This window comes from Bufo bufo, chromosome 2 (genome assembly GCF_905171765.1).
Source record: "Bufo bufo chromosome 2, aBufBuf1.1, whole genome shotgun sequence".
Classification (NCBI taxonomy): domain Eukaryota; kingdom Metazoa; phylum Chordata; class Amphibia; order Anura; family Bufonidae; genus Bufo; species Bufo bufo.
The window spans coordinates 248,548,312-248,670,207 of NC_053390.1; the positions used below are offsets into that span (position 1 = coordinate 248,548,312).

A 121,896-nucleotide genomic window follows, 5' to 3' on the forward strand; every position below is an offset into this window, starting at 1 on the left:
TGAATGCTCAATCCACCTAGGCCTAGGAGTCAAGATGCTTCAGCGTATCATGGCTCTTTATTCTACACCATCGGCATGTGTGCGGGTAAATGGCACTCTATCCTCACCGTTTCAGATTAGAAACGGTACACGCCAAGGTTGTCCATTGTCCCCGTTTTTATATATACTGACTATGGAGTCCCTGGCCAACGCCCTTAGGGCAAACACAGCAATCAAAGGCTTTCGTATCGGACACACCGAACATAAGCTATCGTTGTTTGCAGACGACTTGCTTTTATACCTTACTTCCCCCAGAATAGGCCTTCCGTCCGTTCTCAAGGAATTTGATATATTTGGACGCGTCAGTAACTTCAAAGTTAATGTACACAAGTCTGAAATTCTGAATATTAACCTTCCCCATAGGGAAGTGCAATCCCTTGGAGAATCCTTCTCCTTTAAATGGACGGAAGACTATCAAATATTTGGGAGTTCACATACCTGCCAATCCCTCACATCTATTTAAACTGAATTATACTTCTCTCCTCAAATCCATTACAGAGAGCCTTCAAAAATGGTTGTCCCTACGAATCTCTTGGTTTGGTAAAATTAATACCCTTAAAATGGACATATTACCGCGCCTGCTTTATCTATTTCAAATAATTCCATGTAAAATCCCCCTGATCTACTTTACTCGCCTCCGGCGCTTGGCTTCCCAATTCGTGTGGAATCAATCCAGAGCGCGGCTTGGCCATAGTCTATTGACTCGCCCTAAATTAAAGGGAGGGACAGGTTTACCTAACTTTTTGACTTATTACAGGGCTGCAGTCTTGAACTGCGTCTTAGATCTTTTTCATAATAAGAATACTAAGATATGGGTAGAAATAGAGCATGTTACGAATCCCCACCTTGCAACAGGTATATTTTGGCTGTCCCCTAACTCCCTATGCAACCTCCCGCATGCCCAATCTGATATGCTCCTCCCTACTTTAGCAGCCTCATGGATAAAGTTTGCACCTAAACTGAATTTGGCTAAGATCCCAGGTCCCCTCTCAATGCTCACTGACCATCCAGATTTACCTATGGGTCTGAGACAGGTGCCCGCCTTCCGAACTACCCACACATCTACTGTCAGACTGAGAGACGTCTGTTCTTCTACTGGGATACGCCCTCTTGAGGACCTATCGCACATATTCCCATCATCTCCTGGAAGATGGTTCCTCTATTTTCAACTCAGGGGATTTGTTGGATCTCTGATGCCTGGTTTGCGGTCCCATACATCTCTAACAGATTTTGAAAAGCTATGTGTTGCTCAGGCTGCCCCTGGCCATGCTATTTCCTTGCTTTACATCATGCTGAACACCGAGGTGACTGAGGGCAGCCAATCTGGAGATTCCTACCCCAAACTCAAGTTTATGCTTGATTGGGAGACGGAATTAGGTGATACTTTTACTGGGGATCAATGGAAACGCTCTTTGCTTTTCACGCATAAGATCTCTATATCGTGTAATTTACAAGAACTCAACTATAAAATACTTACCAGATGGTATCGGACACCGGAGAAACTGCATCGGTTCTACCCCTCGGTTTCTGAACTATGTTGGCGATGCCATGGTGCTAGGGGGACTATGACCCATATATGGTGGGATTGTCCGAGGCTTAACCCATTATGGAAAGATGTCTTCAAGCTTTATAATTTTCTATTCCGGGCCTCTATTGCATTTTCCCCTTCCATCGCTCTGCTTTCTATTTTCCCGGGGCGAATCTCACATGTTAAGAAAGGTTCATTGCGGCTCTTTATGCTGGCCATGAGGCAAATTATCCCACGCAATTGGAAGTCAACCGAGAGTTTGAAAAGGATCACTTGGGCCTCTGCACTGGATGAGCTGTTACACAGGGAAGAGATGTATGCCTCTGATCACAACAAGATTCCGGCGTTTCTTAGGAGTTGGGAGCCATGGTCCAGGTTTAGATCATCTATGTCGTTTTCGGTTTGGTTGGCATCTGGGGTTCTCCCTGATTCTCCTCCTTAATAGTACCTAGCTATTCTCTAGATATGACCTATGATTTCTCCCCCCCCCCCCTCCCCTCCTCTTGTGTGTCACCCTGTCTTCCCCCCTTTTATGTCAAGTTTGTCTAGAATTATTGGCCTATACATCATTTGTTTGAGGCCTTATTAAGCCCTTTAGGGCCTTTGTTTCCTCTGACTTTTTGTCAGCTGACTGTTTGTTATACAGATACAGATACATGCTTATACCTTGTCCTTTATGCTGTACTGCTGTTCATGATTGCATGTCGCAATGTATCTTTGTATGCGGTATGTATACTGCAATTTGGGATGTTCTCTTATGATTGTATTTGATAATAATAAATCTTATTGAACCATAAATTGAATGCTCAAAAAATGTTTTGTCTCACTCCCATTTCTTCTTGTTGCATGTTGAAGCTCTACTTGGAACCTTGTTAAGATCCAGCCATGCTAAATATGATTTTTTGCCATTTTTCAAGTGGTCTTAAACTTTTGATCAGGACTGTAGCAACAACTTATAGTGCTGTCTTGTGCATGGGGGAAATACAACAATGTGCAATGGCCGGCTATTTTTTTTTTTTTTTTTTTAGACATAACATCTAAGCACATGCCTGATAATTTTACATTTACCAGTAATTAAATTTCCTCATCCAGTTCTGATATAGGTGAAAAGGTGTGTAAGGCCTGGATATTAAGAGATAAGGAGGAGGCCGGATTTTATTATTTTTAGACACCGGGTCAACAATGTCATCAGAGCAAGTGGTGTACCTGAGCCTCTAGAAGACAATCAAGAGAAGAAGAGACACCAGCAGATCCACCCAGTTCCTGGTGCTAAGAGTTGCAATATCTGTGCTATATGTACAACAGCATGTGTAACACATATTGTACTTACCATTCTAACTGAATTACACTAAGGTCATGATAGCACTAGCTAATACTGTAGTGCTGACCTGCGCAGGGAGGAAACGCCAGTGTGTGCGGTGGTAAGCTATTACGTTTCGTTAGAGGCTTTTTTCCTTTTTTTTTTTTATAAATTTGGGAAGGCCCCAAAACATTGGGAAATGGAAAAAGAGAGCGCAAAGAGAAAGTGCGCTGGAGTATAACAATGGCTGGGTACGGCCAATATACACTGCTCAAAAAAATAAAGGGAACACTTAAACAACACAATGTAACTCCAAGTCAATCACACTTCTGTGAAATCAAACTGTCCACTTAGGAAGCAACACTGAGTGACAATCAATTTCACATGCTGTTGTGCAAATGGGATAGACAACAGGTGGAAATTATAGGCAATTAGCAAGACACCCCCAATACAGGAGTGGTTCTGCAGGTGGTAACCACAGACCACTTCTCAGTTCCTATGCTTCCTGGCTGATGTTTTGGTCACTTTTGAATGCTGGCGGTGCTTTCACTCTAGTGGTAGCATGAGACGGAGTCTACAACCCACACAAGTGGCTCAGGTAGTGCAGCTTATCCAGGATGGCACATCAATGCGAGCTGTGGCAAGAAGGTTTGCTGTGTCTGTCAGCGTAGTGTCCAGAGCATGGACGCGCTACCAGGAGACAGGCCAGTACATCAGGAGACGTGGAGGAGGCCGTAGGAGGGCAACAACCCAGCAGCAGGACCGCTACCTCCACCTTTGTGCAAGAAGGAACAGGAGGAGCACTGCCAGAGCCCTGAAAAATGACCTCCAGCAAACCACAAATGTGCATGTGTCTGCTTAAACGGTCAGAAACAGACTCCATGAGGGTGATATGAGGGCCCGACGCCCACAGGTGGGGGTTGTGCTTACAGCCCAACACCGTGCAGGACGTTTGGCATTTGCCAGAGAACACCAAGATTGGCAAATTCGCCACTGGCGCCCTGTGCTTTTCACAGATGAAAGCAGGTTCACACTGAGCACATGTGACAGACGTGACAGAGTCTGGAGACGCCGTGGAGAACGTTCTGCTGCCTGCAACATCCTCCAGCATGAACGGTTTGGCATTGGGTCAGTAATGGTGTGGGGTGGCATTTCTTTGGAGGGCCGCACAGCCCTCCATGTGCTCGCCAGAGGTAGCCTGACTGCCATTAGGTACCGAGATGAGATCTTCAGACCCCTTGTGAGACCATATGCTGGTGCGGTTGGCCCTGGGTTCCTCCTAATGCAAGACAATTCTAGACCTCATGTGGCTGGAGTGTGTCAGCAGTTCCTGCAAGATGAAGGCATTGATGCTATGGACTGGCCCGCCCGTTCCCCAGACCTGAATCCAATTGAGCACATCTGGGACATCATGTCTCGCTCTATCCACCAATGTCACGTTGCACCACAGACTGTCCAGGAGTTGGCAAATGCTTTAGTCCAGGTCTGGGAGGAGATCCCTCAGGAGACCGTCCGCCACCTCATCAGGAGCATGCACAGGCGTTGTAGGGAGGTCATACAGGCACGTGGAGGCCACACACACTACTGAGCCTCATTTTGACTTGTTTTAAGGACATTACATCAAAGTTGGATCAGCCTGTAGTGTGTTTTTCCACTTTAATTTTGAGTGTGACTCCAAATCCAGACCTCCATGGGTTGAAAAATTTGATTTCCATTTTTTTATTTTTGTGTGATTTTGTTGTCAGCACATTCAACTATGTAAAGAACAAAGTATTTCAGAAGAATATTTAATTAATTCAGATCTAGGATGTGTTATTTTTGTGTTCCCTTTATTTTTTTGAGCAGTGTACTTGTCTATGTACGGACAAGTCCTATGGGATTTTAATGAACATAAGCTTGTCCACGTTGGCTGTGGACAGGCGGCTGCGCTTGTCTGATCACCCCCCCTGCCGTGCTAAACACTCGTTCGGACAATACACTGGCCGCAGGGCAGGCCAGCACCTCCAAGGTGTAAAGCTCAGGTTATGTGCCCAATTTGGAGACCCAGAAGTTGAATAGGGCAGACCCATCAATCAGTACGTGTAGGCGTACTGTTCCACCATGTTGCTGAAATAATGCCTCCTGCTAAGACATTCTGTATCAGCTGGTGGTGATGGTTGTTGTGGCGTGCTGACAAAGCTTTTCCACATTTAGACCATGATAACCCTCCCATCTGGGGTGCTGGCGGTGCCCCAGCTGTGTTGGCTACTTCTTCCTCCTTTTCTGCCTTTGCCTTCAGGTGGGAATGCCATCAGCAGCGCGTCTACCAGCGTGCTCTTGTACGCGCGCATCTTCCAATCACGCTCCAGTGACAGAATTTAGGACGACACATTGTCCTTGTAGCGGGGATCCAGCAGGGTGGCCACCCAGGTTAGAATGTGGTCAACCCGGCGGTCATTGCGCAGGTACTGCAGCATGTAGTCACTCATGTGTGCCAGGCTGCCCAGAGGAAATGACAAGCTGTCCTCTGTACCCCCCCCCCCCCCCCTGCCACGCTCCAGAGATGCCGATGTGCTGCTTTGGGTGCCACCCTGCTGTGAACACAGTTCCACCTCCTCATGATCCTCCAGACAGTTGTGTACCTGGCCTCTGTTGGTGCAGGAACACACCCTCAGAGCCACTTGTGAATGACCTGGCCTGATAACCGTGGAAATGATCCCTCTTCCTCCGATGCCACATCCTCTTCCATCATCGCCCGAAGCGTTTTTTCAAGGAGACCTATAAGTGGGATAGTAACGCTGAGGATGACGTCATCGGCACTGGCCATGTTGGTGAAGTACTCGAATAAGGGCAACAAGGCACACACGTCCCGCATGGAGGCCCACTCTTTGGTGGTGAAGTGGTGCTGTTCCGCAGAGCAACTCACCCTTGCGTGCTGCAGCTGAAACTCCACTATTGCCTGCTGATGCCCTCTCCAGCATGTGCTCGGTGGAGTTCCACCTTGTGGGTACGTCACTTGTGAGGCGGTGAGCAGGAAGGTCGAAGTTACGCTGGAGCGATGACACGCAAGAAGCAGCAGCAGGGTGAGAACGCCGAAAGTGCGCACAGACAGCCCACACTTTCTGCAGCAGCTCTGACATATCGGGGTAGTTTTTCAGGAACCTCTGCACCACCAAATTCAGCACATTTGCCAGGCAAGAGATGTGCGTCAAACGGCTAGGCCCAGAGCTGCTATGAGATTTCGCCTGTTATTGCACACCACCATGCCGGGCTTGAGGCTCAGCAGCACCAACCACTCATCGGTCTGTTGTTCCATGACAGACCACAGCTCCTGCGTGGTGTGGGTTTTTTCCCTAAAACAGATGAGTTTCAGAACAACCTGCTGTTGTTTTCCCCTGGCTGTGCTGAAGTTGGTGGTGCAGGTGTTACACTGACTGGATGAGGAGGAAGCGGAGTAGGCGACAACAAGAAAAGTCCTGCAATCCCCAATGGCTGTAGGACATGCGCCAAACTGCTATCCGCCTCAGGCCCAGCTGCCACTGCATTTACCCAGTGTGCTTTACTGGTCCACATATTTGTGGTTATGTGGACCTTGCCAGAGATGGCGTTGTGCAGTGCACACCTGATTTTGTCCACCACTTGGTTGTGCAAGGCAGGGAAGGCTCGCCTAGAAAGGTAGTGGCGATAGGGAACCACATACTGTGGGACAGCCACCGCCATAAGGTTTTTTAGGTCTCCGTCTCAACCAAACGGAATGACAGTATTTCAAAGGACTGGAATTTTGAAATGCTTGCATTCAGAGCCAGGGATCGCGGGTGGGTAGGGTACTTCCTCTTTCTCTCCAGGGTTTGGGGGATGGACAGCGTGGAAATGAGTGGTGGTGGTGGTGTTGCTGCCATATCCTCTGTTTGCAGGGTGGCAGGTGCCATCACTCCAGAGGGGAAAGGAAGAGGCTGAGACTGCAGCAGAAGAGGGATCAGGAGGAGCCTGAGATCTTTCATAGTTTTTCAGTTGTGTACACTACTGCAGCTCATGCTTTGCATTTAGATGCCTGGTCCTGTAGGTGGTGCTCAGATTTAGAACATGTATGCCTCGCTTCAGGCTCTGATTGCACAGCATGCAAACCACTCGCATCTTGTCGTCAGCACATTGTCTGAAGAACTGCCACGCCAGGGAACTCCTTGGATCTGGCTTTGGTGTGCTCGGTCCCTTGCTGCAGTGTTTCCTTTGGGCATTTAGCTGGCACAGATCGACCACGTCCTTTCCGTGCAACAAGATCTCCACCAACATCAGCAGCACCACTACCAGGGCCACGTCCTTTATTTGATGCTCTCCTCATTCTTTGAGGTCACCCACCGAACTAACAGACAGATTAACTATTATATTTTTGTATCAGGGGTGCAAAGATGGTGCATTGTGCCCACAAAGAAAATCACTATAGGTCACCCACAGAATTAACAGCCAGATTAATTATTATATTAATGTGTCAGGGGTGCAAAGCTAATATATTGCAACCACAGAATAAATAGCCAGAAAAAATTCCAAACACTGTCCCTCACTTCAGCTGTCTATCCCTGAACTACTCAGAGCTGATGGGCAGTGCTACACATGATCCAGCTTGTACAGAGGCTGGGTCACATGATGCACCAGCCAATCACAGCCATGCCATCACTAGGCTTCAAAGCTTGTTGATTGGCTGCTCTGCAGCCTTTCAACAAGTTTTAGTAAATGCCTTAACACCAAACTTTTGCTGCAAGTTCAGTTACGTTGTGGGGATGGTGTGGGCTCCTGCTGAAACAGCCATTTAACTCATCTTATGCAGTGTTCCATAGAGTCAATGGCATATTAGCAGTTAGAGGCTCCCTCTGTCACGGTCGGCTCCCGTGAGGTGCCGATGGTTGCTACGGAAGCCAAAGATCTAAAGATGGCCTCCACATCTGCCAAGTACAGGAAGTCTATTAGGACCTGGTCTAATAGGCTGCTTGTCAATGGCTTTTAAAAAAAAAAAAAAAAAAAAAAAAAAAAAAAAACACGTCGACTTAAGTCTTATGCACCCCAAAACTGCAAAAATACAAAATCACACACAGCCTAGTCATTTGAAAAATAAAATTATGCTTTTAGAACATGGCAACACAAAAAAAAAAAAAATTTTTTTTTGGGGAAAACAGTGGTAGCATGATTACTAATTTTCATATCTTGCTAATCAGTTCAGAATTTACACTGCATGGTAAGCACTGTAAATTAAAATCAATTCTAAGGCTAGATGCACATGTGTTTTGCGGTCCGCAAAAAAAACTGATGGCATTCCGTATGGCATCCTTTTTTTTGCAGATCCATTGTAATAATGCCTATCCTTGTCCACAAACTAGAAAAAAATAGGACATGCACAATTTTTTTTTTTTGCTGGGCAATGGAACGGACATACTGATGTGGACAGCACACTTTACTGTCCGCGTTTTTTGTGGACCCATTGAAATGAATGGGTCCGCATCCTATCCGCAAAACAAATAACGGAACGGACACTGAAACAATGTTCATCCCTCTGCAAAAAAAAATTAAAATAAATGATAAAAAAAGTCCTAAGCGCTTCACACAGCTCAGTCAAGGAAAAAAAAGAAAGTTAAAGTCTCAATATATCGACATAACATAGTATTCGTTTTCTTTGCACAATAGTGGGGAGGGGGGGGCGGAGAATGATAGTGTGTCTTATAGGACGAATAAAGGGAGGAGGGAGAAAAAAAAAAAGCCGCCGCATTGCATGTGGCCGGCACATCGCAGGCTGTACTGCATAAGGTCAGCAGCCTACCAGGTACCAGACATCCATCCCGACATGTTACAGTACCTGGTGGAAGAGCCCGGCGCTTCTATGTGCAGCAAGGAGAACATGGGAGAGCCCGGCCGGCAACGCTTCTGATCATGTGTATCATTGGAATATGGGTGGTGCGCTGAAGCAGGGAGACCAGGGGGCAGGCTTTCCTTTCACACATGCCTGCTCTGCCTCTACGTCTTCCCATGTGACTGCTGCAGTGTACGTGTGGCCTGTACAGTAGTAGTCTCTACAAAAGTGTCTATAATGTCTCTACAGTGAAAGGACCTCTTATTAAAGTGCCCCCCCCCCCCCCCCATAAGTGTGTCACTGGATACCCCCAATAAGTGTCAGCCACCTCATAACCATGTGTCAGCAGCAGATCCCCCAATAACTTTGCGTCAGAGCATGGAAACAGGGTAGCTGAGATACATTTCTGGCCACCTCAAAGTGAAAAAAAAGTATTTATGAATAGAGGAAACAGGAGGATGAGCTGCAAAAAGACAATAAAAGTAAACACTTTTCGTAGGTGTGCGGCAAAATGGCCGCAGATAGATGTGGAAATGAAAGAGTGGATCACGCGTCACAGGAACAATGGCTTTTCAGTCTCTACCAAAATGATAATTTATGAAGCCAAGCGACTTGCTGCAGAGAAAGGCATTGACTACTTTACTGGATCACCATCATGGTGCTACAGATTCATAAAGAGATGTGGCATTGCTATGCGCATCAAGACTAGAATTGCACAAAAGATGCCTAAGGAATAAGAATCCAAGATTGTGTCATTTCACAAATTTGTACTTGATGCAAGGTAGAAAAATGGCTATGAAATGGGTCTGATTGGGAACATGAAGTCCCGTTAACATTTGATGTTCCATCGAACAGGACTGCTGACGTCAGAGGTGCAAAAATCGTAACCGTGAAAACCTCAGGACATGAGAAAACCCATGACAATATTGTGCTATCCTGCTGCGCAGATGGCACCAAGCTTCCACCAATGCTGATCTTCAAAAGGAAAAGCATGCCAAAATAATTTCTTATATTAGCTTGCACTATTCAATTATAGGGGAAAAAAAATTAAACAGCAGTTAATCTATAAAGGTGATGCTGGTGACAGCAGCTGGGCAACCGAACAATATTAGTAACTTTACCGATTTGCCTTTTTCCCCTGCTCTTCTATTTTATTTTCTAATAGAATGACATTCTGGGGGAGATTTACTAAGCATGTTGCACCAGAATTATGGCATAAAATGCACCAAATAAGAATGGCGTTTTGATTTGCACCAAATATATCAATGGTTTTCTCCAGAATTTTCACCATAAAGAATGTATGATGCCAGAAGTTCTAAATGTCAAAGTGGGCGTGGCTATGAAACTGGTGGGTGGCTCAGTGGTTAGCACTGGTGCCTTGCAGCGCTGAGGTCCTAGGTTCGAAATCCGACCAAGGGCAACATCTGCATGGAGTTTGTATGTTCTCCCCATGTTTGTCCTCATTTATCATCCTCTTATGGGCAGAAATGGCTCAAATTGTTGCAGACAATTAAAGGGGTTATCCCATCATAATGATCACTGTTAAATCTGTTAATGATTTGACAGTGATCATTTTTGTAAATATACTTTATTAACAAATTCCCACCGATTAGGATAAAATTCATCCCCACTTACCTTATTGTTGTGACTCGGTCTCCCCTGGTTACGACCACCGCTCTTCTGCAAAATCCCGATGGTTGCGCTTGCCCAGAAGACTCCTTTTCTCCCGGCCGGGCCACTCGCTGTCCTGAACGCGCACGCTGCTGCGCATGCGCGACGGTGACTTCTTCCGGGCCAGAATAGTACAGAGCTGTGAACGCGCACGCCGGCTCTGTACTATACTGGCCAGAAATAAGTCACATGGCGCGTGCGCGTTCAGTCCAGTGCGCGGCCCGGCCGGGAGAAGACTTCAATCAAGATGAAGCCCGCCCCCAGCCAGAATCCAGGAAGTGAACGCGCGGTGGCAGCAGGTAAGTATAAAAACGCAAAGTGGGATAACCCCTTTAAGCCAGCTTATGTGGTGGCGGTTTCTGTAAAAAGTCACATCTACTGCATAAAGATGCAACTTTTTTTCAAAAAGTCACATTTGTGAAAAGGGAAACCAACTCGTGGTGGGAACAAGTGATAGACAAGTATTAAAACAGGATGCAATTATTTTTTCTAATATGAGCTAAACAGGGTTTTGTCAGTAAACTGACATCCAACAAAAATGTCCCAAGTGTGAAACAAAAGTCGCAATTTACCAATAGAAATGTCGCAAATATGCTTGAAAAAAAAGTTGCAATTATGTTTTAAAAGTCTCAAGTGTCGTCGCATGTAGTGTTCTCCTCCCATTCAAGGGGGGTAAGCATAAATGGTACACAGAAGTATCTGTTTCTTATGTTTACAAGAGCATGTCGATGAGGAGGGCAGATTTATATGTTTATTTTGTGAAATAGATGGAGTGCGTATGGTTCTGATAGCGGTTTACATTCCTCCTCCATTTTCGGTGGTCCCTTTAAGGAAAATATTTGATATCCTAGCGCAATATGCTAGTGTCCCTTGGTTAATAATTGGGGATTTCAATAATGTTCCAGATGAATGAATAGATAGATGCAGAGTTCACGATATTGGCAGGTATCAGAGAACGCAAAATACAAATGCAATAGCACTCTGCAACCAGCACTCTGCCCTGCCTCCATGCTGGATGCTGAATGAGGCATTGGTGTACATTTTGGCCAAAGCGTAATAAGCCACTCACCACGTCAAGGTCGCCTCTATGAGTGGTCCCTAACACTAGTTCCTACCTGTTATGGGCCATGACAGCCACACAAAGTCCAGGGAATGCAGGTACAGCATGAACGCCAAGCACACTCTGCTTTTAACCCCTGCCGGTGCCATTACAGCTTTCATCGGATCCAGGGATGCAAGTACCTGGATCCGATGAAAGCTGTAATGGCACCGGACGGGGTTAAAAGCAGAGTGTGCTTGGCGTGCATGCTGTACCTGCATTCCCTGGACTTTGTGTGGCTGTCATGGCCCATAACAGGTAGGAACTAGTGTTAGGGACCACTCATAGAGGCGACCTTGACGTGGTGAGTGGCTTATTACGCTTTGGCCAAAATGTACATCAATGCCTCATTCAGCATGGAGGCAGGGCAGAGTGCTGGTTGCATTTGTATTTTGCGTTTGGATATGTATTTCGCCATAGTGATGTGCACCTGCATACAGGGTTGTGCTGACTGAATCCCCCACATTTTTTCTTTGAGGTATCAGAGAACGTCTCCTCTTAACATAATGACGGAGGTGGGACTGTTGGACATCTGGAGGATACAGCACCCAGGGTCTCGCAATTATTCCTGTAACTCCTCCTCTTTTGCATCGCTATCAAGGATAGATTTAGCCTTGATTAACACTGCTGCGTTTCCTCTGGTGCATTCTACAGAGTATCTCCCCAGATCTCTTTCAGACCACTCCCCTCTTAAAATAGAATTGGCTTTAGTAAGAAAAGCTAGACTGGGCTCCAAACTGTGGAAATGTAATACCTTTTGGTTGCAGACGCTAGGCGGGCTGGAAGATGTGAAATGGGTATTGAAGGAGTATTTTTGTTTTAACATGGGTACAGCACCTTTGCACATTGTCTGGGACGCCATGAAGGGGTTCCTGCGAGGTGTACTAATTCAGCAGATTAACAGACATAAATCTCGCTCTAGGGAGACTGATGTTCGTATGCATGCAGCTGTCAAAGACACGGAGGTGGCATATGTACTAAATCCGTCAGAGGGGGCGAGCCGGAACTTAAAGTTAGCACAGGAAGATTTAAGATGCCATTTGATTCAGGTGGCAGATAGGAAGAGACCGTTCTACAAACAGCAGTTCTTTGCAGAAGGGGAAAGTGTAGGACATATACTCTCGGTTATTTCAAAAGCTCAACAGGGGTCAATGTGTATAACGGAGTTAGTAAATGGGCAGGGTCAGAGTAAACGGACTACTGGGGAAATTCTAAAAGGTTATGGAAGACTTTTATTCTGATCTTTACACATCCAAGAAGAGTTGTGTGGAGTCAGAGATGATCGATTTCCTGCATGGCATTAACCTCCCTAAGCCATCACCTGAGAATAGGATAATGTTAGATGCCCCTATTAGTTTAGAGGAATTGGATGTAGCACTAGATTCCATGGCAAATGACAAGGCCCTGGGCTCAGATGGGCTCCCTGCGGAGATATACAAGAAATTTAGGGGTGTTCTGCTTCCGGAGCTACTAAAGGTTCTCCAACAGTCTTTAGAAGCAGGTTCTCTTCCAGCTACAATGCAAGATGCTCTTATAGTGGTACTGCCTAAGCCGGGAAAGGACCCCGTTACCTGATTCCTATAGGCCCATCTCACTGTTGGCAGCGGACGTTAAAATATTAGCTAAAGTTTTGGCGATGAGATTATCAAAAAAGGTAATATTGACAATAGTGCACACTGATCAGACTGGTTTTATGCCTCAGAAATCCACCTCTATTAACATAAGAAGAGTTTTTGCTAGTATACAGCAGACAATGAGGGTGATAGAGCGATTTTATCACTAGACGCGGACAAGGCGTTTGATAGTATAGAGTGGGGCTATCTATGGTGTACATTGCGGACAATGGGCTTTGGGGAATGCTTCATTAAGTGGGCACAAACGCTATACTCTGCACCAAGGGCACGTATTAGAGTTAATGGAGAGTTGTCATCAAGCTTCAAGCTGTTTAGGGGGACACGGCAGGGATGTCCACTGTCTCCTTTGTTGTTTGCGCTTGCAATTGAACCCCTAGCGGCTGCGATCAGGTGTTCACAGGCGATCGTGGGATTTAAATATGGTCCTGTTCACAATAAAGTGGCCATGTATGCTGATGACACCTTGTTGTTTCTGGGAGACACATCGACATGTCATTGCTTGGTCGCTTTGGAGGGCTATCAGGCCTGACTATAAACTGGCACAAGTCGGCTCTTATGTTCTTAGATTGACAGGTATCCTCGGCAATAGCTACATTAAACAATATCCCCTGCGTTAAAACTATTAAATATTTAGGGATCAACATATCCCCTAAACTGACGGACTTTGAGGAGTTCAACCTGTCCCCAATACTGATAAAATTCAGGCTTCGCTCCAAGACATGGTGCAAACAGTTTTTGTCAGTGATGGGCAGGGTTAACCTGATCAAGATGGTTATGATGCCCCAGTTATATGTACTACATAATGCCCAGACGTGGATACCGCTTGACAGATTTCAGAAAATCAATTCAATATTTAGGGACCTGATATGGAAGAAAGGTCAATCCAGAATTAAATTAGAGACCTTACAATATCCAAAAGAAGCAGGTGGTCTGGCGGTGCCTAATCCATGGCTATATTACCTGGCACCACAATGTCAGCACTTTAGGGGATGGACAGATAGTGACATGACAGGTCAAATATTGAAACATGCATTGTGGGGGAAGGAGTTACTGTGGATATTGGAAGGATCAGGAACACCCTTTTAGATAATCGTTCACATTTGGTGTGTCTGATGAGGAAGGTTTGGGAGAAGGTCAAGCAGTTGAGGGGTGCAGAAAGGATCACGGAACTTACACCTTTATGGAACAATCGCAATGTACCTGAATTCTTACACCTCAGGGGATTTACCAAGCAATGGCAGGATAGGGGAGTGACCAAATTTGGAGATATAATGGAGAAAGCGGTACTCAAAACATTTACTAAACTACAGGAGGAGTACGGTATACCAAAGAATAGCATTTATCAGTTTTTACCAATAAGTCACGCATTTAATGAGATGTGTAAAAATGACAATACCAAGATACATAAAGACGCGTCCTTACGTTTAATAGTGGAGAAAGGGGATAAAAAAGGGATCATTTCAATGATATGTCAAATGTTACTAAATAAATATCTGGAAGCGTTTACCCTGTCCAGAATGAAGGGCTGGGAGAAATATATAGGGGAAATATCTCAAGAGCAGTGGGAAGCTATTTTAGAAGCCATACCGACAGTATCACTGAGCAAAGGTGGGAAGTTGTCTCAACTTTTCATTGTTCACAGAGTCTATAAAACTCCGGTCTTTTTACACCGCATTGGCATCAGAGCGGATGCAAAGTGTCCACGATGCCAAGCAGAATCGGCGGATTTATTGCATATGATGGCAATGCTCACAATTAGATGGCTTCTGGTCGGACGTGTTGGCAATGATTCAAAATACCTTTTCACTGCAGATACCTCGGGAACCAAAAGTATATGTCTTGGGTTATGTGTCAGATATTGGGAAAGAAGAGACAGATAGGACTGTACCGAGCAGACTATTATATGTAGAAAGGAAGTTAATTGCCCTACATTGGATTCAATCATGCCCTCCAGTCATTGAAGAATTTAGAAGGAAAGTAAACACGATGTTAGTATATGAGAAAATGGTGTTTAAGAAGAGAGGATGTCCGCAAAAATTTTAAAGATTGTGGAGCCGCAGGAGGTCTAGCTCCGAATGAAAATCGGAGGGATTCATAAAGTGCTGAAGTGGGAGTTGGGGGGGGGTGGAGGGGTGGGAAGGGTATGTTGTGGCAATATTATCATTTATATGGATACCTGTTATATTATACTCATCAGTGGAATTGACTTGATATATCAAAATATTGGATATAATATGTTTGTATCTACAACAATGTTCTATTGATGTACGTTTTTACAATAAAAATGATCTGATAAAAAAAAAATAAAAGTCTCAAGTGTAGTCTGGCAGGGGGGTGGCTAAAATGGCACATTTTGGTTTAAAAAGAGATGCATTTTAGTGCTGTTGGTGTTAAAATGTCGCAAATCAAGAGAAATAGGCGGTTAATCAAGTTGACATTTTAAAAAAATGTCACATTTTACAAGTGGTGTACACAGGTTTTAATTTGTAAATTTAGTATATTTTTTTATTGGCGCAAATTACGCCATTATTGATAAATGTCCTCCTCTGAGTGGTAAATAGCTCTACCAAAGAGTGTGCGGACCCTCGCACTTAAAGCTTCTACCAGTCAATATTACAGCTCCATAGGTACTGCATTATGTCACTGTGTAACATCTATAGTATGACATGTTGATATCCCTTCATTTTGTTTCTCATGGATTTTATGTACATCCCAGTACACTGAAGTACAGGAGGGGTCTAACAATGGGCAACATATTTAGGCTATGTCCAGAATATGGATCAAGGTCATCAACAGGAAGGCGTACACAGCATATACAATTAGATATAGATCAGATTGAATGTTTAACAGTTGCGGGGCCCGGTGTATTAGAGTAGAGTCATTGCACCGGGCCCCGCCATGAGTGTCCTCGCCTCCTCCCTCCACACTGATGGGGGATCTGTGGATGACATCAGTGTCATGCACAGATCCCCCCTCAGTGTCATGCACAGATCCCCCCCCATAACAGTGCGTCATCCACAGATCCCCCCCATAACAGTGATTCATGCACATATCCCCCATAACAGTGATTCATCCACAGACCACCATTAGTTCAAAAGCTACCAAAAGCATAACTTTTGGTTCAAAATATTTTTTTCTTATTCTCCTCCTCAAAATCCTAGGTGTGTCTTATCATCAGGTGCGTCTTATAAAGCGAAAAATATGGTACTTAAGCTATACCACAACCCATTGATGAGTGACAAGAGTCTAAAAGTCATGAATGTGGGACAAAGTATGTACGCCACATTTTGGCAGTAACTGACACAGAATTCCCCCAGTGCAGAAATTAGTGGTTGCTAAATACAAAGCTGTAGTTAGAGGTCTATATACTGTATGCATATCTCACAGACCAGCAAAGTCCCCCCCCCCCCCAATCAAAAATATTGAGGAAAGTCCCCCAGAAGAGCAGAGGCTGTTATAGCTGTAAAAGGGCACCAATAATGGATTTGGAATGGGATGTCCAAAAAGCAGATGTTGTGATTGTCAGGTGTCCACATACATGGGGGCACACTATTGCTTTACAGATCTTTACCCATGTACAAGTGGGATTAAACCTGCCAATCACCGTGAGCCAGGCAGGATAAGCAACTCTAGTGGACCCTTCTCCAGCACGTAACAATTGGCCATGGCTTTATATTAAGGGTCCATTCACACGTCAGTGTGTGTTTTGCGGATCCGCAAAACACGGACATCGGCAATGTGCGTTCCGCATTTTGCGGACCGCACATCGCCGGCACTTAATAGAAAATGCCTATTCTTGTCCGCAATTGCGGACAAGAATAGGACATTTTCTATTTTTTTCGGGATCGGAATTGCGGATCCGGGCAGCACATAGTGCTGCCCTATAGAAATGAATGGGTCCGCAAAATGCAGAACGAAATTGCGGACGTGTGAATGGACCCCAAAGGGAACCTTTCACCACTCCTGACAAGCCCGTTTTAATAGCCTCATGCACCCCCCATGTAATACCAATTCTGGAGCATCTATTCTTATGGCTCTATGTTGTGCCATTCCTTTATTATTTCTACTAGAAGTTATGAGTGAATTGCTAGCAGTCTGCAGTAAGGGTACAGAGGGGTGGTAACCAGTTGGGGGTGTGTACCTACAGTCTGAAAACAGCAGCAAACCTCTGTACCCTTACTGCAGACTGCTAGCAATTTACTCATAACTTCTAGTAGAAATTATAAAGGAATGGCACAACAGAGCCATAAGAATAGATGCTCCAGAATGGTTATTACATGGGGAATGCATGAAGCTATTAAAACAGGCATGTCAGGAGTGGGGACAGGTCCTCTTTAACCCCTTAAGGACTCAGCCCTATTTCACCTTAAGGACCAGGCCATTTTTTGCAAATCTGACCAGTGTCAATTTAAGTGCTGATAACTTTAAAACGCTTTGACTTATCCAGGCCATTCTGACATAGTTTTTTCGTCACATATTGTACTTCATGACACTGGTAAAATGAAGTAAAAAAAATTAAATCTTTATTTATAAAAAAATACCAAATTTACCCAAAATTTTTTAAAAATTGCAAATTTCCAAGTTTCAATTTCTCTACTTCTATAATACATAGTAATACCTCCAAAATTACTTTACATTCCCCATATGTCTACTTCATGTTTGGATCATTTTGGGAATATTTTATTTTTTGGGGATGTTACAAGGCTTAGAAGTTTAGAAGCAAATCTTGAAATTTTTCAGAAATTTTCAAAAACCCAATTTTTAGGGACCAGTTCAGGTCTGAAGTCACTTTGCGAGGCTTACATAATAGAAACCACCCAAAAATGACCCCATTCTATAAACTACACCCCTCAAGGTATTCAAAACTGATTTTACAAACTGTTAACCCTTTAGGTGTTCCACAAGAATTAATGGAAAATAGAGATACAATTTCAAAATGTCACTTTTTTGGCAGATTTTCCATTTTAATAATTTTTTTTCCCAGTTACAAAGCAAGGGTTAACAGCCAAACCAAACTCAATATTTATGGCCCTGATTCTGTAGATTACAGAAACACCCCATATGTGGTTGTAAACCGCTGTACGGGCACACGCAGGGTGCAGATGGAAAGAAATGCCATAGGCCTCTTTCACACGGGCGTCATATTTTTGGCCCTGATAAGAGGCGGGTGCGTTGCGGGATTGTAATGCGTTTTGCACGCGTGTGAGAAAAATCAGCATGTTTGGGATCGGGGTTGTGTAGATTGTATTATTTTCCCTTATAACATGGTTATAAAGGGAAAATAACAGCATTCTGAATACAGAATGCGTAGTACAATAGTGCTGGAGGGGATAAAAAAAATTAAAAAACTTAACTCACCTTAATCCACTTGCTCGCGCAGCCCGGCTTCTCTTCTGTCTCCTTCTTTGCTGATTGCAGGAAAAGGACCTGTGGTGACATCACTCTGGTCATCACATGACCTTTTACCATGGTGATGGATCATGTGATGACTGGAGTGACGTCACCACAGGGTTTTCCCTATTGTTTACCAATTATTTTTTTCACTTTATTTGGGGAAAATGACGTTTTTGTTTATTTTTACTTGAAACTTAATTTTTGGGGGGGAAAACTTTATTTTTTCAACTTTTTTTTTTTACTTAATTTTTTGTCCCACTTTGGGACTTCAACTTTTGGGGGTCTAATCCCTTTTACAATGCATTCCAATACTTCTGTATTGGAATGCATTGGCTGCATGAGTAATACTGTGTGTATTACTCATACAGCTTCCGGCCTTTGAGATCCAGGGCCATGCCATCTGGACCCCCCTACAGCCGCATGGGGACCCGATGGCACCGCCGCCCGCCGGATAAGGTAAAACCGCAGGTCTGAATTGACCTGCGGTTTGCGGCGATCGCCGATGCGGTGTGTGTGTGGGGGGGAATCACATGACCCGCCCCCCCCCCCCCCTGCGTTGTGACAGGATGCCCGTTGAATGATTTCAGCGGCCATCCTGTTCCGATTAACGCCCTGGATCTTTAAGGACTCGGCAAACATGGTGTACCAGTACGTTTTAAGAACATAAGGGGTTAAAGCTATAGAGTTCAAACACCGTGAATTATGTCAGTCCGCCGTAGGTTCCCTTTAAAAATAAAATAAGGTTACAAGATAGAAAGCCACCGCCCAATTACATAATCTACAAAGATACAAAAACAGTGTCTGTCAAGTGAGTTGGAACATTAAAGCCACAATAAAAAGGAAAGGAAAACCAGCATTCTTGAAGGCTTCAATGTTTTATTTACATTATTAGGGACTAGTCAAGACGCTAAAATATTATTGCTGAAAAGTCTCAGCCATAATTTAAAGTTTACACATAAAAAACACGTTAAATATAGATAAAACAGCACATTTACATGGGGACAAGTGTGATATGACATCATGGTCCACTTGAAAAGCACAAATTTCTGGAAAGAAAGAAAAATGCTACAATTTATTTTTCGCACATTACACGATTGTATGCATATGTAGCGCATTAAAAAAAAAACTTCTGAAATACTGATGATTACAAACATCCTACCATTTTGCATATACAGCGCCTATGCATTGTTTTATTTTACATGTATTTGTGCAATAACAAAATGAAAACTTAATATGAACCCACTATTTCCAATCACATGTACAACTTATAAAAAAGTTATACTAAAAATTAAGATATACTCGTTACTGATTATTACGTTTTTAATTTATGACATACCTTATGAGAGGAGGGAAATGAGAGCATCTAGGAATTTGCTGCGGTCTTCGGTCCGAAGTTCAATTACTAAAAGCAAATTGGACAAAAATTGAACATCAATCCTAAGCATTTTCATGTTCTACTGAGAAGGATTTTGAAAATACATTAGTCAAGAGGAGCTGTATATTCTAGCACTCAAGAACGGTAAAGTGCCTCTTCTAAACAAAAAGCAACCCCCCTCCTTTCCTCTGCAGTGTAGCTGGTACAATTCCAACCACTAAAGACATGTTAAGAGGGACATGGGTCACCCTGAACCTCCAGCCTGACCTCATTAAAGCCAATGCAACGGCTTCTGTGCAGCCAACCAAGTTCAAAAACAAATCTGAAAAGCCTAACTTCCATCATCGTACTGCAGATTTTAACTCAGATATACATAATGGTTGTCACTTACTAGACATATCAAATTGATTGTGAAGTGTCCGAGAACTAGTACTCTCTGCAGCTTTCTCAAAGGCTCGACCAAAGAAACTAGGTTAAAAAATAAAGTTACAAATAAAAATTACAATTGTGCATAAGTATACTAATACATAGGAGATTATAGCATTATGCATATATAAATGACATTAAGGATTTTTATTTTTTTAACTCATGCCTGCCCTTTAAAGGGGTTGCCCATTACAACTACTTATGCCCTTGGCCACAGGAAGAACATAATACAACAATCAGGTATCTGTGACAGCCCCATAGAGTTGAATGGAGTGGCAGGCTCATACACGTCTGCAGCCCCATTTATACAGGAGGAAATGATCCCCTGTGCAAATGATTGACAGGGGCCCCGCAATCGGGCCTCTGTTGATCAGACACTTATCCCCTATGCTTAGAATAAGGGCTCATGCACACAAACGTATTTTCTTTCCGTGTCCGTTCCGTTTATTTGCGGACCGTGTGCGGAACCATTCACTTCAATGGGTCCGCAAAAAAATAAAAAAAATAAAAAAACGGAAGTTACTCAGTTTGCATTCCGTTTCCGTATTTCTGTTCCGCAAAAAAATAGAACATGTCCTATTATTGTCCGCATTACAGACAATGATAGTACAGTTCTATGAAGGGCCAGCTGTTCCGTTAAGCAAAACACAGAATGCACACTGATATCAGCCGTATTTTTTGCGGATCTGTTTTTTGCGAACCGCAAAATACATACGGTCGTGTGCATGAGCCCTAACCTCGAGTCTGTGCTGCTCATGGAAGAAGGGGTTAAATTTTCCTGAAGAATCTAGTGCGATGGGGGGACCCAGGGCGGACAGCTAAGCCAGCAGATCGGGTAATGCAAGGGGCATGGCTTGTCACTACAACCAGTATAGCCTTCACAGTGATGTCCTGTGCACAGAGGCAGACCTGCTCTCCTGTGGAACGTCATCAGAGCAGGGAAAGAAGCTGACATCACAGGTCATGTGACCCTCAGTGAAATCTGAGAAAGAAGCCACTGGAGATGAAGGAAGTGAACGGAAAACCCCTTACATTTGCTTAGTTGGAAACATACAAACAAAAAAATAACCTAGACAGCCCATTTAATGGTATTTATAACAATCTGGGGTACCCCTTCACCCATCTGAATAATTGTTTAAATGCAAGTTTGACAGACAGAGGTGCGCACAGCCTGCCGTGTCATATCCAACAGATCTGTAGAGAAGAATCTAGCATATAAATCGGGTAATCTGTACCCCAATAGCTTACTTCTTTTTGTCAGAACTCTCCACTTCTGGAGGAATTCCCACCATCATCACCGTCCCCTTCTCAACATCCAGTGGAGCAGCCAGGACCAGGGGGAGCAGCTTACAGCGCTTGTTTTTAGTCTTTAAAAAGACACAAAACAGAATTAGTTATTCCACACTCCAGTGTCATCATATTCAATGTCAGCATCCTCCATTTAGAAACACGAAGGGTGATATAACCATAAATAAATATTTGGGAAACCGTTCACCAAAACTGAACTGCAGTTCAAGATCCAGGATGTGAAGACTCAAACATTGTATATCACCCTAACAGAACTTTTGAACCCTTAGCATGTACAGATGACAGGAGGATATCCCTTAAGACTGGAGGAAATATGATTTTTCCAGCCAACGGAAAGAAGGCTTCATTGTAGAGACAGGCAAGGAAAAACTAACAATTAAATGAGACAGCAGCGCATTTCTTTAAAGTTGTACAGTTTGAGAAAAATGACATTTGTAAAGCTGGAGGAGCAGCAATAAATCACAGAGTCCGGAAAAACCTCATCCTCTTTCTGACATAAAACCAGTAATTGTCCTCCTAGTTTACTATGACCTAAAATCTCATAGGGATAAAACTTTGCTACTTAAGCACACAGCAAACAGTTCTGTAGATAAGAAGCTCTGCCCTTTTTAAAATTGGACCATCCTCAAAGAAAAATATTTGATCACCACGGGTACCTGGTGATCAGTTCTCTTCACCAAGTGTGGCAGTGCAGTGGCCGTATCTGGCTCTTGTTCACTGTAACCTTTTGCCAACTCCATTAGACACTTTACCCTGCATTGTGTATACATTTTACTGTGCAAATTTTGATGGTTTACTGAATTGGGTTTAACTATTAAAAAGACCAGAAATATTAACTATAAGGGTACTTTCACACTAACGTTTTTTTTATTCCGGCAATCCGTGTAAAAAACGGAAAGCTTGTTTTTCCGGATCAGTTAGACGAATCCTGTGAAACACCAGATCCACAATAACTGATGCAGTATTTAAAGATCAAAAGCGAAAATAGCTCCTCCTATGTCCGGCGCATGCGCAGACTGGAAAACTGTATCCGGCATTTTCTGGAACACTTGGTACCGGATCCGGCATTAATACATCTCTATGGAAGTTAATGCCAGATACGGCAAGTGCGGTATTCTTCCGAGTATTTTGTCCGGTCAAATACCGTACAAGCGACAGAACGGAAGACATCCTGATGCATACTGAATGGATTGGTTTTCATTCAGAAGGAATTAGGACAAAACTGAAGCGTTTTTTCCGGTATGGAGACCTTTTACTAGATTTCAATACCGGAAAAGAATAACGCTAATAACGCTAATGTGAAAGTACTCTGACTTCTACTAGTCGTGTGTTACATTCATTTTTTATTTGGTACTAGCTGAAGGACCCGGCTTCGCACGGGTATATTTAATCTATTTCATTTAATGTTTGTGTAGGTCATTAAAAGATCGACAGTGTCCACTATTACAGTGACATCTACAGTACCCCGGCCCTTTAAAGTGGACCTACAGTAGTGAACAGAAAATGGCTGGGTTGTTATGGAAAGCTGGTGTAAAACTGTATGTGGAGACTAATGGCCTGCGAGCTTCTATTGGCTGATAAGGGTCGTGTAACAAGGCTTCTATTGGCTAATGCATTTTTTGGGAATATCTCAGGCAGGGATGCCCCTTTGAACAGCTCACTCTCAGACACAGCAGCACTGTGCTGTCTGAGCGTGAGCTGCAGGGAGAAAGTCAACATCCCTCCACCTCTGCAGCTGACAGAAGTTGATTTTTACCTTCATTTTTTCAATCCCTGTCGGCTGCAGAGTGGGCGGGGGTGTGGCCTAACCAGGTTGGGGGCATGGCTCAGCGGGACCTGGGGGGCGGAGTTTTTAAGTCCATCTTTTGAGGGTGGTCTGAATTGCCACCCTACCTGCCCTCTGAACGGTCACCTCTACAGCACTCCGCTCCCTTAACAGTGTCATCCACAGCGACCTGCCCCTTTAAAGCTGACCTAAAGCAGTAAAGAAAAATGGCTCGGTTGTTATGGAAACCTGGTGTAAAACTATGTGGAGACTAAGGACCTGCAAGCTTCTATTGGCTGATAAGGGACATGTGACCGTGTGCATGGCAGTTGGGATATGAAGAGAAAGACCTGCAGGCTTCTATTGGCTAATGTAGGTCATGTGATGTGCCATATTTGCATTTTTTGGGAATCTCTCAGGAACGGTACGTGCTAGAGAGCTGTGACCCCCCACAAGATTTCTTTCCAGGAATGTGTATACAAAGTTTCGTTGAAATCAATGGTTGCGTTTTTGAGTGATCACGGAACATATATATATTGCTTAGGACTAATGTGTTGGTTTCTGAGCCTTTCGTTGAAGGCATATGCTCCCAACATATAGCTCCGATGGATGGCTCTGAGGTGGGGCATATCTCCCATTGGAAAAACTAATACCATAGTTTTGTTGTGGCTCTCTGTATAGAAAGTACGACGTACATTTTTTTTTCTATACAACAAGAAAAAATTAATAAATAAAATAAAATGTATGCCAACGCATCCAGCGCTACACAATACAGGAGGCCAGCTACAGATTATAGACCGCTGCAGAAGGCCCTGACAGGCCAAAACGTCCGGTCACCATATTGATTTGTACATGCCTGCCTTAAATACCCTGTAATTGCACTGGATCATGAGGATATAAGATTAAAACATAACCTAATAGCAAAAGAAAAATACTGTGTGCTGCAATTTTCTACTACAACGCATATCGAACAGGAGGAAGCCAAAAAGGACACTTTTGGCTTCCATTCGGTGAAGGGATCTTTCCGTATACATTTAACATACATGCTGGAAGCTTTTGCCAGTGAATGCTTGAAACACAAGGCTCAGATGTATGGTGCACCGTACCAGAGTAATTTTTTTTTTTTTTTTTATAATATCAACGATATACTCACAGAACTGACAAAGGATTTTAATAAGTATCTACAGAGCAGACTCAAGGACACGGGCTTAGAAAACATCTTGACATCTGGAGTTCCCTAGAGATAAAATAAAGAAGCAATCTTAGGTTAAAGAGTAATGCATCCTACACTACAACCTCACATTAAGGCCTCATTCAGACTGCTGTAGTGTTTTGCGGTTCCGCAAATTGCGGAACACACGCGGCCGCAACCATAATAGAAAATGCCTATTCTTGTCTGCGGAAAAGAATAGGACATGCCCTATCCGTTCTGCAGAGCCGCTCAACTCAACCACGCATGCATACAGCACAATGTGTGCTGTCCGCATCTTTTGCGGCCCCATTGAAATGAATGGCGTCGCACCCGTTCATACGGCCGTCTGAAAGGGTCCTTAAACTGCACCTAGCAGGAGAGTGTGGTGCTGGAATGGTCAATGCTAACTCTGGGTGTGCATATACACATTTATAAAGTGTTCATATATTAAAAGGAGAGAGGCACAGTATGCATGACTGACGTACGTGTGATTCTTTGTCAATTTTGATGTAAGTTGTCACCGTCTACTGTGGCCATCTCAGTTTATTTGCCTGCTATAGTTCATTTGTTGAATCTTAAAATGCAAAAAGACTTCACACCATATTCCAAATTATTATGCAAGAGAAATATTTATAAAATTTCTGTAAAGTGACCATTTAGGTTTTAGTGTTTGTTTTATTTCTAGTCTCAATTAAGATGTCTGGTATCAATCTCAGACAGGTTTCTTGGTTAAAAGGAAAGTTATTTAAAGAGATTGTTCCACATTATTAAGCAAGTCACCGTTCTCATGCAATATGAGGAGGAAGACAGACCTTTCTGGGGGTGAAAAGTGTGAAACAGTTCAATGTCTGCAACAGGCATGAAAACAATTGATATTGCACTGAAGACAGAACATAGAAGTGCAATATATGTGTGATTCACAGCACAGGCGAATAGGATTTCATAAAGGCTTATTAAAGGGGTTGTCATGTCAGCAAACAGCATTTATCATGTATACAATGTTAATACAAGGAATATACTAATGTATTGGGATTCTCCATACTGCCTCCTTTACTGGCTTGATTCACTTTCCATCGCATTATACACTGTTTGCATTGAGGGGTTTCGGCAGGACAGATATGGATTGGCGCCGGCTGGTACCGAGGGCGCTCGCATAGATGCTTTTTCCTTTAGTGTTCAAGCATGGCCACCACTGTTGGGTTGCAAGGAGTCATGACTCCTGGAAAGGAGCAGTGCATAATGTGATGGAAAAATTAATCCAGCTAGCAATGGAGGCAATATGGATAACAACAATACATTAGTAAGTGTCTTGTATTAACTTTCTCTACATGATAAATGCCATTTGCTGAAGAGACACAACCCCTTTAAGGAAAGTTTGTCAAATAAATTCAAGTTATTAAAAAGGGCAGCTGTAAAAAATACCACTGATGAGCAACAAACAGGTATTTGAAGCTGATGGTGTCTCCAGACCCTCCACAGGCTGGCAGTTGTCCATAAACCTGTAGTTCGCCAATCCCTAACCAAAGATCACAAACAGAAGTGTTTGCAGTGGGCTTAGAAATAAAGAATAATCTTCAAACTGTTTTATTCAGATGAATGCTGTGCTGCACTGGATGGTCCCGATGGATTGAGCTCTGGAAGCCTGGTGAATGGCCACAATGTTCCTACAAGACTGCAACGTCAGAAAAAAAGGTGCAAAGTGGTGATTTGGGCCTTAATCTTGGTAAGTGGGATGGTAGGCCCCTTTTGGGTCCCTGGGCATGTCAAAATGAGCTCTGAACAATAAGTGGGAGTTCCTAAATGAGCATTTTCTGCCGTGGTATAAAAAGAATTGTGCGTTCCAAAATAAGAATCATGCAAGATAATGCACCATCCCATGCTGCAAAAACACCACTGACTCCATCATCGCTTTGGACGTAAAAGGAGATAAAATCATAGTTTGGCCACCATCTGACCTCAATCCTAGAGATCCTGTGGAGCATTCTTAAAAAGTTGAACCTATATGAGAGGCTGTCAGTATACCTCAAAACAGCAGCTCTGGGAGGCAATACTGGCATCCTCATATGAAATACAAGCAAAACTGTACATGGCCATATAAATTCAATGGATGTAGGTTATGTTAGTTTCCTGCTCATCTGGTGTTGCTTATCTGTGCATACAGCAAATGACATTTCTATTGGAAAAGATTTGAATGTCATTATGATCCAGTGTCATGTTCTTAAACCGAATTCTCCAGAATAAATTGGAACAGATTTTTTGTTCTCTGCAAAATACAAATAAAGCTATTGCCATTATCAGTATGTCTGTTTGCAATATCACCCACATTGTAATAAAACTGTGGAGGAGAAAACAAAATCCTTGCACATACTGACTGTCTAGGAAAAACATAAAAAGATGACATGTACATAATTTGGAACATGGTGTAAATATATATATATATATATATAAATAAAAGTGAAGTTTATTCCTCCAGAAAGCGACGTTTCAACAGCTTGTTGCTGTCTTTCTCAAGCTATGAGAAAGACAGCAACAAGCTGTTGAAACGTCACTGCTGACTCTGGAGGAATAAACTTCACTTTTTTTTGCTGAAAACCTTGGTGTGCTGCTGGCCTTCTTTTCATATATAAATAATATATTTATTTGGTATCACCACCTCCGGCTATATAATAGATGATCTACCCCAGGGATGCTCAACCTGCGGCCCTCCAGCTGTTGCAAAACTACAACTCCCAACATGCCTTAATAGCTGTATGCTGTCCAGGAATGCTGGGAGTTGTAGTTTTGCAATAGCTGGAGTGCCACAGGTTGGGTTTCCCTGATCTACCCCATCAGGTGAACGCCGTAAAATAAACAAACATTGCGCCAAAACAGATTTTAGTGAGCTCACCTACCAAAAAAAACAACAAAAAAAACTAACAATCAAAAAGTTGTATGTACCCAAAATGGTAGCAATAAAAACCTCACCTCATCCCGCAAAAAATGAGCCCCCAGACAAGACCATAGCCATAAAAAAAATATGGCTCTATAAAAATTGCAACACAAAAACATTTTTTTTTTTCTAAAAATGCTCGTGTAAAATGTAAAAAAAATTAATAAAAAAAATTATATTTGGCATCGCCGCATCAGTAACAATTGGCTCTACAAAAATACCATATCTACCCCATCAAGTTAATGGTGTAAAAAAAAAAAAAAATTATGCCAAAAGTTTTTTTTTTGTGTGTAAGGCTCTAAGAAAATGGCAAAACAAAAACATGATTTTTTTTCATTGTGTAAAAGTAGACATATTTGGTATCGTTGCGTCCGTAATGACCGGACCTATATTAAAAAAAAAAAAAAAAAAAAAAAAATTTTAAATGACACCAGCTTTTTTTTTTTTTAACTTCACCTCCCAAAAATGAGATAAAAATCTACCAGAAAGCCAAAATGTACCCCAAAATGGTGGCAATAAAAACTACAGCTGGTCTCACACAAAATAAGCCCTCACGCAGCTCATTAAACAAAAAAACCAAATTACGTACCGGTAATTCCCTTTTCATGAATCCTCCATGATGGCATAGGGGTTTCCCACCCAAAAAAAAAATAAAAAAAAAAAAACACGGTACGTAATTTGGTTTTTCCCCTTTCATCCTCCATGACGGCATACCATGAGATATAACATATTAAACAACTAGGGGGGGGATTATAGCTTGAAGAACTTTCCTCCCAAAGGCTAGATCTTGACCTGCCTTAACATGGACTCTAATGTTTGATAAACGTATTAGGGCTAGACCAAGTGGCCGCCCTACAGATCTGCTCTAGTGAAGCGTTAGCCCTTTCTGCCCAAGAGGCAGAAACTGATCTTGTAGAATGTGCTGTAAAGGCTTCAGGAGGCGATTTTTCTAGCGCTTTATACGATTCTGAAATCGCAGTTTTAATCCATCTGGAAACAGTATTTTTTTGTCGCTCTCTGCCCTTTATTTGTGCAAAGAAACTGAACAAATAAGGAGTCTGTCTTTCTGAAGGCCTTCGTGGCTTCTAAATATATTAGAACTGCTTTGCGTACATCTGATTTATGAAACCTCTCCTCTCCTTCTGTTTTCGGGTTGTCACAAAACGAGGGAACCAATATTTCTTCTTGCCTGTGGAAATTATAACTTTGGGAAGGAAGGAGTTATCCAATTTAAACGTAATTCTATCTGAAGAAATGACACAGAAAGGCTCATTAATCTTCAGGGCCTGGATTTCACTAACCCTGCGGGCTGACGTAATTGCCACTAAGAACAGGGTTTTTAGTGTTATATATTTTATAGAGACAGATAAGGGTTCAAAAGTACTTTCTATTAAGCCTGGTAAAACTACATTGAGATCCCAGGGGGGAGTCATGGCTTTCAATGATGGTCTCAGTCTGTCTGCCCCTTTAAGGAATCTGATAACCCAAGCATGATTGGCAATTTTTTCATCAAAAACTGCACTAAGAGCCGATAAGTGAACCCTTAGTGTATTGGGACGAAGACCTTTCTCCAGCCCAGATTGTAAAAAACCTAGAACTGAAAGGACTGAAAATTTTTCAGGGGATACCGTCTCTTTTATACACCAGGTATTAAAAGTTCTCCATACTTTATTATAGATCTTTGAGGTTATCTCCTTTCTGCTAGCCGACATAGTATTGATGATGGGATCTGACAGGCCTCTAGCTTTTAAAATCAACCTTTCAGGTTCCAGGCTGCTAAATGCAGCCTTTCCACCTCGGGATGGTGAACTGCTCCCTGCGACAACAAATCCTGATCCCAAGGAAGGATCCATGGACTTTGGATGGACATTATCTTTAATAGTGGAAACCATGATTTCTTGGGCCATAAGGGGGCTATCAGAATAACGTGAGCCCTGTCTTGCCTTATCTTCTTTATCACTCGAGAAATTAGTTGCAGAGGAGGGAAGGCGTAAGCCAGATGGAAATTCCATTTTATTGAAAAGGCATCTATCCCTTCGCTTCCGTCTCTTAAATTGAGGGAAAGGAAACTACCTACTTTTGCGTTTGTGGCTGACGCAAAGAGGTCTATCTGGGGAACCCCCCATTTTTTGGTTATTTGGTGAAAAACTTGTTTCTTCAAACTCCATTCTGTTTGATATATCTTGACCCTGCTTAGGAAGTCTGCTTTTACGTTTAAGCTTCCTTTTAAATGGACTGCTGAAAGGGATCTTATATTTCCTTCTGCCCAGGAAAAAAATGTTTTCTGTTATTTGGCTCAGATATTGGCTCCTTGTTCCACCTTGATGGTTTAAATATGCCACCACTGTTGTGTTGTCTGATCTTATTTGGACATCTTTTCCTTCTATATATTGACTCGCCACTTTTATAGTCTCCCAAACTGCCATCAATTCCTTTTGGTTTGACGACAAAGTCTTTTGGTGGTCTGCCCAGGCCCCTTGGAAATAGTGATGAGAGTAATGCGCTCCCCACCCCCCCAAGGACTTGCATCTGTTGTGACAAACACCTGTTCTTCCGAATTCCATGGAATTCCCTGGCATAGGTGATTTACTTGTTTCCACCACAGAAGAGACTGGTTTACTGCAAAGGGAATCAGAACTGTTTGTTCCAATGAACTCTGGTTTCTGTCCCAGCAGGTTAATACCCAGTGTTGCAGAGTTCGAGAGTGGAACTGAGCCCACTTTACTAGGGACTTTAACCTCTTGCATTCCTGCGGTAGTCTCATAGCCTCTCGTATCGAACAAGATGGATGACTTTGAAACCTTGAGACTTTTTCTACCACTCCCGAAATTTTTTGCTCTGTAAGTGACGTCCTCTGACAAGTGGTGTCCAGGGAGAGGCCCAAGAAAATTATTTCCTGGGACGGGACTGGCTTTGATTTTTCCCAATTTATTAGCCATCCTGCTAGATACAGCATCTGGCAGGTCACTAAGAGATTGTTCTCCAGTGGCTGTCTTGTCTCGCCTACTATCAGTAGATCGTCTAGATAACGAACAATCAGGATGTTTCTCCTTCTCAAGTGGGCCACCAGCTCCAGCATCACCTTTGTGAAGACTCTTGGGGCCGAGGTTATTCCAAAGGGTAATACCTGGAACTGAAAGTGGAGCAGATCTTTCCCCAAATAGACCGCTATCCGCTATTTTTTAGACTGTTTGCATACCGGAATATGGTAGTATGCGTCTCTTAAGACTATGGAGGCCAAGAAGTCTCCCTTTTTTAGCAGATTCACGGTTGATCTTATTGTTTCCATTTTGAATTTGTTGTATTGTATGAACTTGTTCAAGTTTTTTAGGTTTATTATTAACCGATATTTCCCGTCTTTTTTTTACTAGAAAAACGGTTGAATAATATCCCTGACCTTTTTGAGAATGGGGAACCGGAATTATGGCTTTTTGAGCTAGTAGCTTCCGAATCCCTTCTTCCAGATTTGTTTGAAGAACGGTTGTTTTTTGAATTGGAGTTACCCTGAAAATATTTGAGGGAGGAGGAAGACTGAAAACTATTTTGTAACCTTCTGATATTATATTTAAGACCCAAGGGTTTGTTGTAATCTTTTCCCAATAGTCTAGGAAAAAAAACTTAATCTCCCTCCTACCTGAGCACTGGCGTCATCGCTTTGACGGTTCCGTATTCTTTGTAGAGAACAAGTATCCTCTACTCTTCTGGTTTCTTCCCCTTGACCAGCTCGAATCCCTATTCGTTTTCTTTGCTTGGAAGGGGGTCCCTTTTTTAACCCTCCGAAAGGGAAATTTCCTTTTTCCGGAGTCCCTGGGAAAGGTTTTCTTTGAGTCGGAAGCCTTTTCTAGGATGGATTCTAAATCTTCTCCAAACAAATTACCATGAAAAGGCAAGGTACATAACTTTAGTTTTGAACTGACCTCTCCCGACCAAGACTTTAACCAGAGGGACCTTCTTGCCACGACCGCTAACCCAGACGCCTTTGCAGCTATCCTGACTGATTCTGCAGTGGAGTCCGATAGGAAATCGACAGCTTTAATTAAGAGCGGAAAGGAATCTTTTAGACTATCATATGAATTTCCGCTTTTCAGTAAGGATTCTAACTGCGCGAGCCATTTCTTTAGTGATCTGGATACTGATGTTGCAGCTAGGTTTGGTTTAAACAGGGCCGCACAAGCTTCCCATGTTTTTTTGAGGGTTTGATCCGTCTAATTATCCATGGGGTCCCTTAATGATCCCATATCCTCAAATGGTAAGGCGTTTGGACCTTTCACTAATTTAGATAGGGAAACGTCTATCTTAGGACAAGTTGTTAAAAGGGCCTCATCTTCACTAGAAAAAGGGAGCCGCCGCCTTATTGTCTTAGGAATGAACAATTTACTAGCCGGGGATCTCCATTCCCTTTTAATTAGATCGTGCATATTTTTATGTACCGGAAAGCCTCGGTTAGACCTCTGCTCAAATCCACTGAACATCTCGTCATGGACTGATCTGTGGACCTTTTCCTCAGAAAGATCCATAGAAAGATCCATAGTGGCCCTAACCGCTTTAATTAACTCTCTGGTATCCTCTGGTGAAAAAAAGATAGTTTTTAAATTCTGAATCAGATCCCTGAGTTCTCCTGATTCTGAATCTTCCTCTAATTCTGAATCAGACGTTTTTGTCGCTGGTCCCTGCGCCTGTTTGGAGCAGGAAGGGATTAATGAGGTATCTGAAATAGCAGCCCTGATTTCTTCCCTAATTGTGTTTTTAAGTTCTTCCTTTAAGGACGGAACTAATTCCTTAGAAATATTGTCAGTGCATTTTTTACAAACTTTCCTAGTAGAGGAATCTGAAAGTTTAACAGAACAGATACTGCACTTTTTTGCCCTCTGACTAGTTTTAGCTTTCTGAGCACTCACTCTGCACACATACAGAAAGAAAGAAAACATATAAGGGTTAAATAACAGAATATACTACCTTAACCCTTGTCCTGGTGGCATTACTCACAGGTACAGATCACTGAGTGGTCTCCATAACTTCACCTGGATCCAGCATGTTTCAGGTTAACAACCAAGCTTACTGTTCCCCCTTAAATAGCGTTACCTTAAGACCTCAGATCAGAGGACGACCTCCGTCATAATCCTGCACGATTTTGAATCTCCCGCCGTCGCCGGCATGCGATCCACCGCCGGAAGTGCTCTCAGGCCCCATACCGGAAGTAAGCCCGTGGAACGCATGGAGCGCGTCCACTTCCGGTGACGACACTGAGCGCCGGCCATGCCAGATCGCAGTGTGGAGCTTAGCAACTGACCGGAGGGACTCCCTGAGTGTCAGGTCCCACAAGGACCTGTCTGCCCGCACTAGCAGCAGGTAAGAGACAGGTCTTCAGAGCCCGTTTCTCCCAACTAGGGTTCGGACTCTGCTGCCTCCTCACATGGTATCCTCTTTCTTCATGGTCGGCGACCATAAGGGAAAACCCTATCTCCTACCTGGGAGGGACAGGAAGACACTGAGGAGGAGCCGGAGGAGAGTCAAATTTATACTTACTGTCCCTACCTGGTTGGAGGCGGGTCATCTCATGGTATGCCGTCATGGAGGATGAAAGGGAAAATAAAAAGTTAATGGCAGAAAATTCCATGTTAGAAAATCCAGATGCCGCTCCTTCCCTTCTGAGCCCTGGCATATCCCCAAATAAAAGTTTACGACCACAATTGGGGTGATACTTTATTCGGCAGAAAGTGGGTAGCAAATTGGCGGGCTATTCTCCTGTTATCTTTTGTGAAAAAGAAAGTTTGGGCCTAAAGCACTATTTTTTTGTAAAAAAAAAAAATACTAAATAAAATAAAATTTTTCATTTTCACACCCAAGTATTACAAATTCTATAAAACAGCTGTTGAGTGAAGTGCTCGATACATCCCTTAAAGATTCCTTGGGTAATGTAATTTACAAAATGTGGGGGGGGGGGGGTTTCACTGTGGGGTTACCTCAGGGCCACTTCAAATGCAACATGGTGCCCAAAGACCATTCTGGCAAAATCCGCCCTCCAAAAGCTATATGGCGCTCCTTGCCTTCTGTGCCCTTTCGTGTGCCCAAACAGCAGTGCACGACCAGATATTGGGGGGTTTCTGCAAACTGCAGAATCAAGGTAAAAAATATTGAAGTTTGTTTTGTTGTTAACCCTTTATGTGTTCCAGGAAAAAAAATTAAAAATGGAAAATCTGCAAAAAAAGTGACATTTTGAAATTTCACCTCTAATTTGCTTTAATTCCTGTGGAATACCTAAAGGGTTAACAACATTTCTAAAACCAGTTTTGGTTAGTTTGAGGGGTGTCATTTCTAAAATGGGGTCATTTATGGGTTGGTTTTATTATGTAAGCCCCACAAAGTGACTTTAGAACTGAACCTTAAAAAGTGGGTTTTGGAAATTGTCAAAAACTTTAAGAATTGCTTCTAAAATTCTAAGCCTTCTAACAACCTAAATTTTTTTTATGACATTTCCAAAATTAGGCCAACATAAAAGTAGACATATGAGGAATGTTAAGTAATAAATATTCTATGAGGTATCACTTTGTTTTAAGGGCAGAGAAATTGATATTTTGAAAATTGCTAGTTTAATTTTTTTTGGTAAATTTGGCATTTTTTCCATAAATAAAAGGTGAAATATATTGACTCAAATGTATGACTATCATGAAGTACAATGTGTCACGAGAAAATCTCAGAATGGCTTGGATAAGTAAAAGCGTTCCAAAGTTATTACCACATAAAGTGAAACATGTCAGATTTGCAAAATTAGGCCTGGTCAGTAAGGAGGTAAATGGCCCGGTATGGAAGTGGTTAAACAAAATTGCAACAAAGGTGTCCAAAGCCTTTAAATAGGTATTCCAGCTATACAATGTGTAGTAGTGGTGACCGAGCTACTCCTGAACATCAGATCAGCAGGGATGCCAGGTACCCACCGTTCTGATATTGATTACTATCCTGAGGATAGGCCATCAATATCAAAATACTTGAAAACCCTTTTAAGAAATAGTCTAGAAAATTATGGACTTACATTAAAGAATAATCATGCTGGAAACCCCATACCAACCTCCATAAGATAACAGTAGAGGAAAGGGCCCTGGGATAGAATAAGATTAGTGCATATGCAACTGGCTACAGTCTGTTGAATGGCCCGCAATAGCTTCTTAGAGAGATCCAGGCCATGGTGCAGTTTAGCAAGGTTGCTCCTGTAAATTAAGGAGACAATTAAATGGAAGGATATCTTCATGTTACAAATGGTAATTGGTATATATGTTGCTAATACACAGAAATCTTTAGTAAAAGAGTGTTTCCAGGCTCCTCAGGAAAGGTCATCAATATCAGGAGCCTGGAAAACCCCTATAGTGTGAAGCAGCCTTAAAAACGCAGTTTATTGTGACCATTAACAATTGAAGAACTATTAAAAGGTAGAGCACAACTCTTAAATTTTCGGACATACCATAAATATTACCATGGGAATTCAGTGTTATGGAATAGAAACAGAGTGGTGGTAAATAAAACACACTAACAAAGAGTAGTGGGTTACAAATGAATACCCCTTGGATCAACACTTGACCCAAACCTGGTTAACATTCTTTGGCGGTATCTTTTTATTTTCAATTATCTTTTGATGGGTTTTACATTGTGAAAAGATAGACAGGTGATACAAATATTGAATGGTACAATACACAGTAATGGTCAGAATAAAAAACATGGACTCGTTATACATTTTGTTGCCTAAAGACAGTTTGACCACTGATATTATGAAACTTTCGTTGTTGATCAATGAGCTGATAACAGAATGGGAGATATGGGATGGGGGCGGGTGATGGGGAATATATTGGGCAAGTGTTATTATACCTTGTTTAACTGTGGTGACTGTTGATGGGTTAGTGTCGGAAATTTCATTAAAGGGTTTCTACCACCACATTTTCACCTATTTAGCTGTCAGACACTAGCGATCTGCTAGTGTCTGCTCTACCTAACAATGCTATTGTAATCCCTTTCTGTGCATCGGTTACCCTAAAAAACATAGTTTTATTGGTATGCTAATGAGCCTCTAGGTGCTATGGGGGCATCTTTTCAGCACCTAGAGGCTCCGTCCACTCACCATTTCTGCCGCCCAGCGCGCTCCAGCCCGCCCCTCTCCTCTAGATTGACAGCCTACTTCTCTGCATCTCGGCCGAATTCTCGCGCCTGCGCTTCTGCATTCGGCACAGGCGCAGTGACTGTCTCCCTGCCCTGCGCCGAATACAGAAGCACACTGCGCAGGCGCGAGTGGCCTGTCAATCTAGAGGAGAGGGGTGGGCTGGAGCGCGCTGGGCGGCAGAAATGGTGAGAGGATGGAGCCTCTAGGTGCTGAAAAGATGCCCCCATAGCACCTAGAAGCTCATTAGCATACCAATAAAACTACGTTTTTTTGGTAACCGCTGCACAGAAAGGGATTACAATAGCATGGTTAGGTAGAGCAGACACTAGCAGATCGCTAGTGTTTGACAGCTAAATAGGTGAAAATGTGGTGGTAGAAACCCTTTAAGGAAAGCGTTCGTTTTCCGGAATAGCATCCAATCCGCCCAAATCTGTTGGAATTATCAGCGTGGGAAGTTAGATCACACTTCAAATTCCTTCATGTGGTAGACATTGTCTAACTTTTAACCACTGTGATAACGTGGGGGCTGTCGGCTGATTCCAATGCTGTGGAATCAAGGATTTTGCAGCTGAGGTCAAATGTAGTACAAGTTTGTTTGGCGTGGGGTATCTCTTGCAATCTGATGTTCAGTAATACAGAGACAGGGGAGAGGGTTTTACCTAAGGAACATATTTGTTTGATCAACCTTAAAACCTCTGACCAAAAGGTCTGTAGTGTTGGGCAAGTCCACCACATGTGGAAGTAGGTGTCCTGGGATTGAGCGCACTTCCAGCATACATCAGCGCTGAGGCACTTCATTTGTTTGAGACATACCGGGGTAAGATACCATCTAGTGAGTATTTTGAATGAATTCTCTTGTAGCTGTGTGCATCTAGAAATGCCATGTGATAGTCGGTACATATGTTGGATATCAGATTCTGTCCAGTTTGTATCCAAGTCCCTGCTCCACTCCTGAGTGTAGCCTCTGTTGAGAGGGTATTTTAACTGTTGGAGGAGGTTGTATGTCTGTGAGAGCAGGTGTTTTGGGGGGGGGATGTTTGGTTGCCATTAGTTTTTCAACTTGAGGTAGGAACATGGTAAAGATCGGATATGGAAGTAGAGTCTAATGGGTCTGCATACTCTCCCATGACTAGACAGGAAGCTATAGGGATTTGTTTTAAGTCTGCTACCTTTAGTGGTGTATTCGCAAATTTTGAATGGTATAAATCTGGTATATCTACAATTGACATTAGTGGGGAGAAGTTTCTGACCTAAGTTTTCATTTTTAAAGTGCGGGCGATAATTCGCCCGCCCCCCCTGTCAGGATGGCCAAGCGGTTAGCAGAGTGTCAGCACATTGCGAACACTCTGCCTGAAACGGCTGACATCTGTGCTCACAGATGTTAGCCATTTAACCCCTTCCATGCCGCGGTCCATAGGGACCGCTGTATGGAAGGGGTTAACAGGGAGGGAGCTCCCTCCCTCTCCCATCGGGGGCTGCTGTGCCATTTCAGCCACGATTTTTGACAGGATCAAAGAGGGAGGGGGCCCGCTTCCCTCCCCATCACCCGCTGCTCTGTTGTGGCAGCGGGTGATGGTTACCATGGCTACCGGACGCCTTCACAGGCTTCTGGCTTTACATGGTGCTGGTCAGACTTCTGCTAAAGGCAGAAGACTAAGTGTAAAGTGAAAATACAGTACAATACACTATATAGTGTACTGTACTGTATTATACAGACATCAGACCCACTGGATCTTCAAGAACCAAGTGGGTCTGGGTAAAAAAAAAAAAAAAAAAATTATAATGTAAAAAAGGTAAAAACAGTAAAACATTAGGTATCGCCGCGTCCGTTAGAATCTGCTCTATAAAAATATCACATGACCTAACCCCTGAGGTGAATAGCGTGTAAAGTTAAAGCCAATTTTTTTTGTCACAAAAAGTGTAATAGCAAGTGATCAAAAAGTCATACGCACCCCAAAATAGTGCCAATCATCTTATCCCGCAAAAATCATACCCTACCCAAGATAAATTGCCCAAAAACTGAAAAAAAACTATGGAGACACTAAAACATGATTTTTTTCGTTTCAAAAATGAAATTGTGTAAAACGTACATAAAAATTTTTTTTTTGGACATTAGGTATCGCCGCGTCCATAATAACCTGCTCTATAAAAATACCACATGATCTAACCCTTGCCTTGTAACAAAAAAAAAATAATGAAATTTTTTACTTGTATCTCTATTTTCCATTAATTCTTGTGGAACCCCTAAAGAGTTAACAAAGTTTGTAAAAATCTGTTTTGAATACCTTGAGGGGTGGTTTGTAAAATGGGGTCATTTTTGGGTGGTTTCTATTATGTAAGCCTCACAAAGCGACTTCAGACCTGAACTGGTCCTGAAAAAGTGGGTTTTAGAAATTCAGAAAAATTTCAAGATTTGCTTCTAAAACTTCTAAGCCTTTTAACGTCCCCAAAAAATAAAATGGCATTCCAAAAATAATCCAAACCTGAAGTAGACATATGGGGAATGTAAATTAATAACTAATTTTTGGAGGTATTACTATGTATTAAAGTAGAGAAATAGAAATTTGGAAATTAGCTTATTTTTCTACATTTTTGGTAAATTTTGCATTTTTTTACTCCATTTTACCAGTGTCATGAAGTACAATATGTGATGGAAAAAAAAAAAAAAATCTCAGAATGGTCTGGATAAGTAAAAGCATTTTTAAATAATTCACACATAAAATACACTGGTAAGATTTGCAAAAAATTGCCTGGTCCTTTAGGTGAAAATGAGCCCGGTCCATAAGGGGTTACGCATGGATCTGTTGACCAGATTCTGTGCGTTTAGGATAGTTTATGGAATCTCTTCCCCAGACTAGTGAGCGCAATGGAATGTTTGTTAGGTGTTCTAATGTTAACCATAGTTTAGTGCCATTCCTTCTCACCCAATGTATTAGTCTAGTGAGGTGTACTGCTTAATAATAAAGCTGCCAATCTGGGAGGGCCATACCACCGAGTGATTTATGCTGGGTGAGGAGTGTGAGGCTGAGGCAAGGCCTTTTGCCTTTCTATAGGTACTTGTGTTATTTTCCAGATAAAAGAAGAAAGAGCGGGAGGGGAATAGGGAGAGTTTGGAACAGGTAGAGAAGCTTTAGTAGAAGTATTGCTTTAATAAGGTTTTTTTCTACCCATCCATGAATCTAGTGTGGACTGGAATAAGCTAGGTAAGGGAGCATAATTGAGTGTATATAGATCCTTCCAAGATGTGCTTAATTTAAGACCTAAGTAGGTGATACAAGAAGTGGGCCACTGGAAAGGGTAATTTGCCTGTAAGAGCTCTTGTTCTTTTTCACTAATGTTCATTCCCAGGGCTTCTGATTTGGAGGCATTAATTTTGAAGTTGGATATATGTCCATATTCCTTTAGTATGGACGGTAGCGCTGGGAAGGCAGTCAGAGGATTTGTTATTATCAGGGTGTCATCTGCATATGCCGCTACACTGTGTGTAAATTTGTGTAGCCTACTATTTCCAGATGTTCCCTTATGTTTTGTAACAAGGGTTCAAGGGAGAGTACAAACAGTATTGGGGGAAAGAGGGGCAGCCCTGTCTGGTACCGTTACGAATCTGAAATGGGGACGTTAAAGAATGGTTGATGCGTAGTCTAGCAGTTGGAGACGTGTATATAGCGAAGATTGCCTCTATGAAAAGAGAGGGGAACTCTTAATGATCTAGTACTTGCCGCATATTTGTCCAGTCCACCCTGTCGAAGGCCTTCTCTGCATCTGTCCCCAGTAATACCAAGGGTTGTTTCTTCTGAGAAGCTATCTGTAACAAGGACAGAATTCTCATAGTATTATCTTTTCCTTCCCTGCCCGCCACAAACCCGACTTGTTCACTAGAGATTAGATTTGGCACTAGAGGTCCCAGTCTACCAGCCAGCAGACTTGCACATAGCTTCAAATCTGTGTTCAGCAGGGAGATTGGTCTGTAACTACCACAATTTGCAGGGTCTTACCCTTCCTTTAGGATCAATGTGATATATGCTTCTAACGATTGATTTGGTAAAGGGACTCCAGATAGGAAAGCATTGAACGTTTGTCAATCGGGGTAGAAGGGCAGAGATGGTTTTATAGTAGGTACATGGGAAACCATCTGGGCCAGGTGCTTTGCCTTTCGGGCACTTCGACAGGGTGGATCTAATCTCCTCTATAGAGAACGGTTTGTATCTGTCTTAATCTGATAGGAGGGATGTGTAAAACTTTATAAATTCTTGTTCTCTCTCTGCTGGATTTGTTGCCAGGGAGCCTTCATTTGTCTGCATTTCAGAGATGTGTGCAGGGTTTTCATCTCTTGATTAGAGACATCAATTTTACGTAGAAACATAGAATATGTCGGCAGATAACCATTTGGCCCATCTAGTTGCCCAATATACTGAATACTATGAATAGCCCTTGGCCCTATCTTATATGATGGATGTTCTTATGCCTATCCCATGCATGCTTAAACTCCTTCACTGTATTTGCAGCTACCACTTCTGCAGGAAGGCTATTCCATGCATCCACTACTCTCTCCGTAAAGTAATACTTCCTGATATTACTTTTAAACCTTTGCCCCTCTAATTTAGAACTATGTCCTCTTGTAGCAGTTTTTCTTCTTTTAAAGAGGACCTTTCACCAGAAGAAAGCCTCTAAACTGACTATACAGAAGTGTAGATCGGCGCACAGGGATCCCGCTGCATTTACTGTTATCCCCGGGCGCCGCTCCGTTCTCTGGTTATAGCCTCCGGTATGTTTGTAATTGGGCTCCACCCACTTGATCCTGCCACGGTCTTCTTCTCCTATGCTGTAGCGCTGGCCAATCGCAGCGCTCAGCTCATAGCCTCTCTTTTTTTGTTGCTTTTACTGACAAGCCTAATGCAAATATCTGTTGCCTTCAATAGTACCACTTTTAAGTAGTCCCATTTCTCCTGGACTACATTGAAACTGTTCCAATCTGATAGGGACTCGTATACCACTAATCTAATTTTAGAAGAGTCAGTATTTCTAAAATCTAAAACTTTTGTTTTTGTGTGGTGTGACTCAGTCACTGTACTTATAGTAAACCACACTGACTGGTGATCACTAGATCCCAAGCTTTCCCCTACAGTAATATCAGATACCAAATTCCCATTTGTGAATACTAAATCTAAAATGGCCTCCTTCCGGGTTGCCTCCTCAACTACTTGCTGTAGAGATAATCCCAGTAGGGAATTTAGAATATCTGTACTCCTGGCAGAACTAGCCATTTTGGTTTTCCATTTTACATCAGGAAGATTAAAGTCTCCCATAATGATAACTTCCCCCTTCAATGTCATTTTAGCCATTTCCTCAACTAGTAGATCATCTAACTCTTTGACTTAGCTAGGTGGTCTATATATCACACCTACATGAGTTACCTTATGATCATCAAGCTGCAAAGTAACCCAAACTGACTCTAAATTGGTCTCGCTAACTTGTATCAAATTAGATTTCATGCCATCTTTCAAATACAGGGCAACCCCTCCCCCTTCTTGCCTTCTGTCTTTCCGGTATAGAGAGAACCCTGGTATTATATCCCAGTCATTACTCCCATTGAACCACATCTCAGTAACAGTCCCTAAATCTATATTCTCAGATGCCATTATAGCCTCAAGTTCATTGATCTTAAACCCTAAACTGCGAGCATTTGTAGACAAGAATCTGAGCTTGTAATTTCCTACCCTTTGTGCTACGGGCATTGTTCCGGGGGGGGGGGGGGGGGGTCGGGGGAGGTGGCAGTCGGACTGCTGGATTATCACTCTTTTGCCCCCCTTTCACATTCGTTCCCTTGAGAGAAAGATGCGAACCATCTTTCTTGTACAGTTCTTTTCCATTCCAACGAGAGCTAACATGAGACACAAAGCCAAACCCTTGGTTCAGACACCATACATTGAATTCCTTAATGCACATCTTCCTGTCATGCTGAAGGTTATGCACAGGCAAAACTGCAGAGAATAAAACAGTTGATGCAACCTCCCGTATATCATTTCCAAGTGTGTGAAAAGCTTCCTTCACCTTTGAAACCTCATTGCAAGCCGGTTCATTTGTCCCAAGATGGATAACATCCACCTCCCTTTCCTGCTTTGCTTGCCTAACAATATTAAGGATCAGTCGTCTATCCCTGCTAGCGGTAGCACCAGGGAGACACTCAACACCATTTTCCTCAAACTTCACACCTCTTATTATGGAATCACCCACCAACAGCTGCTTACTATCAATCCTCACCTTCTCCTTTTTGTCTTTGGCTGCAGTCTTGCATACTTTAGGCATGGGAGATAATTGTTCATCACCCACTGTGCTTGAGCCATCCTCCATGTTGCTCTTGCACTCTGAAAGTGTTGCAAATGAATTATTGAGAGCCACAGACTGTGGGACATGTCTATCAACAACTCTCAGTCTACCAGAACCTGCAGTAACCCATCTTCCATTTCTAGGGGGCCCTCTGTGGCAGTGCAACATTCCCAGCCTGAGTTTAACAGTTAATTTACGAATCTCAGATTTCAAAAACGAGATTTCCTGCTGCATTATGGAAAGCCGTCTACAGATCAGACATCATCCAAACCTCTGAAGAGTGGAACCTGAAATAAAAGCACAATTCCTGCACAGAACCAGGTAAGCCATTGTAAAGAGGGGAAAGGTTCTAAACAAACCTTACTTGTTTAGATTGTATCCACCTCCAGATTATCTCCTGAATATCTCCAATGCACTTATAAAAATCAGCAAGCTATAATTAGGCAAGCTAATACTATGTGGCTATATATACACACACTCCCACAAAAGCTCCTCCCCAACACCACCACCTTAATCACCTATGCTCATTTGCAAATCAGACAATAGTGATAACCTGTCTAACAAATTCCTCACATGTTTTGAAACAGTGTCCGAGTATCCACCAGATGCTTTATCTCCCTGGGCATGAAAAGGAATGTTTCAAGGACAAACACTTTAGCGAGATTTTTACTTAATAGGTTGCGTAACTGTAGACGTGCCGTAGTGAGCTGCTGGAGGCGAGATGTGGCTAGGGAAGTTTTTGCAACTTGCCAATCTCCTGTTAAAGGTGTCGTATTTGTGAGTCTGTGTTTTCTGGTATGTGCCCATTGATATGAGCTCTCCTCTTACTGTGGCCTTGTGTGCTTCCCACACTATTGGAGTAGAGACTTCAGCGTTTGTGTTGTGTTGAAGGTAATGGTCTAAAGATTTCAGAATTTTGGCGTGTATGTTTGGTATAGATAGAGTTTAGTTGAGGCGCCATTGCGATCTGGAGGGTCTGTGTTCAGATAGTTCTACCAGGAAATGATCTGATTGAACACTAGATCTTATGTAATCTGATTGTATTTTATTCAGTGATGTCTGGTGGAGGAAAAAAAAAATAGTCAATCCTGTGGTATGAGTTGTGTGGGATGGAGTGAAGAGTAAAGTCTCTATCAGAGGGATGTGAAAAATGCCAGGCATCTTTAAGGGATAGAATTTGTAGGGATTTCTTTATGTACTTGAGTGCCTTGTATGAGAGGGAGGATTTCCCAGAGGAAGTGTCTATTAGAGGGTCCAATGCCAGGTTAAGGTTGTCTCCGACAATTAATTCCCCCTTTCTTAAACTATTAAAGTTATCGTGAACCGGATCCAGGACGGCTGTTGTGTTTGGGGCGTATAAGTTGGCTGTGATCAGAGAGCCAGTTTACCAGTTACCGTCTAGGTCCAACTACACATCTGACTGCTCGAATGACAGATGTTTGGCAATGGCGAGTTTTTGGTGTGTGTGATACCACTGATTAAAGTAATGTCTATGGAAGGAGGGGGTTTTTGGTTCTTGGAAGTGTGTTTCTTGTAGTAAAAGAATGTCAACTCTGTCTTTTTTAAAATGGTGTAGAATTTTACTTTTTATAGCAGAGTTAAGGCCTCTCACGTTATAGGAGATAAATTTATAGTTGGCCATTGTTAGTCTTAGGCCTCCTGCACACGACCGTATGGCTTTTTCAGTGTTTTGCAGTCTGTTTTTTTAGGAATCCGTTGTTCTGTTTCTTTTGTTTCCGTTTCATTTTTCTGTTCCGTTTTTCCGTATGGCATATACAGTAATTACATAGAAGAAGTTGGGCTGGGCATAACATTTTCAATAGATGGTTCTGCAAAAAACTGAACGGATACGGAAAACGTACGGAGTACATTCCGTATGTGTTCCTTTTTTTGCAGACCCATTCACTTGAATGGGAGCCACGGAACGTGATTTACAGGCAATAATAGGACATGTTCTATCTTTCAACGGAACGGAAAAACGGAATGCATACGGAGTACATGCATTTTTTTTTTGCGAAACCATTGAAATGAATGGTTCCGTATACGGAACACAAAAAACAGCCCGTAAACGGAAACGTGTGCAGGAGGCCTTAGGGAGGATTTGTCTGCACGTCTGTGTGGTGTGTCACCCGTTAATGCCCAAGGTGTGAGGCGAGGGGGAAGAGGGAGCTGAGGGTTGTGTTAACCTGGAACTTATGAAACAATAACATACAAAATAGCAATTCAGCCAGTAAAGCCAACATGAGAACATTTAGACTGTCTAATCATCCAGCCAGCATCAGGGCTAGTTCTGGAAATCTCACTATCGTGGGAGAGGGATAACAGGCAAGACACGCTTGTTCAAAGTGCTAAAGGCACTTGGGCCTGATCTTGCCAGTTAGTGACAAAGGCAATGACAGGACGGGGTTGTCCCAACGGGGCCTGTCTGTGTCAACCATGAAGCAAATCTGTTGCCCCCTAGTTACACACATCGAGCCGACCGCGACAACAATTACTTTTAACTGCTTACATTCTTACTCGTAATAAGAGGAAAACATAAAACGTCCCCGAAAAATGGGTGATAACTTTAAAGCTATTCTCTGCTGAATGAATCGGGTGGAATCCTCTGTTCTCCTGGAGGTCTGTTTCCCTTGAAGTCTACGAATCTTGCTTAGTTTTTCTGCGCCCACTGTTTCCCAAGGAGTAGGCGGTGGTATAGCAGGCATGGTATCAAGATCCTGTATGGGAGACCACTCCGGAATGTCAAGACCTTTGATCTTCAGAAGCTGTAAAAGTTCTGGCAGTTCCGAATGTTCTCTCAATGTGTATCTTTCCTTCGACTGTGAGTGAGAGCCCAAAGGGGAAGAGCCATCTGTAGGGAATATTCTTGTGCCGAAGTACCTGTCAAGGGTCTCAGGATGCTTCTTTTGGAAAGTGTTATTCTTGCTAGATCTTGAAAGATGGTGATGGTTGAACCTTCCACTAGTAAGGGTGGATTATTTCTTGCTGCGCGCAGAATGTCGTCTCTGACCTTAGAATGAAACAACCTACAGATAACATCTCTGGGAGGTTCTGAGGGGTTCGACTTAGCCTTGAGAGATCTGTGTGCTCTTTCAATGTTGATTTCTAATGGATACAATTCTCCAAGTATTGAGATGAAGATCTGTTTAATGGCATCTGGTAGAGCTTCTGCTTGGACAGATTCAGGGACCCCTTTTAGACGGAGTTTGTTTCGTCTTGCTCTATTTTTTTGGTCTTCCATACAGCTTACCATTTTGTTCATGTGTTTTTTGCAGGATGTGAGGGCTGTGGTTGTCGCTTCAGTGTAGGATATCAGTTGGGATTGAGTGGATTCCAGTTGCTCCACTCTATCTCCAATACTCTTCACATCCTGTTTAATATCTTGAAGCTCCTTCACCACCGGTTCTAACACCTTTGAGTGCCTTGCTGAGGAAGGACCGCGATATGGGGAGTCCTCTGTGTCAATCTCCATTTCTTGTATGTTAGGTGAAGGCTCTTTTTGCACCTCTGCTTAGAGAGTTGTTATGAAGCTGGGTAGGGTTGATTGTGCTAGATAATTGGCCCTTCTTTATAAAGGCGTTCAGGGATCCTGTTTGGCGCTGAAAAGTGTTGCTGTTGGGTTTTTGCGAGCCTATTTTCTCCATAACTTTCGAGGTGAAAACTGTTCAAGGATGAGTATTTGATTGTAATTTTCTGGGCCTCTCCACTTGCTGGCCCTTTTATGCTGAATTAAGGAGGTTTAGTTTAGCATGCTGGAGGCCTTATGTTGGGCTGGAATTATAAATAACTTGGTGGCCCGGTATATGGCCTGGGAAAAAATTGGGTCACTGGCCCTTTAAGTGTTTAAGCAGACAAGCAGAACTCCAAATATTATTGGTGGCCAAGCCTTCAAGTGTATCAGCACTGGGGTATATGAAGAAAGAATGAAGGGCTGCTGGAGATTGAGATAATGTACCTGTAGAGGCGCGCCGACAGTCCTCCGCAGATCCCAGTGAGCTTCCCAAGATAGCGCCTTATAGATTTGATGCGTTTCTGCGCAGAGGTGACACTGAGCTGCGGGCTGATATAGGTCCCTGCTTGGAGTGGGGTTCCTCTGTGTTCCTCCTGTTGTCTGGGGTTTAAGGAGTGTTGAGCCTGGGGTGCACCTCGCAGTGGAAGTTGTAGGTGAGGGCCAGCAGGATGGACGACCGTCTCTAGGAGATCCGACCGAAAAGGGCGCAAGCCCTAAGGGGGGTCCGCTGTCACAGACCTCGTAGGTGGATCCATGCGGGTGTCGGAACTCTTGGCTTGCTGGGACTATACCTTTGTGTAATATGCTAGTCTTTCTTTTGCACCGGTATTCGATCGGTGCGCTCATTTAAAATCGAGACCGGCGATCAGAGGGCTCAGCTAGGCCACAGTGGTATCTCGGACGCCGAGTGTCCTTTTTGACTCAAGGAGGCCTCTACTTGCTGCGGGTGGTTTGCAGGTTCCACCCGTAGATTAAAAAAAAGGCTTTTTACTGAGTGGGGCCGAGTCGATGGCTGGCGATTAGATTTGGCGGTGGAGAGCTCGCCAGACAGACGTCCGCTCCACTGGGCTGCAGGCCACGCCCCCTCTTTGGCGGTATCTGAAAGACTATTTACAGAAGACAAACTTGTAATAAGAAGCCAACAGCAATGTTTTCAGAAACGCAGTGCAAGGACTGGTATCCCAACATGGACATCATAGCTTGTAACCAGTGTTGTCCCATTTGTTACAGTGTTAAACATAAAATAGCAGTGCCACAGAGACATCACTGGGGAAATTTCCATCTAGGTATACAGTGTGGATCCATTTTAATTTCCCTGTATGCCACTTTTGGGAAAAGACTGCCAGTGGATTACTACTTCTTCAAAACAGACTGACTGCTTAGTACTCTGGATGTCTCCAGGAACGTACTGGCTATTATTTAGGTTAGTTACTCCGCATTTAGCCTTTCCGGTGGTCTAAAGAAGATCATTAACAGTGATAAAGTGGGCCAGAATAATGATACACCACCTGATACAGGGAGAAGAAAACAAGCTCCCGACTGCAGTACTGGTATACAGCAGCACAGCAGTAGCTGTATTTTGTTTGAAAGTAGAGGACAGTCCACTTTTTAAACCTACAATGCGGTGGTGTGTATTACTATGGATTTTAGGACTGCCCCATAACTCCAAAGACATACTGATAGGGACCTTAGATTGTGAGCCCCATTGCAGACAGTTGGGTGCCAATGTCTGTAAAGCGTTGCGGAATATAGTAGCGCTATAAGTGCATAAAATAAATAAATTGTATTCAGCATCCCTCAGAAAGAAAACTCCAGCACCTTTCACTACCCTGTATAGGAAAGGCTAGCCGCCTCCTGTTCCTATGTGGTTGCCTATCATAATTTTTTTCACACACACTGTAGTGTACATTCCAACAATGGTGGCTTTCAGACAATGTAAGCATATGATGCAGCGTTACGCTCACTTCATACACCAGAAGATTTTCCATGCGTGTGCACCAAGCAAAGCCAGAACAAGATGCGAGTCTTATAATACAAGAAGAAGCACTAGGCAGTTTTAATCTTGGGTACAAATGGCAGCAATATGCCAACGTTATCTACCTGGACAAGCTGTCTAAAGCCTTGATGAAGTTATCAGTCCCATGCTCATCTCTCTCCGTGTTCTCCAAGAGAGCAATTACAGCAAACACAATGTCACTGGCCAGAAACTTATTCTTGAAACCAAACTGAACACTGAAGGTCTGCACCCTGATGTCTTTCATCCTGTCAGGAAATAGAATTGTTAGACACTTATGTAGATAGGAAATAAACAAGTTTAAAAAAAAAAAAAAAAAGGGACTTTCACCCCCAGTACTGTAACATCTGGATACAAGAAAACAGTTTCCATATACGCATTTTTATCTACTCATTTTCATTCCCCCACCATAAGCCTGCAGACAGACCTACTCCAGACCCCAAAGCTTAAAAAAACAAAAAACAAACAACTCCCAGCACAATGGCTCAAAGATACTTAACCAGCATACAGAGCACAGTCCATTTGCACCCTTATTGTGAGCAGTGTCAGCTAAAAGAATAGATATATAGAACCTAGCGTGTTTGCATCTATGCACACATTCAATAGTTCAGGGGATATTGGGAGTTAAGGAATACTGTATTTTTTTTTTTTTTAAACTATGTCTTCTGCCAACATGGAAAAAACGACCACACTTTAAATATCTACATTTACCATGCAGTATGGCAGCGGTAGTGGTCTTACTAAGACACTCACTATGTTATCTAGATATTTAGAATATTTTATACATTTTACAATATCTCAGCATCTTTAAGGCTACTTTCACACCTGCGTTTAGGTCGGATCCGTCTGGTATGTGCCCAGACGGATCCGCACCTATAATGCAAACGCTTAGATCCGTTCACATTACCATGAACAAAAAAAAAAAAAAAAAAAAAAATTTTTTTTTGTTCATGTTAATGCAAACGGATCCGTTTTGACTTTACATTGAAAGTCAATGGGAGACGGATCCGTTTGAAAATTGAGCCATACTGTGTCAACTTCAAACGGATCCGTCCCCATTGACTTACATTGTAAGTCTGGACGGATCCGTTTGCCTCCGCACGGCCAGGCGGACACCTGAACGCTGCAAGCTGCGTTCAGGTGTCCGCCTGCTGAGCAGAGCGGAGGACAAACGGAGCCAGACTGATGCATTCTGAGCGGATCCGCATCCATTCAGAATGCATTAGGGCTGGACGGATCCGTTCGGGGCCGCTTGTGAGCCCCTTCAAACGGAACTCACAAGCGGAGCCCCGAACCCTAGTGTGAAAGTAGCCTAACTCTCCTTACTGATGTTTTCCTGCATTCATTCTCTTAGGAATGTGATACAACTCACAGCAACAGCGACACCTACAGGTGTAGAATTAAACCTTCAAAACTAAGGTGAAGAAACTAACAAAAATTTGCATCACTACCAAAACTTCCTTAATCAACTTCCATTTTTTGTTCATTCTAAGCCGGTAGATAGATCTGCTTTATACATTAGACAATGGTTTGTCAGTCTCATAGATGTGAATGCAGCAGTGAACAAGTTTGGGGGACCACTATTCTCAGGATCACTTAAAATGCTCCACTATGAATTATGCCTAAATTATACGGCAAAGTAAGCCAACCAATAGATGTGTCTAAAAATGACCTAATTGTATGAAATCATACATTAAGAACCTCTAATCAATCTTCAAACTGTCAGATTCTAGACAGGATTAGCAGATCTAACAGACCTGTATGAAACTTCTGAAAGGGAATGTGTCACCTACAACTTTTAATTTTCTGCCAGTTAAAACCAGACAGTGACACTTTTTTTTATCTACTTATTTTCTGGCTGTAGATTTTTTTTTTCATTCCATTTCCTGAACATGATCACGTGGACACCTATCACTAGGTTAGGTGGACAATGCAAAAACTTTTCATGAGGATTTTTTTCAGGATAAATAATGACATGGAAAAAATTTGTCAACGAGTTGTTTACAAATATGTTTAAAAAGGACCTTTCATGGGTTCAGACTTCATAAACTAAGTAAGAGGACATTTTTTTTATATTTTTTTTTTATAAAGCACAACACACACCTCCCCTTCTCCCTGGCTGTGACACTCTCTGCTGTGATTGGACAACTCACAGCCACGGAGAAGGAGAAGCCCATTGAGAAACAGGGCAGTCTCCTCCTCCCTGTTCAGATGTGAAAATTAGCATACAGGGCGGGAGAATTTAATGGGGGCAAACGGAGCGGCACCCAGAAAAAATTGTAAGAGCTGTTAGACCCCAGCTGTATGCCCTACATACCCCGATACTTAGTTTATAAAGTCTGGACCCATGAAAGGTCATCTTTAAAAGGATTTTCCTCTGGAGAGATTATCGGTATCTGATCGTTGGGGGTCTGACACCCGAAACCCCCACCAATCAGCTGTTTGAAAAAAGGCACAGACACTCCTTTGTGCACCGAGGCCTAGAGTGTGCTTACCAAGCACAGCGCCGTACATTGTATTGTATAGCGGCTGTACTTGGTATTGCACTCAGCCCCATTTACTTGAACTACCTGGACCTAGGCCACGAGAACAATGAACATAATGTCACATGGCCTAGTGAAAGCTGTAAGAAGGTTGCAGCGCTATTGCCTTCCCAAATAGCTGATCAGCGGGTGTCCCAGATGTCAGATCCCCACCGATCAGATACTGATGACCTATCCTGAAAAAGTCTCCGAAAACCCCTTTAACATACCTTGATTTAAGAAATGGCTCATTTTCTGATGACACATTAGTTAGGGTAAAATATCACTATGTACAGATTATACCTAAACTGGCTGTTCATAAAAACAGTTCTTTCTAATGACCTGAGGAAGGAAGATAGTTAGGTCAATTGCTTACCAGTCCCCCACTCTGTCAATGCCACCATGCCCACTGTGCTCACAGAGGCTGCAGGCTCTTGTGCTTTGGCCCTGACTGGAAGTGTTTGCTTCTTTTCCTATTCAGCTTCATAGTAGACTATGCGGCTGAACAGGAAAAGAAGCAAACACATCCAGTCGGGACCCAAGCAGAATTGCCTGCAGCCTATGTGAGAGAAGCGGACAAGCTGGTAATGCAGCGCAGACCCATTCAACAGAATGAAGCCCACCATTCAACAGAATGAAGCCCACTTGTGTCTGATGGAGAGCTGAATGGGTTTGAAGGATAACATGAAGGGTACATTCACGCAGTGTGGTAAATCGTAGTTTGTAATGATTTCGCAACAATCACAGGAGAAATCAAGATTTGACTGCAATGTGTGAACCCTTGCAGCGCTGGGCTCCTAGGTTTGAATCCTACCAAGGACAACATTTGCATGGAGTTTGTATGTTGTCCCTGTGTTTGCGTGGGTTTCCTACGGGTATTCCATTTTCCTCCCACACTCCAAAAATATACTGATAGAGAACTTCGATTGTGAGCCCAACGGGGACAGCAAGCAATGATGGTGTGTAAAGGGCTGCAGTATAAGTGAATAAAATAGATCTGATATTTGTTGCTCACCATAACTTAGTATTCCACTGAATACACAAGGTGGAACTAAACATCTTTTTATTTGGAATGATCTGATAAAACAGATCACAAGATGATTGCATGATGTCCTGTTACTGTGATATCCATCAATGTGCTCTCCTGCCTTTTGACAAAAATATTTAAAAAAACATTATCATTTACCCAAATTTGTTAGCAGATTCTTCAATCATTTCTCGGAGATTTTCCTTTAAGGAAATGTCCATGGAATTAAACTTCTGTTTCACTTGTTTCAAAGGAAGCCTGGGAAAATATGGTAGTATATATTTTACTACTGAGAGTACAATGACATATTTAAGGATTACTTGGGAAATGGGCGCTAAAAAATATTGCTGTAGATACTAAACTTGCCCACTACAGGGACTGGTATAAGAATTGTCATATGGTCACTTACCCCATGTCAGCCAAGAATTCTTGAAGCTTTTTTTGGCCATGCACAGACCAGAGTTTGAGAATGGAGGATGTATAGCACGAGTTACAGATGCTTTCATATAATGACCAGTGTTGGTATAATGAAAGACGCACACTAACATATAAAACGTTAAAGAAAACTAGTTTGGTTTAGATTGCAAACTGCTTATTTTGTCACCCCTCAAGACAAGACATGACAAATAAATCCATAATATATCTCATCCCATCAGGAAACGAGGCTTGAAAAACAAAATGTAAATCTTAGTTTACTTAAATTTTACTTACATTTTTTTTATTTTTTAAATATGGTGATTTTTGTTTCAAGGGGGTTCACCACTATGTTTATAGCTGCATGCGATCAACACATAATGGCACCCAGTGAATCACTTATTAAACCATCAGCACTAGGGATGAGCAAATCGACAAGGTACCACTTGGAACTGAACCAGAGTTCAGGAAATTATTTTTTACAGTACAAATTGATTTATGAAGTTATTACCCAAAGTCTCACGAGACTTCGGGAAGCCATAACTTCGGCTCATCTGAGCCAATACATTCTAATACTGTACGGCGCTCCTGCTCCATACAGTATTGGAACTAAGTTTCATGCGAATCGACTTTGGATGTTTCATCAGCACCTATGTCCTATAGTTTAAGATGCTTAACCCCTTCAAGTCCAAGCCAGTTTTCACCATAAAGGACCAAGCCACAGTTTGCAAATCTGACATGTTTCACTTTATGAGGTAATAACTCTGGAACGCTTTTACTTACATAAGCGATTCTGATTGTTTTCTCATGACACATTGTACTTCAGGTTAGTGGTAAATTTGAGTCGATTATTTTTTTTTTACATAAATAAAAAAGGTGAAACAATTAAAATCGCAATTTTAGAAATTTTTATGTTTCTGCTATTAAAGCAGATTGTGATGACTCCTAAAATAGTTGCTACTGTACATTCCCCATATGTCTACTTCATGTTGGCATCATTTTGAAAATGTCATTTTATTTTTCAGGTAGTTAGAAGGCTTAGAATTTTAAAAGCATTTCTTAAAATTTTTAAGAACATTTCCAAAACCCACTTTTTAAAAGGACCAGTTCAGTTATGAAGTCACTTTGCGAGGCTTACATAATAGAAACCACCCTTAAATGACCCCATTCTAGAAACTACACCCCTCAAGGTATTCAAAACTGATTTTACAAACTTTGTTGTATGGGGGTGAAATTTCAAAATGTCACTTTTACAGATTTTCAATTTCAACCTATTTTTCCCTGTAACACAGCAAGGGTTAACAGCCAAAGAAAACTCAATATTTATTACCCTGATGCTGCAGTTTACAGGGTAGATGTCGCTGGGATAATTTTAAAGTTGCCATGTCACATTTGAAGACCAGATTTTGTAAACTACGTGATGAGGTGACAGTTTTGTTGTATGACACTTTTTTAGGGCAAAACGACCCAAAAAAATTGCTTTTTTGGCAGTCTTTATTTTTATTTTTTTAACAGCGTTCACCTGAAGGGGTATATAATGTGAAATTTTTATAAGCAGGTCATTATGTACGTAGCAATACCGAATGTCTATTTTTTTTTTTTATTTCAGTTTCCTACAATAAAAGCATTTGTGAAAAAAAAAAATCATGTTTTTTGTGTCACCATTTTCTGAAAGCTATATTTTTATTTTTATGCCAATTGTCTAAAATGGGGGATCATTTTGCAGAAAGTTGACTTTTTATAGGTACCATGTTTAGGTACATATGATTTTTTTAAACACTCAATATTACACTTTATGTGGCAAAGTAACCAAAAAAATTGGTTTTGGCACAGTATTTTTTTTATGGAATTCACTTAACCTCTTAAGGACATAGGGCGTACAGGTACGCCCTTGTGCCCTGGTACTTAAGGACACAGGGCGTACATGTACGCCCTGTGTATTTTCGATCACTGCCGTGCGGCTGGCAGTGATCGGAACCCGGTGCCTGCTCAAATCATTGAGCAGGCACCTAGGCTAAATGCGCGGGGGGGTCCCGTGACCCCCCCATGTCGGCGATCGCGGCAAACCGCAGGTCAATTCAGACCTGCGGTTTGCTGCGATTTCTGAAGTTTCTGGTCCCCGCAGTCCCTGACCGCGGGGATCAGAAACTTTATATGCCTAAAAAAAAAGTTTTATTCACCCCCCCCTGCACCCCCGAATGATTTTTATGGTGGCGGGAGGTGCAGGGGGAGGGTTGCGGGCGGTGTGGGAGGCGGGCGGTGCGGCAGGCGGGATCGCGATCCCCCGCCCGCCTCCCCTTGTATAATCGTTGGTGTCTAGTGGGGATACCAGGGTGCCAGCACATTGCTGGCACCCTGGTATAAACGGCTGACATCTGCGATGCGATGTCAGCCGTTTAACCCTTTCCATACAGCGGTCCGTACGGACCGCTGTATGGAAAAGGTTAACAGCGCAGGGAGCTCCCTCCCTCTCCCATCGGGGGGCTGCTGTGCCTTTGCAGCCCCCCGATGGGGAGGGAGAGAGCCCCCAGAGAGCCCCCCGAGAGATCCCCTCCTTACCCTTCCCCGTCTGCGAAGTTCTGAGCAGACGGGGAAGGTTCCCATGGCAACAGGACGCCTCTCAGGCGTCCTGCTGTCCATGGTGCTGAACAGATCTGTGCTGAAAGGCATAGATCTGTTCAGTGTAAGTAAAATACAGTACAGAACAATATATATTGTACTGTACTGTATTATTCAGACATCAGACCCACTGGATCTTCAAGAACCAAGTGGGTCTGGGTCAAAAAAAAAGTGAATAAAAGTGAAAAAAAAAAGTAAAAATCAAAAAACACATTTATCACTGATAAAAAATGAAAAAAATAAAATTCCCTACACATGTTTGGTATCGCCGCGTCCGTAACGACCTGATCTATAAAACGGTCATGTTACTTTACCCGAACGGTGAACACCATAAAAATAAAAAATAAAAAACTATGATGAAATTGAAATTTTGCCCACCTTACTTCCCAAAAAAGGTAATAAAAGTGATCAAAAAAGTCGCATGTACGCCAAAATTGTAACAATCAAACCGTCATCTCATCCCGCAAAAATCATACCCTACCCAAGATAATCGCCCAAAAACTGAAAAAACTATGGCTCTTAGACTATGGAAACACTAAAACATGATTTTTTTTGTTTCAAAAATGAAATCATTGTGTAAAACTTACATAAATAAAAAAAAAGTATATATATTAGGTATCGCCGCGTCCGTATCGCCCGGCTCTATAAAAATATCACATGATCTAACCCCTCAGATGACCACCGTAAAAAATAAAAACGGTGTAAAAAAAGCCATTTTTTGTCATCTTACGTCACAAAAAGTGTAATAGCAAGCAATCAAAAAGTCATATGCACCCCAAAATAGATGCCAATCAAACCGTCATCTCATCCCGCAAAAAATGAGACCCTACTTAAGATAATTGCCCAAAAACTGAAAAAACTATGGCTCTTAGACTATGGAGACACAAACATTTTTTTGGTTTTAAAAATGAAATCATTGTGTAAAACTTACATAAATAAAAAAAATTGTATACATATTAGGTATCTCCGCGTCCGTGACAACCGGCTCTATAAAATTACCACATGATCTAACCTGTCAGATGAATGTTGTAAATAACAAAAAAAAAAACTGTGCCAAAAAAGCTATTTCTTGTTACCTTGCCGCACAAAAAGTGTAATATAGAGCAACCAAAAATCATATGTACCCTAAACTAGTTCCAACAAAACTGCCACCCTATCCCGTAGTTTCTAAAATGGGGTCACTTTTTTGGAGTTTCTACTCTAGGGGTGCATCAGGGGGGCTTCAAATGGGACATGGTGTCAAAAAAACCAGTCCAGCAAAATATGCCTTCCAAAAACCATATGGTGTTCCTTTCCTTCTGCGCCCTGCCGTGTGCCCGTACAGCTGTTTACGACCACATATGGGGCGTTTCTGTAAACTACAGAATTAGGGCCATAAATAATGAGTTTTGTTTGGCTGTTAACCCTTGCTTTGTAACTGGAAAAAAAATATTAAAATGGAAAATCTGCCAAAAAGGTGAAATTTTGAAATTGTATCTCTATTTTCCATTAAATCTTGTGCAACACCTAAAGGGTTAACAAAGTTTGTAAAATCAGTTTTGAATACCTTGAGGGGTGTAGTTTCTTAGATGGGGTCACTTTTAGGGAGTTTCTCCTCTAGGGGTGCATCAGGGGGCTTCAAATGGGACATGGTGTAAATAAACCAGTCCATAAAAATCAGCCTTCCAAAAACCAAACGGCGCACCTTTCACTCTACGCCCCGCTGTGTGGCCGTACAGTAGTTTACGGCCACATATTGGGTGTTTCTGTAAATGGCAGAGTCAGGGCAATAAAGATACAGTCTTGTTTGGCTGTTAACCCTTGGTTTGTTAGTGGAAAAAATGGGTTAAAATGAAAAATTAGACAAAAAAATGAAATTCTCAAATTTCCTCCCTATTTGCCAATAACTCTTGTGCAACACCTAAAGGGTTAACAACGTATGCAAAATCAGTTTTGAATACCTTGAGGGGTGTAGTTTCTTAGATGGGGTCATTTTTGGGTGGTTTCTATAATGTAAGCCTCGCAAAGTGACTTGAGACCTGAACTGGACCCTAGAAATTGAGTTTTTGTAAATTTCGGAAAAATTTCAAGATTTGCTTCTAAACTTCTAAGCCTTATAACATCCCCAAAAAATAAAATATCATTCCCAAAACAATTCAAACATGAAGTAGACATATGGGGAATGTAAAGTCATCACAATTTTTGGGGGTATTACTATGTATTACAGAAGTAGAGAAACAAACTTTGAAATTTGCAAAATTTTTTCAAATTTTTGTTAAATTAGGTATTTTTTGGTGCAAAAAAAATTATTTTTTTGACTCCATTTTACCAGTGTCATGAAGTACAATATGTGACGAAAAAACAATCTCAGAACGGCCTGGATAAGTCAAACCGTTTTAAAGTTATCAGCACTTAAAGGGACTCTGGTCAGATTTTCAAAAAATGGCCTGGTCCTAAGGTGTAAAAAGGCTGTGTCCTTAAGGGGTTAGATCATGTGATATTTGTATAGAGCAGGTTGTTAAGGACAGTGATACCTAATAGGTCTACTTTTTTATGTATATCAGTTTTACACAATAAAAGCACTTTTGAAAAAAAAAGTTTTCGCATATCCATTTTCTGAAAGACATTTTTTGTACGATTGTCTTATATAGGGGCTCATTTTTTGCAGGAAGAGATGATGGTCTGATTAGTACTATTTTGGGTTGAATATGACTTTTTGATCGCTTGGTACTGCACTTTTGTAATGGTGTTTACCACTTTAGGGGACAAGTCATATTTTTATAGAACAGGTCATTACGGACGTGGAGATACCTAATAGGACTACTTTTTTATGCATTTTAGTTTTACACTATAAAATCATTTTTGAAGGAAAAAAAAAATCATTTTAGGGTCTCCATTTTCTGAAAGACTCATCTTTTGGCCGTTTGTCTTATGTAGGGTCTCATTTTTTGCGGGAAGAGATGACTGTTTGGTGGAACGCACATTACCGTGTCCGCGTTTTGTGGATCCGCAAAACACGCTACGGACGTGTCAAAGGAGCCTAAGACATGAACAGTTGCCTAGGAGACCCAGCCCTGGATCTCCTGGGCTTCCGTAGCTGGCAGTCCCAATGCCTGTTCAAGGCATCGGGGCTGCCATAGCAACCATATCGGTTCCCCGTCACCACAGAACAGGGATATACAAGCTGCCGCAAACCCCCTGTATGCCGCGGTCAGCGTGACCGCGGCATACAGGGGTTAATCTGCCTGCATTGGTGTTTTTAACAGCAGGTGCCACAAATACTATCAGTATCAGCCGGGGCCCTGCTGCTGAACGCGTTAACCCTAGGACGAGAATGCTCGTCCTAGGTCCTTAAAGGAGTTCTGCAGTTTTTTTAAACTGATGCTGATGATCTAGCCAGAGGGTAGATCATCAAAATCTGATCGGCAGGGGTCCGACACCCAGGACCCCTGCCGATCAGCTGTTTTAGAAGGCAGCAGCGCCGCGACCTTCTCGCTGTTTACCGCAGGCCCAGTAACATCACGACTGATATCAATGGCCTGGGTGGGGCTAAGCTCTGTTCACTTGAATGGAGCTTAGCCACGCCGCTGCCTACTCAAACAGCTAATCGGCCGGGGTCCCGGGTGTTAGACCTCCGCCGATAAGATACTGATGACCTATCCAGAGGATAGATCAGTTTAAAAAAAAACTGCAGAACCCCTTTAATGTGTTAAAAAAAAGTTCTTCAACATCCACAGTATAAGGATTATTTCTGTACTCTGCTATTTCTGTAAGTCTCAGGGAAATGAATGAAACGGCCGCACACATGCCCAACCGGCCGTTCCATTCATTTCAGGAGAGCTGCAGGGGGTACGGGGCCCCCATTCTCGTGATCAGTGAGGGTCCCAGTGGTAGAACCCCCACCAATCTTTTCATTATCCCCTGTTCTGTGAATAGGAGATAACTTCTAACAACCGGAATACCACTTTATGTTAAAAAGGATACTCATACTCAAAGGCTATCCTCATACAATCGATGGACAGGGAATTCTCTTCATCTTCATTGCGGTGGTTGTGTCTGGAAACATGTCGTTGGAGAGTACCCACATCAGTCACATATTTCATCCTGCAAAATGGACAATTACTGTACTTTCCATTTTCAAGAAAAATATGCAGGTCACTTGCAAAGTATTTAATCAGTCTTTAATCAGTGGCTCATCAAGGAGACAAATTTAAGGCTGGAATCACAAACTGTTGGAACAGCAAAGCCCACCCAGCTGAGCACTTAGTTTTTCAGCAGAATAAAAGTGCTTTTACAGGACATGAAATAAAGACAAAGTACACACAGGTATGTTTGTAATGCGTTTGCAATCTTGTTAGTTATATTGGTGAAAATGACGTGACAAATTCCATTTAGGGCTCACTTTTTTCTCTCATTTTCAAAAGCTACGATTTTTATTTTTCTGTCAACAAAGCCATATGAGACCTTGTTTTAAATGGGACAAGTTGTATTTTTTTTTTAATGGCACTATTCTGATGTACAGCTTATGTACTGTTTAACTTAACTTGGCGTAGGAAGGGAAATTATACTTTTGTAATAAATTTTGCCACCGAGTTATTCAATAAAATGTCCCACAGGATTGGCGCATGGCAAATGTGGTGCCAATATTCAAAAAGGGTCCAAAAACAGAGCCTGGAAACTATAGGCCGGTAAGTTTAACATCTGTTGTGGGTAAACTGTTTGAAGGTTTTCTGAGAGCATCTCAACGGAAATAAGAAAATAACGCCATATCAGCATTGCTTCGTGAGGGATCGGTCACGCCAAACTAATTTAATCAGTTTCTATGAGGAGGTAAGTTCTAGACTTGACAGCGGCGAATCAATGGATGTCGTATATCTGGACTTCTCCAAAGCATTTGACACTGTACCACATAAAAGGTTAGTATATAAAATGAGAATGCTCGGACTGGGAGAAAACGTCTGTATGTGGGTAAGTAACTGTCGCAATGATAGAAAACAGAGTGTGGTTATTAACGGTACACACTCAGATTGGGTCACTGTCACTAGTGGGGTACCTCAGGGGTCAGTATTGGGCCCTATTCTCTTCAATATATTTAATAATGATCTTGTAGAAGGCTTGCATAGTAAAGTATCAATTTTCGCAGATGACACTAAACTGTGTAAAGTAATTTACACTGAAGAGGACAGTATACTACTACAGAGGGATCTGGATAGATTGGAGGCTTGGGCAGATAAGTGGCAGATGAGGTTTAACACTGACAAATGTAAAGTTATGCACATGGGAAAAAATAATGCAAGTCACCCGTACATACTAAAAATGACAAAACACTCGGTAACACCGACATGGAAAAGGATCTAGGAATTTTAATAAACAGCAAACTAAGCTGTAAAAACCAGTGTCAGGCAGCTGCTGCCAAGGCCAATAAGATAATGGGTTGCATCAATAGATGCCCGTGATGAGAACATAGTCCTACCACTTTACAAATCATTAGTCAGACCACACGGAGTACTGTGTACAGTTCTGGGCTCCTGTAAACAAGGCAGACATAGCAGAGCTGGAGAAGGTCCAGAGGAGGGCAACTAAAGTAATAACCGGAATGGGGCAACTACAGTACCCTGAAAGATTATCAAAATTAGGGTTATTCACTTTAGAAAAAGGACGACTGAGGGGAAATCTAATTACTATGTATAAATATATCAGGGGTCAGTACAGAGATCTATCCCATCATCTATTTATCCCCAGGACTATGACTGTGATGAGGGGACATCCTCTGCGTCTGGAGGAAAGAAGGTTTGTACACAAACATAGAAAATAATTCTTTACGGTAAGAGCAGTGAGACTATGGAACTCTCTGCCTGAGGAGGTGGTGATGGTGAGTACAATAAAGGAATTCAAGAGGGGCCTGGATGTATTTCTGGAGCGTAATAATATTACAGGTTATAGCTACTAGAGGTGGGTCGTTGATCCAGGGAGTTATTCTGATTGGAGTCGGGAAGGAATTTTTTATTCCCCTAAAGTGGGGAAAATTGGCTTCTACCTCAGGTTTTTTTTTTTTTCCTTCCTCTGGATCAACTTTCAGGTTAACAGGCCGAACTGGATGGACAAATGTCTTTTTTCGGCCTTATGTACTATGTTACTATGTATAGCACCACCTTTTCTTTATTCTTTTTCTCATTAACTTGTCCTGCTCACTGACATGGCTGCGCAGGCTCAGTTTCATCCTTAACTGCCCCCTGAGCTGTGATAGGGAGAGAGCTCCAGCAGAAAACGAGATTTTTGTGAACTCGCCTGTAAATCTTTCTCACGTAGTTCATTGGGGGGGGGGGGGGGGGCGACGAGGAACGACGACACAGAACCGTGGGTATAGCTTGCTGCTGCCACTAGGAGGCGACACTAGGCTGAAAAAAGACTTAGCTCCTCCCCTGCGGGCTATACCCCCTCCAGCCTGGAGAGAGCATGTCAGTTTGTGCTCAAGCAGTAGAAACATGTGCAAAGTAAAAGAGAACGTAACAAACGCTGGTGGAAGCGAACCCTCTAAACACCTGACCGGCAACCAAACATCACCATTAACAATAATAAATACTGGGTGGGTGCTGTGTCCCCCAATGAATCACACGAGAGAGATTTTACAGGCGAGTTCACAAAAATCTTGTTTTCTCGCTGGTATCATTGGGGGACACAGGACCCTCCCAGTATTTACAAGTCCTAAAGCAGTCCACGGGGAGGGGAAAAATAAATAAATACACGTCCATGGAAATAGCTCCCTTGAGAATGCTTAATGCACTGCTGCCTGCGAGACCCTGCGGCCCGGAGCAGCACTGGCGATGCCTAGGAAGCACCTGGCAAAAAACTTGGTGAACGTGCCCCAGGAAGACCAAAACGCTGCCTTATACAACCGCAAAGCTGATGCAGGGTGAAAAATTTATCCCAAGAAGAGCTGACCGCTGGTTAGGTGTCCCGAACTCCGCTGGGCGGTGCTTTGCCCCGGGAGCGGAATGTCTAAGCAACTGCCAACGGATCCACCTGGAAACACCCCTTGGAGACCATAGAGCCCTTCCAAGGACCTCAAGGAATGACCAGGTAAGAATCCGCACGGCGTAAAGAGCTAGTCATGGACAAGCAAACCTCCGAACCCGAGAACGCACGTACAAGAAAGGCGCGCCCAACTCCCAAATTCGCTGGGTGGAAAAGCCTGCACCCAGGAAAATGCCACCTTCCCAGAAAGAAAAAAAAAAAAAAGGGGGGGGGGAGACTTGCAGAGAGGGGTCAAGTTCCTCACTTAAAACGCCAAACATCGGTTGAATGGACGAAACCAGAGTTGTCCTCAACAATATGGAGGGCGTACGCCATTGCCACTTTCTCCTCCTCCCTGACTGGGAACTATGAGAGGTCTCCTCTTTTATGAGGGATAGGATATTTTTAGTCTCTCAAAAAAAGGATTCCCAGCATTAATTGGACAGGTGTTAAATTCTTCAGATTAGAGCCCCTGCACTGCATACATAAATGACAGATAATCCTGTGTCAGCCCCAAGAAGTGACTGGCCAAGAAGTGGTTAAAGCTGACTAAGGACCGGGGCGGGGCTCAGCAGGCTCCTGGAGGAAGGGGAAGCTAGGCGGGAAGAATTCACGCCAGTACCACCGCCCCCCGGGATGAAAGTTGCGGCCTAGAAGTCCGCGAAGCCGGGGCCTAAGGTTTTGGTGTACCGCCGACCGGGTGTACTGTAGGTTGACCAGAACATAGAGGGATCGGAGTGGTGGTCCAGAATGAAACTGGAGCAACCGGTAGGCCCAATAGAAGCCGGGGCATAAATTAACGTGCACCCGGCTACCACGCGTGTTCCGGAGCGGCACGCATGGCTCCTGAAAAGGGTGAATCATGGGGCTGGGAACAGGGAGTGGGAAGCCTCCTGCGCTCCCCTCCCTGCCTGTCCGATAAGAGCAGACACTAGGTCCACAGCGGAGCGCTCGGCCGCCCGCTGTGATGCATAGCGCCTGCCAGTGGATATAAGCATTAACCCCCTATGCACCCAAGTAACCAGGGGGAGGAGAGGGAAGGTCCACAGAGGTCCTGGGCTACAATAAACCTAGCCCGGTGCCTGTGGACCCTATAAAAAAAAAAACAAGAACTATTGCCGCCAGGGAGGGAGGAGAGGAAAGAGGGGTACACATACTTACCTAGTCCCGTGTACTCACCTATCTTCCTCCTCTTCACCCTTCCCAAGCGGACCGCAAGGTCACCTTTTCCAGCAGGGTCACCACCTCTGCGGGGTTAAACTACCAGGATCAGAGTTCTATGAACCTAAAAAGTGAATAGAGTCTAAAATGCACAGACCTACCTTGAATGAAGAAATCCTAAAATGATAAACATACAGAAACAGATTCATCAATAGTTAATTTTTTTCAGGAAAGAAGAAAGCTCTGTCCGCTCCAATAATTATCTCATCAGCAGCAGTATTGGGGAACATTGTTTTGTCAGCAATCAGATATAAATGTACCTAAACACTCAGTATATTTTTAAGGTTTCTATTTTTTTTTTTTATAGAGACACAAAACTTACTGAGTGATTCTGTCTTGAACCCACTGGTCAGTCAGGCCAACGATGGCCCACCTACAAGAGGGAGAAATAAAATCATGCTTAAAATCAGCTGCATCGATAGAGCTGACAGGAGAGCAGAGAGAAAGACTACGCACCAAGCAATCTGAGAGTCAAAAAAAGGGCAAGAGAATCCAGGAAAACACATTCTAATATGCAAAGTACATACAAGTCAACCAATCCTATTTGACAAGTAGTTTGAGCCCTTATGTAAATCCCATCATATATGAATACATTGAAATGACAGAGGAAAAGCTGGAACCTGGCTTGACAAAAACTCCTTGACTTTTTTTTTGCAGTATTATATATTGCTTAAGTCATAAAGACACAAATTTCACCACTTACCATAACATGTCATTAGAATCCTTTGACATGATCCAGGCCAACTCAAACATCATCATTGCAGACTGGTAAAGCAAGAGGACAACACACATTTAAAGCACAGAATGATATACACAAAATAAAAACAACCAATATGAAGACGGTTAGCTTTTATTCTTTTATAGAAAAAAACAAAAAAAAACAAAGCAAGTGAATCTCTAATGTTAACACGTATTCCCCAACTAAGATTTCTAGTGGAGATTGAGATGATTTCCAGAATATTTACCGGTTTTGAGTTGTTGCTCATCTAACCAAGCTCCTGGGCCTATACAGGCTGCTTGTTGGTCCATAGAGTGATATAAGTTGCACCAACCACTTTCAATACACAAATATATTTGAACATTTTTCTTTGTAATATTTTCAGTTTTTATTGCACAAGTAAGTGAGATGGAGAGAGGATTACAGAAATTTACACTATCTTTATTCAAGTCTGTACCCAGTCTTTAGTCCTTTCACACGAGCGAGTTTTCTGCGCGGGTGCAACACATAGCACCCGTACTGAATCCTGACCCATTCATTTCAATGGGTCTATGTACATGAGTTTTTTTTGTTTTGTTTTTTCACGCATCAGTTCTGCGTTGCATTAAACGCAGCATGTTCTATATTCTGCGTTTTTCATGCAGCCCTGACCCCTAGAAGTGAATAGGGCTTCAGTGAAAAACACATTGCATCCGGAAGAAAGTGCGAATGCAATGCGTTTTTCACTGATGGTTGCCAAGAGATGTTGTTTGTAAACCTTCAGTTTTTTTATCACGTGTGTGAAAAACACATAATGCATTGCACCCGCACAGAAAAAACTGAACGCATTCACAGACAAAACTGACTGAACTTGCCTGCAAAATAATGCGAGTTTCCCTGAACGCACCCTGACAATCCATATTGTTCATGTGAAAGAGGCCTTATAATAAATCCCCATGAATTGTTCTCCAACGAGACTCGTTACACCAGGGGTCTGCAACCTTTTGTGTATGTAATGCAAATAAATAAAAAAATAAAAAAAAAGTATATATTAAAGTTGAAGCGCTCAGTGTTCCATGTCATACAGGAAAGTCACAACACAAACGAGACGTAAACCAGGTATTTACTAGCTACGTCCAAAAAGTCTCACTGCCTGACTTGCATGGTTCCAGCAAATATATAATTATTAAAGCTTGTTACTGCTCCTCTGAATCCACCTAAGGGACTGATATAGGGAGGGACCAGTGGAAGAGAGCAACCCTCATTCATTTTAAACTGACAGAGGGCTGCCCTCCCACACCACATACACTGTTGCCCCATATACTGGTCACCCCACAACAGTAATCAGAGCTGCACCAATCACAACTAGATCTCACAATCCCCCTTCCCCATAGACTAATCACATTCCGACTAAGGGCTCTTTCACACTTGCGTTCTTGTCTTCCGGCATAGAGTTCCGTCGTCGGGGCTCTATGCCGGAAGAATCCTGATCAGTTTTATCCTAATGCATTCTGAATGGAGTGAAATCCGTTCAGGATGCATCAGGATGTCTTCAGTTCCGGAACGGAACGTTTTTTGGCCGGAGAAAATACCGCAGCATGCTGCGCTTTTTGCTCCAAAAATCCTGAAGACTTGCCGCAAGGCCGGATCCGGAATTAATGCCCATTGAAAGGCATTGATCCGAATCCGGCCTTAAACTAAACGTCGTTTCGGCGCATTGCAGGACCCGACATTTAGCTTTTTCAGAGTGATTACCATGGCTGCCGGGATGCTAAAGTCCTGGCAGCCATGGTAAAGTGTAGCGGGGAGCTGGGGAGCAGCATACTTACCGTCCGTGCGGCTCCCCGGGCGCTCCAGAGTGACGTCAGGGCGCCCCAAGCGCATGGATCATGTGATCACATGGATCACGTCATCCATGCGCATGGGGCGCTCTGACGTCATTCTGGAGCGCCCCGGGAGCCGCACGGACTGTAAGTATACTGCTCCCCCGCTCCCCGCTCCCCCTATGGCAACCAGGACTTTAATAGCGTCCTGGGTGCCATAGTAACACTGAAAGCATTTGGAAGACGGTTCCGTCTTCAAATGCTTTCAGTACACTTGCGTTTTTCCGGATCCGGCGTGTAATTCCGGCAAGTGGAGTACACGCCGGATCCGGACAACGCAAGTGTGAAAGAGGCCTCACTATCACCACTGCACCCCCCAAAGTATTCAGAGAGCTTGTTCCCCATCCCCCACCCAGCAATCATTTTCAGGCCCACCACTCCTTCCCCTACATTAGTTAGAAAGCCGTTTTCCCTCCATAACCAGCCTCCCCTATGCCCCCAGCAATCATTTTCAGGCTCACCATCCTCCCCTAACCCCAATCTGGTCACAGCGCTTGTTCTCCTTTCCACCCTAGCTCACCATCCTTCTCCCATCCCAAATCCATTAACATGCCCTTTTAAATGTGTGGCAGTCTTCAGGAGGTGACGTGCAGCCAGTAGCGTAGCAGTCTCATTCTCTGCTATTGCTCCTCTTTGGCAGGAAGCGTGTGCAGAGACATAGTGTATGACATACCTGAAGGTTTTTTCATTCAAAGTTCAGCGCGGCAACAGCCGGGCATCTAACAAATGGCAACAAAACTGAAAAGTCTTCTTGTCATCATTTAGCCACAGCTGGCGTGCAAGCAGAAGGAGGTCTGCGTGCCACAGGTTGCTGACACCTGCGTTAAACACCAAAGTCATTTCATTCAATGATTATCACTAGAGAAGAATGTCCAATACATTTCTCGCCAATAGAAAAGATTTGACAGAAATAACATAAGCACAATCTGTCAGCAGATTTGTATCAATTAAACTAGCTGACTTGTTGCATATGTGTTGGCAGCCGACAGAATCTGTGTTGGTCCTATGTTCATATGTACCCACATTGCCGAGAAATACGATGTTTTAATATATGCAAATTTGCCTCTAGGAGCAAAGGGGGCGTTACCGTTACACCTAGAGACTCTGATCTCTGAAAGTGCCGCGTCATCACTGCTGCCTGGCCCTGTCATTATCTCTGCTTAAAAGGGGTTGTACCATCTCAGACATTGGGGGCATATCGCTAGGATATGCCCCCAATGTCTGATAGGTGAGAGTGTGGGACCCGCATCTCTCTCAAACTGAGCCAGCCCCGTAGAAGTGAATGGAGAGGTGGGTACGCTTGCTGAGCGCGCTTTCCATTCACTTCAATGGGACTTCCAAGAATAGCCAAGCATGGCCCAGCACCTATTAGACATTGGGGGAATATCGCTAGAATATGCCCCCAATGTCTCAGATGGGACAACCCCTTTAAACATGTTAATGCTTTTTTTTTTTAAATACATGCTTTGTTGCATTAAAGTGATGATTGACACTTAAATTTACATGGGGTTATGAGGTGTATAATGAGAATTCTAAAATGATATGCTTGCTTCAATCTGTTCCCTACATCTTGCTAACCTACCTAGTGTATATTACAAAGAAGCAGAGGACAGCTTAATACACCAAGGTGCAAGATGAGACTACATAGGGTTTGATTGTAGTCCGTTAGCTCAAAGATGCATCAGTCTATATAGAAGTAGTTAATAAAAGATGGTAAGGCCTTTTTAATCCAAATGTTTTCCCTAGTTGCTTTATTTCGATGCATTAAAACAGCGTAAAATTCTTTATGCAAACATGGAAATAGTCCATGACCATCACTGCTGGTTGGACCATTCTGCAGCATAATTGATGTTAATGTGATAACTATCATTCATTATTGTTACTTTTGGAAATTCAGTATCTTACACTAAAATAACTAAACAGACCTTACAAAATAGAAACTAGAAGTGCAAACACTTGTTTTTACAAAGAAAAGGGGGAAAACTATACAAGCCATGTATTACTCACAGACGTTCCATGGTATTCATACTGTTCATAGTCAAAAAGGATCTCTCTCCTGTAGGATAGAGGGGATAATGTGAGAACAAAAAAATTAAAAAATCTTTGAAAAGACTAAGAATGCACATTAAAATAAAATAAAAATATTTATGACAGATTTGAAAAAAGGATACATCCTAACAGCCATTCACGTCGCACGTATTAACATGTAATGACCCATTATCTATTTTATCTATGCACTACAAATGTTCAATGTGAGCTCCATTGGTGACTAGATGTCTAGACACTTGCCAGTATATCCTCGGATATGGACACCACTTTTTCAGGTTGCTCAGATCCTGAGGCTGGGGGCAGATTTAACAAACTGGTGTAAATTAGAGCTGGCTTATAGCAACCAATCAGATTCCACCTTTCATTTTTACAAGAAGCTGTGAAAAATGAAAGGTGGAATCTGATTGGTTGCTATGGGCAACTAAGCCATTTCTACTTTACACCTGTTTGATAAATCTCCCCCAATGAGTTTTTGATGTAGCCCCGAAGAAAGATTGCAGGGTGTTAAATTTGGTGATCATGGGGGCCAGCGCAACATTGGTTGATCCAACATTCCAGTAGAGTTTCATTCAGGTATCTATGAACATCCAACTGGAAAGGAGGAGGAGCACCATCCCGCTGATTATGTTTAGGAGATCTCAAGCCATTCCCATAATATTTCCAGGTAGTAGTGGCCAGTGATCGTACCCAAAAGGAGGACAGTAGACTTTGCTCCTGGTCATTAAACAGAATACGTTTACTTAGGGCGAGTCCCTCATGAGCTTGTTAAGGGCAGGTGGGTATTCCAAGCCCCAGATTCTTACTTTAAGGCAACTGACCTTCCCACTTGAAAGGTAGCATCATTGCTGACCACCACCCTGTCAGGAAATGTGTCCTTTTCCAATAGGCCTTGCAAGACTATGTAAAAGTCCTGGTGTTCCAGTTTGTCATCCGTTTTAAGCTCCTGAAAAATCTAATCTGTATGGCTTACAACGCAGGCATTCTAATAAGATACGCCAAATTGCGGTTTGTGCCACTTGTAGCTCCATACTAGTCAGCCTGGTCGACTTTCTAGGACTCGCACACGATTCAAATCCTGTTCACTGTGTCTTCTGAAGTCTTCGGGTGGCCCAAACTTTTCCCATGACAAACAGCCATTGGTTTAAAATTTTCACCCAATGCAAAATGTACTTTCTATTAGGAGCACATTTACCAAATTTATTCTGAAAAGTACGCTGTGCTGTCACAATAGACCGCGTTCTAGCAAATTCCAACATGCAAAAAGCTTTTTCTTGCTGCAATGTTGCCATATTAAACCTGCCCTTCTATGTACAGGTTTAAACTACCTAAAAAGGGACAGATTTGTGACAAGTGTCTAGGAGAAAACTGACTGGTACCCATAGTAAAGCTTTCATTTTTCAAAAGCAGAATTTGCTTCATTTAACCACCTCCGGAACGCCGAACGCTGCGACGCGTCCTGGAGGTGGTTGATTCATTCCTCCTGGACGCATATACGCGTCCTCTCGCGAGACTTCCTGTGAACGCGCGCACACAGGCACGCGTGCTCACAGGATCGGAAGGTAAGAGAGTGGATCTCCAGACTGCCAGCGGCGATCGTTCGCTGGCAGACTGGAGATGCGATTTTTTTTAACCCCTAACAGGTATATTAGACGCTGTTTTGATAACAGCGTCTAATATACCTGCTACCTGGTCCTCTGGTGGTCCCTTTTGCTTGGATCGACCACCAGAGGACACAGGTAGCTCAGTAATATGTAGCACCAACCACCACACTACACCCCCCCCCCCGTCACTTATTAACCCCTTATTAACCCCTGATCACCCCCCTGTAAGGCTCCATTCAGACGTCCGTATGATTTTTACGGATCCACTGATAGATGGATCGGATCCGCAAAACACATACGGACGTCTGAATGGAGCCTTACAGGGGAGTGATCAATGACAGGGGGGTGATCACCCCCCTGTCATTAATCACCCCCCTGTCATGCTGCATTCAGATGCCCGTATGTTTTTTACGGATACACGGATCGGATCCGCAAAACACATTCGGACATCTGAATGGAGCCTTATAGGGGGGTGATCACCCCATATAGACTCACTGATCACCCCACGGTCATGCTCCATTCAGACGTCCGTATGATTTTTACGGATCCACTGATACTTGGATCGGATCCGCAAAACACATACGGACGTCTGAATGGAGCCTTACAGGGGGGTCATCAATGACAGGGGGGTGATCAGACATTTTTTTGGCCCAAGTTAGCGGAAATTATTTATTTTTTTCTTCCAAAGTCTTATATTCCACTAACTTGTGTCAAAAAATAAAATCTCACATGAACTCACCATACCCCTCACGGAATCCAAATGCGTAAAAATTTTTAGACATTTATATTCCAGACTTCTTCTCACGCTTTAGGGCCCCTAGAATGCCAGGGCAGTATAAATACCCCACATGTGACCCCATTTCGGAAAGAAGACACCCCAAGGTATTCCGTGAGGGGCATATTGAGTCCATGAAAGATTTAAATTTTTGTCCCAAGTTAGCGGAAAGTGAGAAAAAAATATATATATCAATTTCCGCTAACTTGTGCCAAAAAAATAAATAAATTTCTATGAACTCGCCATGCCCCTCATTGAATACCTTGGGGTGTCTTCTTTCCAAAATGGGGTCACATGTGGGGTATTTATACTGCCCTGGCATTCTAGGGGCCCTAAAGCGTGAGAAGAAGTCTGGGATCCAAATGTCTAAAAATGCCCTCATAAAAGGAATGTGGGCCCCTTTGCGCATCTAGGCTGCAAAAAAGTGTCACACATCTGGTATCGCCGTACTCAGGAGAAGTTGGGCAATGTGTTTTGGGGTGTCATTTTACATATACCCATGCTGGGTGAGATAAATAACTTGGTCAAATGCCAACTTTGTATAAAAAAAAAAAAAAATGGGAAAAGTTGTCTTTTGCCGAGATATTTCTCTCACCCAGCATGAGTATATGTAAAAAAAGACACCCCAAAACACATTGCCCAACTTCTCCAGAATACGGCGATACCACATGTGTGACACTTTTTTGCAGCCTAGGTGGGCAAAGGGGCCCACATTCCAAAGAGCACCTTTCGGATTTCACTGGTCATTTTTTACAGAATTTGATTTCAAACTCCTTACCACACATTTGGGCCCCTAGAATGCCAGGGCAGTATAACTACCCCACAAGTGACCCCATTTTGGAAAGAAGACACCCCAAGGTATTCGCTGATGGGCATAGTGAGTTTAAGTTTTTATTTTTTGTCACAAGTTAGTGGAATATGAGACTTTGTAAGAAAAAAAAAAAGAAAAAAAAATCATCATTTTCCGCTAACTTGTGACAAAAAATAAAAAGTTCTATGAACTCACTATGCCCATCAGCGAATACCTTAGGGTGTCTACTTTCCGAAATGGGGTCATTTGTGGGGTGTTTGTACTGTCTGGCCATTGTAGAACCTCAGGAAACATGATAGGTGCTCAGAAAGTCAGAGCTTTTTTTAATCAAAGACATGTAGAACAATAAATTTAGAGATAAATTTATATATGGATGTAGTTTTTTTTGCAAAATTTTACAACTGAAAGTGAAAAATGTCTTTTTTGCAAAAAAAAATCGTTAAATTTCGATTAATAACAAAAAAAAGTAAAAATGTCAGCAGCAATGAAATACCACCAAATGAAAGCTCTATTAGTGAGAAGAAAAGGAGGTAAAATTCATTTGTGTGGTAAGTTGCATGACCGAGCAATAAACGGTTAAAGTAGTGTAGGTCAGAAGTGTAAAAAGTGGCCTGGTCATTAAGGGTGTTTAAGCTAGGGGGGCTGAGGTGGTTAAAGAGGACCTTTCACCTGGAAAAACATTGTGAACGAAGTATGTTGACATGGAGAGCGGCGCCCGGGGATCTCACTGCACTTACTATTATCCCTGGGCGCCGCTCCGTTCTCCCGTTATGTACTCCGATATCTTCTCTCACCAAGTTATAGTAGGCTGTGTCTGCCCTTGTCCTGTGAGCGTCTCCTTCTCCTAGGCTGCAGCGCTGGCCAATCGCAGTGCAAAGCTCACAGCCTGGGAGTTTTTTTTTCTCCCAGGCTGTGAGCTGTGCGCTGCGATTGGCCAGCGCTGCAGCCTAGGAGAAGGAGACGCTCACAGGACAAGGGCAGACACCGCCTACTATAACTTAGTGAGAGAAGATATCGGAGTACATAACGGGAGAACGGAGCGGCGCCCAGGGATAATAGTAAGTGCAGTGAGATCCCCGGGCGCCGCTCTCCATGTCAACATACTTCGTTCACAATGTTTTTCCAGGTGAAAGGTCCTCTTTAACTACAAGCACCATCCTTTTTGAATCACCCTGTATATAAAAACTTCTTACCTACGTGCCTCCCACTCTCTTCTCTGTCGTCTTCTCTCAATTCTTCTTTCTACAGCTCCCTAGGAAGGAAATCAAAATTTTAAAACATGTAAAGTGTATGCAAAAAAAGTTAAGAAATAGAAATAAATGAATACATGCTGTATCTAATACACAAGTTCTTATTTGGTACACATGCTTCTATATTGGCACAAAACTTAAAATATTTATGACAGATTTGATATGTTACACTTGAATCCTTAAAAGGGGTTCTGCACTTTGTTTTAACTGATGATCTATCCTCTGGATAGATCATCAGCTTCTGATCGGCGGGGGTCCGACACCCGGGACCCCCGCCGATCAGCTGTTTGAGAAGGCAGCGGCGCTCCAGTAGCGCCGCGGCCTTCTCACTGTAAGCTCCATTCAAGTGAACAGAGCTTACCCCGCCCACGCTAGTTGATACTAGTCGTGACGTCACTGGGCCTGCGGTAAACAGTGAGAAGGCTGTGGCGCTACTGGAGCACCGCTGCCTTCTCAAACAGCTGATCAGCAGGGGTGCCAGGTGTCTGACCCCGCCGATCAGAAGCTGATGATCTATCCAGAGGATAGATCATCAGTTAAAACTAAGTGCAGAACCCTTTTAACCTCTTTATGACAACACAAGGTAAATTAAAAGGTTGATGAACTGGGCTTTGTACCTACAAGCAAATTAATATATGTGATTAATTTGATGGCACTGCGCGCTCCTGCATGCTGTGTCACAGAACTGAAATAATCCGTTTCCAAACACACAAAACCCATTAAAACAGTGCTCATATCATATGCTCCCTGCTACACCACAGTAAAAATAAATAAATGAAAAACCTAAAAGGTACTATATAAAAAAAAAAAAAAGAAAAAAAATTCTTTAAAAGCCTCCCCAGAGTGCACAAACCCACACCGACCAATTTTAAAGGGGTTCTGCAGTTTGTTTAAACTGATGACAAAATTGTATGAAATTAATGCTTGAGCACCTGATACCCATGAAAAGACCTGTGTGTAACATGCTGCTTAAAGGGGTTCTGCAGTTTGTGTAAACTGATGATCCATCCTCTGGATAGATCATCAGCATCTGATCGTCAGGGGTCCGACACCCAGGACCCCTGCTGATCAGCTGTTTGAGAAGGCAGCTGCGCTTAGCCCCAGCCAAGCCAGTTAATACTAGTCATGACGTCACTGGGCCAGCGGTATACAGTGAGAAGGCCGCGGCGCTACTGGAGCGCCGCTGCCTTCTCAAACAGCTGATCGGCGGGGGTCGCGGGTGTCGGACCCCACCGGTCAGATGCTGCTGATCTATCCAGAGGATAGATCATCAGTTTAAATAAACTGCAAAACCCCATTAAGTAGCATGTTACACAGGTTTTTTCATGGGTATCAGGTGCTCAAGCATTAAATTCATACAATTTTGTCATACAGAATATGTCAAACATATGGTTACCCCTGGCCACCAATTTTTATGCCTTTACTGATCAATTTCTTTACTTTGATGCTTACAGACCATGTACAGAGGAGTTTTCTAAAGCTAAGGGAGAGCAATACATGTAAAGATAAACTAGGGTATTTGTTTTTAGTGCTATAGTAGTAGGGTTGGGAAATTAAAATCGAATTAAAATCGATTAATTCACCCTTTTTTTGTGTCAGACAATTTTATTTTTTAAATAGCTTTTTTTCCCCCCCTTAACCGTGACATTAACCGTGCAGGAGGGACTGAAGAAACCCTGTGCAGGCTGCGCTGATTCAGCACTGTGGATCACCGCATTGGGCACATGACCAAGCTCCCATTTACGGTCAATGGGTGGAAGGATCTGGTCTCAGAATGTGGGTTCAGATTAGGCGAAGAATGCAGCTAGGAATGTTGGCAGCAGCAGTCGCTCCTGGATAGGGCTGCAGCTATCGACTATTTAAATTGAGTACTCTAATAACAAAGCTAAGAATTAAAAGAACGTTTTTCTTTATAATAACTCATCTGCCCCCCATGACATCAGGTCCCCCCCAGTGCCACCAGCTTCTCTCTACTAGCCATGTCCCCAGCACCAGTGAAATAAAATACTTACTTCTCCTGTAGGGGTGCCGCTCCACAACTCCTCCAGCTTCTTCTCTGCACGCTGAACTGTCATGCTAACGTCAGACAGCATCGGGTCATAGTGCGCGCTTACATACACTAGGACTTGATAATGTGTCAGCATACAGTGCAGTGCGACCACGGAGTGGTGAGTAATAGCAAGTGCTTTACTCCCGCTCTGTGGTCACATGACACAAACGAATAGTCGATGCAAAAGATTTGCAGAGGATATTTTTGTGTCGAATTACTCGATTCAAATCGAGTAATTGTTTCAGCCCTCCTCCTGGTAATGTGTGTGTGTGTGTGGCGAGTATGGTTGTGCCAGATACTCCTCATCTCGCTAATCACCTGTCTTGTGCTCAGTGCCCCATGGTTATAAATTCTCAGAGCCATAATCGTTAATGATTGGATTGTGTGAGAGGTGAAGGCCTGAGTGTCAGGAGAGGTGGTGCCTGCACTGCCGATATGACTGTGAGGAACATCCCCCTGACAGCAAGCATCACCAGACACATGGCTATCATCCCTGACAGTGCCTAAAAGTTCATACATCCAACTGTCCAAGTCTGTCCTAGTTCTAATGTGCAGAATTATACTGATGTGCACATACATCCACGCTTTGCTACATTAATAAAAAAAAAAAGGTTATTGCCAGAATAAAATAAGCAGAGAAGACTCAATCATCCTTACATTGAAAATTGTATATTTTTTGGGCAAAATCGACCAGCCCTATGCTATGGTGAGGTCACACATATTTGACATTGCTATGTATGGGAGAAAGAGAGGCTTAATTTTGAGGGTAAATATTTATTGCACAAACTACCTTAAAGTGCTGTCTAGTATTTCCTTTATATTGATGGCTTATCCCTAGAAAGGGTCATTAACTCTGACTGGCAGGGGTCTGACACCCAACAACACATCAATCAGCTGTTCTGGAATAGTTCCAGAAAAACCTCAGTGGACCAACACTGCTCTGTCCATTGTGTAGTGGATGATGTTGGTTACTGCAGCGCCACTCCTATTCACTTAAATAGTAGCAGTAACCAGCTTCATCCAGTACACAATTAAAGGAGCTGTGTAGTTCCGGTGCCGAAGCTATTCCAAAACAGCAAATCATGTGTGGGACCCTTTCTGATCCAATATTGATAGCTCATTGTAAAGCTATGCCATCAATATCAAGATACAGAACAGTGAAATTTTCCTTTGGTCATAAAGGCCCAAAACAGCCCTGGTTATGAAAGGGTTAAATAGCAGACCTATTTTGGACAAACTGTACCTCATCAAAGCGTCTCCTTTTTCCAGAAGGCTCAGAGCCTTCACTTTCATTCCCAGAATCGTCTTCATCCTCATTATCTTCATCATCTCGGAAAATGTCATCATAGGCCGGTATTTCCAGATCATCGTCCTGTTTAATAAGCAACTTTATCTGTAGAAAACGCGAGGAATGATTATTCATGATGATCTCCCGATTGTGATACAAAAAGAACGTGCTAAAGATATCCATCATCATCCATTCCAGATGTCAGACATACCTGGGTGTCATTGTATACATTTACTACATCTATCGGTCTGTGGGTGTCACATATGAAGAAGACTGTCTCTTCCTGTGGTTGCAGAGTCTCCAAAAGATCAACATTTGCACCACAATTGAGGAGAACAAAATAACGAAACTGAAAAAGGTTACAAAATAAATAGTTACCACGAAAGCCTTTTACAGTCGTGACTTTTGCTTCTAAAGATGGATTCTGTAATAACCGTCATAACACTAATAAGAGCATTGTGCATAAAGCCTCCAGACAAGGACTCAAACTTATTAAAGTACCATAAATTTTAAATCAATTGAGGCAACTGACAAAACTGATTTCTGGCCAGTAAAGTTTCAGATTTTAATTGGAAATCAGCAAACTGATTTTTTTTCTTTAAATCTCAAACAGTGCCTAGTGTATGTACTTTATGCAATGCCTTTACCTTTCAGGCAAGAGCCAGGGAAGGTGATTATCCTGAAGATCATATCTGGGTCTAATACTTTGGTGAAGCATACCTTGCGTTTTTTAATTGTACAAACGACTTACCTGTTCTTTGTGCTCAAGGAAAACTATTTCAAGTTCTTGCCAAGTAGAAACGGGAACTAATGTATACTGGACATGGTCACACTGAAATAAAGCCTGATGAAAAAACATATTTCAATCAAAATGCCATGGATCAGGTGTCAAAAGGTACTTTCACACTAGCGTTATTCTTTTCCGGCATGGCGTTACGTCCTAGGGGCTCAATACCGGAAAAGAACTGATCAGTTATCCTATTGCATTCTGAATGGAGAGAAATCGTTCAGGATGCATCAGGATGTCTTCTGAAAAAGCAAAAAGACTGAACTGGACAGAGATAATTCCGGAACACTTGCTGGCATTTTTTCCCCATTGACATGCAATAATGCCAGATCCGGCAAAACATATCCGGCATTGCAGTCTGCGCGTGCTCACCGGAGAGACGGATCCGGCATTTCAAAGCATTTATCATACGAATCAGGAGTCGTCTGACAAATGCCATCAGTTTGCATACGTTTTTATGGATCCGGCAGGCAGTTCCGGCGACAGAACTGCTTGCCGGAATCCTCTGCAACAAGTGTGAAAGTACCCTAACATTATAATATTAGCTTCATCTGAGTAAGGGCTCATTCACATGACAGCAAGCAGTCTGTGCCCATATGAGTACAGCAAACTGCAGTCTGCAATGCATGGGCACCGGCTGTTTGAATGTCGCATTGAGGCATGGACCCTCTGATTTGAATGGGACCACGATCTGCAACATACAGCAAAAGATAGGACAAGTCCTATCATTTGAGGTGTGGGGGAATGGACCCTTAAGCCCATGGAAGCACTTAGTAACTACGATCCGAGCTTCTGCTCTGCACCGCATCTTGCGGACCAAGTCAACGGGTCCGCGTCAGTGATTCACACGGCTGGGGTCCATATATATGGGCATAGACAGCCTACGGTTGTGCCAATGAACCCTTATTTCAGACTGACTGAGCATTCAGATCAGTGCCGCCTTCTTGCCAACAAAAGTCACAAGAGTTTACAGTGATTTAAACATAATGAGGAGTTATGTACAAAGACTGTTGGCTTATGCTGGTCCTTGATTCCCCCCTGCACTGCCAGAGGATGCACGTAATTTATGTCGAGGCATGCGCCTCATCATAAATTAGGTGCATCTATGGCAGTTCGTGCACGTAAAAGTTAGTAAATTTGCCGGGCCCGATGTGGGTCCCTAACACTCAAGTGGAAAGAACGTCAAACACAAACACACCTGTGCGACAAAATACTGTTGCACAGGCATATAAGGTCACAAGAAGGGGTCTTGCAACTTCTTTTATGTCAAAGTGATCTTTGGTAATGACCATCAAATACAGAAATGTCTAAAGGAAAGAAAAACTTGCTAGTCAAATACAGAACATTGTCATATCTGCAGGAAGACACAGGAATACAGGAAAGCCTCAAGTTATGTGAAGATTCACTCATAAGAGTCTGTTAACATACAAGTCAATGGGGTTTGTGGGACGCAGTTAGGATTTCCTGTACAATGGATCTGATCAGAAGCCAAGATGCATATGTGTATAGGAAGTGTGGAAAACCCATCCCACAGACACGCTATATTTAGGCCCCTTTCACACAGGTGAGTTTTCCGCGCGGGTGCAATGCGTGAGGTGAACGCATTGCACCCGCACTGAATTCGGACCCATTCATTTTTATGGGGCTGTGCACATGAGCGGTGATTTTCACGCATCACTTGTGCGTTGCGTGAAAAATCGCAGGATGCTCTATATTGTGCGTTTTTCACGCAACGCAGGCCCCATAGAAGTGAATGGGACTGCTTGAAAATCGCAAGCATCCGCAAGCAAGTGCGGATGGTGTGCGATTTTCACGCATGGTTTTCTAGGATGAAAGCCTATTTACTGTATTATTTTCCCTTATAACATGGTTATAAGAGAAAATAGCATTATTTAATACAGAATGCTTAGGTCAATTGAGGGTTAAAAAATAAAAAATTAACTCACCTCCTCCAATTGATAGCGTAGCTTCCGGCCGGACTCCTTTTCTTTCTTCAGGACCTGTCAAAGGACCTGTGGTGACATCACTGTGCTCATCACATGATACATCACCATGGTGACGGATCATGTGATGAGCTCAGTGACGTCACCACAGGGTCCTTTGACAGGTCCTGAAGAAAGAACAGGTGACCGGCAGCTACGCGATCATTTGGAGGTTGTGAGTTAATAATTTGTTTTAACCCTCAATTGACCTTCTACTAAGCACTCTGTATTAAAGAATGCTATTTTCCCTTACAACCATGTTTAAGGGAAAACAACATTTACAGAATACTGATCCCAAAGCCGAACTTCTGTGAATAAGTCCGGGTCAGGGTACCAAACATGCCGATTTTTCTCACACGCGTGCAAAACGCATTAAAACGCTTTGCACTCACAGGGGAAAAAAATCGTGCATGCACCCGCATCTTTTCCCGCAACGCCCGGGTGAAACCAGCCTAAGAGGTTTTCCCTGCATTCCTCTGCTGGAATCCAAACCAGCTTATTGATGCCAATTATACAGAATTCAGGCTGCGATGTGATATGTTCACATTAGGGGTGCATCGAAATGAAAATTCTGGTCCGAAACCGAAAATTCAGGATGCCCTTGACCGAAAACCGAAACTGCCTTTTTGCCCAAATACTTTTAAAATACTTTTTTTTTAATGATTTTATTAATAATTCTTTTTCATGAATGAAATTCACCTGTGGGTGGCGCTGTTATGGAGAGGGGGATCTGTGGGTGGCGCTGTTATGGAGAGGGGGATCTGTGGGTGGCGCTGTTATGGAGAAGGGGATCTGTGGGTGGCGCTGTTATGGAGAGGGGGATCTGTGGGTGGCGCTGTTATGGAGAGGGGGATCTGTGGGTGGCGCTGTTATGGAGAAGGGGATCTGTGGGTGGCGCTGTTATGGAGAGGGGGATCTGTGGGTGGCGCTGTTATGGAGAGGGGGATCTGTGGGTGGCGCTGTTATGGAGAGGGGGATCTGTGGGTGGCGCTGTTATGGAGAGGGGGATCTGTGGGTGGCGCTGTTATGGAGAGGGGGATCTGTGGGTGGCGCTGTTATGGAGAGGGGGATCTGTGGGTGGCGCTGTTATGGAGAGGGGGATCTGTGGGTGGCGCTGTTATGGAGAGGGGGATCTGTGGGTGGCGCTGTTATGGAGAGGGGGATCTGTGGGTGGCGCTGTTATGGAGAGGGGGATCTGTGGGTGGCGCTGTTATGGAGAGGGGGATCTGTGGGTGGCGCTGTTATGGAGAGGGGGATCTGTGGGTGGCGCTGTTATGGAGAGGGGGATCTGTGGGTGGCGCTGTTATGGAGAGGGGGATCTGTGGGTGGCGCTGTTATGGAGAGGGGGATCTGTGGGTGGCGCTGGTATGGAGAGGGGGATCTGTGGGTGGCGCTGGTATGGAGAGGGGGATCTGTGGGTGGCGCTGTTATGGAGAGGGGGATCTGTGGGTGGCGCTGTTATGGAGAGGGGGATCTGTGGGTGGCGCTGTTATGGAGAGGGGGATCTGTGGGGGGCGCTGTTATGGAGAGGGGGATCTGTGGGGGGCGCTGTTATGGAGAGGGGGATCTGTGGGGGGCGCTGTTATGGAGAGGGGGATCTGTGGGGGGCGCTGTTATGGAGAGGGGGATCTGTGGGTGGCGCTGTTATGGAGAGGGGGATCTGTGGGTGGGGCTGTTATGGAGAGGGGATATGTGCACTGTTATGGGCATAACAGTGCACAGATCCCTTTCCCCATAACAGTGCACAGATCCCTTTACCCATAACAGTGCACAGATCCCTTTACCCATAACAGTGCACAGATCCCCCCTCCCCATAGCAGTGCCATAGACCGATCCCCCTACCCATAACAGCCCCGGCCCTGCTGCTCACAGCATCACTCACTGCATCTTTATTTTACCTTACAATCGTGACGCTCCAGTAACAACTCTGCAGGCAGAGCGGAGGGCGGCGTAACGTCACTTACTCACGTGACGCACCTGCTCCGCCCACTTTATGAATGAAGGAGGCGGAGCAGGCGCATCACGTGAGTAAGTGACGTTACGCCGGCCTCCGCTCTGCCTGCAGAGTTGTTAGTTACTGGAGCCTCACGATTGTAAGGTAAAATAAAGATGCAGTGACAAAGTAAACCGCCCGCCCGGCGCCCGCCCGCAGATGGTGGGTGACAAATCCCACACCCCATATTTTCGGCCGATATGTAACAATATCGGCCGAAGTGGATTAGGTGCATTTTCGGCCGATATTTTCGGCTGCCGGAATTTCGGTGCACCCCTAGTTCACATGCATAAAGCCTAAAAAGACAGGATTCAATAAATGCACTTACCTGCAGTATTTTACATGCACACAAAGCATCAACATCAGGAGCGACTAGAAGAAGCACGCGCTAGAAAATGTAAAAAGAAATGGAGCAAAAAAGATAACTGTACTTTATATCGGCTTACACACAGACTTAAGGGGCTTATCCAAGTTATTCAGAAAGCTCCCTAAAGGCAGGAAGTGTCATAATATAATAAAAAAAGTTACTCCCCCATTTCATCTGCCTCTGCACCCAGCAGTATACTTCGGTGCTCCCCACTGGGATTTGTTTGTGGTATATGTGCATGTCACCCTGTTTGTCTATCAATTGTGACAAATCCGACAACCCGCTGCAGCCAAGTAAACAAATGCCAGCAGAAAGGACAAAGGGGGAATGAAATCGTTAAGTAAAAATTTTATTTTATCACACTTTCAACCTTTAGGGAGACTCCTAAACAAATTAGAGAAGCTTTGTAAATAAGTGAAATATATTTTTATTAATATAACGACAAACATGTACAAATAAGGCAAATATATAGAAACAAAACAGGAAGGGTTGGTCAGTAAGTAACAATCAAAGTGATAAGGCGCAAATGAAGACTTGTAATTTAGATCACATTTTAGGCTACTTTCACACCTGCGTTAGGTGCGGATCCGTCTGGTATCTGCACAGACGGATCCGCACCTATAATGCAAACGCTTAGATCCGTTCAGAACGGATCCGTTTGCATTACCGTGCGGAGGCAAACGGATCCGTCCAGACTTACAATGTAAGTCAAAGGGGACGGATCCGTTTGAAGTTGACACAGTATGGCTCAATTTTCAAACGGATCCGTCCCCCATTGACTTTCAATGTAAAGTCAAAACGGATCAGTTTGAAAATTGAGCCATACTGTGTCAACTTCAAACGGATCCGTCCCCTTTGACTTACATTGTAAGTCTGGACGGATCCGTTTGCCTCCGCACGGCCAGGCGGACAACCGAACGCTGCAAGCTGCGTTCAGGTGTCCGCCTGCTGAGCGCAGCGGAGGACAAACGGTGCCAGACTGATGCATTCTGAGCGGATCCGCATCCACTCAGAATGCATTAGGGCTGGACGGATCCGTTCGGGGCCGCTTGTGAGAGCCTTCAAACGGAACTCACAAGCGGAGCCCCGAACGCTAGTGTGAAAGTAGCCTTACTTGTAACGTGAAAGGCAAAAATAGTTTGTTAAATTTTATCGTTTTAGGCTGCTCAATCTCTTTCCACAATACACTTATTTTTCAAACAATGCCATCTTTTCTGGCCACAGCTTTGGTTTACCGCAATGAATCCACCCTCCGTGTGGGGTTCTAGCACCATGTGATGATGTATTGTTCCCCATTTTTCTTTTCAGCACACTGTGGGTTTTTTGTATTCTTCATGAAATTTATTAGTGGTGTTTCTATTGTGTTTCCTGAGACAATTTTTCACTGATGGCTTTTTAGCCTACGTAAATGTCACGGTCACTCCCAGGCTAGGTGTTAGAAGGTCAGAAAGGCTGTCTGCACGTGATGTCATCTGACAGCCTCTTTTAATTTCACTTTGTTGTTATCGGTAATGACCACACCTCTAGTCAAGTGCAGCATAGTGGTCATTACTATTCAAGTCTGTCTACTCCCTTCACTCCTTGCGGTGTATAGCTTCATTTGCAAGTGGAAGAGCTGGTGTGTGTTGTCTCCTCTTTTTTCTACTTCAGGAGTTAAGTGTCTCATTCCTTTGTATTTGTTTTGTGTTGTTTCCCCTGCCTTCTGGTATCTGGTCTGAGTCAAGACCCCTGTTTCTTCAGCTTAAGGAACGGTTCATCTTTGGGCCTATCACTACCTCAGGGCATTACAGGGTAGTCAGGCTTTAGGTTCTAGTGAATGAACGGTCCTACCACTGAGGTCCGTTCATTCGGTGTGCAGTCAGGGCTAGGGTTAGGATTCATTTCCTCCCCCTAGCTTCTTGGCCAGATACCTTTTCCCCCCTCGTGTGTTTGGTGTGGTGTTCCCTCCCACACCTCGTTGTGACAGTAAACTCTGAGATAAAAATGATGATGATACAAGTGGATTGCCTCTTCAATAATATCCCCCCCCCCCCCCCTCCCAATTTTCTAGTTGTAACGGCACCCCGGGCATAAAAGGGGGTAAACACAGTTTAAGAGATATTCCCTTTCCAGATGCAAAGGCAGCTACTAAAGACACCAATCTCCCGAACTGGAAACCATATGAATGCTGCATATAAAATAGAAAAAAACATATGAAAGGTTTACACTCCTAGCAGTCAAACTGGAACAGCATACAATAAAAAAAACAAAAAAAACCGAGACCAAGCTCTGTGTTGAGGGTAAATCAGAATCTCTATTTACTGAGGGCTACACGCCCATATTTATGCAGGTCCACATCTGGTGGATACTCCCCTAGGGAGACCAGATGGAAGACTGACACAGAACAGATAAGGACACAGGAAAGACACAATACATCCACACAATGCATCCTGGTTTCCTACTCTCTGCCCTGGAGACAACCGAGGAGTAATTCAATTCTCAGGACAAAGGGAAATCGCTTCCATACACGTGGGGACAATAGGACAGAAATCACTATTCAAATATACAATGTCACAACCATTACAGTAGGGGTGGGCGATATACGTGATAAGGACAATTTGAATCTGTGCAACGATACAGATTTTGTCCATGTCGCATATATTGCCGGACCGCGGTATGACCACGGAGCGGTAGTGAATAGACAAAACTTCTCACCGCTCCGTGGCTCCGGCTCCCAACCGCGCTGTACTGTAGTGGCCAGGGACTGGCGTGCACACAGCGTCAGACCGCTGGTTGTCGCTGTGAGTGACGTCAGGTCCTGCAATGCATGCTAGGAAGAAGACTCGACACCTGCGGACTGCCGACTCGCTGAGCCCCCTGCAGGAAAGGTAAGTATAGTATTTGCAAAGGATGGCCATGGGGCTGATCTGATGGCACTGGCTCTGGGGGACAAGTCTGAGGCAGATGATGGCAAATGCCATGGAGCTTGGGGGCTGATGGCTCTGGGGGACATGGCCAGGTATGGTATATGGCCAGCACATGCAGGCTACGTTTGTATTTAGGCATATTAACTATATTCATTGGGGGCGCAGTGGCCACAGCCCCTCGCTTCTACTCCCCCTCTTCTAAGTATTATATTAATTGCGCCCCCCCCCTCCACACGATTAAATCATTGGTGGCAGTGGCCCCAGGGTGGCAGCTTCTGATCGGAGCCCCAGCAGTGTAATCGCGGGGCTCTGATCGGTTACCATGGCAGTCAGGACGCTACTGAAGCCCTGGCTGCCATGGTAATCTCCCTGCTGCCGTGTGCACAAAGCACAGGGCAGCAGGGAGTGTGTGAAGTCCTATTCACCTAAATAGAGCTCTATCAGGGTGAATATGACAAGGGTTCTAGCCCCTAAGAAGGCTAAAAGTTATTAAATAAAATTACATTACAGTAAACAGACATGTAACATCCCCAGATAGCTCAGGTTTGAGTGCATATTAGGTGAATGGCACTCAGACTACACGAATACAGTAGAATCGCCATGGAGCCAAAGTCTTTCATTATCCGAATGGGCTCCATGGCATAGCTATCTGGGGTATCACTGTTCAAATAGGGCAAGTACCAAATGACCCGGCTTTCATGTCTTTGCAGGGGAAAATCAAGCATTTCAACATGGGGCCATAGTCTAAAGGGAGCAGGCGGGCAACCAGGCTTCTCCAATGCAATGTGGCGAGATTGTCTCGTCACAATAGTGTTCTCCTCTTTAGAAGTGTCTGACAGCACTGAGCGCACACTAAGGATCCAAGAGCGAGTTTTCTGCGCGGGTGAAATGCACGACATGAACGCATAGCACCCGAACTTCCTTACAAAATGGTGCAAGTTTCCCTGACCGCATCCTGACCTAATCTATCACACTCATGTGAAAGAGGCCCAAGGCCCCTTTCAGACGAGCGGGTGTCACGCTGCGGACTCAGAGAGGCAACTGGCCTTAACTCCCAGCACTGCCGGGGGTCACATAGCATTATAATGAGATTTTTGTGAACTCGCCTGTAAAATCTCTCGCTTGATTCATTGGGGGACACAGGACCCTGGGTATAGCTTGCTGCTGCCACTAGGAGGCGACACTAGGCTGAAAACTGTTAGCTCCTCCCCTGCAGGCTATACCACCTCCAGCTTGGAGAGAGCATTTCAGTTTGTGCTCCAGCAGTAGGAGACACCAAATTAAAGTAAAAATCAACAGAAAACTGTACACTGTCATGAGACCGAACCAAACAAGGTTCCAACAGACAAAACAGGAACCCCACTTGCCTCACAACAATATGTGGATGGGTGCTGTGTCCCCGAAGTGAATCAAGCGAGAAAGATTTTATAGGCGAGTTCACAAAAATCTCATTTTCTCGCTCATATCATTGGGGGACACAGGACCGTGGGACGTCCTAAAGCAGTCCCCGGGAAAGGAAACAAAATTCTCCCAAACCAACTCTCTATGGAAGTCACTGAACTGCGGCCTGCAGAACCCTGTGGCCGAGAGAAGCATCCACCGAGGCCAATGAATGCACCCGGTAAAATTTAGTAAAGGTGTGTAGAGAGGACCAAGTCGCTGCTTTACACAACTGAGACGCAGAAGCGTGGTGGAGGTGTGCCCAAGAAGCCCCGACCGCTCTGGTAGAGTGAGCTGTGATCCCGGGTGGAGGAACCTTGTCCCTGGAACGATCGGCCTCGGCAATGGCCGAGCGAATCCACCGAGCAATAGTCACCTTTGAAGCTGCCAAACCTTTACGAGGGCCTTCTGAGATAACGAACAGAGCGTCAGTGCGTCTAAAGGGGGCCACCACCGACAGATAGATCTTCAAGGCCCGTACTACATCCAGAAGATGGAGGGAGACCCGCGGATGAGAAGGCTGAGGGCAAAACAATGTCCTCATTCACGTGAAAGGCAGAAACAACCTTTGGTAAAAAAGATGGCACTGGACGAAGAAACACCTTATCTTGGTGAAACACCAAAAAGGGTTCCTTGTAGGAGAGAGCTGCCAGTTACGAAACCCATCGAATAGAGGTAATGGCCACCAAAAAGGCGGAAGGAAAAAACGCCTGGGAGGAAGAGCTCGTTCCTCGCAGAAACGCACGAAGGATTTCCAGGACCGGTAGTAAATCCTAGAAGAGGAAGGTTTCCTAGCCCTAATCATGGTTCGAATGACCGCATCAGAAAAACCTCTGTGTTTCAACAGCCACACACCGTTAAACGTAGCGTATCTAAACTCTGATGGAAGACTGGGCCCTGGGAGAGTAGATCAGTTCTGATTGGCAGAGGCCACGGAGCATCTCCTAGCAGAAGAATGAGTTCTGAGTACCAAGCTCGTCAAGGCCAGTCTGGGGCGATCAGGATCGTCTTGATGCCATCCTTCCCGATTTTGCGTAGGATCCGAGGTAGAAGAGGTAACGGTGGGAACACGTAAAGAAAACGCAAAGCTGTCCCAAGGCGCCACGAGAGCGTCCACGCCGTGTGCTGCTGGATCCCTTGCGCAAGAGAGGAAGCACGGGAGCTTGTGATTGAACCTGGACGCCATCAAGTCCACTTGCGGACGTCCCCACCTGAGACAGATGGCCTCGAACACCTCCGCGGGGTCCAGTGTTGTCTGGCTGGGAAAGTCTGCCGTCCAGTTGTCCACTCCCGGGATGAAGACTGCCGAAATCATCGGAACATGGGACTCCGCCCACTGCAAAATCTTCGCAGACTCCTGCATCACCGGAAGGCTGCGAGTCCCTCCTTGGTGGTTGATGTAGGCCACAGCTGTGGCATTGTCCGACTGCACCCTGATCGGACGACCCTGCAAAACTGGAGTCCAATGGACAAGGGAGAGATAAATGGCCCCGGAGTTCCAGTATGTTGATGGTAAGTTTGGACTCCGATGGAGACCAAACACCCTGGACCGTCCGTGTGGCGAGAACTCCGCCCCAACCGCGAAGGCTGGCGTCTGTTGTAATGATCGTCCATATCACTGGAAGGAAGGATTTCCCCGCCAACAGATGCGCAGACTCTGTCCACCAACCGAGGGCTGTACGCGTTTGGAGGGACAGCTGGATCCGGCGATCCAGAGAATCCGGGAATTTGTCCCAAGATGACAAAATGGCTTGTTGAAAACCCCTCGTGTGAAATTGAGCGAAGGAAATGGCCTCAAAAGGAGGCCACCATCATGCCCAGCACCCGCATGCAATTGCGGATAGACGTATTGCGGCGTTGGAGTAATATGCGTATAGATCTCTGAATGTCAACGCTCTTGTCCAATGGCAGGCGTACCACGGCTGCACCTGAGTCTAGTATCATGCCCAGAAACCTGATTTGTGTGGTGGGAGATAAGCAGGATTTCCGCCGATTGACTATCCACCCGAAGCAGGACAGGGTGCTCAAAGTGATCTGAAGACTCTCCTCGCATTGGGAGATCGTAGATGCTTTGATCAAGATATCGTCTAGATACGGGAGGAGTGATACCCCTGGAGCGCAGGAGACCCAGGAGGGGGGCAAGCACCTTTGTGAACACACTCTGAGCTGTCGCTAGGCCGAATGGAAGGCGACGAACTGGTAGTGACATGAATGAATGCCAAAACGAAGAAAACGTTGAGGAGCGGGTGCGATGGGAACGTGTAAGTAAGCGTCTCGGGTGTCTATCGATGCCATGAGTTCCCCCTGTACCAAAGAGGCAATCACGGAGCGGAGTGACTATCTTGAAACGTTGAATGCAGAGGAAGCGATTCACTATCTTGAGGTCCAGCACTGGGCGAACATCGCCTTCCTTTTTGGGTACTACGAAAAGGTTTGAATAGAAACCCGTAAATCTTTTGTGCAAGGGGGCCGGAATTATCACGCCCCGTATGAGAAGGGACTGGACTGCTTGGAAGAAAGCAGCCACCCGAACTGGATCCTTGGGTGGCTGGGAGAGGAAAAACAGTTGGGTGGGATAGATTTGAATTCTATCTTGTATCCTGATGTCGCTACCTCTCGTGCCCAAGCGTCTGATATATGAGTTTGCCACATTTCCGGGAGCGGAACGAGGCTGTTGCGCTTGCAGACGCCATGCTGGCTGGGGTTTAAAGGATGGGCCTTTTCGCTGGTCCTGATTAGGTGGCCTAGATGCAGGTGGGGCCGCCGGACAAGTGCCTGCAAACCTACGAAAGGACTGATAACGGGAAGATGTGACCCTAGGACGAAATTTAAGAGATTGATTACCGGTAAGTGTACTTTTCCATAAGCCCATGACAGCACCCTTGAGAGACCGCCTCCATCCAGGACAGGAAACAGGAACTTTCGTGGAGAGCTCATAAGGAGGAGCATGGCCCCAAGAACTTGTCCTAGAACACACTCTTACACATTTTTTATAATAATATAAAATATATATAAAAAGTGTAAGAGTGTGTTCTAGGACAAGTTCTTGCGGTTAACTGATGGTCTTGGGGCCATGCTCCTCCTTATGAGCTCTCCACGAAAGTTCCTGTTTCCTGTCCTGGATGGAGGCGGTCTCTCAAGGGTGCTGTCATGGGCTTATGGAAAAGTGATTACCGGTAAGTGTAATCTTAAATTTCCCTTACGCCCATGACAGCACCCTTGAGAGACGACTAGAATAGAAATCCTTTTTAGGGGGGGGGGGGGGGGGGGGGGACAACGACGACGACTACTACTGCCTGGAGGACTTTCCTACCGAAAGCTAGTTGTTCTCTAGCGCCTAGGTCTAATCTGTAGTGACGAAAGAAGGTGCAGGGTGACTGCCATGTGGCTGCTCTACAAATCTGTTCTAAGGTAGCGTCGGCCCTTTCTGCCCAAGTGGTGGAAACTGATCTTGTGGAATGAGCACCAAAACCCCCCGGGGGAGTCTTTCCAGCTGAAGAATAGGCCAAAATAATGGCTCTCACAATCCATCTGGAAAGGGTTTTGGTAGAGGCTGGGAGACCCTTATTTTTCCCACTAAATTGGATGAACAGCTTTGAGGTTTTCCTCCACTGACTAGTAACCTCCAGGTAATGAGATAGGCATCTTTTTACATCTAAGCAATGGAGCTTTTCCTCTTTCATTCCTCGGATTTTGACACAGGGAAGGAAGGATAGTGTCCTGTAATGTCTATGAAACATTAGAAACCACTTTCGGTAAGAAGGAAGGGTCTGGCTTAATGAGCACCCTATCATCTAGGAGGTTAGTGTAAGGTGGCGAGGTAGAAAAAGCCGAAATTTCACCGACCCTCCTCGCTGAGGTAATTGCCACAAGAAAAGCGGTTTTGAAGGACAAGATTTTTATGGGTAATTCTTTAAGTGGCTCAAAAGGAGGCTCCGTGAGGCTAGTCAGGACCAAGTTGAGGTCCCAGGGGGGAACTGAAGGACCAGATATAGGCCTAAGTCTGCTGATGGCTTTAAAAAATCTTCGGACCCTGTGGTGGTTAGCGATGGGGGAATCAAAGAATGCACTTAGAGCGGATACCTGTACCTTAAGAGTACTCGGCCTCAGATTCTTTTCATGACCGGCTTGCAGAAAATCTAAGATCTTACACATAGGCGGGGGATTTAAAGGATTCACCGGATCCTTGGCAAACTTCTAGAAGGTGTTCCAAATTCTGAGATAAATGGAAGAGGTGATGTCCTTTCTGCAGGATAGCAAAGTCGAAACTACTTTCTTGGAGAGTCCTCTACTTTCTAGGATTTCCCCCTCAAGAGCCATGCTGTTAAGTGTAACTGCCTCACACTTGGATGGTTGACAGGTCCTTGGGACAGAAGGTCTTGCCTCTCCGGAAGAATCCAAGGGTCTGTCAAGGATCGCTTCCTCAACCAGGTGAACCAGGTTCTTCTGGGCCAGAATGGAGCAATTAGGATCACTGTCGTTCGTTCTTGTCTCAACTTCTGAAACACAGAGAGGAAATGCACCAAACAGAAATGCTACTGACTATACTGGGAAGTCATAAATGCAGGTATTAAAAGCTGAGACTCTCGCCAATATGTTCCAGTCAGGAAAATATCGGAGCCCATCAATGCACCACGTCACGGTCACTCAGCATGGCAAAGGGTCCTAGCCGCTACTCTAACTATGGTGTGAACACGGTCTGGGGGTGATATAATTCAGCTCACAGCCAAGCCTCCACACAAAGGCCCAGCATGAATACTGTGGTAGTACAATGTGAATGAGGCCAGGCTGTGAGCCACACCTATGCCAGACCATGTGATGGAGGTTACCAGGTGCAACAGAGTGTTTGAACACACTCAAATCTAACAAGACAGAAACACAGAAATGAAGTGGCAATTCTGGAGGAGCTGCTCAGCCCCTGACACTGTGGCGTGTCTTTTATTGGGGGAGCAGCCCGACCGCATGTGGACCGCAATAATCGACTAACCCCAGCAAAATATGCATACAATGGAGGATGTCGACGCGGTCCACATGCACCACAAGAAGCAAACTACACAGAATGTAGCAAATAAACATATGAAACACAGTCTCAGCTTTTAATACCTGCATTTATGACTTCCCAGTATAGTCAGTAGCATTTCTGTTTGGTGCATTTCCTCTCTGTGTTTCATATGTTTATTTGCTACATTCTGTGTAGTTTGCTTCTTGTGGTGCGATTATTGCGGTCCACATGCGGTCGGGCTGCTCCCCCAATAAAAGACACGCCACAGGGTCAGGGGCTGAGCAGCTCCTCCAGAATTGCCACTTCATTTCTGTGTTTCTGTCTTGTCTCAACTTCTGTAGGAATCTTGGAAGAAGTCTTAACGGAGGAAAGGCGTAGAGGAGCTGGTTCGGCCAATGAAGGGAGAAGGCATCTATCCCCGTTGGTGAATCTATCGCGCTGAGGGAAAAGAAAAGACGACACTTTGTTTTCTCTGGTAGCAAATAAGTCCAGATGAGAGCGACCCCAAAGTTGAATTATTTGATCGAAGACCATTTGATTCAGACACCATTCCCCCTGGTCTAGTGTATTTCTGCTTAAGAAATCTGCCACCTTGTTTTCCATACCCTTTAGATCAGGGGTGCACAACCTTTTCTGGTTGGGGGCCACATTGTCAACCTGAACCAATTCCAGGGGCCGAAAATAAACTTTAAAGTGGTATTATCAAGTGAAATACTATATTTATGGCATATTGAACATACAGTATATATTATAAATGTCTAGTTACACTTCTAGTACTCCCATCTAATGGGACAATACATGAAAAAGATTCATGTGAGCAGCCACAAGACAGACATACATGTCTGCTACCAGATGCTTTTTTGGAGATCTTTGCAACAGGTGCATCCAACTTAGGAGGCCTGTCCCAATTAACTGAGTCTGCCTCATCAAAAGTATACTTCCTTTTCACGTTTTTAGGGACAAAAAATTTAAATCGGGTTTTTTCTATTCCTTCTGTATCAAAAATTTTATATTCTCATTTACGGGAAAAACTCTAGAATTTTTTTTGCCCAAGGTCGCCAAACATGATATCCTGAACGGATTTCGGGTCTTTGGATTCGTCTACCTTCATGGTAGCAAGAACTGCTTTTAGTAAAGCTTCCGTATCATCCAGGGAAAAAAGTGGTCTGCCCGTGGATTCTTCATCCTGGGACGAGTCTGGGCTATCTAGGATTTCCCCTGTATCACTTTCTTATAAAGGATCGGAGTCAGATTTATTAGCCGTGCCTGATCTGGTTCCAAGGGAGCTCGAGGCTACAGAAGGGAAGCTCTTTTTGAAATCTTTCAAGGAATCAGACCTCTGTCTTCACCATCTCCATAATACTCTGCAGAAGGGATGCAACGCTGACATAGCATTTTTGACCAAGAGGGTGCAAGTTTCTTTTTACAGACGGCACATTCCTTCCCTCTGGTTTTTCAGACCGCCTTTCTAGGGCCCTCTTTTATAGTCTAAAAGGCAAGAAAAAGAAAAGGGGAAAGGAGATTTAGCCTGACTAAAGAAGAAAAGTGATAGGGAATGATCCCCCTTACCCCACAAGGAGTACCGGTCTGCTCTTATGACCCTCCTGCTGATCGGCGCATTGGACACTCTCCTCCTCCATGATGCTGTGGGATAGAGTGATTCCCAGGAACCAAAATCCGGCTTCCTATAAGGCTGGCTGGGCTGCTGCTGACCGTGCGCCTCCTGTGGGTCAAAATTCCCTCGGTCGGGTCCTGCTGGAGCCATCTGCGCCCATAAGTAGGAAATCCACTTCCTACTTCCGAAACGCACGCTGCGTGCGTTCCAAATACCGGAAGTCTCGCAGCCGAGATCCGGATCTCGCGATTTTGTCCCCCTGTGAAGCGTGGTGAGGAGGGAGGCCGCGGCCCGCCTGAACACTGTCAAGAAGGACCGGCGTGCCGGACGCACCTCTCAGTGCGGCCGGGACTGCAGAGTAGCGGCAGTGCGGCGTAACCCGGACCCCAGCAGCTAGCACCAGACTCCGGCCGGCGGCTCCTAGAGGAGACTTATGCCGGAACAGGTAACCCCACTCCAAAACAATTCTCAGGGGCCCTGCAGCCTAAACCTTTTTTTCTCTCTACGAACCGTCCTCTGTCTATGACAGGAAACAGGAACTGGTGGTCTTGGGGCCATGCTCCTCCTTATGAGCTCTCCACGAAAGTTCCTGTTTCCTGTCCTGGCTGGAGGCGGTCTCTCAAGGGTGCTGTCATGGGCGTAAGGGAAAGGAACGTTTCGCCTTAGGTTGCGGTAAATGGGTCCCAAAGAGTCGAGACCCGGCAAAGGGAATTCTTGAAAGAGAACGTTTGGAGGATGAATCCGCGAGAGCCGAGGAACGGGCGACCATCGTCCCAGCGTCCAGAGCCGCTTCGCAGAGGTACTTTCCTGCCTGCGAAATTTGTACCGTCAAGGACTGGAGTTCCGCCCGAGGAAGATTGGTCGCAAGGTCTTGGTTCAAACTGAGGGCCCACTCCGAAACCGCCTTGGCTACCCATGCCGATGCAAAGATCGGGCGTAAGGCTGAACCACTGGCTGCAAAGACCGACTTCGATAGCGAGTCAATGCGCCGATCTACTGGGTCCTGGAGAGAGGAGCCAACCGCCACCGGAATAGTCGTGTTCTTTGCGAGGCGAGCGACCGGTGGGTCTACCTTCGGAGGTGAGGCCCATTTTTCCACACAATCAGTTGGAAAAGGGTAGAGCAAGTCTAACTGCTTTGGGACAATGAAGCGCAAACCTGGCTGGTCCCAAGCCTTTGCGACAACAACGGAAAGGTTGTCGTGTACAGGGAAGGACTTAGGGGTCTGCTTTGTACGCAAAAACGACACTCCCTGGTGGCTGGGAGTTCCTCCTGAACTTGGAAAGTGTCCCGGATAGCTGAAATCAGACTATCTACCATAGACGCAATCTGGGAAGACTGCTCCAGGTCCATCTCCGTATCTGAATCCGCAATCTCACCATCTAATAGTGCGTCCCCTAAAATGGAGGACTTCTGAGATTGGGAAACAGGAGGGAGAGGGGATGCAGAGGCGTCAGAAGAGGAATGACGACCTGATCTGGGACGCTTGCTAGTAAGGCTACTTTCACACTAGCGTTCGGAGCGGATCCGTCTGATGTTTCATCAGACGGATCCGCTCCGATAATGCAGGCGTTCGCATCCGTTCAGAACGGATGCGTCTGCATTAAAACTTAGAAAATTTTCTAAGTGTGAAAGTTGTCTGAGCGGATCCGTTCAGACTTTACATTGAAAGTCAATGGGGAACGGATCCGCTTGAAGATTGAGCCATATTGTGTCATCTTCAAGCGGATCCGTCCCCATTGACTTACATTGTAAGTGTGGACGGATCCGCTCGCCTCCGCACGGCCACCCGAACGCTGCAAGCAGCGTTCAGGTGTCCGCTCACTGAGCGGAGCGGAGGCTGAACGCTGGCAGGCGGATGCATTCTCAGTGGATCCGCCTCCACTGAGAATGCATTGGGGCCAGACGGATGCGTTCGAGGCCGCTCGTGAGCCCCTTCAAACGGTGCGCACGAGCGGACACCCGAACGCTAGTGTGAAAGTAGCCTAAGCCTGCTCCTAGTTTGTGCACCTTGCAAAGGTGAGGGCTGCACTGTGGGTGATCTCTCTACCAAACGACCCAGTAATGAAAGGGTGGAATGGGAGACTTTGGAGAGGTCTTCTACTGCCCGGGACAGGGACCTTGCCTAGTCAGGTTCTCCACAGCCAGAGGGGTCTTGAACTCCTGTGGGTTGTGACAATATGGATGGATGGCTCTGTGGGGCCGCCTGACATGCAGAGCATAGAGAGAGTGACTGGCCACAAGGGAATTTAACAGAACATGAAGTGCAGGCATAATAAGTGGTCCTGCAGGGTGCCTGTGGAGGGGTCTTGGCTAGGAGCCGCCATGAGACGGGAAGGGGTTAATATAGCGCCGGCCATGTTGCCCCAGGAGATGCCTGGAGACTTAAGAAGTGGAGTGGGGAGGAAAAGCGCTGAAGAGGGAGAGATCGGACCGCTCTCCTTGTAGTAGCACGCCACCATTAACCCCCGCAGTGCCATACCGCCGCCTCTGAGGACGCAGGAGGGAGATTGCTACCCAGTAGACAGGGGTGAGGAGCTAAGGGAGGGAGAGAGGGGAGTAATACTCACCTGTCTTCTGTGGACTTTGCCCTTAGATGTTGTCCCAGCAGGGCCACCCAACGAACGCTGGCAGAAGGCATCAGGGGTCCGGGCAGTATAGGGCTGGTGAGTAGGTGGCCCTATTGCTGGTGGGAAGCAGGGGAGCGAGGCTGCCCTGGTCCACTTGTCTTCTTGGGGGGCAAGGCGGTGGGACAACCGACACCGGCTAGCCTCCCAGGGAGACAGAGACGCCATGCGAATCTGTGCCCCATGAACCTAATAAAATAAAAAATTAAAATAAAATTTCCAAAAGAGCCACCCTGCTAAGCAGGGAGGTCTGCCTCCTACGACACTAAGCTAAAAACTGAAATGCTCTCTCCAGGCTGGAGGGGGTATAGCCTGCAGGGGAGGAGCTAACAGTTTTCAGCCTAGTGTCGCCTCCTAGTGGCAGCAGCAAGCTATACCCACGGTCCTGTGTCCCCCAATGATATGAGCGAGAAATTGATTTATGATGCTATGTAAGATGTTGTTTGTAAACCTTCAGTTTTTTTTTCACGATTTAATGCAAAACTCAATCACATTGCACCAGTGTGATAAAAACTGAACATGATAGCATGCAAAACTGAATGCCCTTGCTTGCGAAATCGCTAATTTTTCACTGAACGCATTTGGACCTAATCCACTTACGCTCATCTGCAAAGGGCCTCACAGTTCCGGAATGTATTGCATAAAACTGACAGCATTATGTTAAATGTTATACAACACATTCCAGAACTGTAAGGCCCCTTTGACACGGGTGAGATCCTTCTATCTTCATTCAGCAGGACCTGCGCTGACGTCACCACGTGGTGAGCGCGATTACGTCAAAGGTCCTTTTGCAGGTCCTGAAAGAACAAAGATGATGCCGGCTGCGAAATCAAGAGGATGAGGCGAGTTATGTGTTTATTATTTTTTAACCCTCAATTGACATTACCATGTTATGATGGAAAATAATAAAATTTACAGAACACAAAACCCAAACTTCAGTGAAGAAGTCCGGGTTTGGGTACCACATTCAGTTTTTTCTCACGCGCGTGCAAAACGCATTGCACTCGCGTGGAAAAAACGGAACGCAATCGCAGTCAAAACTGACTGAAATTGCGTGCCTACCCGCATGATTTTCCCTGAACGCACCTGCATCTCTCATCCAGCCCTCACCCGTGACGCCCGTGTGAAGGTGGCCTAAGGGTTACATAGCATCAAATCAATATAATGCTATGTGACCCCGGCAGTGCTGGGAGGTCAGGACAGGAGCTGCCGCATACTCACGCAGCGAGTCCAGAGCGTGGAAATCGCTCGTCTGAAAGGGGCCTAATGTTCGACCTTTTTAAATAGGCATTGAGACATGACTTGGATTATGTCTCAAGGCCTGTTTAAAGGGTCAAACACTGACTTATAGGATAGCTGCCTTACATCTGGTGGCATCAGAGGCAGAGCTTGTTAAGAGCTCATTTGCATCCCTTTCTTCACAGAATTCCAGAGGAGCATGTATGGCCTATAAGTCTCCTCACACCGATTAAGGCGCTCTCCATAAGGATATAATGTCCCCAGAATCCTCAAATAGGCCTCTTACCCAGTTAAACCCAGTACGCTCTGCACTGATGAGGGGAAATCACCCCAAAACAGCAGGCTGCAGGTAAGACGCTGACTGACTTATTATCAGTAACGGCTCAAGGCCTAGTTAAAGGGTTGAACATTGACTTCACGCCGACTAAGGCCCTCTCCGTAAGGAGAGATAATATCCCCCAAACCTTAAGCACATAACTAGGGATGCAGCTATCGATTATTTTAGTAATCAAGTATTCTACCGATTAATCCAACGATTAACCAAAAAACCGAATTAACATTTTCTATAAAAACTCAGACCCCCTGCCATTAGTCCCACCCCCAGTGGCACCAGCTCCTCCCCCAATGCCATCAGTTCCCCCACTCCATCTCCTAGCCATCAGTGCCAGTGAACTACAATACTAACCTTTCCTGTAGGGCTGCTGCCGACACTCTAGAGATCTTCCATCCTCTTCTTCACGTGCTGCACTGAGACCTGACATCACACAGCATCGGGTTATAGTGCGCGCTTACGTGCACTATGTCCTGACGATGTGCGTACATCAAGATCCAGTGCAGCACTGTGCGGGCGACCAGGGAGCGTGAGTAATAGCAAGCTCTTCACTCACACGGCACAAACGAATCATCAATGCAAAAAAATTTCATTGAGGATTTTTTGGTGTCGAGTTAATCGATTAGAGTAATCGTTTCAGCCCTACATATGACTATCTGTTTTGCAGTCTGCATATTGCAGATCAGTACGTCCCGCCCTTTGTTAGAAATGCCTATTCTTGTCCTCAAAATGAACAGGAATAAATTCTAATTTTTTGAGGAGCCGCAGAACGGACAAACGGATAGCAGTGTGCTGTGCACCTCTTTTGCAGCCCTATTGGAATGAATAGTTCCTAATCTGGTCTGAAAAAAAATAAAAATAAAATAATGCAGATTGGATGCGGTCCAAAAATTCAATCATGTGAATACCCGTGTGCTGTCCGCATCTGTTACTCTGTTCCTTGGCCCCACAAAATAAAATAATAATAATAATAATAAGACATGTACTATTCTTGTCTGTTTTGCGGACAAGAACAGGCATTTCTATCAGGGTAAATTGCGGAACGCACACTGCCGGCATCAGTGTTTCGTGGATCCGCAACTTGAGGACCACAAAACAGTGCGGTCGTGTGCATGAGGCCTAACAACTGCCACGGTTGCTATTAATCACAGCATCAAGGACGGAATCAGAGTTATCTCCAATGCCAGCCATTACAGCAGGAGCCCAGCATCAGTGCCAGGCACAGCGGTTTTCTGCTGGCCGATTGCCAGCATATTTGCCATATTGCAATCGGATCTTTACTGCTCCATTATAGTTAATGGGGCCAGACCGAGACTTCCAAGCTTCCGGTAATGCAGAGAGATCCGGCAGGCTGTTCTGTGCCCAATCTATAGCGCGCCTGTGAAACTAGCCTTCGGGCTCATGCACACGAACGTATATTCTTTCTGTGTCCGTTCAGTTTTTTTTGCAAACCGTATGGGGAACCATTCATTTTAACGGATCCGAAAAAAAAAAAAAAAAAAAAAAAAAGGCATTCCGTTTCCGGATTTCTGTTCTGCAAAAAAAAAGAAACATGTCCTATTAATGTCCGCTTTACGGACAAGGATAGTACTGTTCTATTAGGGGCCAGCTGTTCCGTTCCGCAAAATACGGAATGCACACGGACGTCATCCGCTCCGAACGCTAGTGTGAAAGTAGCCTTACAAGCAAGCGTCCCAGATCAGGTCGTCATTCCTCTTCTGATGCAGATCCATTTTTTGCTGACCAGAAAATACATACGGTCGTGTGCATGAGGCCCTTGCTGCAGATGGTCATACATATTAAAGAGGTTGCCATCACTAGCTGATCAGAGGGGGTCCAACGCTCCATAACCCCAGGGATCAGCTGTTTGGCTATAGCTTTCTCACAGTGTAGCAGACAGCGCCCAACACTGCAGCGCAGCTCCCACTGATGTCAATGGAAGTAATGCTGTAGTACGGAGCTCTATGCACTACACAGGGGACAGCTATAACCAAACTGCTGTTCCGTGCTGTGTTTTACGGTCCGCCTTTCAGAACGCACTATATAGAAAATACCTATACCTGTCCGCGATTGCGGGCAAGAATAGGACATGCTCTATATTTTTTTTGCAGGACTGCGGAACAGTGTGCAGTCCGTATCTTTTGCGCCCCATTGAAATGAACGGGTCTGCAATGGGTCCATACAGCGGTGTGAATAGACCCAGGGGCCATAGCTATAGGGGAAGCAGCTGCTTTGGGGCCCTGACCCAGAAGGGGCCCATCCGGGAGGACTAAAAGATTTTGTCAGGGCTCCCTCAACAGTATTACACAATGAAATTGTATACAGTGACAGTATAGACTGAAGGAACAGCTGCCGGGCCTGGTCTGAGAGACCGATCTTTACTAGCCACAAGAATGGGGGCGGCATGAAAGGAACGGGTTGCAAAAAAATTACTGTGGGAGGATGGGGGCCCCATTCAAAAATTTGCTCTGGGGCCCAGTCATTTCTAGCTATGCCACTGAATGGACCCTCATTATTGGCAGGAGATCCTCTACAGTCTACGTCATGAAAACATGCAAAGCAAACCTGTCACTGGCTCTAGGCCGTTAATGTACGGCACACAGCCTGACAGCGTTCCATTCTGTATTTGGGTTGCCCCTTGCCAGAACCCTGCATTCAGTGAGCTAGGGCGGTAACCACAGCTGGACTAGACCCGGTTATTCTGCCCTCTGACGGCACAATGCAGCACGTCACAGCCTCCGCTCACCTGGTTCACTATCACATCGTAAAACTCCTTACGGAGATCGCTGACGAACATCTCTGCGGCTGGCGGGTGTCCTCGAAACTGGCGCTAAAAGCCGCGTTGTCTCTGACCAATCACAGAGCGCGCTCTCCGCTGACGCGACTGTGCACGCCTACCAGTGGCAGCTGCCATAGCCCCGGGTGTATCCAGACATTCGACTGGAGTGGCAGCCAATAGTCACACAGCACTTCCGCTCTGGGCGCGGTGGTTGATGGTTATTGTAGTTCTATAGCCCTATACACAGCCATTCTGCTTCTGCGCTTTGCTATGTATTGACTAGACTCCTATTCGAACACTTCCGGGAAGGGAGAGTGACTCAGTTTGTGATAGAGCTTCTGAACTGCCTGGGTGAAAGCAGGAGACAACATGGTAAGAAACTTATGGGCAGCTCGTCCCCTCACATAGCTGCTGTAGCTATAGATGGCTTAGATATGCAGTTCACTGAAGGGTTTATGTGGTGTACTCATCTGGGATAGCCTGCAAGTGACAGTGGGGTAAACCTGAGAGGGTGGCACAGCAAGGTGGATGTGGTGCCCAAGTGCTGTCATAGGCTGTGTTCACACAGTGGATTTTGTCAGCAGATTTCAGTGTGGATTGTCCCCCGAAAACTGCACAGCACCCACGACTAAACTGCGCCACATTGTTTTCAGTGAGAGCGGATCACAGGAGAAAACCGCAGGAGAAACTGGAGGGCTTCTGCCACGGAATCCACAGCGGATTTCGATTTCTACCACGTGAACATAGCCATGCAGTACCATATTAATACCGCCAATGATTAAGTAATAACGCTACACCGTGCCCAAATAACGGAGCCATAACAACATTTCCTTACAGTAGCCAAAGAAAAATATAACCATGCGGTAACCATAACATTACTGCTAGAGCTAAAATAATTTAAAGGGGTTCTCCAGTTTTTATGAACATCTGTTAAAATAATCATTTATGAAGAAAGCTGTAATTATGTAATGTATTTCTTTTATATTTATTGCTCTTATCTTATCTGGTCACATGACCATGTCCATGCAGCTCTTTCTTATTTCCAGTGATGTCATGTCCATGGGCGTGTCAGTGATAGGGGAGTGTCTATGTAAGTAGCTGGTGGGAGGAGCTATAAACTAGCTGGGTGGTGATAGAGGAGCGTCTATGTAACTAGCTGGTGGGAGGAGCTATAAACTAGCTGGGTGTTAGGGGTAGTGATAGGGGAGTGTCTATGTAACTAGCTGGTGGGAGGAGCTATAAACTAGCTAGGTGTTAGGGGCAGTGATAGGGGAGTGTCTATGTAACTAGCTGGTGGGAGGAGCTATAAACTAGCTGGGTGTTAGGGGTAGTGATAGGGGAGTGTCTATGTAACTAGTTTGTGGGAGGAGCTATAAACTAGCTGGGCGTTGTTAGGGGCAGTGATAGGGGAGTGTCTATGTAACTAGCTGGTGGGAGGAGCTATAAACTAGCTGGGTGGTGATAGGGGAGCGTCTATGTAACTAGTTTGTGGGAGGAGCTATAAACTAGCTGGGCGTTGTTAGGGGCAGGGATAGGGGAGTGTCTATGTAAGTAGCTGGTGGGAGGAGCTGTCTATGTAACTAGTTTGTGGGAGGAGCTATAAACTAGCTGGGCGGTGCTGGAGCTGTGGCAGAGAATGGAGAATTGCATCATGGGTTTGATTGGATACAGAAACAGAATGTGCTACATACAAGATGGAAACAAACCAGAGCGATTTGTCTACATGGGGAAAACTGGTTAGAAAAGTCCAAATAAAAAAAGCATGGGGAAGATGTAGATGATGTAAGCAGCTGTATGAGCATAAATACAATAGTAATCCTGGAAAACTTTCTTAAAGTGGGATGTCCATTTTAGAATACTATGTATAGATATAATCTATAAGACAAGTTCAGTAACTTTGTAAATACATTACTTATCTTGTAGTGATCCTGAGTTACAGCCTGTGTAATCTTCCAAGTTTATACAGCAAAGAATGCTGGGGGATTTTAGTTGTGAAGCCTGTAGAATTGTGAAGTGCAGCTCTGGGTTATAAAACAGGAAGTAACAAGATCATTGTGGGATAAACAATGCAGTGTATTGCAAGTGAATGGGATGAAGGTGTAATTACTGGAACTGTGTAGAGGCAGCAGCGCTCACACGGGAGCTGCACCCCCTGATTGGTGAGGATGCAGGGATAGACCATCCATATTGTGAAGCCAGAATACCCTATGAGTAAGGCTGGGTTCACACTTGAGCGTTTTACAGCGCGTTCAAACGCGCTGTAAAACGCTCAACACATTAAAACCAATGCTTCCCTATGGCCCTGGTTCTCACTTGAGCATTTTACAGCGCGTTTGAACGCGCTGAAAAACACCCTACGCTCAAAAAAGTTCTTGAGCTTCTTTGGGGCGTTTTGTCGCGCGTTTGTGGCCATAGGACACTGCTGTCAATCACACAAACGCGCGTTGACTATGGACAAAAACGCGCACAAAAACGTGCAACAAAAACGCGCGTTAAACGCGCATATCAAATACGCTCAAGTGTGAACCCAGCCTAAGGCTCCGCTCACATCTCTGTTAAGACTACCCATTCTCACGAATCGGTTTTTAATGCATCAATGATTAAGGGTCCCATAGACTTATATGGCGGTCCGTCAAGTTCCATCACAGTGTTCTTCGTTTTACCAGAAGAAATAGCGTGGAATATTGCACTGTTATTTTCCATCAAATGTGACAGAATCTGTGACACTCTCCAAGACTGATGTAAACAGGGCCTGACACCGACGACGGGCTTTATTAGTTTGCTAGTATAATATTATATGATTATTTTTGTGATCTTATTGATTGCGGAAGTTTGTGTTCTTTCTCTTTCAGTTTGCCTTTAACATGTTCGACCATCCGATACCTCGCGGTTTTCAGAACCGCTTTTCCACACAGTACCGCTGCTATTCGGTTTCCATGCTGGCTGGACCCAATGACCGCTCTGATGTGGAGAAAGGAGGAAAAAGTATGCTATATTAGAAAAGCTACAATTTCTGGGGAAGTGTTCTTGCCTCCACCAGTAGTCTACAACTGGAGTGGGGGGAGTGGCTGGAGTAACTGTTGTGTGGTTGGAGTGGCTGGAGTAACTGTTGTGTGGTTGGAGTGGCTGGAGTAACTGTGGAAAGGTTGGACTGGGCAGAGTAACTTTATGGAGTGGGCAGAGTAACTGTTTGGAGTGAGTACAGATAGTAAACATTACATTAACCAATTGATTGATCAAATTTAAAAAGTGCACATGGCAAGCTTGATGGAGTGAGAAATGCATTTCAACTTTTATTTATACAGGGAGTGCAGAATTATTAGGCAAGTTGTATTTTTGAGGATTAATTTTATTATTGAACAACAACCATGTTCTTAATGAACCCAAAAAACTCATTAATATCAAAGCTGAATATTTTTGGAAGTAGTTTTTAGTTTGTTTTTAGTTTTAGCTATTTTAGGGGGATATCTGTGTGTGCAGGTGACTATTACTGTGCATAATTATTAGGCAACTTAACAAAAAACAAATATATACCCATTTCAATTATTTATTTTTACCAGTGAAACCAATATAACATCTCAACATTCACAAATATACATTTCTGACATTCAAAAACAAAACAAAAACAAATCAGTGACCAATATAGCCACCTTTCTTTGCAAGGACACTCAAAAGCCTGCCATCCATGGATTCTGTCAGTGTTTTGATCTGTTCACAATCAACATTGCGTGCAGCAGCAACCACAGCCTCCCAGACACTGTTTAGAGAGGTGTACTGTTTTCCCTCCTTGTAAATCTCACATTTGATGATGGACCACAGGTTCTCAATGGGGTTCAGATCAGGTGAACAAGGAGGCCATGTCATTAGATTTTCTTCTTTTATACCCTTTCTTGCCAGCCACGCTGTGGAGTACTTGGATGCGTGTGATGGAGCATTGTCCTGCATGAAAATCATGTTTTTCTTGAAGGATGCAGACTTCTTCCTGTACCACTGCTTGAAGAAGGTGTCTTCCAGAAACTGGCAGTAGGACTGGGAGTTGAGCTTGACTCCATCCTCAACCCGAAAAGGCCCCACAAGCTCATCTTTGATGATACCAGCCCAAACCAGTACTCCACCTCCACCTTGCTGGCGTCTGAGTCGGACTGGAGCTCTCTGCCCTTTACCAATCCATCCACGGGCCCATCCATCTGGCCCATCAAGACTCTCATTTCATCAGTCCATAAAACCTTAGAAAAATCAGTCTTGAGATATTTCTTGGCCCAGTCTTGACGTTTCAGCTTGTGTGTCTTGTTCAGTGGTGGTCGTCTTTCAGCCTTTCTTACCTTGGCCATGTCTCTGAGTATTGCACACCTTGTGCTTTTGGGCACTCCAGTGATGTTGCAGCTCTGAAATATGGCCAAACTGGTGGCAAGTGGCATCTTGGCAGCTGCACGCTTGACTTTTCTCAGTTCATGGGCAGTTATTTTGCGCCTTGGTTTTTCCACACGCTTCTTGCGACCCTGTTGACTATTTTGAATGAAACGCTTGATTGTTCGATGATCACGCTTCAGAAGCTTTGCAATTTTAAGAGTGCTGCATCCCTCTGCAAGATATCTCACTATTTTTGACTTTTCTGAGCCTATCAAGTCCTTCTTTTGACCCATTTTGCCAAAGGAAAGGAAGTTGCCTAATAATTATGCACACCTAATATAGGGTGTTGATGTCATTAGACCACACCCCTTCTCATTACAGAGATGCACATCACCTAATATGCTTAATTGGTAGTAGGCTTTCGAGCCTATACAGCTTGGAGTAAGACAACATGCATAAAGAGGATGATGTGGTCAAAATACTCATTTGCCTAATAATTCTGCACGCAGTGTATAGCACATTTAACCACCTCAGCCCCCATAGCTTAAACACCCTTAATGACCAGGCCACTTTTTACACTTCTGACCTACACTACTTTCACCGTTTATTGCTCGGTCATGCAACTTACCACCCAAATTAATTTTACCTCCTTTTCTTCTCACTAATAGAGCTTTCATTTGGTGGTATTTCATTGCTGCTGACATTTTTACTTTTTTTTGTTATTAATCGAACTTGAACGATTTTATTGCCAAAAAATGACATTTTTCACTTTCAGTTGTAAAATTTTGCAAAAAAAACGACATCCATATATAAATTTTTCTCTAAATTTATTGTTCTACATGTCTTTGATAAAAAAAAAATGTTTCGGTAAAAAAAAAATGGTTTGGGTAAAAGTTATAGCGTTTACAAACTATGGTACAAAAATGTGAATTTCCACTTTTTGAAGCAGCTCTGACTTTCTGAGCACCTGTCATGTTTCCTGAGGTTCTACAATGGCCAGACAGTACAAACACCCCACAAATGACCCCATTTCGGAAAGTAAACACCCTAAGGTATTCGCTGATGGGCATAGTGAGTTCATAGAACTTTTTATTTTTTGTCACAAGTTAGCGGAAAATGATGATTTTTTTATTTATTTTTTTCTTACAAAGTCTCATATTCCACGAACTTGTGACAAAAAATAAAAACTTCCATGAACTCACTATGCCCATCAGCGAATACCTTGGGGTGTCTTCTTTCCAAAATGGGGTCACTTGTGGGGTAGTTATACTGCCCTGGCATTCTAGGGGCCCAAATGTGTGGTAAGTAGTTTGAAATCAAAATCTGTAAAAAATGGCCGGTGAAATCCGAAAGGTGCTCTTTGGAATGTGGGCCCCTTTGCCCACCTAGGCTGCAAAAAAGTGTCACACATCTGTTATCCCCGTACTCAGGAGAAGTTGGGCAATGTGTTTTGGGGTGTCATTTTACATATACCCATGCTGGGTGAGATAAATATCTCGGTCAAATGCCAACTTTGTATAAAAAAAATGGGAAAAGTTGTCTTTTGCCAAGATATTTCTCTCACCCAGCATGGGTATATGTAAAAAGACACCCCAAAACACATTGCCCAACTCCTCCTGAGTACGGGGATACCAGATGTGTGACACTTTTTTGCAGCCTAGGTGGGCAAAGGGGCCCACATTCCAAAGAGCACCTTTCGGATTTCACCGGCCATTTTTTACAGATTTTGATTTCAAACCACTTCTCACGCATTCGGCCCCTAAAATGCCAGGGCAGTATAACTACCCCACAAGTGACCCCATTTTGGAAAGAAGACACCCCAAGGTATTTCGTAATGGGCATAGTGAGTTCATGGAAGTTTTTATTTTTTGTCACAAGTTAGTGGAATATGAGACTTTGTAAGGAAAAAAATAAATAAAAAAAATCATCATTTTCCGCTAACTTGTGACAAAAAATAAAAAATTTTTAGGAACTCGCCATGCCCCTCACGGAATACCTTGGGGTGTCTTCTTTCTAAAACGGGGTCACTTGTGGGGTAGTTATACTGCCCTGGCATTCTAGGGGCCCTAATGTGTGGTAAGTAGGTAAATGACCTGTGAAATCCGAAAGGTGCTCTTTGGAATGTGGGCCCCTTTGCCCACCTAGGCTGCAAAAAAGTGTCACACATGTGGTATCGCCGTATTCAGGAGAAGTTGGGCAATGTGTTTTGGGGTGTCTTTTTACATATACTCATGCTGGTTGAGAGAAATATCTCGGCAAAAGACAACTTTTCCCATTTTCTATACAAAGTTGGCATTTGACCAAGATATTTATCTCACCCAGCATGGGTATATGTAAAATGACACCCCAAAACACATTGCCCAACTTCTCCTGAGTACGGCGATACCAGATGTGTGACACTTTTTTGCAGCCTAGATGCGCAAAGGGGCCCACATTCCTTTTATGAGGGCATTTTTAGACATTTGGATCCCAGACTTCTTCTCACGCTTTGGGGCCCCTAGAATGCCAGGGCAGTATAAATACCCCACATGTGACCCCATTTTGGAAAGGAGACACCCCAAGGTATTCAATGAGGGGCATGGCGAGTTCATAGAAATTATTATTTTTTTGGCACAAGTTAGCGGAAATTGATATTTTTTTTTTTTTCTCACAAAGTCTCCCTTTCCGCTAACTTGGGACAAAAATTTCAATCTTTCATGGACTCAATATGCCCCTCATTGAATACCTTGGGGTGTCTTCTTTCCGAAATGGGGTCACATGTGGGGTATTTATACTGCCCTGGCATTCTAGGGGCCCTAAAGCGTGAGAAGAAGTCTGGAATATAAATGTCTAAAAAATTTTACGCATTTGGATTCCGTGAGGGGTATGGTGAGTTCATGTGAGATTTTATTTTTTGACACAAGTTAGTGGAATATGAGACTTTGTAAGAAAAAAAAAATAATAATTTCCGCTAACTTGGGCCAAAAAAATGTCTGAATGGAGCCTTACAGGGGGGTGATCAATGACAGGGGGGTGATCAATGACAGGGGGGTGATCAGGGAGTCTATATGGGGTGATCACCCCCTTGTCATTGATCACCCCCCTATAAGGCTCCATTCAGATGTCCGTATGTGTTTTGCGGATCCGATCCATGTATCAGTGGATCCGTAAAAATCATACGGACATCTGAATGCAGCCTTACAGGGGGGTGATCAATGACAGGGGGGTGATCAGGGAGTCTATATGGGGTGATCACCCCCCTGTAAGGCTCCATTCAGACGCCTGTATGTGTTTTGCGGATCCGATCCATGTATCCGTGGATCCGTAAAAAACATACGGACATCTGAATGCAGCCTTACAGGGGGGTGATCAATGACAGGGGGGTGATCAATGACAGGGGGGTGATCAGGGAGTCTATATGGGGTGATCACCCCCGTCATTGATCACCCCCCTGTAAGGCTGCATTCAGATGTCCGTATGCGTTTTGCGGATCCGATCCATGTATCAGTGGATCCGTAAAAATCATACGGACGTCTGAATGGAGCCTTACAGGGGGGTGATCAATGACAGGGGGGTGATCAGGGAGTCTATATGGGGTGCTCAGGGGTGATCAGTGGTTCATAAGGGTTTAATAAGTGACGGGGGGGGGGGGTGTAGTGTAGTGTAGTGGTGTTTGGTGCTACTTTACTGAGCTGCCTGTGTCCTCTGGTGGTCGATCCAAACAAAAGGGACCACCAGAGGACCAGGTAGCAGCGTCTAATATACCTGTTAGGGGTTAAAAAAATCGCATCTCCAGCCTGCCAGCGAACGATCGCCGCTGGCAGGCTGGAGATCCACTCGCTTACCTTCCGATCCTGTGAACGCGCACGCCTGTGTGCGCGCGTTCACAGGAAATCTCGCGTCTCGCGAGATGACGCACGGATGCGTCCAGGAGGAATTAATCAACCACCTTCCGGACGCATCCGTGCGTTAGGCGGTCGGGAGGTGGTTAATTGCAATGTTGTTGCCCAAAGTGCTTCACAGTTACATTAAAACATACATTTATAAAAACTTTAGCAGCCGATTTGTGTAGGTGGGCTTGAAAATGAGGGAGAGGTGGCAGTTTAGAAATCATGTCCTGATTTTTCAGCTCACACTCTAGCTTTTGTCACTCTGCTGGCTGCTCCCACACCTGGGTTCCTATGGCAACTCACTCTACAGCAAGGGCAGAGAAGAACTGCTCGAACTTGCTCACTTCACTGGCGGTTGCCATCTTCAAACGGTTGTAGTTTAAAAATCCTACAGCGAAGAGCTTTATATTGTGAGAATCACAAGACCCAGACCTACATTTTGATGCATAGTATGTCCCTGAAATATTAAAAATGAAGGCACAGTTACAGTTTAAAAATTGCCCTTCAAATTTGAGGTGGCTAGAGTGGAGTTTCAATGAATGTCAATGGGCGGCGTGAGTTGCAAACAAATGGTCATATTGTGAAAACTATCAGGACTATGGCTTAGCCGTGGGCATTTTAGTGGCAGCAAGGATAGCTAAACGTTTTGATATAAGATTTGTGTAGGTGGGCTTGAAAATGAGAGGTGGCAGTTTAGAAATCATGTCCTGATTTTTCAGCTCCCACTTTAGCTTTTGTCAGCTCCCACTCTAGTTTTAAACATTCCGCCATTCATTCCTATGGAACCAATTTCGCCACAAAAACACTGATATTTCGTGAACCATTTGGCGAAACGTTCCACGTTTCGGTATATTACTGTCTATGTAGTGTAAAACCTGGGAGGAGTTAGGATGGTAAATTTGGCTATAATAATAATATATGTGAGATATCAGATCCGTCTTGCTCCGCATCCCATGACGGAAAGAAAACCGCAAGTTTCTGCAGTTTGCTCTCCGGTATGAGAACGGAACAGAATGTATTTTGGAGCACTCCGATCTGTTCAGTTACGTTTTGTCCCCATTGACAATGAATGGGGACAAAACGGAAGCGTTTTTTTCCCTGATATTGAGACCCTATGACGGATCTCAATACCGGAAAATAGTAATGAAAGCCTAAGCCAGTTCTACTTTACACCAGTTTAATAAATGACCCCAATAGTGATGACTCAAAAAAGAAAAAAAGTAGCAGCACTTACGAATCTATAGCAAAAAGTCTCTATGGTGGTTGTGCCCGCAGTGTTGGAGACCAGTTTGTAGCATCCCCAAATCATCCAGAATAAATAAATAAAAAACTGCAGCACTCACCGGTCTTCAATTCATGCTGGTTCATTAACCAAAAATTGCGACGTTTGCTTTGCTTGAGAAAGACCGAGAGGTCGAAACGTCACAATTTTTGGTCCGGCGAGTGCTGCAGTTTTATGGAATTGTTAGTTTTCCATGTACATTACAATTTCCTCTCTGGTAGCGCCCCCCTCTGTTTATGCTTCTGGTCCACCTTCTTCTGCATTCAATGGTCGGCTAACCTGCTTCTCTGTTCCTCTCTCCTCAAAAAAAACGTATACCTTAAATGGATGCCCCAGACTGATGTGAAACAGTGGCATTCGTTCACTGTAGAGTTTGTATCTTTTTTTTTTTCTTAAACGTATACATCAAATGGAGGCATAAAATGTGATGAGAACCCACCCTTAGGCCTCATGCACACGGCCGTGCCGTTTTTTGCGGGCAGCCCATTGTAGAAATGCCTATTCTTGTCCGCAAAACGGACAAGAATAGGACATGCTATATTTTTTTTGCGGGGCCACGGAACAGTGGATGCGGATGCGGACAGCACACGGAGTACTGTCTGCATCTTTTGCGGCCCCATTGAAGTGAATATGTCCACATCCGAGCCGCCAGAACGGCGGCTCGGATGCGGACCCGAAAAAACGGTTGTGTGCATGAGGCCTTAGAATCATTCATTTATCCCTACTGCTAAATTCGGAGAGGGATATATAGCTGTATCTCTCTCTACACGGTGGAGAAGTAAATTGTAGAGGCATTACATACCATGTGTCTCTGGGGCTGTATTACAGCAACTATTTTCTATGTGAGGAGGAAGGCAATGCAGCCTGGGAATGCAGGTGCTTGATTGACTAATATGAGTTGCTGCCCATCTACAGAAAGGGAAAATCCTCTAGATAAGCAGATGGAAAACTTCATTGAATAACCCCTTTAAAGGGAGTCTACTGCCAGGAAATGTAGGCATAATGCCTTGAAGGCCCAGATCAGCTGAATGTGGTGATACCTTTCGCTTAGTGATCCCTTGCTGGAGAAGTGCTTGTGCACCCTTGCTTCTGCTGCTTCCTCTGCCTGCATAGTCATCTCCCTGACCCTGTCAAACAGAGAGGGAGGGGCTGTCAGAGGAAGCAGGAGGAGCAAGGGTGCACAGAATGGTTTGGGCCGCCCTCGGTGCACTTAGAGGGATTCTGCCAGCTAGGTTTAGCCTATAGAGCTGTGTACATGTGCTGCTAGATTGCCACTAGCATGTCCACAATATACATTCCCCATAGCTCTGAGTGCTTTTATTCATTCAAAAAACGATTTTATATATATGCAAACAAGGCTAGTAAGGAGCCCAAGGGGCTGTTACCAACGTTTCAGGAGCCCAGCCGTGCCCACTGTGAAGGAGCCCAGCTCTGCCCCGCATCCTCCTTCCCTGACATCACACAGTTGAAGTGTCGTAATCTCGCGCATTGCAGCAAGCGCATGCGCAGTTCATTCCCCTTGGGCTCCTTGTTAGCCTCATTTGCATATATCTAAAATCGTTTTTGTACTTATTAAAAGCACTCAGAGCTATGGGAAATGTATATTGTGGACGTGCTAGTGGCGATCTAGAAGCACATGTCCTCAGCTCTATAGGCTAAACCTAGCTGACAGAATCCTTTTAAGGGTCCATTCACACGTCCGCAATTTCGTTCTGCATTTTGCGGAATTGAATTGCGGACCCATTAATTTCTACGGGGCAGCACGATGGGTCCGCAATTCCGTTCCCGAAAAAAAATAGAACATGTCCTATTCTTGTCCGCAATTGCGGACAAGAATAGGCATATTCTATTAGAGCCGGCAATGTGCGGTCCGCACTTTGCGGACCGCACATTGCCGCTGTCCGTGTTTTGTGGATCCGCAAAACACGTTGCGGACGTGTGAATGGACTCTTAACTGCACATGTGTATATGGATTAAAAGTACTTTTTCTCCAGAATGAAGCAGTAGATCGCTGAGTTAATGGTATCATTCCATTCAGCTGAACTCACCCTACAAGGCACTGTACCTGGTTTATGAGTGCATTTCCCGGTGCCAGATGCTGGTTAGGTGAGTGGTGTAACTATAGAGGGTGCGGAGACGGCAGTCACACCCAAGGCCTGGGGCCTAAGAAGATCCACAGTATATAGAATAAATTACATACTTTAGGTTGGGGGCTTTGTTACAAATTTTGCATTTTGGACCAGAAGATTCATGTGAATTCTCTTCTCTTTTTTTTTATGGTAAATCACTAAAATAAGCAATAATGTGAAGATCACAAGGGGCCGACCATTGAAGTGACTGAGTTTGTGCTGTAATTCCCTGCACAACAATACTCCCAGGAACTACAACAAACCACATTCACTTCAGAGGTCAGACTCCCCTGAGCCCATGAAAGAGGATCAGTGGGGGTTCTGATGAGTAGAGAGGGTTGCAGCAGTTACACTCTCACCCCAATTATGTGGATAGCTTTTTGAAGGTTATATTATGAAATGGGTACTACCCTCTAAACAAATGTTGCATAATTCAATAGTGCAGGTGAATATAAGAAACTTTGCAGTATATCTTATACTTATCAGCTATTTTCCACCCCTTCTCTTCTAAATCATCTCAGGAGACTGAGATGAAATGTCAGTTTACTAAAGGATCAGATTGATGAATGATGCTTACAGACGTCTATGGGAAGGGGAAAGGGGGGTAGGAGTGAGCTGCTAGAGGGAAAAAGAGGCATTTTTCTCTGATAAGCCATATTGCAAAGTTTCTCAGTTTGTTGAAAGGTTAGTGGCCATTTAATTTGTACATTGTATTTTACATGTGGATTGTGTTTGATAGCTATGTATGAAAGAAGGATAGGGAAGAGGAATGTTGGAAGTAAACTGGAAAGTCATACGTTCTGTGTAGCCCATAAGAACTTGCCCTTTGCAGTGATGATCTGTAGGTCTGCTATAACATAGCTTATAATGTATGCCTTGTACATGTCAAGTAATAAAGTGCTTTTCATTTTCTATGTTTTTTTTTTTTTTTTTTTTTTCCTCTTAGTTATCATGCCTCCATCTGCTCTGGATCAACTAAGTAAGTGCAGTTTACATATAATATTAATGTAGCAAATATTGTAAATGTAAATAAAAATTTTGGATTTTGAAAATTTATATAAAATAATTGTTATAATTTTTGAGTTTATACGTGTGTTATTTCATATTCTGCAGCAGACTGCCTACACTCAGCTACCGAATAGTCACTGATTTCGCATAGTAATTTGAATGTTCTGCCGCACTGAAGACTAATCTGATTATACCCCTGTTTCTGGTGCACTGCAGTTGACATGTACAGCGTCCCGAAAATGTCTTTATTATCCATTTTGTTATATACTGACCCCCTGTAAAACGTATTTTAATTCATATGCAAATTAGTTGAAAGGAGCGCAAGGGGCGGACCCATCGCTAACTGTGCCTAGCCGCTCCCAACTGAATGGAGCCCTGCTGCTCCCCTCATCAAGTTTTTTTGTGAAAATTCAGATGATATTTGATTATTTTTTATTTTTTTTATCTCCAGGCAGATTGAATATCACTTATCCAATGCTCTTCAAGTTAACCAACAAAAATTCTGACAGGATGACGCATTGTGGCGTTCTTGAGTTTGTAGCAGATGAAGGCATTTGTTATCTCCCACACTGGGTAAGCGAACTCTCTATTTACAGAGCAGTGTAAATTACTGCATTGCCTTCCACTGTTGAAGGAGTTATCCAGCCTTTTGAAACTGACGACCTACCCATAGGGTAGGATATCAATATCATTCAGACGACCGTATCAGTTTTGTGGTCTGCAAATTGTGGATCCGCAAAACACAGACACGGGCCTGTGTGTTCCACATTTTGCAGAACGGAACGAGCAGCCCTATGATAGAAATGCCTATTCTTGTCCGCAATTGCAGACAAGAATAGAACAGGTTCTATCGTTTTTGTGGGGCCATGGAATGGAAGTACGGATACGGACAGCACACGGTGTGCTGTCCTCATCTTTTGAGACCCCATTGAAATGAATGGGGCCACATCCATTACGCAAAATTACGGAACGGATGCGGACTCAAATAGACGGTCGTCTGAATGAGCCCTTGGAGCAGTGGATGGGATAGGTCTTCAATATCAGTTCCACAGGGGTCTGACTCCAGGCGATCAGCTGTTTACACTTGAATAGGAGCAGCGCTGCAGTACCCAGGCACGGCCACTACACCATTGAAGGAGCTGTGTGCCTGATTCTGGTGTTGGAAATTGTGAAAAAAAGCTGGTCTCCAACAGTAAGTCCCCCAAAGAATTCTTAAAAGGGGTTGTCCAGACCACAGCTATTGATAACCTATCCTCAGCGCTGGAGCGGAGGCAGAAAGCTCTGTACGCTGTAGTTTCCGGGGTCGGTGTACTACAGCACAACTCCTCTTCTTTTGAATGGGAGCTGAGCAGCAGTTGGCTGGCACAGCCACTACACTGTCTACTAGCTGTGTTCCGTACACAGTATAGTTTCCGACCATACACTGCTAGTCATCAGTACCCACAGCCTGGATAACCTCTTTAATTTTTGAGAAAAATGGGTAAAAGAAGCATGTTTTAAAAGGGTTTTCCAAGATGTTAATTTTGGAAAACATCTTTATTGTGCTAGATGTGGGAATATAAAAATTATTTAAATATATTTTCCTACATTAAACACAGTAAAATCCTTTTCCAGATCTCAGAAATCCCCTTTAATTGTAATCGTCTGACAGATTTCTATACGCTAGTGCATTATACGTCTGTATGGATCTACAGTTTCTGTAGTCTGATTGTGGTGATCTGCTGTCTATTGTAATGTGCCCGCATTGCTGAGAAAAAAGTTTTAACATATGCAAATTAGCCTCTAGGAGCAACAGGGGCGTTGTTAAACTTTTATGTGAACTTACTCTTCCTAACAGATGATGCAAAACTTGCTTTTAGAAGAAGGAGGACTGGTACAAGTGGAAAGTGTCAACCTTCAAGTCGCCACGTACTCCAAATTTCAACCCCAGAGCCCTGACTTCCTAGACATCACGAATCCCAAAGCAGTGTATCCTTCCTTTGTATTAATTATTGTGGATTGTCTGATAGCAGAGTTTGTATTACTTAAAACCCACATATTTTGAGGTGCAAGCAGATCTTTAGCTGAGCTTTGAAGTACAGTGAGAGCTGATCTCAATGATTTGTTTTCAGTGGCTTGTAGGATTTCTAGGAGATAACTTGGCCCACCCATACTAGGTTTTGTTTTTCCTTGACTTTATATTAAGATTGGAGAATGCATTGAGGAACTTTGCCTGTTTGACCACAGGAGATGTGATTGCCATTAACTACAATGAGAAGGTAAGGTTAAAACATTGACAGCTTAGATAATATAACACATTGTCAACTATTTATTACGTTTTCCTGCTTGCTCATTGTAATTGTTTCCTCAGTATCTGATTGGTAGGGTTTAGACCCTGCCAATCAGCTGTTTGAAGAGTCCGCAGCGCTCCGATGAGTGCTATGGCCTCCTCAAAACATACCAGACACAGTTTTATCCATTGGATAGCAGTTGTACTTGGTATTGCAGCTCAGGCCTATGCCTTCGAATGAGCCTGAGCTGCATATAGGCCATGTGACGTCACTGGTCTAGGAAGAGGCCGCAACACTAACCAGAGTGCCATGGCTTCTTCATGCAGCTGATTGTCGGGGGTCTCGGAAGTCAGACACCAACTAATCAGATATTGATGACCTATCCTATGGATACATCATCAATATTGTACTCCCAGAAAACCCCTTTAAGGCCAAAATTGGCACTGTATTTTCAATAAACTTTTGATATGTTATAGGGACATATCAAAAGCTTAGATTGGTGGGGATCTGAGCGCAGAGACCCCCACCGATCTCTAAAACGAGGGGAAAGAAGCGTGTTCTTAGTGCTCTCTCACTCGCTGCACAAGACAGAAACGCGCTAAGCGCATGCTTCTCTACCATTATTCCAGAGATCGGAGGGGGTTTCAGCACTCACACCCCCACCAATCTAAACTTTTTGATATATCCCTAAAGTACAGTGCCTCTTCTACATATCCAAGCTGATTCTGACATTATTTTTTTTGCAAAATATTGGTTTGGGTTGCTAATAAAAATTTGCAACTTTCAAACTTTTTTTTGCAAAGTTATGCTTTTAAGACAGATAGTCATACCACACAAAAAAGTTTTCTTTTAACATTTTCCAAGTGTCTTCTTTTGGCATCATTTTTGAAAACTACTTTTATTTTTTTTGGGTCCTATTTTTTTAGGGATCAATTTACTTCTGAAGTGGCTTTCAGGGGCCTATATATTAGAAACCCCTACACTTCACCCCATTTTAAAAACTGCCTCAACTAACACACAGGGATCGTTTGGAAATGGGAGATATTAGGAGGTGAGCAGGGGGCAGATTTTTTATTTTTTTTCTAACGCACAATGGCACCGCACTTCTTCTGAGCTCACTCTAATCTCCTCACACAGTGCGAACACAGTAGAGAGCCAGCCTTTTTTTCTGCTACGTCGCTGCTATTGGTCATTCAGCGATTGTTTTTTGGGACAGCTGAGATTGGACCGCTGGCAGTTAGCAGTGAAAATATACGGCATAGTACATTAACGTTCAGCTTGTCAAGCCGTATATTTACAGCATTGTGCAGGAAGGGGTTAAGGTAATGGCTACCAAATGGTGCTACCAGATTTTATTGTGGAAATTATTGCAGAAATGCTGCTTGTCCCACATATTTTACCCCCTACATTGTGAAGGGTGAAATCAGCGGCAGATATACACAATATAAATTGAAACTTATTTAAAATACGCATCACGTGTCAAGTTTTTTATTGTTTTAGTAGCTTCGTAAAATCTCATTCACTTCGTTGCTGCTGTATATGCTGCAGATTATCCGCACACAATTCTGCTCCGGAACAATTGCAGCGGTTACGCTACGTGTTGGCGAAGTCTAAGGGTACGGCAACAACAGGACATAAAATACAGCGGAAAGGTGGTCTGTGGAGTTTGCTATGGCTCCGAAGGAAAAACCACAACAAAAACTGCATGAATTGCATGCAGTTTTTGCAGCGGAAATGGCTGTGAATTTCACCCTCTCCATTGCAAAGGAATCCATGCTGGAGTTCTGCAGCATAAATTGACATGCTGTATATTTCAAATATAGGTTTGATTATACCGCTGATTTTTCTTTTTAACCGGGACGTAGATGAGATGTCTTCGAAAATCTGTGACGGTGAATCTGAGGCATATCTGCCAAGTGTGAAGTCACCCTAAAGTTTTCTTTCCATCATTGATGAATGTCTGATTGCTGGGAGCCCTGTCACTAAGGCACCAATCTGACTGTCGCCAGTCACTGGAGAACGGCATGGTGGTCAAACCTGAGGTGCTGCTGTATTCATTATCTATGGGGCTGAGTGCTGTACTCATCTGTTTCCATCAGTCCCATAGACGTTGAATGAATGAGCACTGCATATGCCTGATTGCTGTTCCATTGCTGTGTTTGTGCATTGAGGAGCAAAAGAGGAGCTCACGACCCCCGTTCTTGTGATCGCTCCCCCAGTGATCTCACATTTATCACCTATCCTGTGGTTTTTGTTTCCCCCTGAAAAGGATCTTTTTATTACAAAATACAAATTAGCTGAAAAGAGCCCAAGGGGCAGTACCTTTGGGCATCGGAGCCCACGACTCCCATTAGAATCGAGGTTTCCTCCCATCTTCTCTACACCTCCCTCCACTCCTTATGTCAGAAACCCAGCGCTTTAAAATCTCACGCAGGCTTAGCACCCATCTGTTTTGAGCCTGCGAGGTCTGATCCCTTCTGTGGCATTGGTGTCCTCAACCCTTCCGATGCATGCGCTGCACAGTTGATGGCGCCAATGCCCCAGAAGGCAGTATACAAAAAAGATATGTCTGAATACAATAAATGTGATCTACAGGGCACCAGGAACCGTTTATAAAGGAAAAAGGTGGTGAACGTATTGCCTTTTAAAAGCTTTATACACAATCATTATGTTCTATGACGGCAAGATGAGTTATTCTGCTTTGTACTTAAAACCTGTTTTCCAGATTTATGAGCTTCGCGTCATGGAGACAAAGCCAGACAAAGCTGTATCCATTATAGAATGTGACATGAATGTAAGTTAATTTGAATATGTAGTTTGACTTTTAGTATATCGTTTATATTAAGTGTTTTTGTTATTTCTATATGTCTGTATAGATTTGTCAATGTTCTTGTGTGATATCAAACACTTCTTGTCTTTGCACTTACCTCCCCGCTACATATGGAATATTATATCATGCAGTGTATGGCCAGTTTCTACTTGCCTTCTGTGCAATGCTGTGAGGACAATTTGTAGTGGAGATTCACACCGCAAAAACAATGCACGATCAACCCTTTAATTTAGGGGGGCTCTTGATAGCCTGTGCCTGGAGCTTAAAGTGGACCCGTCGCCTCACCTGACATGTCTATTTTAGTAGCTTTTTGCATGTTACATTAAAAAGTCACACTGTGCAAGGACACACCACCAATTGGCAATAGTAGGAATAATAGAGAAATGGCACAACATGCAGTCATAAGAAAAATGCATTAGATTTGTTACTTCACATGGAATATGAGTGGGGAGAAGTCTTCTTTAAAGGTTACCTGTCAGGATAGTGTACATAGTGTAGTGACGGACATGCTGATTTTAGCAGCGCGCTTAGAAGCTAACATGAAGTAGTTTTCCATGACTCACAGGGTAAACTGTGCAGCTTGCAGCCAGTGATGCAGCACGGAGACCAATGTGTTCATGATATGTGGGGTTAACCCTGCGCTCCAGCCGGTGCATATGGAAGCAGTGGTGTAATGTGCCTGATGACGAGGCCTGGGTCATCTTGGAAACTTGCTATGTAACATCATTGCGTTTATTCTTGTTAATCATTATCCCCTTAGTGACCACCCATACGCCTTTTTACGGCGGTCACTAAGGGGCCTTAGGCTGGACCGACGCTTTTTTACAGATGCTCAGTCTAAGCGCTGCACGGCTGTTTAGCGGTTTACATGATGTGGGCAACGGCGCCCGCTGCATGTAAATCGCTGACAGAGGGAGCAAACTCCCTCTCTCTCCCATCGGCACCCCGCAAATGCAATCGCAGGATGCAGATGTGTGTAAATGCTGGCTGGGGTCTGATATAGGCCTCAAACCATGATACAGTCAGTTCACTTCAGGGGAGCCGCTGATGGCCTGGCAGATCCGGCAGACACATGGACCATGTTTCCCAGGCCGATCACGGTCGTATGCATGAGCCCTAAATGACAGCGATAAACTATTGCTTGTATGGAGAAACATGTCAAACAATGGCTGGAAGGCAGGGTTAACCCCATATATCATGAATACATTGGACTCCTTGCTGCATCGCTGTCCATTTGACATATGGTTTGCACATATTTCAGTTTATAACCATTGGCCACCATTCACCTGACAGGGGCCACGCGGGGGTCTTTTTCACTGCTATCAGTCTTTTTACGTGTGTGTGGAATAGCACAAAAAAAGCATACAGTGCTCCATTATTTATTTATTTATTTTAACATGGGGACCTATAGGCGATGTGTGTCATTATATGGTTATTAATTGGCATATATCAGAAGCAACAGTGTGATGGACCCTAAATGACAGAACCGTTGCAAAGGTATTGTCATTATAGAACATACACTTTAAACAAACTAGCGTTCCTGATGGATTTTGCCATTTCAGGTGGATTTTGATGCTCCACTCGGTTACAAAGAGCCAGAAAGACATGCTCAACATGAAGAGCCAACGGTAAAAAAATACATTCTTCACCTTGTTTAGTATTATGTGTAGTACGTGCGCAATGAATGGTGATGTATGTATTACTGAAAGGAAAACACCTCCAATCAGCCATATCTTACTGAATCTTTCATTTCTTTCTAGGATGTTGAACCAGATCACAGTGAATATGTAGCAGACGTAGGGTTCAGGGTGAGTCTGGATCTTTGTTGCTTTGCTTATATTACTATAGCCGTATATCTATAGGCATTGCACTAATAGTGTACACAGTGTGGATTATTAGAGTTCCTTCGTACTTACACACATACACTTAAAGAAGTTTTCCAGGCTCCTGATATTGATGACCTATCCTGGACGATGTGCTTAATTTATGGCAAGGTGCAGGCTTCATCTTAAATTAAATCAGCTACAAAATGCTCCCAAAGGGAACAAGAAATAATGCCTATAAACAATATGTAGTAAAATATATGATTGTGTTAGGGCTGCAGCTATCAATTATTTTAGTAATCAAATATTCTATCGATTCATCCAACGATTAATCGAGTACTCTAATAAGAAAAAACGTATTAATAAGAACATTTTCCTTTTATAAAAAACTCATCAGCCCCCCCTGCCATCAGCCCCCTTCTTGCCATCAGGTTCCCCCAGTGCCATAAGTCCTCTGTGCCATCACCCCATGCCATCAGTTCTCTGTGCCATCACCCCCCCATGCCATCAGTCCTCTGTGCCTTCACCCCCCCATGCCATCAGTCCTCTGTACCATCACCCCCCCATGCCATCAGTTCTCTGTCCCATCAGTCCCCCCCATGCCATCAGTCCTCTATGCCCTCCCCCCCCCCCCCCCCCATGCCATCAGTCCTCTGTGCCTTCACCCCCCCCATGCCATCAGTCCTCTATGCCATCACCCCCCCACGCCATCAGTTCTCTGTCCCATCAGTCCCCCCCATGCCATCAGTCCTCTGTGCCATCACCCCCCCATGCCATCAGTCATATGTGCCATCAGTCCCCCCATGCCATCAGCCTTCTGTGCCATCAGTCGCCCCCGACTGGTGTTTTTAAAAAAAAAGTAACAAAGTGTTTTTTTTATGCCAGTTTCTGGCGTAGGGCATCATATTAATTGACCCCCAGTGTCTGTAAAGCGCTGTGGAATATGTTGCCGATATAAAAGCAAGAAAAATAAGTAAAATAAATTCTATATTTCCGTTCTCCATATTGCACTTTTCATATTGTTGTGCTTTATTCATGTGTAGGCGTTCACAGGATCTGGTAATAGATTGGATGGGAAGAAGAAGGGGATTGATCCCAGTCCTACGCCACTAAAACCAGAAGATATTCGAAGGTCAGTGTGTTACAGGTTCTACTTTTAATAGTGGAATAGTAAGAATACAATTTTAGCCGTGCATTTATGTTTGAGTATCATGTTAGTGGTTGTAATCTAGTGTAAATGACAGTAACTTGAAGAAAGTATGTATTTGTATATTTCCAACAAGGTTCTACATTATCAACAGATGATGTCGAAATGTTGTGGTGAATTACTGCAGCAAGTGCTATAAAGCCTCCAAAATCTTTGAATGTAGAGCGATGAAGATCCTTGAGTCATCTGCATTTCACGTACTATTTTATATTTCTTTGTTGCAGAGGAATTCCTAACTATGACTTCAAGATTGGCACAATTACTTTTATTAGAAATTCCCGACCACAAGCAAAGAAAGTAGAAGAAGTAAGTATGTGTTGAAGTACCCCAGAATACCTAGAAGGTCTAAGTGTTTTCCCGTTTTATGTAAAAAATATTTAAAGGGAATCTGTAATCAGGTTTATTCTTCCCTAGGCGAGGGCAGCATGACGCAGTGACTGACGCTTTGATTTCTGCAGTAAAGATGCAGTCATTTTGTTAATGGGCTTGTCTGAGATAATTAAATATCTCAGACAATCCCTGCAATAGTCTAAAATGAAAAATCATCTTATACTTACCCCTTTGTCCAGCGCCGTTCTTTGTGGTGCTGGTCTGGTCCTCCTGATGCTACTTTCAGCAGGGACGTGCTGGTATACAGCACATGAACGCTGTAGTCAATCATTGTCCTCAACCGTCTGAGGACAGTGATTTTCTTTAGAGTTGATGTTCCATACACCTGCACAACACCGACACTGTAAGGTGTATGAACTGTCACAGCATTACATTACTATATTCCGGCACATCTTTGCTGCAGTTTGTTAACAACCAGCAGCAGGAGGACTGGACCAGTGCCACAGAGAACACCATTGGAGAAAGGGGTGAGTATTATTTTTAGACTATTGCAGAGCTTGTCCAAGATTTTTAATTATCTTGGTTAACCCCTGTAAACTAGCATTTTAATTGTTGAAGTGCAGTGCCAGTCATGTGAGGCCAGAGTCCATATTCATGAGATAAGGGTCCCCACCACTCATCCATTGTTGATTGACCGCTTTCTCCCTATGCACAGTAATAGGACGGAAACAGTCATTCAATGCGGGGTGGGTGGAAGTGAGCCAGTATCATGAATGCATCTTATTGCTTCCTCATCACTGGCATCACCCTATCACCCTATCGCCCTGCAATGATAAAAAAAAAATTAAATTGGGCTTAAAGACTCTGAGCCTGCACTGGAAAATCCCTCTAAACTGTGAGTTTAAAGGGGTTGTCCAGGTGTTTAATATTGAAGACCTAGTATATGCTCAGTATAGGTCATCAATATCTGATCGGTAGGGGTCCGACACCCGTCACCCCTGCTGATCATCTGTTTGAAGAGCCAGTCTCTTCTTAGGCCAGTGACGTCACTTTAATTGGTCACATAGCCTAGGCGCAGCACAGCCCCATTTAAGTGATTAGGGCTGAGCTGCAATACCAAGCACAACCACTGTCCAATGGACGGCACTGTGCTTGCGAGGAGGCTGTGACGCTCACTGAAACGCTGCAGTATCTTCAAACAGCTGATCGACAGGGGTGTTGGACCCATCGATCAGATATAAAACATGTATAGAATCTGGCACAAAGTGTGGACCGCGGTTTTCTGGTGCAAATTCTGGCGCATCTTCCACTTATATGCACAGAATAATAAAAAAGTGTTTGTTCTTATGACATCTATGTAGTGTTCTGGTAAAATTATAGCCCATAAGTATTTTGTGAGCCACAGACAAGACTAGCAAAACGTAAATGGGAATTTATTCACAGGAAAAAGCAGCTGCGTTGCAACCATTTGAATTTCAGCTCTCATTTTTCAAAGGTCTTTTGGAAAATGAAAGCAGCGACCTGATTGGAAGATGCAAAAGGAGCAGTCTTTATTCTATATTAAAAGTTACAATACTCCTTTAACGGAGTAGTAATCCTTGTCTTGTTTCTTTGTACATAGGATGATTCTATAAATCGCTTTATCGCATTTTCTGGAGAAGGACAGTCTCTGCGGAAGAAAGGCAGAAAGCCCTAGAGTGACGAGCAAGTAGATAATAAAATGATGCAGCTCATTTGGTTGTATTTCTTCATGTGGAGTGAGAAAATACATTTGGATGCTCTTCATTTGGGGCAAGCCTCAGGATGCTGGGGAGGCTCTGACAAACCTGGCAATCCGTACACAGGTTACTTATTCTATCAACCTAATATCAGTGTTTCCTAGATGAGCTGCAGATGAAAGATGTACAAATTATCGCAAGAGATGGATGCAAGGTACAGCTAGAAGGAGGCGTATATGACGGATAAAGGCGTCTCGGTGCAATGTTTCTATAAATTACCATTCCCTTGTTAAGGATCTTTGTTACCCTGTCACACTTACATTTATAGCTCTAGGCAATCCTTGCAATGCAGTGTGCCTTTTGCAAACAATATAGAGCAGCAGAATTGAAATTATGGTAAAAATGAGGAGGGGACTTAACACTGAAAAGGGGTTTCCCACAATACAAACTTATTTCAGATAAGTATCTGATTGGTGCAGGTCAAATCGCTGGAATCCTCAAGATGAGCAGGCTCCCGTTCCTCTGAATGAATAAATCTCTAGGTGGAGCATGTGTGCTACCGCTCCATTCACTCTAAAGGATTGCTGGAAATATCCTAGCGCTGCTCTTGGCTATCTCCGACAGTCCAATAGAGAGTTAATGCAACAAGAGCTGCACCATTCATCCAAAAGATATGCCCTAGAGGCCTGAGGGACCCTTACCTGTGGGGTCTGTCCCACATTTTCTTCATACACTCATACAGCCGAAGCTGTGAATTTGGCTTCTGTAAAAATGTGGTATATGTTTAAGATGGAAATAGCCCTTTAATTACTTATTAGGTGTTCTTGGTGCCTCTCTACTTGCAACACAGCATTGACATGGACGCCAGGCACCAAATGCTCTGTAAAGGAATTCATTTGTAAAAACTGTCCTAATTTTCAGTCTTACCTATGGTACCCAATCCTATCCCTTTTTTTTCCAAGTATGGTTTTGCTAAATGAAAGGTTGAATCTGATTTGTAGATCAGTTTTCATACATAAGTAGTATTTTCTTGACCTATTCATATATACATACACTCCAGATGCAGTAATAGATGCAGCTTTTCTGTGTAATAAACTGCTCAATACTGCCATTCTGTTTTCTTCTGTTTCTCTCTTATGCGGTTGTTAAGCCTTCACTTGTGCGACATCATAAAGTTCACTTAACCTCAACCATTTAGCTTAAACCAAAGGTGAAATAGAACAGCAGTTGGGAAAACATGGGAAATTTCAAGTATGTCCCTGAATGAGATCTACTAGAGTTCTATGTTAATAACGTGTGAGGAGGTGTCAGGGCAAAGACCCCTACTCTGATTTTTGCT

At 44.0% G+C, this 121,896-nt stretch overlaps 2 protein-coding genes across 2 annotated transcripts; one reads left to right on the top strand and one right to left on the bottom strand.

The window, feature by feature from the left end:
* Positions 1-19,348: 19,348 nt before the first annotated feature.
* On the bottom strand, positions 19,349-97,833 carry CDC45 (cell division cycle 45). Its single transcript, XM_040416345.1, has 19 exons — positions 97,709-97,833; positions 79,764-79,823; positions 75,425-75,517; positions 74,885-75,022; positions 74,629-74,778; positions 71,279-71,337; positions 66,857-66,905; positions 62,973-63,034; positions 62,592-62,642; positions 58,019-58,138; positions 51,432-51,563; positions 51,182-51,280; positions 47,560-47,721; positions 34,542-34,680; positions 24,508-24,591; positions 21,530-21,648; positions 20,247-20,323; positions 19,817-19,882; positions 19,349-19,526 (listed from the first exon to the last, which is right to left on the bottom strand). The coding sequence occupies exons 1-18, from the start codon at positions 97,757-97,759 to the stop codon at positions 19,818-19,820; spliced, it is 1,710 nt and encodes a 569-aa protein (XP_040272279.1). The 5' UTR covers positions 97,760-97,833; the 3' UTR covers positions 19,349-19,526; position 19,817.
* Positions 97,834-97,992: 159 nt separating this feature from the next.
* UFD1 (ubiquitin recognition factor in ER associated degradation 1) lies at positions 97,993-121,287 on the top strand. The gene is made up of 12 exons (XM_040416346.1): positions 97,993-98,113; positions 100,594-100,726; positions 110,318-110,350; positions 110,831-110,952; positions 112,217-112,347; positions 112,565-112,637; positions 115,375-115,443; positions 117,042-117,107; positions 117,240-117,287; positions 118,346-118,434; positions 118,734-118,815; positions 120,461-121,287. Exons 1-12 carry the CDS (start codon positions 98,111-98,113, stop codon positions 120,533-120,535), a joined length of 924 nt encoding a protein of 307 aa, XP_040272280.1. The 5' UTR covers positions 97,993-98,110; the 3' UTR covers positions 120,536-121,287.
* Positions 121,288-121,896: the final 609 nt, after the last annotated feature.

Coding starts and splice junctions, on each gene's coding strand:
- CDC45 (XM_040416345.1), bottom strand. CDS start 97,759: ATGTTCGTCAGCGATCTCCGTAAGGAGTTTTACGATGTGATAGTGAAC. Junction 47,722..51,181: donor GAATCTGCTAACAAATTTGG/GTAAATGATAAT, acceptor ATTTCCTGACAG/GATGAAAGACATCAGGGTGC. Junction 19,883..20,246: donor CAATCAATTTGATATGTCTA/GTAAGTGACAAC, acceptor ATTTGCTTTTAG/TAATTGAACTTCGGACCGAA.
- UFD1 (XM_040416346.1), top strand. Junction 112,348..112,564: donor ATCACGAATCCCAAAGCAGT/GTATCCTTCCTT, acceptor CTTTATATTAAG/ATTGGAGAATGCATTGAGGA. Junction 112,638..115,374: donor CCATTAACTACAATGAGAAG/GTAAGGTTAAAA, acceptor CCTGTTTTCCAG/ATTTATGAGCTTCGCGTCAT.